Here is a 144,179-nt window from a genome sequence, read left to right as displayed (position 1 = left end):
GCGCTAAGTCGGCTATTAAAAGCTCAGTTCCCAGAAATGAGGATTTAGAAATCGTTCTAGACAAAATGATGATGCTGTTCCGATACCTCCAAGAGAAAGATGTGTTCGCAAAATACTATAAGCAACACTGGGCAAAAAAAAAAAGGAGAATAAGAGGAGCACTTTTGGGCGTCCATCTTGCTACTCTTGTATCCGTCTTCCTGGCAAGGACCTTAATGCATTGGTTCTGTATCTTGTGATGAGGATCTGCAAAACACGATGAAGGAATGAAGCATGAAGGGTGACTCTGAGATTCAATATGTAGTTGCTGTAGTTGGAGTGGACCTAGAATCAAGAAAGAACTCAATTGGGTTGGCAAACACTTCAGATAACGATTTAGATGAGTTAATCTAAATGTTGAAAAGGAGACTGGACGAGTTGCAACAGAATTACCTGGACCTAGTGCAGCACCTTAGACAGTCAATGTACATTCATCAGCAGTCCAATTTTCTCAACCACTGGAGTCGAATTTTTCTGGTGCTTATGAATCCAATTCAAAGCCTTACCAAGGTCAGAAAATGCGTCATGGAGAAGCTGAACAATATCAGGTGTTTATTGTTCACCACTTGGAGAATGTCCATGATTTAGATAGCCATAACTCTGTTCCTCTTTTCTGTTCGATTTCCATATGGTTATGTTTCTACCATTTAACTATAGACCATTAGGAGAAAATCTGGCTCATATGCCTCTCCATAGGCATGTGACTCGACAGGGAGGTCTGGCTGAAGATCAGATGCACAATGGTGTCCATGTTCATGTGAAGGATTTGAAGGTGTCAGCAAAGGAAGATAAATTGAAGAGAGATAATTCATCCCAGAAAATGAATGAACCCGAAAGAAATTGATCTTTCCTGAGTTTTCAATCCTTTACCTTGTTATGGAGAGCTCATAGGCTATCTGAAGACTTTATTCTCTGTTTTGTCTCCTTTCGCAGAGTGCCCACCAGCTCATCCCTTGATCATGAAGAGGTGTAGGGAGTCTCAATGATTGGAAATCACATGCTTTAAGACAGGTCGGCTCTGTCACTACTTTCAAATTCTGCTTGTCTCTGAGGCCCCTACTTTTGAAGATTGTCTCGAGGATTGGTTAATTTCCAACAATTGAAGCCATGCAAATGTGGTTATGAGACATGTGTTTAATGCTAGCATCATATAATGAACATGGCTAAGAAGGATGAAACAGAGGGTCAGTGCCTTGCCTGCTGTGTTTCTTACACTAAAAAAAAAATTGTAGGGATAGCAGGATACTGCAAGAGGTTGTGGCAGAAATCAATTTGGAGAGAAAAATGAAATCACAGAAGTCAAAGACTGAATTATCTGAAGAAATGAAGCAACTTGGCAACGTGCAAGTGATTCAACGCAACTTTGTCTACATTGTTGGATTGTCACTTAAACTGGCAGATTGAAGATCATCTCCAGCGCAAAGAATATTTTGGTGGGAAGGGATATAACCATTTTTCTGTTTCTTAACGCATAACACTCTACCCATTGCTCAGATTTTTAACAACATTCAGCTTGCTGCTTGCACCATTAGTTGGAGATTCATTTAAGGCCTATGAATTGTGATGAGAGTTTGTGAATGGCTGTTGCGACTAGTTTACGTTCATAATACCGGAGGTGATGAAGATGAGGTACTCAAATAGTCACTAATTGAATTGAAAACTGGGCTAATCACTTTCATGGAGCTAGTTGCTTCAGAATGGCATTATGCGCAGTCTATTGAGATGTATGGAAGAAAGAAAAAAAAATCATTACTAGTGGAGTATTCTGAAGTTCATTTAGAGAGAAGAATGTGGAATCAGATAAAAACCTTACAAGCATTGGTGACTTGACACTGATTGAAGGGAAACAGGTTTCCTTGAATGATACTGAATTCGATTATGAATCTTTGGGAAAGACTGCTAATGATCAAACATATCAAGTCCCAAATAGATACGATTTCAGCAGTTTGAGGGAGCTTGACAGTATTGGACATAATGAATTGAAGCCTTTTCAAAATCAGTAGTGGACATATTCTGTTCTAAAACACTTGAAGTTGGAGCACACCGAAGTAGTTTGGTCTCCTGAAATCAGTACCCAGCTTCTTGATGTTTCAAGTTCTTTATTTGGCTTTTCCCTTATAGAGAGAACTCCTAGTGGCATTGACCAGCCAGGAACTCACCATATGTAGCATCAGCAAGCTCAACAGCCCATGATTGTTCTACCAAATTGCTGGAAAAGGAGTCCATTTCGACAAGTGGCACAGTTTTCATTAGTGCATTATTGAGGTGAAATTCCTGGAAAAATGTATGCATGTATACACGACTCCCATGTTGCAATGCCTCCATACCTTCAGCATGGAGTAAGGTATCTCAGAATGTGCTGCGGACTGTGATGCGTACATGCTGTAAAGCATACAAGCAGACAGATGTTCTCCAGTTTCATTGCAAGCATGATCTGGATCGAATATGGACACATGTGTAATCTTGAATGCTGATATGTAGCAGCATCTATTATGCCATTAGCCAAATTTTGTAACTTTTGTGGTCCTATTAATATTTCGTATTGTATTCAGGATGACAGAGTGCTTGATGCTTCTGGTGACGCATTGACAGAATGGTTATACCAAGATAGTTAGAAGTGAGCTTCTTCCGGTTAAAAGGAAGAGTGAGGCAATGAGCAGCAGTATCTATACTGCTAATAAACCTCTAGTTCAAAAGACACTAGCCAACGAAGCACAGAGTATAAATTTCCAAGTGGCAAAGCTCGCCTTGAGGGTTTATATGCAATAAACTCATCATACTTGATTCTAAGAAGAAAGTTGAAAGCACCTGAGGCTGCACTCCTAGTTACACTATCAGTCTTCTGCTTCAAATATCATAGTTAGCATCCATTCCAATCCTTAGAACCATGGATATTTCCCCAAGTTGATTGAGAGGTCTGGTTCCTTTAGACAAAACCATAACCGCTAGTGATTTTATGAAGAGTCCAGAATTTTAATACGTTGACGATCATGTTGCTCTTGTAGTTTGTTTCTTTGAGATGAAGAAGGGCCCTAATTTCAACCTTTGGAAGCATTTGAAGAGAGCCAGATTTATCAAGAGATGACATAGGAGGCAGACATGACTAAGTTCTCTGGAACACTTAGAAGTGTAAGTCAGAATTTCAGCCTTGCTGCAATATACGATGCCGAAATTGCCGACAATTCCGCCAACCTACAGAAAATTCCAATGTTTGATTTCAATGCTGATGAAAAACACATTGCTTTTGCGAAGTTCTCAGAGAAGCACTGATTATTCCATCTATTGTACGTGTGCGGCATGAAGTCCAACGACAGATTTGCTCCTCGAAGATGCCATGATTGAAATGAGGATGATGATGCTTTGGCTAGTGGGAACATTAAATCATTAGTTCTAAAGAAATCAACTAGGTAAAAGTTTGATTGATCTTGCTAAGTTCGAGACAACTTCCAGTGCTAACAGCATGTATAAGGCTGAACCTTTCTTCCCAGAGTCCATTGGGTTGGTGGATTTTGAAGACGATTTTACTACTTACAGTAAGTCGAAGCAAGTCAAATCCAGCAGTAGTGATGTTGGGACACAATGCAAATCAATTAGTTCCTTGAATTTAAACAGCAAAGTTGCAATCAAATATCCACTCTTCCTAATCCTTTACCAGCGCCAAACAGTTAATGGAATGACCAGAACGCAAAAGATAACCCTCTCCCAGGAAATGCAAGTCTCAAGAAATGAGGAACTGCCGACAGAATTGGGTAAGAATCGGGGCTTGCCACTGCCAGTAACTCGAATGACGTTGCTGATTCTGGATTCAGGTTAAAAGATTTAAATTTGAGAGTAAACATACTGTTACTCAGTTCAACAGAACACATCAACAAGCTTGCTTAGTTCAACGGAACAAACCAACAGAGGTGGCAGGTCCAAGTATCAGATGGAATGGGGTAACTTAGCAATGAGAACAAGTGAAGAATCTACAGATTGCCCAAATGTTTCCAAGATTACTCACAGATACGTTCCAGATTCTCAAAGATCCCTTCAACACTGTCGAGCTTGTCAAGAAGTAGGAGGGACTGCAGTAACTTCAAACCTTTGCACATAATGAACACCTGTAATTTGTCAGAACTGAGATGACTCCCTAGAACTTGCAAAATTTATACTCTCAAATGCAGTAGGAACAGAAAGTTGTACCCTCAGATCTGAAATTGAACCTCAAAGATCGAAACAGGTGATGATGTCCAAACACGACTCAAAAAATAAAAATAAAAAAATAAAGCAAGGAAGTTAAAGAATTCTAATACAAAATTACAGCTGGAGAATTCTGATTTGCAAGTTTTGTTCTGAGGCAGAAGAAATAAAGAAAATGAACCATAGTTTGAGACACGAAAAATGGAGTTTTGTCAAAGAAATTGGGCAACTTCAAGCAGATCAATGTGTTGACGTGAAAAGACATAGACAACTCCTTGCACCATAAACTTGAGGAGGAAGTCAGGCTGCTAATAGATGAATATGAAGGTACAGAAAGGCTTGAGGAAAAGGAAATCGCCTTCATTTTCGACTAGGATCTATGATCACCCTCCAAAGCTGAAACCAATTGGAGAATTAATGCCAAAACTCTTGGAAGTAATTCTGAATGTAGGGGATTTCAAGGAATCAGAAAAGACCTGGGGAATGCAGTGATATAAGGAAGCCCCAGAAAGCGCCAAGAGAGAGAGAGCAGAATGTATTTGGGGATTCAACACCAGCGAGACAGTCTTAAATCTCATTCCCAGGCTCTACCTCACTTCATGACAACCTCGCTATACACACCTTCTCCTCTATTTGCTTCTTTGATTGGGAACTTACTGTTTTAAATTGAATTTTTGAATCATTGTTCAACTAAACATTCTCAACTTTGAAAAATTCATCTTTAGATCTTCTCTAGGCAATAAAATCCAGATTTCAACACCCTTTTGCTGCCATTTTCCTTCCGGCACGCATTTTCACTATTTTATTTGATTTTCAACTGATTTTCTCGATTTTTTCTAAGCATGAATAAATTTTATGATTCCAAACAATGGAATTCATAGAACAAACTCATGCGAAATTAATTAGGGCTTTGGTGGGGGCTCGACATTTACGATACTCTCTTCAATATTGTTTGCTTGATATGCTGATTTTTTATTCTCCTTGATGACATACATGAATTCGTTTTATATTTATTGTTGAGATACCCTTGTTCCCATCGACGTGTGGATGCTCGCTAATCAGGTACACTCTCTCTACCACCACACTTTCCAAAATTTCATGAATATGCGTGCCATTGCCCTGTTTGGTGTCATACTTGATTGTCTTGATATTTATTTGATTGTTTGATCATATTTGATGAAGATGCATGTTGTGTGATACATCATCTAAACTAAGCATTGATGTTTTATAATAGTGCCTAGGAAGCGTTCAGGTACGCACCTTAACTCTTCTTTATTGTGATCTTATCTTGTCTAGCACACAATTTTTTTCGAAATCACCCTAGCTTACTTAGGCATCTACAATTAATCAATTAATTGCCACATTACCCTTAACTTAGTCAGTAGAGACCTTTTTAGGGCTTAGAGGGGTGCTACCTCCTAGAGGTACCTTCCCAATAAGTAACCTGATCCCCGGACCTAGACTCGGGTTTTTCAAAGACATGCTTTTTCCAAAAATTATGGAGTCACATTTAGGGTTTTTTCTTTCTTGTTTTATTTTCCCTTTAAAATAAAAATAAAATAAGTGGCGGCTCCAACTTTTCCAAAACTAAATAATTTTTCACAAATAAAAAAAAAGCGAGTCTCGCCAATCGAGTGGGGACGCACGTGAAAAATGCGGGTCCACAAATCTTATACTGGGGCATATTTCCCCCATTTTCTTTAAGTATCCTTGAGATTGAGACAGTGGCCAATTTGGTTTTAGATTGAGTACTAGCCCAGAGCTTCCGACGATCGACTGTATCAGGGCCCCCATATGGATTTGTTGAGATAGAGATGGATCACATCAGATTTCACTTGAGGAGCATGGGTAGATCCTTTAGCTAGATGTTCATGAAATGGATCTGTTTTCGATCATCATTGTTATCTTGTCGATTGGGTTATCCAGATGAGCACCATTTTGTGTACTTTGAGATTTGCTTTTAGATGAGCCACGATATACACACTTTGAGATTTACCTTTTGAGATTCGTTGACAGAGCAACTTTTCAGACATAGAGAGTTCTTTTAGTTTTGACTTTTCAGAGGTTTGTTGTGATGTATTCGGTTCTTGACCCATTGATTCTAGAAGATGATTGGTTTACTGGTTGTTTCAGTGTGAGCACCTTGGATACTGGGGCATATTTCCCTTTTGGTTTCAGTAGTCCGATCTTTGACATTTAGAGTATGGCTTTGAGCCAATTTATTTCATGTCCACTTTCGAGTTGGTCTTCTCTATTATTCCCTTCTAGGTCCTGACCCTCGTAGCCATGAGCTATCCATTCCTTCTAGACCCTGAGTCTTATAGCCCTGAGCTATCCTTTTTCCCTTAGGCCCTGAGCCCGCTAGCCCTGAGCTATCATTTCCTATAGACCCGGAGTCTTTCCAGCTCTTAGCTGAGCTTTCATCATTTGGTCACCCATGAGTGGTTTGACCTGGAGTTTGCGTATCGCATTCTCCTTCTAGCCGATCAGTCATAGAGCCCGGAGCTCATAGCCCTGAGCTATTCATCGACCCAGAGTCATTCTCCATCTCAACCCAGAGTCATTCATAGCACCCCGAGCCCTAAGCTCACGACCCGGAGTCATTTGCATCATTCACATCCCTGCGATGTTTCGTTTTCATCATTCTAGCCACTTGTGAGTGGCCTCGACCCGACACCTTGAGTAGGAAAGTATCCTGATCGGCTATCTATTTAGAGCCCGGAGCTCTCGACCCAGAGTCATTTTCCATTTTGACCCAGAGTCATTCTTTCCTAATTAAAACCCGGAGCTCTTGACCCAGAGTTATTTTCCATTTTGACCCAGAGTCATTCTTTCTTATTTAGAGCCTAGAGCTCTCGACCCAGAGTCATTTTCCATATTGACCCAGAGTCATTCTTTCCTATTTAGAGCCTAGAGCTCTCGACCTAGAGTCATTTTCCATCTTGACCCAGAGTCATTCTTTCCTATTTAGAGCCTAGAGCTCTCGACCCAGAGTCATTTTCCATTTTGACCCAGAGTCATTCTTTCTAGTTAGAGCACAGAGCTCTCGACTCAGAGTCATTTTCCATCCTGACCTAGAGTCATTCTTTCCAATTAGAGCCCTGAGCTTATGACCCAGAGTCTTTTGTCCTATTTTTGACCCAGTGTCGTTCATTTTGTCCATGATCTAGAGTTATTCATCTCATCCATAACTTTGAGTCATCATTTTCATCTCTTTCCATATTTGCGCTACTCATCACATACTTTCTCTCTTTACTGCCATTCCCCCACGTAGAGTTGTTCCATCCTTGTCGTTGCAGACTCATGTTCCGACCTTACTCTCGCCATGTGCTAAGACAAAATCTTTGGTCCTTCTTTAGTTCTTCGGTATAGTTCACTTCATTCCGCTCATTACTCGCGTTTTTACTCGCATTCTCTACACTCGTGATCTATGCCGAAGAGGGGCATATTTGTAGACCCTCAATTTTGTCCCTTTAGCACATGTCTTTAAAATTCATTTTCAGTGCTCCACGGTAGTTCCTGGTGGCCCATTACTACTCATACGACTTACCTTTTTCTGAGTTACCTCGGAGACTTTGGTTGAGGAATTATTTAACCCCTATTGTGACTCTTGGCAGCCCTAATTTAGACTTAGACTTTTCATTCATTTTTAGGATAGCTTTTAGATACACTTGGCCTTTAGGCACCGCTCTAGGCCCACTTAGGCACACTTGGCCCATTAGGCACTTTTAGACTCACTTTTTGTATGACTTACACGGTTGCATGACTCGTGGGGCCCAGTTTTAGTTAATTTGTTTAATTTTATTTCTTAGTTTTAGTTTTATGATTATCAATCACTCTTATTTTTATTTGTTTTCTTCCTCTTTATATTATTTTTCTTAACTTGATTATTCATTATATTTTTTTTTATTTTTTATTATTGTCCTCTAGTTTGTTTACTTATTTAGTTACTCATTCAATTATTTACTTTCAAAAATTTCATGCTTTTGCAAGGAAACTTACCATTGGAGTTTAAAGAAAGTGAGACTCCCCTTGGAAGGTTTTGGAGGGGAATTCGAAATTGGGAAGATTTGCTTTTGAAGGAGAAGACAAAAATAAGGAAACAAAATATTCTGCAAGAAGGGGCAGCCATATATATATAAAAAAAAAGATGGGAGAATTAGGGGAGGGGAAAAACGCGCATAGAGAAGGGACACGCATTGGAGAAAGGAGAGGGAGAAAAGGAGTATTCTTTTGGGGGATTCCGGGATTGTCTTGAGGAGAAGCACAGAGGGAAGGACTGGCAGCACGAGTCCTCATCTCCTTGGAAGCCGAGCAATTCTTCTCAAAGATTGGTTCTTTCAGGTATAGTTATGTGAAATTTGCATCATCTCATCTCTATATGATCCTAAATATTATTCTGCAAGTCCCGGTGTTATCTTATTGATTTTTGTGGAGATTTAGGACTGATCGTTTCTCTTGCGGAATATATTTAAACCTGAGCATGCTCTGTTTTGGTTCCTGTTCCTAGTCTTTCTAATCTCTATTATTAATGGCTGATGTATGGGATTGTCATTGATATTGATATCCAAGACCCGTTCTCTTATTCTTTAGAGTCCTACCTGTTTCTTTTTAAGCCCTTTTGAAAACAATGAATTGTGGCTTGCCTATTCACCCGTCTGTATCTCTCCTGCCTTCTTTTGGATTATATTTTCTTGTCTTCTGCTTCTATGTATTTATTTCTCTTACCTCCTTTGGCGTTTGGGCTACGGAGACCACGAGGGCATTGAGTATTTCATGAAAGGTAGAAACTTTACGAAGGCTGTGTAGAATGTGGGCTCTTTGTGGGGTTTGGCACGCGATTGCAGATTGTTGAATCAGATTGGGTATTTCTTCTTCAAGGCAAGAAAGTTGTTAAACCGGGTTCCGGATGTGATCTATTGAGACTTAGAACTTACTTCTATTTCTGGGTTTCTCTGTTCGTGGAATTCTGGGCTGGAATCCTAGTAGGCTTTCACTTGTCTCAACAATGATAGATTCTATTGATAATAAATACAAGATCAGAATATAAGATTTGGGGCTTCTCGTTTGTGCAGTGTCAGTCAATATAGAGTTAAAGATCTCCTTGAATATTTGGATTATGGAATGGTAGACGAGAGAGAAAAGAGTCCAGTAGAACTTGATGTTTCTTTCAAATCCAATTCACTAGTAACCAAGGCAATTATGGCCACTTTAAACCCCACGGTTGTTTCTGATAGAAATTTGTGTTTGATACTTAGAAATAGAGAGCTTAGGAAAATTACACTGCCTAATATGGATGATTCAAGTTCACAGTTGAATAAACTTAATGAGGAACCTGTAAAACTAGACTGCTTGCCAAGTGTTGTGGCCGACCCATCCTTATGTGATAAAGATCCCAAAACAGTTGAAGGAGAAAATGACAGCTTCTGGTCTTGAAACCGTGCAAACTTTTGGTACGAAGCCTTGTTCCAGTGGGACTAATATTTCATTGGAAAACAATAGAGTGGAAGGATCTCTTAACAGTATGGTTTCAGAAAAGGTTGCTACCAGCATTGGTTCTGGTGGAATGTCTTCACTCGAGGTCACCAAGAAGAAGGAAGTCACAAATAAAGTATCGATTCCTATTTTTTGTGTGTCAAATTCACAATTAACAAGGACACCAGGAGAAGCTCCAGGCAGTTCCACCCTTAGGCCATTTGCAGCCTCCAGCTTCAATAATACAGCGCATCCAAAAGAGAAAATAACTTCTGTTGGTTTAAACTTCAGTCGTTGGTATTAATGAAGTAATCGCATCATCTAAGAATAACAAAGTGAATGAGCCCCTGCTATCGAATATTCCAGAGAAAAGTGTCACTGGCATTGTTTCTGGTCAGGCATGTGTATCTGAGCTTGCAGAAAAGAGGAACAGATCAAGTCCTCCTTCAAGGTTTTCCAGTCAAAAGGAAACCAACTTTCATGAAGGTCTCATAAATACTGAAGAATCCGTACATGATTTAGATGTCATCTCAAATTCTGACAGTGGTCTTACTAGATCACAATAGAAAATTATTGCTTTTAACACTGGTATTGTGGATGATGACAAAGAGATCTGGTCTTAGAGCCATACGAGTCCCGTAGTCAGTATAGCTTTGAAGTGGATAGCTTTCAAAACCAATCCAGACATTTCTAGACTCTTTGACCTACAAAAAGGGATTGAGAGCGATTCTGTTCACAAAGATTCGTCAATGAGACCCCTGTTATAGGTGATTTCAGTTGCCATGCACATGCTTTCTACTGTGCCCAAAAGTGTGACCTCAGAAGATACCATCAGCTTGCCCGAAAGTGGCGGACTCCTGCCAAGACTGCCTGAATTTGTCTCCAAAATTGGTTTAGAAATAATTAATAATTTGCTTTTGAGCTTCCCAGGTGTGAATGACAAAGAATATGGAATTAATTCTTCAACAAGTTGCTCTTTCATTGAAGAATTGTGTAATTTGAGACGTCATGGTGATTATGAAATATCCTTAGATTCTACTTGTTGCCTTCATGGACTACTCCAGCAGGTTGTTTCCCTTGATAATTTGATCCAGCTGGCTAAGACTGAGATACAAACTCCATCTTTCTAGGGACAGAGTTTTGCAAAGAAGAGAAAAGGGATTACCCTCTGTTGTCTACAATATTCTCAGCTGCGAGAGAGCAAAGCATGAAGTGAGAATGGCTATGATGTTGGTGAAGCAAGAACTACCCATCCGTGAACTGTAAAGGGCTCCAAGAAACTTAAAGAGAAAAATTCAGCAATGGGTGAAGGAGGAAAATTGTGATAATGATGATCCTTATTATGTGGATTCCCCTTCAATGAGAGGCGAACCTTTAGTTAAGAAAACAAAGGTGACCCAAGAAGTCAAGAGTTCCCAAGCTAGAAGGCCTTCAACCTTGCGGTGGAACCCCCCCCAAATAAGGAAAGAGACACTGAAGATGAGTTAGTAATGACTGAAGGGGCAGAAAGCGAAGCAATGGTTCTAATAAAGATCAAATCAAGGAAATGTAAAACCGAAAATCTTGATGTTGTTACGATAGAAAAGATAGGCTCAAGTGACAGAGAAGAGAAAATATTTAAGTCCGTGAACTCTATGAATCCTTCACCATCTTCGTTGACTTCAACCTCATCAGATTCTGCCTTGGGTAGTGATGGAAATAGCAGCTGTAGCTCCAGGAGACGTGCAGCAATGGCTAAGAAAGGCAATGGAGGAGATCGTTTGAAGTGCCATCAGTGCATGAGAAGCGATAGAAGAATTGTTGTTCCCTGCACCGAATGTAAATCAAAATTATATTGTCTACAGTGTGTATCAAGCAATGGTATCCCAACATGTCAGAAATAGAAATTGCAGAGCTATGCCCGTTTTGTCGTAGAAATTGCAACTGCGACCTGTGCCTGCATTCCAGTGGGATAGTTAAGACCGTGAAGACTGATATCAGTGATGGTGAAAAGGTTCAACACCTTCTTCATTTGATCAAGACATTCTTTCCTTATCTTAAACAAATTTATGAAGAGTGAACGTAGGAGACAAAAGTTGAGGCTAATATTCAAGGAATACTATCTTCTGGAATTATAATACCAGTGTATTCATGCCCCAGTGATGAGCGTGCCTATTACAACCATTGAGCAACTTCAATTGTTGACCTCTTCTGAAGCTTCCCAAAATATCATCATGAGCTCTGCCTCAGCTATTGCAAAGAGATTCAGAAGGGAAACCTTTTAAAGTGCACTGCAGTGGGCTTCCAGCATATGGAGAGAAGATTTGATTATGTGCATGGCGAAGATCTTTTACCAGAATCCTATTATATGGGAACGGTTAGGCATGATGCTGAGTCACTGACTGATTGGAGTGCCACTAAGGATGGAAGCATTAACTGTGCCCTAAAAGAAACGGATGGATGTGGTGGTAGTTTATTGCAGCTTTTATATTCAAAACATAGAATGATCTAGTTGTGTTTAGAATGCTAAATTCCTGGAAATTGGGAAATAAAGAGGGCTGCAGGAATAATAAACAACTTGGCTTTCTGGTTAAATTTATGGTCATCTTGCTTTTTATAATAAATCCTCTTTGCTAGAATAAATCCAAATAGTTGGGCACGTAGGCATGGCTTTTGGAGGATAGAGAGTGTAGTATTTTACATGACAGGAGACTATTTTGGGGAAAGCAAGCCAGGTTCATGTGACTGTTTGCTTCTACATCCAATTTCATATTGCTGATTTGTAAGTGATGAGTTCTAAGCCCGAAAGGGAAGTAAAATCTGCAGTCAAAGAATGAGTTTGAGACTAAAGACGGGATGATTGGGGATGGAGAAACAGGGGAACAAAACCATAAGCTTGGACTTACTAAAGAGTTGAAATGACCAGTTTTGTTCATTATATTTATGCTTTTGGTGTTTTTCTTCAAATCTTGCAGATCCACTGGAATGGTCCCTGAATTTCTAAAGCTTGGTGCTTGTTTCTTATTTTCTAATATCTCATGTTCTCGAAATAATAGAAGGCTCTGAAGCTACTAGCAGTTCAAGAGGTATTGGAATTAAGTCAGGATATGCAGTAGAAAACCAGGTTTTTTTTTTAAAACAGGGCTTTAAATGGTGGGTTTATTGAGAACAATATGCAATGGGTGAATGGATCTAGCACTTCTGAATGGTTATTCGTTTGGCATACTATGTGGTGATTCTTCCGAACCCTTACAACAGCAGTTTGATCAACATCAGCGACCCCTTATTCAAGATGATAGATATGGGATGAACGTTGCTGATCATTCAGGGACTTCAAACTCCTCTAATACTGTAACACCAGTTGGATCAAGGATGGATGCTCAAAATTTGAATCCAGTTAGCTTGCAGTCAATATCCAGAGCCAACTCCACTTTGATGCCCAATCTTTCAAACTTGCACAATGCACAACAGGTTGTGCCAGAATTAGGAAGAGTGTCTATGATGCTTTAGACAATGATCCATCAGAATGGGCAAAGAAGATATTGAAGCACTCTTGGGTTTTCTTGATGGACCTGAAACTCAGAATTGCAAAGTGCTGGTTCAGAATCTGAATCTAGTTGATCTTGGAGGTTCTAAGTACAAGAATAATCAGTACAACGGTTTGTTTCCTTGAGACGAACAAGGGTACTAATTTCAAATTTCGGAAGCATTTGGAAAGAATGAGAATTATCAAGAAATGGCATAGGAGGCGGACGTGACTAAGTTCTCTGGAACACTTAGAGATGTAATTCAGAATTTCAATCTTGCTGCAATTTATGATGCCAAAGTCTCCAACAGTTCCGCCGGTTTACAGAAAACTCCAATACCTGATCTGAACGTTGATGAAACACACATTGCTTTGGTGAAGCACTCAGAGAAGCGCCGATTATTCCTACTATTGGACATGTGCGACATGTAGTCCAATAACAGTTTGCTCCTCGAAGATGCTATGATTGAAATGAAGAGAAGTCGGCTAGGTAAAGTTTGATCGATCTTGCTATGATTGGGACAACTTCCAATGCTAATAGCATGCATCAGGCTGAACCCTTCTCCCCAGAGTCCATTGGGTTGGTGGATTTTGAGGACGATTTTACTACTTATAGTAAATCGAAGCAAGTCAAATCCAGCAGCAGTGCTATTGAGACACAGTGCAAATCGATTAGTTCTTCGAATTTAAACAGCAAAGCTACAATGAACTTTCAAATATTCACTCCTCCTAATCCTTTACTAGCGTCAAGCAGTTAATGGAATGTCCAGAATGCAAAAGACAATCCTCTTCCCGGAAATGCAAGTCACAAGAAATGATAAACTGCCAACAGAAATGGGCAAGAATCGAGGCTTGCCACTGCTAGTGGCTCTAATGACGCTGCTGATTCTGAATTCGGGCTAAAAGATTTAAATTTGAGAGTAAATATAATGTTTCTCAATTCAATAGAACACACTAGTCAACTCGCTTAGTTTGACAGAACACACCAGTTGGCTCGCTTAGTTTAACTGAACACATCAGCAAGTTAGCATCTAACCAGCATGAATAAGAATCAGTGGGCTCACTTTACCTTGATTGTCCTCTTGTTGATGATCTCCAAGTAAATCAGAGGTAGCAAGTCCAGGTATCAGAAAGAGTGGGGTAACTTAACGATGAGAGCAAGTGGAGAACCTACAGATTGCCTAATTGTTTCCAAGATTACTCACAGTTATGTTCCAGATTTTCAAGAATTCCATAAGCACTGTGGAGTAGGAAAAGTTGTTTCTGGTTATGTTTTAAATGTCAATAAGGAGCTTTAAGACATGCCAATAAACCGCCAAGGTGCCTAATGAAGGTTGTGGCCTATATCTAGATGATTTTGGGATGCCCAGTTGCAGCTTCTGAACACAGGGACCTTTTCAAAGAGAAAACAACAACAAATTTCAGCAACAACCTCATCAGTTTCAACAGCAGTTCGTTCCAAGTCAACATCAACAGAAGCCATCAGAATCAATTCCAGCAGATCTCTTCTGAAGACCATTCTAGAGCACACTACCATTTTCCTCTTGCACCCTCCTGTTTTCCTCGTGCTTTTACATGTTTTGAATTGTGTTTTCAAAATCGTTTTCATCCAAATAACCCTAACTTTAGAGAATTATCCCCAAACTCCCTTTAGACATAATATCCAGATTTTAACATACTATTTGCTGCCATTTTCCTTTCCGGCATGCATTTTCATCATTTTCAACTATTTTCATGATTTTCTCGATTTTCAACAAGCATGAATAAACTCCATAATTCCAAGTCATGGAATTCATGGAATCAACTCATGCGAAATTAATTAGGGCTTTGGTGGGGGCCCGACATTCTTGATACCCTCTTCCATATTGTTTGTTTGATATCTGATTGATTTTTTTTTATTCCTCTTGATGATATACATGAATTTGTTTCATATTTGTTATTGGGCTAACCTTGTTTCCCATAAAGGCGCTTTAGCTTGCTATCCAGGTACGCTTCTTCTCATCTTTTTTTTTTTTTTTTTTCGAGAATTCCATGGACACGTATGTGATTCTTGGGTGTTTAAATACCTACTTGATTTGCTCGGATAAGACACATGCTGTGTGATAGATTCCCAAACTAATCTCTTATGTTTTATGATAGCGCTTGAGAAGCCGTTCAGGTACGCACTTTGACTCCCTCTTATGGTTGGTTTTCTTGTTAGGCATGCAATATTCAAAATCACCTAGCCTACTTAGGTATCCATAATTAACTGATTAATGGCCACACTTCCCTTAACTTTGTTAGTAGAGACCTTTATAGGGCTTAGAGGGGTGCTACTTCCTAGAGGTACCTTCCCAATAAGTAACCTGATCCCCGGACCTAGACTCAGGTTTCCTAAAGACATGCTTTTTCCAAAACTATGGAGTCACTTTTTAGGGTTTTTCTTTCTTGTTTTATTTTCCCTTTAAAATAAAAATAAAATAGGTGGCGACTCCAACTTTTTCCAAAAATTAATTTTTCATAAATAAAAAGCGAGTCTCGCCGATCGAGTGGGGACGCACGTGAAAAATGCGGGTCCACACCTACATAAATGAGAAAAACTTATTTCATGTTGTAAAAAAAAAAAAAAAACAATACCAATTAGGGTGTAAACCAGCTTTAACCTCTACCACTGAAGTAGTTAAGGTCGCCCCATTCCAAAATTCCATGAACTTTAGTGCGAGGATACCACAGTCAAACCTATAACACATCACATTTAGGCTTGTCATGTAAATGATAGAAATCTGAGAAAAAAAAATCAGTACACATGTCTATTTTGGTTAGAATATATGAATATTTTACCTATTAAGCTATTGGACAAGGTGTGGTTGGACATGCACAAAAGTTGAGACATCCACGTCCATATGAATTCTAAATGCATGCAGTGCTTTGTGGATTGCCACTGATAATCGTCTTGTTGCAACACTAATGTTGTTCCCCCGCCTAAGGGGGCAAAGAGGAAAGAATCTCAACTCTTCTAGCTGCAAAATTAACAACATGCACGTGCCAGTGATTGTTCTCACAAACCGGTATGAACATCTGCATTATCATTAAAGAGTTATTAGCTTTTATGTTATAAGATAATAGTCATGCCCAATGCCATTGCATATATTACTAAGGAAATGAACTTTAACAACCGTTATTTACCATGTCACATGTCCCCAGATCATGGCCCAATATACCAACATCCAAATACATGCGGCATCTATCTATGATGACCTGGCTGGTTGCATTAGATTTCATGTTGCTCAGAACAACTTGTTCGAGGGTGGGGTTAATCAATACAAACATCAACAAATACTATTCTATTTTGAGACTATGTCAATTTAGGATATTAGAGGATTCACTGAGAACGAAGGATCAAAATAGTGTGCGTGCGCTGGTGGTGCTTGTTGTCCATTCATCATGCGAGAGACAATCACCACGATCTGCCAAAGTTGTGGAAATGAACATATTTTACAACCTCCATCAACACTTTATGCATTCATATGACCTATTAATTGTGAATTTAATTTAGCATAAGGATAAGTAACTTACCACTTAATTAACCCACCGCCTTGCATTTAGACAAGAAATTTCTTCTCTGGTAATGTACATCCCATACATCTCGCACAAAATCTCGCTATAGTGACAGAAAAGGATTTATGTAATAATGATGTATTCACATATTAAATGATTGTAAGAAAATTTTTTAGAAAAAATAAATGTACATAGGATCACCAATTTCTGCCAAAGCGTAATCCTCAACTACCAGATTAGCATGGGGGATTTTAAGGAATTGTTTAACATATTGGGTGGCAAACGGACTTTTGCAAGTGAGAGGACACTTAACAATCCTTTTAGCAGTCAGCTTAAATCTCTTCATAGATGAAGGTTTAAGGGCTTGGCTGCCACTCCCACTTCCCCTATCACATTCCCGCGCTTTTTCTACTGTCACTTATGGTGGAAGCGATGCCTCTGCATGAGACTGTGGGGCCATTAGCTTGGAATGAGTGGCTGCTGCTGATGGTTCCATTCCAATTGGCGAATGGGGGGTTGGTGCTAGATTGTCTTGTGGATCCATTTCGTCAGCTGACCGCTGCCTAACCAGTGTTTTGCGTATTGGTTGATATTCAGTGTGGTACTCTACTTCTGGGCAAGGGACTGAAGAAATCCCCTCTGAGCCACTGCGGCGGGAATGTAATGCTGCAACATCCCGCTTCAGAGATGAAGCTAATCTTAGCATAGTCTCCGATGTGTCAATGACACGGGCTTCAATAACCTGTTACATAGTGGAAAATAGAATAGTTTTAGAATAGTATTATATGCATTGTATGGAAGAACTTGTATGAGTGGTTAGCGAGCATGGACTACCTCTGTAGCATCGTCAGAAGCTATAGAGGTTGAGGCTACAGATGGTATATTCATGTGGGTTGTGCTTTTTGGTTGCTCCTGTGCTTGCGTCTTGCATCATCGGTTCATTGAGAGAATCAATAAATTGGTTATACTTGAATAAACTAATATGGTCATTTAACTAGTAGGGAAAGCTTTGTTGAGTTAAGCATACATGCACATATCCATAACCACCAAATGTTGATATTTTAGCTGCTAATCGGCGTTTGATTACATCGTCACTCCATGCGGCAGCTAGCGGGCTGGTCACTTCAACATTGATTGATGGCATGTAGAAGTATGCCATGTAGAATAGCTGTCCAAGGGTAGTATATGAAACAAGGAGCATTAAAAGAGCAAATTGCAGTAAGCATGACATTCAAATTAAAATGTAAACTAAGCTCATCCTAATTGCAGAATGGGTTGGAGCCTTCACTGTACCTGGAGGAACATGAGGCAACCTTGGATGTAAGTAGGCTGCTTTTGCTGATATTCCCTAATTCCATCTTCTAAGTGTTGCAGCAGAAACTTTGCCCAAATCCTTTGGACATCGACATCACCATCCCATATGGTGTCCCAATGGTCATGACTTCCTTCAAGCTTTGAGTTAGGTGCCAGTAGAGTGGCACATGAAAAAATTAAAAATGATTTTAAAAATTCATCACAAACGGGCAGATTCTCAAGGTTTTGCTCCGGTACCCTGAGAGTGTATGTGCGATTGGACATGGCTGTTCTTTTAAGGATAACCACGTTTACCCCGGAGTTAGGGATGCCCATGACTTTGCTAACATGTTCTTCATTGACAGTGATAGCATTACCGGTTGCCATATTAAGTCTATGGTAGGTAAAGTCATATTGAGAGATGAGCCACTCGCATAGCTCATATCTCAGTTCCCGCCAAGTAAAGGTCAATAGGCCCCCAAAGCCCATGTCTCTAATGGCTTGCTGTTTTTCAGGTGCTAGGCGTGCAATGGCAGTTATGAATTCCTTCCCAGAACAACGAGACTTAGGAAGCTTTTCTTACAGTTAAAATGAAATATTGGTCAGTGACAGAAAAATGCAATATATAGAAATTTGCAATTAAGGTGAAACTGAAGATTCAATCAATTGTTCAATGAAATTTGTTTTCTTGACCTGCGTGCATGTTGCTGGAACATGCTCCTTCATTTTTCTCTTTTCTGTTGCCATGTGTATAATCAGATGACCTTATGTTCGGATGGTGATACTGAACGCGCAAGTTTCGAAACCTACAAAGTACTTTTATCGTAAAGTGTTGTATGGTAATGCACAAGCCATGAGGAAGTTCATTTACAAATAAATTGTTAGAGTGCAGGGAAAATGAACATAAGGTCAGGTAAAAAATTGAACAATACACTAATCAATGGAAGCTACCAATACGGAAATTAACAAGTTTTCTTCTTAACAAACCAAATAGGTTACTATTAAGGACAACAACACTAAATATTACATGAAATTTTGTAGGTAATCAATGGCCTTATGAACATTAAAGCGTATGGATATGAAAGTTGTACAAATGAGTAAAAATGAGTCAGTTATGCCTATCAAAAAGATTATTGTGACTTATGTGAGTGTCATTGGTTTAGCACACGATCAACAGTGATGAAACATCAAGAAGATAACTATGAAAAGTTTTCAGAATATTGTTTTTTCCCCCAATTTATAGCACGCTCTTGTTTAACTAGTTTAAAGTCAATATGCAATAATGCACAAACTAGAATTGTAAAACTATGACAAGACTGACAAACAAGTGAAGAAGGAATATCAGAACATTAGTGCCCTTCTTAGAATTTCGGCCAGTTACTAAACGCCAGTGCCAGTAACCTTAGGAACCAACGCTGAGATTTTAAGAGTAAACACTCTTACCAACTGAAAGTTACTTATCTGCATAAGAAAACAAAAATTAAAATTTTCCAAAACATAAATTTTATATATGCAATGTAAATCAAAATTGTTTTTCTCAACAACAAAAAGAACTTTACATTCAGCGGTGGCCTAAGCAACACCTCTATGCTGCAGGAATTGTTATAGAACATTAAAAACTAGGATAATAACCACCATGTATGTAGTTAGACAAGATAAGCTGTGGCGACGAGAGAAAGGGGAAATGGTGGAAAAACAAATAATAACAAAATACATGGATTCAATGGTATACATTTCAGGTTGTTGGGTTGGCGTACTATATAGTACAGTAAAGCAGTAGTCTTTATACATGGATACATATACTGCAGTTTGGTTTTACTAGTTTAAGCAAGGTAATGGGAGCAAATGCATCTCGAAACCCCGAGGCATTTGGGAAAGTATGTCCACTACCTACAATTGAATGTTTGAACTGGCTTGGTTGAATTGAACGATATTTGTTTCAACACATCTTTGGGAAAACCCAAATGACTCAATTTTGGGCGACTCATTAGACATGTACAATGGGGGCTCGCCAATAGAGGAAACATGAGCTGAGTTTGAAGCAACAATATGTGTTGGGGCACTACAAAAAACACAGGGAAATAAATTGCTCATCCATCCACCTAGGTGTGAAAAGCGATTATACAAAAGAGAACATTATTGTGGAAAGACATTAGGTACCTAGTAGGGCAAATGAATCCATCACCACCTTCAGTACATTGGAAGACATAGGCATGATAAAACATGTCATTGAATTTGAACATCTTGATTGTGTCGGCATCATTATGCAATGGGAGTAGACATGATGGGTCAAACTTCACTGTGAAATCCAATTTTATTGAATTAGGCTCCAAGTTAAGTTCACCACATACTTTTGAAACGAATTCAGAATGTGAGATATTCTTGCTAACAACAATGCAATTGGTTCGACCACCCTTATATTTGACAGACCCAACAACAGTCTTAACAAGCTCACCACCTTCATGAATGTAACAAAACATCTTCTCATCCATTTCCTTAATGACATAAAGATTTGTTACAAACAATACAACAACGAAAGATTGAAGAATTATGTATGTTGATTCTATATACTTTGATGTAGAAAATATATAAGCGTCACATACGCACTTTCGAAGATTCCAACAAGGAACTACACAATTAAGGTTCAAACATGATAATTGGATGATGCACACAAGTAGTGTGCAAGTCCAACTACGGTAGTACCTAAAGGTTACTAAGGTTAGACCTAAGGTTAATTAAGATAGTACCTATGGTACAGTCTGTAGTAAGGGTAAGGGGAACCAAATGAGCAGAGTAATCAAACACATAATGTCATGATAAGTTGTATGTGGAAGTGAATAAAATTTAATTTATGCATGGCTTGAAAACAGCCTATGGGTCCTATGTTTGACAAACTGACCCCATTGGGTTAAAAATAAAGACAACTTTTATTCACATATGAATTATCTACAATTGAATAAAATGCAATTTCTAATCGTCACACAACTAATACCCAAGGTGGGCTCAGGTAGTACCTGATGTTGACTAAGGCAGTACCTACATTCGATTAAGGTCGTACTTTCGGGAATAATGAGCTAGTACATAAGGTTAACTTAGCAGTAGAATAAGGTTAACCAACTAATCACCAAAATAAAACACGATGCACAATTGAGTATGTTTTATGCACGTAGCCCATGCAATGCGACTGATTGGTTATATCCTTGCGAAACGGCCTACGTATTGACAAAGGAATTACCTAATGTTAAGGAATGAAGTTACTAAGGCTAATATGAGAAGTGAACATTTTCTAACTAGCACACCACAATTACAAATTTGGTTAGGCATAATGACAAGCAAGGTTTTGTTAGCTCAACTTATTTTTTTACGAGCCCTTCATCAACATTGGAAGTTTGTATTGTTACGGTAAATACAAAAACCAACGGAATCAGAATAGCTTTATGGTCAGCCATAGAGATCTGGCTCCTCCTCACACTGTTTATTCATAAAGAACCATTTATTTGAAGATTAGAGTGTCATAAAATTTTTATTTCTGAATTTACGTCATTTAAAATTTAGTTACTTTATTTAAGGGTTACAATTATTACTTTTATATATAAAATATAAATTTGACTAGATAATTTTAACTACTGAAAACCCATATCCTTTTTTCTAAGCATTTATAACAACTACCTAATAGTTAAAGTAATTTTATATAAATATATAAAAATCAAACTGATAAAATTATCAAATCTACGTCATTTTGTGCTAAATGGGAGCAGTCACAAACAAACAAAAAAAACAATATATAGATCAAAATGCATTTCATCCATTCTACTTGCATTCCCTAGTTCCAAAAAAGTTATGAAGGAAATTAAACCACTGCATGGATACCAATAGTTCCTATATAGCCTTTCCTATTTCCATATTCTAAAAAGGGATCTCTAAATCAATATCAATTACTAATCAACAAGAAGAGTAACATATACTAACAAAAAATATTTGAAGAAATGGGACGTGAATTTAAACTATACATATAAAAAAAAACAACGAAAACTTTAGCACCCATCAATATCACAAAAACCCAAAAACCTGAGTAATTTGGAATCTAAAAATCACCATTTCAAAAGCACTTATTTCGCTCTCAAAAGAAATACATCATCCCGAAAAAGTGTTCCATTTTGGTAATCCACTACATAGCCCAATCCAAAAACACAATCCAATAAATGAGTTTCACTAAAAATGCATTGTTTCCCAATACCCAAAAACAGCAAGGAAAAAAAAATTTTCTTTTTGGCAAATCAATTCAAAATCTGTTTTTCCTAGTTCTAAACCATAACCAAAACAAATGGGTTTTTCAGCAAAACAATTCCCAACCCATATTCTTCCCTTCATTTTACATCAAAACAACAGAGTTTTGAGAATTTTCCAATAAAAAAAAAAAGTAGAAACCCAAAAAAACGCATGGAATTGAAAAATACGATGATGATTCATTACGAACAGGTTTAAAAATTCAGTACCAACTCCTAAATGCCAACATCTGAGCCACACCTAGTTAAAAAAAAACCCACACAAACAGCAGATTTTCGTGAATGTGAATGCGAATGAAAAACAAGGAAGAAATGGGTTACATTGAGAGAGAAAATCTGATATGAGACAAATGGGATTAAGACATTCTCAACTAAAATGACATAACTTTTTTAAAACTCTACACGGTTCTCTGCTTCGCCTCGGTGAGGAGTGAAGAAAGATGAGAGGAATGGGTATCAAATGAGATATAAGGAAGAAAGAACCGTCGGCTACACTGTTTTTGTGGAAAGCTCAAATCGCCTCGGTAACAAAGGGAAGACAAATGAGAGGAATGGGTATCAAATGAGAGAGATGGAAGAAATAACCATCGGCTACATTGTTTTTGTGGGAAGCTCAAATCGCTTGGGTGATAGAGTGAAGACATATGAGAGGAATGGGTATCAAATGAGAGAGGGGGAAGAAAGAACCGTCGACTACACTATTTTTGTGGGAAGCTCAAATCGCCTCGGTGACGGAGTGAAGACAGATGAGGAAAATAGGTATCAAATGAGAGAGAGGGAAGAAATAATCGTCGACTAGGGTGTTTTTATGGGAAGAAGACTATTTGATTTTGGAGTTTCAGCCTATGCTGACGTGCCCTGCTGATGTTGCTGATCTGGATACCGGGAGGGGCAATCTTGGTAGAAAAAAGACAAACAACTCAAAGTGCATGAAACTCATATAAGTTTTCACATTAAAATATGTTTTTCATATTTCATAAACCTGGGTTCCAAAAACCATATATTTAACAAATTGGCCCACCAAAACACAACTTTCCCAAAAACAAATAATAAGTTTTAAGTCAACAATATAAAATCAATTTAACTTAGGGTTAGATTAGTTAATAAGTATTAAGTTTTACCAAAACACCCTATAACACTCAAAATTGTATTATTTTTATACATAAAATAATGGTTTTATCCTTTCTTTTAAGTGTTCATTGTTTCTTTATACTTTGAATATATGCCAAGTGTCACAAGATGCTTCAAATGAGCCTCCCTAAGGGTTTATATAGAGTCCAGGAAGCTTCTGGTGACTCTTACACTTAGCCATTAGTGGGAAGAGTGTGGAAGGTTTTAGAGATGCCTAGAGAAGTCCACACATCTCTACACTATGGTGGAAGGCATGAGAGGAGTCTAAGGTTTTTTAGAGAATTCCAGAAGTCTCTTGTATATTCTTGTGCATAGGTTTGTACATAGAATGGTGTAGGGTGTTCTAGAATATTCTTGAATTGTAAGGAATCCTCTAAGGTTCCAAAAAGTTCCATTAGTGCTTATAAATAGGTGAGAACCTCATTTGGCCAAAGCACCAAGCAAGTGAGCTTCCAAGCATTATATAGCTTCCTTTGAGAGCAATAAAGATTTCATTCTTTAAGAGTTGCCTACTACGCCTTCTCAAGCTTCCGAGTTGTGGGCATCTTAACCTAGCAAGCTAAGCAGTGGGAGTAAGGCTGACTTAGCAAGATCAAGTGTCTTGACTTATCTAAGTGCCGCACGAGTTTAGGAAGCGATTAAGTCCGTGACAAGTGGTATCAGAGCGCGACTACGAAGCGGGCATAGTAAAGGAAGCATGTCGGGCTCTAACATGGAGGAGACTAGCGAGCAAACCCGTGGGGAAGAAATCGAACCTCCTGCACGGGGTAGGAGTAGGAAAGATAAATCTCATGACGCCATAGCCAATATGGAGGCAAGGCTAGCCAAGGTGGAGCTAGAAATGGCAGACACCCGGGAAAGGGTGGACTTGATCGAGTAAGGCATGGAGAAAAGCTTAGAGGATCTAAGGGAGTAGATCCAAGACCTTCGTGAGGGGGTGTTAGGCTCACAAGTTCATCCAGTGTCACACGAGGAGTTCATGTCTTTCCAAGACAAGGTCATGAGCATGTTCACTAGTGTAGAGTCAAGAGTGGAGGCCTTGGATGCACGCATGGAGGCCGAAAACTAGGAAATTTTACAAAAGCTGACCATATATAAGACTACGGTATCAGTACGAGTCATGGCCACTCATGAGGTACCAAGAGTAGAGGTGCCCAAGCCACACGCGTTCAGTGGCAAGAGGGATGCCAAGGAGCTGCATAACTTCTTATGGCACATAGAGCGGTACTTTGAGGCTACCGCACTAATGGATGAAGCCACTAAGGTATGCACCGCGACTCTCTACCTCATTGATAATGCTACTCTATGGTGACGTCAAAGGTTTGTCGATATAGAAAAATGGACGTGCACCATAAACACATGGGATGCCTTTAAGCGAGAGATCAAAAAACAATTCTATCCTGAAGATGTGGCTTTCCTAGCAAGGAAGAATATGAAGAGTCTCAAGAACATGGACTCAATCCATGAGTATGTCAAAGAGTTCTTTACACTTATGCTTGAGATACTTAACATGTTTGAGGAGGAGATACTGTTCAATTTCATGGACAACTTGCAAAGCTGGGCCTAACAAGAGTTGAGGAGACGTGGTGTCCAAGATCTAGCCATGGCCATGGCGGTAGTAGAGTCCTTGGTGGATTATAGAAGGGGAGACTCCTCCAAGCCCAAGCCACAATCCAAGGGTAACCATGCAAAAGGTGGGGGAGACAAGGGATCACGAGGCAACACTTCTAAAGAAGGATCAAGTAAAGGCCCTAGTGGCAAGGATGACAAAGGCAAGGATAAGCGTAAGGAGTTCACGCCCAGGACCAATTGCTTCCTATGTGATGGTCTACATTAGGCATAGGACTGTCCCAAGAGGAAAGCCTTAAATGCTATGATCGAAGAAAATGAGAAAGAGGAAAGCTCTAAAATAATTTTCAAAAATTTTTAAAAATAAATTTTATCTATAATATTTTATTTTAAATTAATATTTATGTTTGTGAAGTTAGTTTTAAAGCATCTTCTAGAAAAATAAGTAAAAATAACTAAAAATATGTTCATAAAAAATACCATGTTTTTAAAACAAATTTTTGAAAATTCATTTTTTGGAACAAACCGTTGCAGATAAGAAGTTTGTGAATACATTCTTGCATTCCATCATAACATCTAACCTACCATAAGCAATATCAATAAGCAAGTAAAGTGCATTTTCCTTTCCTTTTTTTCCTTTGTATTCTTCTTTGTTACCAAAATTTCTTTTTTATATTGACAATGGCTTGGTGCATATTTGATATGATTAAAGCATGCTTATCATCTACAATGTCCATTAGGTCATTCAAGAACCACAACTAGTCTTCATAATCATTTGAGCACACTATATGCCAAAGGGAACATGTTAAAATTAGGTTGGTATTTTAAATTGGACATGATCACAATGTCAAATGTCTTTGAAGTTAATCACAAGCAAATTGTTAGTTGAATCAAACCAACTTCCTCTATTGAGTGATTGTATTGATTCACAAATGTATGAACATGACATACACTTAGCTTACCAACCTTTCTTTAACATTTCTCCACCCTGCATGCAGTAATGCTAGTTAGCAGGGTGGAGCTAGGGAAGAGGTTGAGGGAGGTAATATATGGAACTTATTTCAATGACTTATCTCGGGGCAGAATAGCATCAAATTATTTAAGTAGCTTGGTGGTTACGAAACTTGTTTCTTAAAAATTTGAGGTGTTATTGTCAGATCAAATCTAATTAAATTTATAGGACTAACTTCTAAATCAACATGATGTTGTGAAAATCCACATGATTTATTTTATTGAAAATCAACTAAATACACAAATATATTTAATACAATATTTCTCAATACAACCTCAACATATTTTGAATTTATTTGATATTGATTTTAAGAAACGTTTTTAACTTAAAAAATGTTTTTGAAAAAAATTAAATGTTTGACAAAATTTATAGAACACTTTTAAAAATTTGAAAAATCGTTTGTAATGTTTTTTAAATAAATAATTGATAGTTAATTCCCTTAAAAATACTTCTAGAAAAAACGTTTTCACTAAAAATACTTCCAATAGAAACACCAAATAACTCGAATTACAATCTTGATATTTCTTCTAGTTTAAAAAGTGGATTTTTTATTTTTTATTTTTTAGGAGTCTCATATGTTAAAAAAAAAAAAAAAAAAAAAACTTTATTTTAAATTTCATTTTCTTCTAAATATTCTTGTCTCACGAAGAAAAAACACATCCATTTCCAAGCTTAAGCCCCCATATATATTAAAAATTAGGAATGTAAATGGAGTAGATCCAAAAACTCCTAAAATTATTCACTATCCAGACCTCATTTCTGCACTTAGACTAATGTGGTGTTTGTTTTTTAACTTACCTTTAAATAAAATGTTAATGCTTAATAGTATTAAGTATTAGGTTATTTATTTTTGTAATTTTTTATTTTTATTAAATATTAAAAATTAAAGAAAAAAAGTCTCATGTGTCCATCTTTTCAATCCTTCAAACATGTCAAAACTTCTAGCATCTTTGTTGTAAGAGTTGTCTTCTTGTTTCCTATTATATTTGCAGTTATAGAAAAAGAAGATCCCGATGCTACAGTAGACACCGGTGAGGTTAGTAGATCATGTGCCATTTTAGATAGTATAGGAAAAGTGGATTCATAAGATTTCCACTACTTCATAATATCAAAATTTTATACTTCATTAGGGGATAGGTATGAACAATAATCAGTATCTAAATATTTTGAAAGATCACACCTACTTGAAGGACCAACTTGTCGCTTTCCCTTAGCTAATTGTATAAAGAATGGATCATTTCCAAATGTAGATGAAGTTATAGTACTTGAAGAGACATTACCATATTTATTCTCATAATATTTATATAATTTGTTTAATTGTTCGTATATCTTACCTTCTAGTTCAGATGGTTGGTTCATACAAATAGCTATGAAATTTAAAATATTTTCTACACCTTCAACCTTAACCCTTAGATCCATATAAGTAGTTAAACAATAAAGCAATGGAATAGTCTTCCAATATTTCAAAAAAAAAAATAAAAATAAATCCCATTTATACACATATTTCACTAAAAAAAAAAAGATGTTTCCTACATTGTTGAAACACATCACTCTTGTTGCAAATACATCTAAGTGCTATACAAGATGTAGGAGTATATATAACAGAACACCTGTTACTAGTATCATAAAAAACCTTCAAGAATTTAAAAAAAAAAAGAAAAGAAGCAAAATCTTTCTCCTAATCATCAGAGGTTATTATAATTTCACCTGTCTTACTATTGACATAATCTGATAGTATGTTATGATACCCTACACAAGATTTTAACATTAGGTAGGTAGAATTCCAACGATGACCAATATCACGACGAAATTTTCTCTTCTTCAACCCTACTGGTTGACATAAAGTATAAAATTCTTGTAATTTGTTAGATGAATCAAGAAATAGTATAGTAGATCAAATAACCTATAATGAGGGTGATATTAATTTTAAACCATTTTGTACTATTAAATTAATTATATGACAAATACATCTCACATGAAATATTTCACTTAGTGGACCTTATCTAATTGTTCTTACAAAAAAATTTATGGCACTTTTATTATTTGAAGCATTATCAAAGGTAATACTAAAAATTTTGCTTTGCATATCATATTCTCTAAAAACACTTGTCAAAGAATCATATATGGAAGGCCCATCATGTGGATGTAATATTTTACGAAAACCTAATATTTTCTTTTATAATTTCATATTTGAATATGTATAATGTGATGTCACACATGTAAAAGGTTCATTACTTTGATTAATCCATATATCTTATGTCATAGATACAATACCACTATGATTTTTAAATTCTTCAATTATTAATTTTTTTTTCATTTAGGTAACATTTAATTACATTATTACGAGAAGTAGTCCTAGGAATTCTATGATAGGTTGCTTGGGTATACTTGTGCAAATCTAGGATCTTCTCCAAATGTCAATGGAAGCCCCATACTAGCTACCATTCTAGCTAACCCTTCTCTTAGGAATTGTTGATTGTATATAAAGGGAGTCATTGAAGATGTACTATATCTTACTTCGTTTTGACTTATTTGGGATTGTCTAGGGTCTAATGCACCATGTTTTTTGGTATATTGTTTGGCATGTCTTTTAAGGTGACCTGTGCCACCACTAGTTTTGCAACTATATGTTTTTTTTTTTTTTTACAATACTTACATTCTGCTAGATTTTCTATCTAACCTCTTGTATTTTGTCTATTTATTATAGTGAAGTGATTCCGTACTATAGATGTGGGTCTACTAGCCTTAGGTCTTTTGCCTATGGGATTGGGTTGGGGAAGGTTAGATGGAGGGACACTAGAGAAGGTAGGAGTCTCATCATCTTCAAAAGTCAATTTCCAAAATTCCAATTTTCACATTTATTTATTTTAATCCTTATTATTTTCATTATTATTATTACTTTATTTATTTATATATTTATTTAAGATTCCATCTTTAAATAATTCTTCAAAATTCATATTTCCAAATTTAATTCCTAATTTCCGAAATTCCAATTTTTCAATTTCCGAATTTAATTTTCAATTTCCAAAATTTCAAATTTCACATTTATTTATTTAATCATTATTATTTTCATTATTATTATTATTTTATTTATTTATTTTTAAAAATTCCATCTTTAAATAATTCTTCAAAATTCCTATTTCAAAATTTAATTCCCAATTTTCGAAATTCCAATTTTTCAATTCCCGAATTTAATTTTCAATTTCCAAAATTCCAATTTTCACATTTATTCATTTAATCATTATTATTATTACTTTATTTATTTATTTATTTATATATTTATTTTAAGATTCCATCTTTAAATAATTCTTCAAAATTCCTATTTCCAAATTTAATTCCCAATTTTCGAAATTCCAAATTTTCAATTTTCGAATTTAATTTTTAATTTCCAAAATTCCAATTTTCACATTTATTTATTTAATCATTATTATTTTCGTTATTATTATTATTATTTTTATTTATTTTAAAAAAATCAATCTTTAAATAATTCTTCAAAATTCCTATTTCCAAAGTTAATTCCCAATTTCCGAAATTCCAATTTTTCAATTCCCGAATTTAATTTTCAATTTCCAAAAATTCCAATTTTCACATTTATTTATTTAATCATTATTATTTTAGTTATTATTATTATTTTATTTATTTATTTTTAAAATTTCCATCTTTAAATAATTCTTCAAAATTCCTATTTCCAAATTTAATTCTCAATTTCCAAAATTCCAATTTTTTGATTTTCGAATTTAATTTCCAACTTCCAAAATTCCAATTTTCACATTTATTTATTTATTTATTTATTATTATTATTATTATCATTATTATTATTATTATTATTATTATTATTATTATTATTTTATTTATTTATTTTCAAAAATTCCATCTTCAAATAATTTTCGAATAATTTTCAAAATTCTAATTTCTTTTAAATTTAATTTCCAAAGTTCCAATTCCTTAATTTAATTTTCAAAACTCTAATTCTCAAATAATTTTAAATGTTCCAATTCCTTCCAAATTTAATTTCCAAAATTCCAATTCTTAAATTTAATTCCCAAGACTCCAATTTTCAAATAATTCTCGAGACTCCAATTTTCAAATAAATTTCAAAAATCCAGTTTCTCTCGAACAATTTTAATTCCACTATGGTTTCCAAATAAACTTTTGTTTCTCTTGATTTTACATAAGCAATAATGAATTTTTCATAATTTCGAAATAATGAAATTTGTGAGACCAATTCATGCAAGATAAATTGGGCTTCGGTAGGGGCCCTATATATGAGTTTTCTCTTCTGATTGTCGACTGTTATACTTAATGAATGTTGCTTGATCTTAGTCTTGCTCTTTGATATGCATGTGATATATTTTGTATTTGTTATTGCGCACTAACTCTGTTTAATGATAGCACTTCATTACTTGCTATCAAGGTATGCTCTCACTTCCACTTTGTTCATTTATTCGTTATCATGACTTGCTTTAAATCTATGATCTCTTTGGTATCCATTGATCTCTTAGTTAATTGTCATACCTGTTTCATTTTATTAGTAGAGACCCATTTTTAAGGGCTTAGAGGGGTGTTACGGCTCACCACCATACTTTCCCGATAAGTAACCTGACCCCCGAACCCTGACTCGATTTTTCACAGATCTACTTTTCCAAATAAGGACTCATACTTAGGGTTTTTCTTTCTTATTTTGTTTTCCCTTTAAAAAAATAAAACAAAAATAAATGGTGACTCCAAGTCTTTTTCTAAAAATCAATTTTCACCAAATAAATAAATAAAAGCGAGTTTCGCCATCAAGTGGGAACGCATTGTGTGAAAATGCGGGATCCACACATGGCCATGTTAGTGCATGAAACGCTAATGGATTATAAAGTCAGAAACCTGATACTGTAAAGCATAGATAGATTAAAAAAAAAATGTCTTTAGTAAAGGCTAACAATGGCATGCACATATGATTAAAAATCATAATCATTTCATTAAAATTGGAACATATGAATAAATAATACAATATAATACATCCCATTAGATATGAATCTCATTGGAAATCATATTTTAGAATATGATTTTGAGATATGATATATTTGGATATGCATATCTTATCCGTTGGATTATAAAGCTTGAATTTGTGTTTTGCTAAGAATGTCGGGTTTTTTTTTTTTTTTTGTGTTGATTGACAGGTTTGTCCCTATCATATATTTAAGCCTTTTTATCCTAAAAGAGTTGAATATGAGATAAGGATTAAAAAATTATTAAAGAATATTTTTACCCAAAGGGGATCATATTTCATGTTTTGAAAAGAGAGATGTCATTTTTCTAAATTTTCATTTTTTATTTTAATAACTCTTTTAATCAAGTAACCCCTAAATTAAAATTATGAATTGTGGTAAATTATTGATTGGAATGTATCATGGAATTTAGGTTGGTTTCTTTTCCTTCTCTGAACACCCCTTTCCATTTATCTCCGAGGCCACGACCATGTGAGTGGCATGAAACGCAGGATCTTGGATTTTATAAAATAATATGATTAACTAATTCTGACAATTGGAATATATAAATTTACTAAAAATAAATTGAAATATCTAAATAAAAGAAGCTTCACATGAATGTAGGCAATATCCAAATCGGAGGTGGCATCGATCTTTGGGAAGGATTCAATTGGTAGTCTCGTGTAATTGATTTGTGTTTCAAGTTGTATACACCCATGTCAAAAGGATAACCAGGATAACACCATACAGTCTCATCCTCCTTGTCCGCGAAATATATGGAGTTTGGCTCACATCCAGTAAAATCAGAAGCGCGAACTGAAATAGAATGGTTGTCTCCAAGGAATAAGGCAGCATCACCCAAATCCTTTTTCTTAACCCATCCTACATTACCACCATTATCTGCTAGCTGATAAACATAAAATTTCATAGTAAGAAACTTAAACCTAAACTTAGGAACCCAAAGTAAATCCCCTTCAATTGATTCTACCAGAAAGGCTGACCAAATTGTTGAATTATTTTGAAAACTTTCGACAACTTGTTGAAAAAAAGTTGAACTAGAAGTAGCATCAATCCCAAATCCTCCCTTTGGAACATCAACAATCTTAACTCTCAAATCGGTAAAATTTGTATTGATTTCACAAGATAGAAGTTTTCCGAGGCGGTCCACAGCATAAAACTGGCTTTTCCAATAAAGGATGTCCTCGAAATACCGAAAACCCTTAACTCGAGGACTTGTCTGAAAGAGATAATCAAAGCCACTAGTTTTATTATCAACGTAAGTCCAATCTTCATCACCAGATTTAATGAAGGCTAACCTGTTTTCTACACCATATATAACCATCAGTACGTAATCATCAGGACATACGCTAGGATCTGCAGACAATACACCTTTTATTATGCGACACTCACTCCCTATCTCTCTCTCTTTTTCTTCTTCTTCTTCTTCTTCTTCTTCTTCATCAGCTTCTTCTTCTTCTTCTTCTTCTTCTTCTTCTTCTTCATCAGCTTCTTCTTCTCTTTGTATTTCATCATCGTCTTCTAAATCAAATGTCATGTCATCGAGGCTCAAACCCAATTCTTCTTCCCCATATTCTTCTCGTCTTCGTATTTCATATTCATATCGCTTGAGAGCAGAGAGACCGTGGATATTCTAGTGCATAACGTTTCTCAAATACCAATCGTCGAATGGGAGGAAAAGTAATGGTGTTGCCAGAGAAGGGATTGAAGAGGATGATGTCCATGGTGACATCGAGCATAATCAACCAACCGAGGGAAGAGCCGCAACACTTCATATTGTCAGGCATTGGAAACCGGAATTTATACATCTTCTTCTGGGTCACGCTGTGTAAATTACCGATATTGTCTTTTGTACGACTCATCAAGAATGGAACTCCTCTTTGATGAAGAGAGCGACTTTTCAAATTCGCTACCGCCACAGAACGCCATTCCGTACAAACGGCGCTGAATCTGATAACATCTTCCATTGGCTGTAGCTGGTCTAATATGGAGTGCAGTAAGTCCTTGGGGAGCCAAGCCCATTCACAATCGTCCTCCATAACTGAATCGATAAAGACTAAGCCGGGAAGACGATAGCCTATATATAGAGGAATAGAAAGAGGTAACCTAATTTTATTACTACTTGGATTCACATATATGCTTTCCTATTATTAACGTAAGAAGAATAGAAAAATTAAAGTTTAATTTTATTATTTTAATGCATTATCTTTTCTTTTCTTTTATTTATTTATTGGACAAAAACAAATTAACTTCTTCGAATTAATCTATATTTAAATTCGTAAACAAATTCACCTATTATGTTATATATAATTTTGTCAAACATTTAAAACTAATTTCGCCAACTCTAACTATTTACTAAATCAATCATGCTATAAGAAAAAATTAATGTTTATACTTCATTTAAATATTAATATTTATTTATTTTTTAGTTAGTTTAAATTAAAGTTGGATATAAAGTTTGAATTTGAGTGGAAGTTTGTTATTAGTTTGAATTAAAATAGGAAATAGAATTTGAATTATACTAGACCTCAAATATTGTTATTCATAAATATTTATTTATTTATATTTCTTTTAATTTGGAAAAAAAAAATACAAACAAAAAATGGTAAGAAAGGGCACATATGTATATTTTTAGAATATTCAATGTAAAAAATCAATTGTTTAAATAAGTAATAATAGGAAAGTTCTTACTAATAAGGAAAATATAAAGAAAATATAATAACCTAATAGAAAATTAGGAAAATATTTATTTGGTATATTGACTGAGAATTTTTTTTTTATAAAGAAAAAATATAAAGAAATATATAATGTATGAGAAATATTGAGAATTTTTATATATAAAAGAGGATTTGAGATGAGAAACATAATAATTTTAATTATTTTCAAATTTTTACGGATTAAATTTACTAAAAAAAAAATCCTAAAATAAGTAAATAATTGTACCAAACATAGCCGGACCGAATTTCAAAATTTAGAGTTAGATGCCTTTTCTATTTTTTCTTTTTAAAATAAAAAGGTAGTAACTTTTATATAAAAGAGTATGGATTTAAAATTATTTTTAAAACTTTTTAAATTTGAGATAGTAAATATTTTTTACTACCTTAAAATTTTTAAATATTTCTTAAAAGTCACGATTTTTTAATATAAAGGTTCTTACATTTTACATGGTAGTTAATTGTCATTTTCTATTTTTTAAAAAATAAAAAATAAAAATTGAAAGTATGTACAAACAATATACCCAAACCAGGCTTAATAATTTAATAATCAATTTATATCTTTGTATGCATAAATTTTACCAATGATCAGACAATGTAATCAAAACAATAGGAAAAATGATACGAAACAAAATATTTAATTAAAATTAAAATTTGTAGGGTACAATCTCTGTGGTAATATTTTTTACAAAAAAATATCTTCCTCTTATTCTTTCACTTTGATTATAATTTGGAAGATCAATTAATTCTCAATTAAGTAAATTTGTCAACAAGAGAATATTTATTTATTATTATTATTATTATTATTATTTTGTTCTCTTTTGATTTCAAAAAGAATATTTGTTTCTTTTTTAAAAAAAATTGTCAATTAGAGAATATTTATTTATTTATTTTTAATTCTCTTTTAACAATAATTTGGTAGATTTGATTTTATTTGAAAGACTAAATTTTGTAGGCTTCCAAATTTGACCACGTGCCACCTTTTCAACGTATGGCAAGTGTCAAATATGTGTAGGACCAATAGTTTTTTTTTTTATAAAAAAAAACCAATTTAATGATAATTTATTTTACTAAAAATTTTGATGTCTACAATCTTCAAACCAAAGCCTTTATCATATTCAATACAAGGATAATAAAAATTTGTAGGGTACCAATTTCGTGAAAGAGGGAAATTGAATTTTGAATTCCCAAAATTTGATTGCTTTATTCAAGGAATTTGGTTCCTTAATTTTAGCAACTTTTCTCCTCCTTTCTTTAAGTTTTGTAGCAAACTTATAGTGTGGACCCCGCATTTTATTCGATGCGGTCCTACTCTCAATGGCGCGACTTGCTTTTTATTTATTTGGTGAAAATATGATTTTTAGAAAAAGACTTTGGAGTCGCCACTTATTTTTATTTTATTTTTAAAGGGAAAAAACAAAATAAGAAAGAATGTAAAAAACCGAGTCGGGTCCGGAGGTCAGGTTACTTATTGAGAGGTACGGTAAAAAGACCGAAACACCCCTCTAAGTCCATCTCTACTAAGTAAGGTGAGTAAACATGGTAATTAACTAGAAAATTAATAGATACCAATGAAATGATCAAATAATAAAAGGAATCATGTATGAGAATAAGCAAAGTGGGAGTGAGAGCATCTATCATGAAAACAAGGTTAGCTTTAAGTATAAAATTATCATATGTATATCAAAGAGTAAGACAAAGATCAAGCAATATACATTAAGCATAGCAATTGACAATCAAAAGAGATCATATGTACCCAATTTATCTTGCATGAATTAGTCTCACAAATTCTATTATTTTAGAATTATGAAAAATCTATTCTTACTGATTTAAAATCAAAGAAAATGAAAAAAATTATTTTCAAATCAAAGAAAATTTGAGAAAAGTGCTTACCTGAAAGGAAAGGTAGCAAATTTATTTAAAAATAGGATTTTTAGCGACTTAGAACCCTAATGGATGATGAAAAATGGTAGGATAAAAAAAATATTTGAAAACTGGAGTGAATTTAAAATTATTTGAAAGAAAACTAGAGTTTTGGAATTTATTTGAAAATTGAAGTCTTAAAATTATTTGAAAATTGGATTTTTGAAAATTAAATTAAAGAATTGGAATTTTGAAAATTATTTGAAAATTGGAGTTTTGAAAATTAAATTTAAGAATTGAAATTTTGGAAATTAAATTTTGAAAGAAATTGGAGTTTTGAAAATTATTTGAAAATTGGAGTTTTGAAAATTAAATTTAAGAATTGGAATTTTGGAAATTAAATTTTGAAAGGAATTGGAGTTTTGAAAATTATTTGAGAGTTTGGAGTTTCAAAAATTAAATTTAAGAATTAGAATTTTAGAAATTAAATTTGAAAGAAATTGGAATTTTGAAAATTTTTTGAGAGTTTGGAGTTTTAAGAATTGGAGTTTTGAAAATTAATTTTGAAGAAATTGGAGTTTTGAAAATTAATTGAGAATTGGAGTTTCGAAAATCAAATTTAAAAATTAGAATTTTGGGAAATTAAATTTGAAAGAAATTGGAATTTTGAAAATTATTTGAGAGTTTGGAACTTTAAAAATTAAATTTAAGAATTGGAGTTTTGAAAATTAAATTTGAAAGAAATTGAAATTTTGGAAATTAATTGAGAATTGGAGTTTGGAAATTAAATTTGAAAGAAATTGGAATTTTGGAAATTAAATTTGAAAGAAATTGAAATTTTGAAAATTATTTGGGAGTTTGGAGTTTTAAAAATTAAATTTTAAAATTGAAAATTTGAAGAATTACTTGAGAATGAAAATTTTGAAAATTAAATTTAAAAATTGGAATTTTGAAAAATTATTTAAAGATCAAAGTTTTGAAAATTGGAATTTTGAAAAATTAAATTTTGAAAAATTAAACATATTCATTCAAAATTTGCTTGGGACTGTCATTTACATATTGCAAATAATCATGCCAAGCATCCAAGTTTGAGCAGGTGTCAACTATCAATCACAGATAAAATTGGACGGCTGGAAGTTGGTAGTGAAACTGTGATAGACAAAAGCAAGTCCATTAAGACCTTCCTTATGCAAATTTTTGAGGTAATCCTTATTTTTTTTGGATTCAGAGTATCCTTTTCATTTCCTTTTGATTTTTTCAAAACTGTTCAAAGATACTTCCCTTTTTGGATCTCAAGAGTTGTCTCCTCGTAGTTGTGGACCCTTGAGGCTTATGCTCAAGGAATGAAGTTGGATAACCCATAAATTTAAGAATTTGACATCATCTAAGGGATAACTATGGCCATGATAACACCAACACTGCCTCAAAACTTGGACCTTAGTTGGCTGTGAGCAGTCTTAGGGTCATGAAAACTCTGGGTCAGCCTATAGAAACTAACATTAACTTCAGTAGGTAAAAGCCTGTGATTCCATGGAGACTTGAGTGTCACTCAATTAAGCTAAGGATGCAGGCATTTGGTCTTGCACAGGTTTGCAATCATACTGATTTTGAACTCTCCCTTTCTGTGTAAGGGAGAATTTATTGACATGACATGTCATATATGTACCATCCATGTTCTACAAAATGTTTTTGTTTGTGCAGCTATGATACTTTGTAATTCTTAAATTTCTATTTTACAATTTTGAGAATATTCTACTTTATTCATGTAAACAAACAGGAATCTGGTAATACTGGCATTGAAGGAGTGGATTCAACAAATGTATGCTATAAAATTGAAGACTACAAAATTGTGCTTGCTTTTATGAATAATGAATAAAGGCTTCAGAGCAGCCAAAATCCACTTCAACTCTTGATTTTGATGCTGCCATATCCCTATCCAAACTAGGCTGTCAGGCAAAGGTTGTAATTATAAATAAATTAAGCACATCCTTTCAATGAGCCTTTGGATTCAGAACCCAAGCTCCAACAGGGTGGACATGGTTACCCGTGTTCTCTTTGCCATTTTTATTTCACCGGTTCAAGGACATCACATCTAAAGGGACCTCCCTTGTTTCAGGTCTATGCAGAAGGTCCAGCCCGACCAACTGGAGGAGCAGCTGCCATTGCCATGCTAGTAGGACCGGGTGCACCTATTGCTTTTGAAAGCAAATTTAGAGGCAGTCATATGTCTCATGCCTATGGCTTCTACAAGCCCAATCTTGCGAGTGAATACCCTGTAATGCTTCTTCACATCTTCTGTCATTTTTATTGAAAATTTTCTAAATCAATCTGGTTTCTTTATGATACTTTTGCATATAATTGCCTGTTAATATATTGGAAAGTTTTGCTCACAATTCTCTGTTTAGGAGCTCATTTTTCCACAACTTTGTTCTATGTTTAAAACACATGATGATCCAGGGAATTCCATTTGTGATACCATTTTCACATTTCCTATATTAATCATTTTCCGTTGAACAACCAAAGGTTACAAAAATGTAATAAAAATAGTGTTATTAAACTGAAAACCATGCCAACATTTTGATGTAAAGTTGAATATCATCAGCTTTGCTGTTGCTCCTATTAGCCAACCTTTTATTCTTTTGGAAGAACCATGACCCAAAGAGAGAAGGGACTGGGCAAGGTAATGCATTGTTCTGATCAAACGTAGAAGAACTTATATTCTTTCATAGAGTTGCAGTGAGAACTTGGTCTTGACAATTTAAACCCATTAAGGACCTCTGGATATGGTATATTTCAAGATCAATAATTTCTCCAGAAGCTTTTGCAATCACTTCTGGTTCTTTCTTTAATATAATCTTTATTAAGCATATGGAAGTAACAAGTTTGTGTCAAAACATTATGGTGCTACATCTACGTTATCTCTTGTAGAGAAATAAGCAAACTTCATAATATGAGAAAGTGTGACTTGGAAAAATGTGTTGTTCTTGTAATATCTTCTCCCCCCCCCCCCCCCCCCCCCCCCTCCTTTAGTCTTGAAACTCAATTACTTTTGTGTGTGTTTGTGTTTGTGGAATTTATGTTTATAGGTTGTCGATGGAGAGCTCTCACAGACTTGCTATCTTGGTGCACTTGATTCTTGCTACATACGGTTTTGTGATAAGTAAGTTTCTTCTGTATTAATGAAAACATTTGTCCTGTTATATTAAAGATATGGTGTACAACTGTGCCACTAAAATGCTGCACTGGCCTGTTATATAGGTTTCAAAAATTGGAGGGCAAGCCATTTTCTATCTCAGAGGCTGACTATTTTGCTTTTCATTCTCCATATAACAAGGTACCATACTTTTTAAATTTTTTATCTTGTTATCAGAAATTCTTAGGTCACATAATCTCGAAGCCTTGATAAATAATTTACTCAAATTTTTCTTGAACCGGTGATGCAGCTTGTGCAGAAAAGTTTTGCTCGGTTGTACTTCAAGGACTTCTTGAGAGATGCAAGGTTTTGATTTCATGTGCTTTTTAGTCTTCAATGTCTTTCTAACTCCTTTTTATAACTTGGAAGGACACTTTCCTCCTTCCATACTCAGCATATCCAGTACCTTATTTTTTAGATATATCATGCAGCCTTGTTAGATCTTTGCTGGGAATTTAATTTGTCCCCCTTCCGCCCATGCCCTTTTCTTTTGCGTTTTCTTTTCTGTAGGTTTACTTTTAGAAAGCTTATGGTGTGCTCTTGTATCAAAGTTAGCATTCTCCATCAAAGGGAATTGGCTATGGAGTTTTTGTTGTACCCTAAGACCAAGTCAATGCTCTCCCTACTATTCAAATGTACATTTTAGGAGAAGCATTTATAGAGCGGCCCTTTGAAGTGAAGGCCTGATGCAAATTTTTAGACTGGTTTTGATTGAATCGGCTCTTGTTTGGGTTGCTGCTTTTGGTAGCTCTTTTGTTTGGTTTTGAGTCATATTTGTCATCCTTATTATCATTGAAGTTTGGTTGGTTATTTTTCACCATGCATCCACTTCCTTTGCTTAATGGTTCCTATCTAATACTTTGTGGCTCCAACATGGTTGGAGATGATTCAGCTGGGGATGAACAAAAAACATAGCATGCCTTGCAGAAAGGTTTCTGAGTTCACTAGGAAATATTTTTTTCACAGAGAATATGCTCTGTGCTCTACATTATGCAACACCAAACAACATTTTGTGATTAACCCAGGGAGATCCTTAAAAGTTGATTCATACACACCAATCAATTGCCGTTCAATTTTTAGGAATTTATCTGGTGTACACTTGTCAGGTTTACCATTTACTGCTTTTGTCTGATCAGCCTTGTTGATGAGGCCGCAAGAGAAAAGCTAGCTCCATTTTCAGCCCTATCTAAGGATGAGAGCTACCAGAGCCGGGATCTTGAAAAGGTAAACCATTGTGATCCTGTTGCTGATAAAGTTGATTCTATTGCATGGTTGCTAGGTACGAACTTCTTGCTGATGAATTCTTATTCCAATCTATAGGTATGGTAAAGAAATATATGATGAAGCAAACTTTGCTGGCTATGTGTTACCTGGGAAATGAAAGTTATGGACAATTATTGAGGTTTGAGATTCCACCATGTTTTCAACTTCTAATTTCCTTCTCTGAAAATCAAATGTCGAAATTACTTCACTAGAAATAGGATATTTACAGCTAGAATTCATTTCTTGCTAGAAGTTTTCTCTCCCTTTTCTTTCCCTCTTTTTTCTGCATCATCATCTCTGGTAAGCAAGCTGTTTCTAAATGCACCATAGTTTAACATCTGGTCTTTGTTTTCCTTCTGCAATATTATGCTATCTGCTCTTCATATGCAGTTTCCTCCTGACTTTGTGACGAGCAAGGACTGTAGCTTGCTGGCTTCAGGCACCTATTATCTTACTGAAGTTGACTCTATGTACCGGAGATTCTATGCCAAGAAATCTGGGGATGGCGACAACACTGATCCTATGTCTACATGTTAGAATGGTTCCCCCCGCAATAGTAGCCAATCCTGTTCCAATTAGCTTGTTGAAGATATCTCTCTTAAAGCTTCTTGCCAAAATGAAAAAGGTGTTTTGTTAACTGGGTAATTGCTGGATGTGTGGTATATTCCTGTTCATGTATATGCTCCCCGAAAAGTAATCCCCTTTGTGTTTGGTTGTTTTTTCTTTCCTCATTTCCCTAGTTTCAATATAAAATTGTAGTTGAATCTCAACTACACCTACAAGGGGGTGAATAAGTGTTTTTTACAACTTGAAATGAATTGATTAGAATGATTCTCCCTCAGAAATTTTTTAGAATTTATATTTTTCTCCTTCAAAAATTTTCAAAAAACAAGCCAAATCACATGCAATAATGGATGCATTAACGGTCTTGTGATAAGTAAATGAATACAATTCACATGTAAATGTAACAATACTCCCCAATTAGGATTTACATCAATTTCCAACTACTCTAATTTTAAATCCAAATATATTTTACCTCCAAAAACTTAATTGTAACTTATGAAACTTAACAAACTATTTTAAGGATTAGATAATCAAATTTTAGGTTATATTCACAACTAATTTACTTATTAACATAGCGTAACTTTCTCTTAGAATTAAGTAAAAAAACAAACACCACATTATTCTTCCTTGTGGTTATTCCTGCTTTTGTGTATGAGCATGTTTTCATGAGAGCAAGGGGAATGTGAGGGATGGAGTGAATCCAGTGGACGTAAACAGGCAACAATTTTTTTCCCCGTGTTTCAACCTAAGAGCCAGCCAAAAATTGAATGTGTTCATGATCATCATAATTTTAGAGCATACATCATATAACTGCAAACCAAACTATATCACATTGGCACAATAAGTGAAACTATCCCAGTTATACTCAAGAATGACCAAGGGGGGATTCAGTTATATATTTCTAATTTGCCCATCAAAAATAAAAAGAATTTTCTAGAGGAGAATGGATTTTCCAAATTCTTTAGCAAATTATGTATTTCATCAATTTATCAAAGATCTTCTCCTTAAGAAATTTTATCAAATACCTTGCAAGTATTCATCAGTTTTACAACGATGAGAAAACACCAACACAACCAAGATATTATTCACTATTTTGAGATATGAATATAAAAAAAGGCACAAAGATAATAGTGAAGACACAAGAATCTTAACCAATTCGCCTACACTGTTGCAACACTCACTTGGCTACTAAGGCTCCCCAAAAACCTAAACAAGCATTCAAGATTTTGAAATCTCTCATTGCTTTTTAGTTCATGAAATGCTCCTCTAAGCTTCTTTCAACTTTAGCCTTGCCAATCAATCCATTGTCAGTGCAAGAAAGGAATTCCTTAACAATTTCTCAGACAATATATTTGAGGACTCTAATTGGAATTTTGCTATCTCAAAATATTAGTAACCTGCTCAAGTCTCTCAAAAAGCCTCTTCCACACCACAAAAAGCGAAGTAAATTTCAGTGCATTAACCTTAAGATAGACCCCAAGTCTAAAGGACTTTGTGAATTGATAAGTCTTAATGATAACACTTTAAAGCACAGTAGAGCTCCAAAACAGGTTGACCGTACCCACTTGACCCGAAAGGCAAGCTGCACAGCTTGGTTGACCAGACTAGACCAATCAACCTGGCCCTCCTAGCCTACCCAATTAAGAAGGCTCAACAACCATAACAAAAATACAACACAAATACTGCCAAAGGTTTTGATCCTAGCCCTAAGGCCTCAACTCAAGCTTACCAATAAGTCATGCATGAGTTTACAAATAAAGTACAGCCAGAGAAAAGAAAAGCAAAAAATCATTTATTTATTTTTGATAGGTAAATAAGATGTATTATACATGAAAAAAAGGTATACATGATGTATACAAAGAAGCCACAATACCCAAGAGGAGGCATGAAAACACAAAAACCAGCAAACGCGCCCTACCTAGAGCCTAACCAATCCACAAAGCCCAATATCGACAAAGTGTTGTCCCCAAGCTAAAAATCATATCCAAGCTAAACGCACAAACAAAGTATTCAATTCGGGGATTCAAATGACAAAGCATCCTTGAGGCCTTCAAGACTTGGAAAGCCTTCAAAGTTTTCTAAGAGCTGAGCTTGAGCATGGTGTTCGAAAGACCAACACAAGCAGACTCAACCCAAATCAAGAGTGCACGAAATACTCATGAAAATGTCAATGCATGCACTTGCCTTAACAGTGAGTACTTATAAAACATCAATTATCACAATTCTATCCCTTGATGACATGGTTAAAAATTAAAATCACATGAACCATGCAAACATATGGTTCTTCTTAACCACCTAAAAGCCAAAGCCAAGAGACTCAATATGGTGCAGGCTAACCTATTATGGAACCTACACATGAAATTTATATGACAATAAGAATAATCGGCTTGTAGTCAAAAGAATTACCTGTACACCAGCAAAGAGCAAATCATTACCAACAACCAATGCATAAACTTGTCCAATGGGTCCACTGAGACTCAATTCAGTGTTATTTTGAGTGTGCCATGCCCGCAATATCATCATAAACTGTCCAGTGAGGCAAGATATCATCTGCTTGGTACTGCTATATTCAAGTTGCTAATCCTATAAGAACAAGGTGCAATGAAACATAGTAGTGATAGCAAAAGAAAAAACAATAGTACTGTTTATTTCTATAGTTATATTCTTTCGTGTTTCCTATCAAAAAACAAAAAAACAACAAAAATGGTAGTGATAATACTATAGTATATATAATAAGAGCAAAAGGGAGGAGATTTTGCATTCAAACCCACCTTAACAACATTTGGTATACCCACAAACAACCATGGGCCCTCACTAATCATACAGCCAACTTCTCCACCAAGATTAACCACACCAGTGGACTACAAAAGAAAAGAAAAAACAAAGAAAGGCCATAAGATACAAAACTAAGGACAGCTTGTTTGCCAACAAAAAAAGAAAGGAAAACAAAACATAAAACTTCCTTTATTGCTAAAAAAAATTAAAACTTCATTCTTTTTTTTATGAGAAACAACAGTATAGTATATTAAGTTAAGTAAAATAAGTACAATAGACAGATGAGAAATCCTCCAAAATCTACACAAAAAGAAAGTAGGAACCTCCACAGTTCAAGTAAATTTATACGACAATGAGGTTCCACAAACCATGTCCCATGTGGGAATATACAAAAATAATCTATCCTTGCTAGCCCACACCCTTGGAACTACACACCAACATCTAATCAAGTTGGATCAAATTAAGGGGAATACCCTTAAAAGTTGTGGTGCAAGAATCCCAAAATGAGGCTAAGAGATAAATTATCTCCCAAAGACCCTCTAAAGTTCTCACCTTGTCCTAAAAAATCATAGCATTTCTTTCCCGCCACATAACCCACATCAAAGCAAGACAAGTGAACTGCCACAATACCTTGCCTCTACTGGTATTTCTCAATCCCTTATATGAGACAATCATCATGTCACAATACTCCTAAGAGGAAACCAATCCATATGAGCCAAGTTGAATAGTCTATGCCATAGTCCTAAACTCAATGGACAATATAAGAAGATATGATCTATCATTTCACCACTCTCCATACACAACAAACAAACATCAGGACTAAGGACTTTGCAAGATCTTCTTAGTTATAGCTTGTCATTAGTGTTTACCTTCTTGAGTGCCACTAACCAAGCAAAAGATTTGACCTTAAATGAGGCTTGCGATTTCCAAACAAAATCAATAGGGAATAATGGAATTGGATCAATATGGTTGGATAGGATTGAAAAGAACGACTTTACCATAAATAAACCTGAAGGAGAAAAAGATGTCTGAGAGCGTGAGAGAGAGTGCGAGAGAGACTGAGAGCGAGAGAGCGAGAGAGATTGCCAGCGATGGGAGTGCGCGTCGCGCGGAAAATAGGAGGAAAAGGAAGACGAGCAGATTCGGGGTGGAATCCAAGATGTTTGAGTTGGAAATGGTGGAAAGGGGAGGAAAAACCCTAATCATAATGGAAAGTAAGAAAGGGGTATCGTCTTGGGTGCGAATGGGGTTGAACAGCGTAGGCCTTTTCATGGAAGGCCTACAGCAGTGCATCGAGGATGTGAAGATAGGAAGCTGGGAAAAGGGATGGAAGGAGAAGGGGCGAAGCTTCTCTCTGGTGCGTGTTTCTAACAGGGCCGGTTGTTTCTTGCGATTAGGGGTCGTCGATGTGGAGTTGAAGAGATACAGTATTTGTATCCCGAAGGGCAAAGGGGACAAAGGGGGTTGGACAGTGATGGTGGAGGCTCTTCGCCAGATGGATATCATTGTTGGCAAAAAGATACAACAAGAAGAAGAGAGGGCATTGGGAAGGTCGCGGCCGGAAATGGTGAAGGGAAGGTCGTTTGCGGATACGGTGAAGGGTTGGGGGAATATGGGGACCAATATCATTCGAGTGGAGGTGGGACGGGAGGAGTTAAGCAGAAACATTAGCAGGCTGGAGCATTACTTGATTGGAAATTGGAAACCTAGCAACGCAAAAGGGGAAGACCTGGAAAATTTGGGTTGGGAAATGGCAAAGGCATGGGGATTGAAAGGCAAAATGGGGATTGCGAGTATGGGAAGAGGACGTGTTCTACTGGAATTCGAGTTCGCGGAAGAAGCAAGAAGGGTTCACCTTTCTGGTTATAAGGCGGTGAGAGGAGTTCAAGTGGATTTAGAGCGGTGGAATCCAAGATCGGGGTGTATGGAAGAAGGAGAGGTAAGAAGGGAAGTGTGGGTGAGAATATTGGGGCTACCAATTTCACTATGGGTCCCGTCGGTGTTGAGAAGGGTGGGAGACGCTTGCGGCGGGTTTTTAGATGTCGATCCAAAGACGGAGAGTATGGAGGATTTGTAGTGGGCGAGGATTTTGATCAGATCGAACGGCGAGAACATCCTTGGTTCGCTGGTGATAGGGGTTGAAGGGATGACTTACTCCCTATCCCTATGGTGGGAGGCGGTGCCGTCGTTAAGGCAGGAAGAGGGATGGAAGCGCGACCTGTGGAATCGTCCAAGAGGAGAGGTTAGTGGTGACGAAGCTCCACGCGCCGGGTCGAGAGTGGAGGAGATGGCGTGTGCGGGGTTCGAGGCGTAACGCCAGTCAGTGGACGGGACGGGTCGCCTGACGCAGGATGTGGGCTCTGCAGCAATGGGTTCACAGCCGCATGCGGGCTTGCTACGGGGGCCCGGTTCGTATGCTGGGTCCGCGGGTCCAAGCCGGGAGAAGGATTGGGCTTTTGGGCTCTCTTTAACATCAGGTTATGAAGATCCAAAGGGGGATCAGAACGGGCCGCATCAACTTAAAAGCTTGGGGCGGGCTGCTGACATTGGGCTGGGCCACCTCCAAAAGGGGAAAGCCATCCTATCCCAGGCCCATTTATTGGACAATGGGCTTCTTTTAAAAACTTATTCCTCTGGGCCCAACGGTAATAATAAAGTTGACAATATGGACAGTGTGTTCATCAGATGCAGAGAAGAAGAAACGGAGAGAAGGCAGCAGACGGATCTAAAATATCAGAGAGCAGAAAGGGTGTTAGAGGAAGAAGTTGCGAGGTATGGCTTAGATGTAAATATGGGGGGTCTCAGGGCACAAGGGTCTTCTTCCTCTAATTTATTTTGTTTTGGTCGGTCTCCGGAGAGGGAGGGTTACGACCATTCTGGGGTGCCAGGGGGGGGGGGAGGGGTTTGATCGGAAGTGGGTCACGAAGACCAAATGCAGAGGAACATATAGGGAGAAGGGATGGCTGTTGGGATTTGGTTGAGGTCAACAATGTCGACCCTCTGGGAAGAAGCTTGGGGTGGAATGCAGACCAGACGGAGTTCCAAGAGGGTAGAAAGAAAGACCAGCTGAACTGGGAGGAGAGTAGCCTAATTAAATTCAATCACTTCTTAGGTTTTTCTACGGAAGGCCTAGAGAAGGAAATACTGAGCTTCTTGGGCAAAATCAGAAAAAGAAAAGAAAAGATTGTAGGTAAAGGCCTGATGGAGTCTTCAAGGTTTGAAAGGAAGCTTAAGAGACTGGAGTGTTCTATTAACTATGAGGGGGAATCTAAGAAGAAAGGCCCTATTCAGGGTAGAGGGAACCAGAATCCAAGTGTCCAACGATCTTAAGAATTTTGAGTTGGAATGTGAGGGTTGTGAATGATAGTTCCAAGAGGAAAATTATTAAGTCAGTTATCAGAAACCAAAAGGTGGACTTGTTCTGTATTCATGAGACGAAGGTGCAAGTGATGTCTGAAGAGGTGGTGAGGAGTTTAGGGCCGAGGAGATTTCTTGATTGGAAGGTTTTGAATGCTATGGGGACGGCAGGAGGTGTCTTGATTTGTTGGGACAAACGATCGTTGGAGATGGTGGGGGTGGAAGAGGGTCAATTTTCCATCTCCTGTAGATTCAGGAATGAGGGAGATGGTGCAATCTGGGTCTTCACGGGGGTTTATGGGCCTTTCTCCAGAGAAGATAGGGAGTGCTTATGGGAGGAGCTTGGGGTAATAAGAGGATTATGGGAGGAGCCGTGGTGTTTAGGAGGAGATTTCAATACAACGCTGTACCAAACTGAAAGAAGTAGAACTGGGAGGATTATTTCAGCTATGAGGAGGTTTGCCCAGATTATAGATGACTTAGGGCTAGTTGATATCCCATTGCAAGGGGGTTCTTTCACTTGGAGTGGGGGGCTCAATAATCAATCGCGGGCCAGGCTGGATAGATTTCTAGCGACTCCTAGTTGGCTAAACCAATACAGTAGGGTTCATCAAAGAAGATTGCCTCATCCAACATCGGATCATTTCCCGATTCTGCTAGAGGGTGGAGGGATAAGGAGAAGCCCGTCCCCCTTCAAATTCGAAAATATGTGGCTCAAAGCTGAAGGGTTCAAAGAGCTGATAGAGGGGTGGTGGCAAGGGATAGTGGTAAGAGGCAGGCCGAGCTACAGATTAGCGACTAAGCTGAAGGGGTTGAAACATAGTTTAAAAATATGGAATAAGGAGGTTTTTGGAAGATTGGAGAAAAACAAAGCTGAAGCTCTTCAGCAAGTGGAGCGGTGGGATTTAGTGGAAGAAAAGAGAAATTTAACAGAGGAGGAGCTAGGTCACAAAAAGGAAGCCAAGGAAAGTTATGCAAAATGGGTGTCGATGGAAGAAGTGCATTGGAGACAACTATCAAGGGAACTATGGTTTTTTTTTTTTTGATAAGTGTGCATATATAAAAAACTAGGCAAAAAGCCACAAAGCATACAGGAGGTATACATAGTAGCCTACGCAAAAACAAAAACAACACTCACCACCCCTTAGGGAACGGCAAGCCATTCCAAAAAACCTAAAAGCGAAGAGGACTCCTCTCCCATATACACCCTAGCCCAACTCCACAAGTTACAAACAAACGAATTCTTTAGCTTTTGAATAGCTAGAGAGCCCCCCCTGAAAGCTAATCTATTTCTTTTCTTCGAAACCGTCCAAAAAATACACAACGGAATGGAAGTCCAAATCCTTTTCCTCTTTTTCCCCACAAAAGGGCCCTTCCAACTGACTAACATCTCTATGACTTTCTCTGGGAACACCCAATTAGCCACAAACAAGGCCAAGACAATCTCCCAGAGAGCCCTTACAACTGTACAGTGTAAAAGAATATGATTTACAGTTTCCTCTTCACAACCACACAAAAAACACCGGTTTGGAAGCTGCCAGCCCCGTCTTTGAAGCTTGTCCAAAGTTAGGACCTTCTCCCAAGAAGCCTCCCAAGCAAAAAAAGCAACTTTGGTTGGGACCTTGTCCACCCAAATGCTCTTTTTCAAGAAGGTAATGACATTAGACCCTGTCAACAACTTGTAAGCATCTCTAATCCGAAAGCGGCCGTGTCCCTCTCCTTTCCATATCACTGCGTTCTCTTCAAGAGAAATCCTCAAGTCCCTCAACATATGCAACAGCTCTCCCAAGGCGTCCAACTCCCAATCATTAGAGTTTCTAGAGAGTCTTAAGTTCCAACCTCCTTGACCGAGGCTAGAGTCCCACATCTCATTTACCGATGCATTCCTTTGGACCGCCAAAGCAAACAACTGAGGAAAAGCTTGGGACAACACCTCGTTTCCGCACCAATGATCAGTCCAGAACCTTACCTTAGTCCCCTTTCCCACTTTGAATTCTATATTATCCCAACACCAAGACGATTCCTTCAAGATGTCCCTCCAAACCCCCACCCCAAACGTTCCGCGGGCCTCCTTTGTTCTCCATCCAAAACCCAACTGGCCATACTTCACCCCAACCACCTTCCTCCAGAAGATATCTTCCTCAAAGGCGAACCGCCAAATCCATTTCCCCAACAGGGCCTTATTCAAGAGATCAACTTTCCGAATACCTAGACCCCCACTCTCCTTTTGGGTACACACCACCTCCCAATTGATTAGATGAATTTTTCTTTCCGTACTTCCCCCTCCCCAAAGAAAATCCCTCTGTAGGAACACGGGGTTTTTTCACCGCATGGCCAATGCCGGTAGGAGAGTCAATGCCCTGGTTAAAATTAAGATAAATGGGGTGAGGTTCACAGAGGAACAAGATATGAGGGAAGGTATAGCAAATGCGTATCAGCAGCTACTCTCGGAAAACTCGGGTTGGAAGGCGGACATAGGGGGTCTCTTGCTGAAACAGATCAGTCCCTCAGAAGCGGATGGCATTGAGATTCCATTTTCTGAGACTGAAATCCATGCAACATTAATGGGGATGAATGGGGACAAAGCCCCGGGTCCAGACGGATTCACAGTGGCTTTTTGGCAAAGTTGTTAGGAGATTGTCAAGGAGGACATTTTGGGTTTATTCAAGGAGTTCCATGAATAGAACTCATTCATTAAGAGCCTGAATCATACTTTTTTGGTGTTGCTGCCGAAGAAAGGGGGGGTAGAGGACTTAGGTGACTACAGGCCAATTAGTTTGCTTGGGGGTTTATATAAATTATTGACTAAGGTGCTGGCCAATAGGCTTAAAAAAGTTATAGGAAAGGTGATTTCTCCTGATCAGAATGCTTTCATCAAAGGGAGACAAATTCTTGACGGTTCTTTAATCGCAAATGAGGCAATAGACTCTTGGCAAAAAAGGGGAGAGAAAGGTATAATTTGCAAATTGGACATTGAGAAGACGTATGATAGCATCAATTGACATTTCTTGCTAAAGGTCATGCAAAAGATGGGGTTTGGATCAAAATGGATAGGATGGATGTGGAGTTGTATTTCCACTGTCAAATACTCAGTGCTGGTGAACGGGGTTCCAGCGGGGTTTTTTTCAAGTACAAAAGGGTTAAGGCAAAGGGACCCTCTTTCCCCCTACTTATTTGTCATGGGAATGGAAGTTCTAAGTGTGCTCATCACAAGGGCCGTTGAAGGGGGTTTCATCCATGGCTGCAGGATAAGGAGAGGAAGAGAGCAGGCTGTCAATATTACTCATCTCCTGTTTGCGGATGATACAATTGTTTTTTGCGAGGCAAAGAAAGAGGCTTTATTGCACTTGAGCTGGATCCTCTTTTGGTTTGAAGCAGCCTCAGGTTTAAAGATTAATTTGGACAAAAGTATGGTAATTCCGGTAGGGGAGGTGGAAGGGGTGCTTGAAATGGCGGCTGAAATTGGGTGTAGGGTGGGGCAGCTGCCTACTGTTTATTTGGGGCTGCCCCTTGGGGCGCCAAATAGGGCCTCTTCCGTATGGGATGGGGTGGAGAAGAGAATGAGGCGAAGGCTTGCCCTTTGGAAACGTCAATATTTATCCAAAGGAGGGAGAATTACTCTTATAAAGAGTACGCTGTCCAGCATACCCTTGTATCAAATGTCGGTTTTCTGTATGCCTAAGACAGTGGCAAGAAGGATTGAAAAGCTTCAAAGAGACTTTTTGTGGGGTGGAGCCAATGGAGGGAACAAGGCTCACTTAGTCAAATGGGAGGTGGTGTGCGCGGATAAAGGAAAAGGTGGGTTAGGTCTAAGGAAACTTGCTATCTTGAACAAAGCCCTCTTAGGTAAATGGATTTGGAGATATGCGCGTGCTAAGGAGGAGCTTTGGAAAAAAATGCTTGAGGCTAAGTATGGGCAAGAGGAGTTTGGGTGGAGGACAAGGAAGGCAAATGGGGTGTTTGGAGTTGGAGTTTGGAAGGAGATTTTGAAGGAGTCCACTTGGTGCTGGGAAAATATGGTTTTCAAGGTGGGTAAAGGCAACAGAATAAGGTTTTGGACTGACCGGTGGTGCGGTAACAATGTGCTGTCCCAAGGCTTCCCGAATCTCTTCTCCATGGCTGCCCATAGGAATGTCACAGTGGAGGAATGTTGGGATCAGAATGTGGGTCAAGGAGGGTGGAATTTAAGGTTGTTAAGGGACTTTAATGACTGGGAGTTGGGCTTGGTGGGCAATCTCTTAGTTGTGTTGAGGGATTATAGAGTAAATTTGGAAGATGATTCGGTGTATTGGAAGAAAGGTGAGGACGGGCTGTTTAAAGTCAAGAAAGCGTATAGCATGTTGGCAAATACTCAAGGAGCGGAATTTCCTCATAGCAATGTTTGGGTGGACAAAGTTCCAACCAAAATTGCTTTTTTTGCTTGGGAAGCTACTTGGGGGAAGGTCCTCACTTTGGATAGGCTGCAGAGAAGAGGGTGGCATTTACCTAATCGGTGTTTTTTGTGTGGATGCGAAGAGGAAACGATCAATCATATACTAATACATTGTACAGTGGCAAAAGGGTTGTGGAACATCATTCTTGCGTTCTGTGGTGTACAGTGGGTCTTTCCAAATTCTGTAAAGGAGGTTCTTAGTAGTTGGAAAGGCTCTTTTGTGGGGAGAAAAAGGAAAAAAGTGTGGAAATCCATCCCGTTATTCATTTTCTGGACTATATGGAAGGAAAGGAATAGGCTAGCCTTTAAGGGGGGAGTATTGGCTTTTCAAAAATTAAAAACTTCGTTTGTATACATTATTTGGGGTTGGGCTAAAGTGTACATTGATATGGAGTCGAATTCCCTATTAGGTTTCTTGGAGTGGTTAGCCTCCAAATAGGGTTTGGGTCGTGTTGTTTTTTGTTGAGGGGGTGGTAGCCTCGTATACTTCCTGTATGCCTTGAGGCTTCTTTGCCTTTTATATATATATATATTGCTTGCTTATCAAAAATAAATAAATAAATAAACTTGAAGAAAATAGGGATCAAGCTCTCAAATTAGGACCAGATGGAGATAAGTGCAAATGTGAAAGAGAGGACATGAGTCTTTCAAGATATTCTATCTCAAAATCCAAAAGATTGTGACATAAGTTTAGATTCCAAGAGAAAGAATTAGTGGACCCAAGAACTAATGAAATAGTAAGGTTTTTAATTGTGACAATTCTGAATAGATCTAGGAATTAAGAACAGAAAGGTTGATCCCCCCACCACAAGTCTTCCCAAAAAAGAAATTCTTATCTCATCCCCCACCACCAACTAAGTGTATCTAGAAAAATCTTGAAAGACCTATGCAATGGCCTTCCAAAGACAACGATGTGACCACCTGGCTATAGTGTTGACATCCTACCCATTCACATGTGTCCCAAAGAACAAACTTTCCTTAGGAAGCCTCCATAGTCGTTTCCCTTATAGAGCACAATTCCTTACATAAATCTTCCTAAACCCTGATCCCCCTTCCCCCTTAGACTTACACACTAAGTACCAACTAACGAGATGGTTTTGCTTATACTCCCTAACTCCCTGACCACAAAAAACCCCTTTGCAATTTCTCAATTTTCAACACTACTCAAAATTAAAACTTCATGCTAACCAATATAATATTCATATATCTATAGGACTAGGGAGGTATTTTTTTCCCCTCAAGTCTCAAAAACTACAATTCCAATATTCTAAACTTTAGGTCCATTTACTTCAAGGTCCCAAAACCCATTTTTTATGATGGCTTTCATTCTCCAAAGTCAAATGTTGAAAGAAAACACCATTTTCCAAATACATCATCTTATGTTGTTTCACACTTTCACCTCAAATGAAAGTGCAAGCAACTTTATGAAATGCACTGCCAAACACATGTTCTGCTCTTTTTTGGATAGAAAACATTATTTATTCTTGGTGTATAAATTGTTATTGAAAATATTGCTTGGTGTAAATTATTTTTAAGATATAACATTATTAAAAATTGTTAGTCGGTGTAAAAATAAATATAATAGTGCTTTAAATTTTTTTAATTCTAAATATTATCATATACCAATTCCAAGGCATGTTTTCTTATGTATTCCTCCGCTTTTCCAGCAACTAACCAAAGCATTAAGAAATCACCAGTAAAAACACCAATTCACCACAAAAACAAATAATAATAATAACAACCTGACCAGATTGACGGTCCCAAATCCTCAGAGTCTCATCTTTGCTCCCAGTATATAGCTTATCAGACCCAGATGGCTAAGCAATCCCACTGACGACCTGTCCACTAAACCTCGATCAGCCCATCCATTCAAATGCACAAGAACTCCAAATATAACCAAAATTCAAACAAATTGATTACTTTCTAATGCCCTTCAAGCAGTGTCAAACTCGAGAAACAATCACCAATACTCCAAGAATGCAAAAAATTGCACTTATCCCCATAACTACAATTTCCTTGAAGCCAATAATTACAAAGCTTCTCAATCTCTATTGCCCGCGCCACTACCTTGAGCTCTATTGCCTGCACCACCGCCATGAACTCGCCCCCACGCAGGATTAAAATTAGGGCTTCTTCGTGCACCAGAAAAGCTGCGATCGTCATGTACTCCTTGATTCGGCCGTTTGGACGATGATCCATTGCTTATGACTGGTTGGTATTCTTCGGGAGGAGGAGCTGGTAATTCTCTGTGTAGGTACGGACAGGGGAACTTGTTTCACCTGCCTGCCCTCCAATGGTAACAAACCTTTTGTTGTTTGCCACTATCATTCGAAGCCCCAAGTCGTTGAAACACCCGTTTGTTACCATGCTCGTCAACATCCATAGCTAAAGAAGATCAAAACAGAGATTAAATGTAGACCTTTGCTTTGAAACTGAACTGAAAATTGTTATCTTTATCTTTATACCGAAAACAGGGAATTAGGGTATCTCGAAATAGCAATTCAAGAATTTGACCATAGGTTCCAACAGTTACAGATCCAATCTCATCATTGGAAACCCTAATTTCCTCAAAATTTCCATTCAGAACTTTATATTCAGAAAGGAAACACAGTGCATGCACCGACGGAGTAACGTCGAGAAACAAAGAGTCGAGCATCGTCAACAGGTTGAAACAGTTAGACAAGGAAACCAGGTAATCAAGAAATCTGAACAGTGGAATGATTAGTCAAAACAGTTGATTCATCAGACCTGATCACCATAAACCCCCAGTCTCCTCCCTCTCAGCTCTCTATCCGGAAACACTCTCCAAGCTGAAATAGCGAATCCGAGGATAGGCGATTGTTCGAAACTGAAATAAATGGAGTCCAATCCCCGTGGAGTGGCTCCTTGCTGTTAGTGCCAAGTTTTCTGTCTAAAAGGAATAAAAAGGCTTGTTTGGAAGGCAAGAAAAGGTGGCCGGTTGAAAAAGGGAAGGTTCTTGAGGATGAAATCACAAACACTAATTGGGTTCAGTTGTCTGGGCTCTGGAGAGGCTGAATCAAACAGCAGGGAATCGGCAGAGGTGATGGTAACTTGATTTACTAAATTACCCTTCTTCTTGCGTGCTACTACTACGTTTTGTTGACGTGGCAAGTTTTTTACTTTTTAGTACTTTACTAATTATATCATTTTAATCATTTTATTTTTAGTACCATATGAATGGATCATAGCAAATTCAATAAAAATCTTATAACGAGTTTTTAAAAATAGTTTTCTGTTTTTAAAAACAGAAATTAATTTTAAATTTTTTTTTTGAAATAGTTATTTTTTTTTTTCACAAATTAGCTCCAAATAAAAAGGTGATATTTGTTTTTTGGCTAAATAAAAAAAAAACCAAAATATTTTAACTATTTTTATTTAGTTAAAAGTAATTAATAGACATCAATTAATATAATTAAACTAAATTTATTGATTAATATCAACAAAGTACTTTTAGTTGAATAGAAAAAGTCAAATATTTTGACTTTTTCTATTCAACCATAAAAACAAATACAATTAAAGCGTTGAATTTGTTAACAACTCCGTTAATTTTTAAAAACAATTTAAAACTTAAATAATAAACTCATTAATACCATAAATTTGTGAATATAATAAAATATCATTTTTCTAACATATAATAAAATAATATATTTTCAATTAAAAATACAATTTATGATTTTATTATAATATTACTATTTTTATTTTACTAAAAACTATATATTTTTTAATTTATTTGTAATTACAAAATTATTTTCATTTTCAATAACACTTCAATTAAATTTAATTAATTAATATTATATAAATTGAATTTAAAATATTTTTACAAAATCAAAACAAATTTAAAAAAAAAATATCCAAACAAGTCTTTTTGTTTTTTATTTTAAAATCCTTTTATAAAAACAACTTGTCAAATATCTTTATTTTTATAAAACATTTAAAAACTTTTTTTGGTTCTTTAATTTAAAAACAATTTCTCAAAAAAAAAAAAAAAAACATAAGAAAGCATGATCAAACAAGAAATTTAAAATATATATATATAATTAATTAAAGTACTTGTTTGACTTGTATTAAAAATGAATATTAAAATTATTTTTATCCTATAATAATTTTTGTTTCACTATAATAAAAAAAATTGTTTCATAATTAAAAAAAATTATTTATCTTTAGATAGTAAATATTTTTTAATACCTTAAAATTTTTAAACATTTCTTAAAAGTCACTATTTTTTAATATAAAGATTCTTACATTTTACATAAGTAGTTAATTGTCATTTTCTATTTTTTTTTTAAAAAAAAAAAAATAAAAAGTATATGCAAACCAATAATATACCCAAACCAATAAAAAGTAGTTACTTTTTTTTTTTTTCTAGAACCAATTTAGATTTTATTTCTTGGAGGGTGTTGACTTTATAACTACTGTTTGGTTATATATATATTCTAGACCCCCATTTTAGGGCCTCACTTTCATGCATTTTTTCGCAGCTCTTTTTGCCAGGTGTTGCAGCTGTGAGTAGCCACGTGTCGATTCCCGTCTGGTTGCTTTGGCATCAGGTAGTGGAATCAAGGAGCAAACAAGAGGTTGACATGTGTAAAGAAGTTTTTGGAAAAAGGTTGCAGGCCGTTATTAGGGAGGTGGTGTTTTCGCTGCTGCAGAGGAGGAGCGGATGAGAGAGAGGATATTATGGCAGAGTAGGGTTGCTTTTGAGGTTGGTTAGGAGATATTTTTGGGGGGCAAATCTGGGAGAGAAGAGAGTATTGGTTATCAGAGGGGGAAGCTGCTCCTGCTGGGAAGAAGGTATTGCTTTTACTTGAGGGGAAGCCAAAGAGGGAGAGAGGGTATTCATTTGAGGGGAGACTTTTCTTTTTCTGGGGGGCTTTTTGCTGGAGGGAGGGAGGAGGTGTGAGGGTTCTTGAGCTGAAGAAAAACAAGTCACAAGGGAGTATTCTTCCTGAAAGAAGCTGAGAACAGAGGAGCATAGAGTTGCTGAAAGGACCAGGAAACTAGAGAGAGGTGGAGGTTTTGGGAGATCCAATTGTTTTTGCTTGAGGGAGCATTCAGGTAAGGTTATCGCGTATCTTCTGCTTTATTTTGACTACCACTGGTTTTCTCTTTCTCCTCTGGTTGTTTGGGGTTCCGTTTGTATGCTTAGTTATGAATAACAGGAGTTATACCTGAGTTGTGTCAATTTCTGGCTTGTTTATATGCTCATTGATTGCTTCATTCACTGTTCTTTTGAATATTTGTTTGAATCTAGTGAAGTTCTGTTTCATGGTGATTTATATGAAGATATTTGTTGCCATCTTCTTGTTTGAAATTGCTAAGCCTTTTTCTCCACCAGTCTAGGCTCATTGAGGGAGCATCAGATCTAGCTTTCCCTTAGTTTTTATATTGCCTATTTACTTTTTTTTATTCTCTCTCGGCCTAGATGTTGTTCATTCTTGTTACTCTTATTTGACGCACTCGATCTGGAATTGTGCCTTATGTTGGAGTCTATTCCCAAGTATCTTTGGCCAAGGTTCTCAAGCTGGATCAATGGGCACTGTATGGGCTACGTTATCAGTTGATCTCATTTGGGAAGATTTTCAAAGATAACTAGGACCCTCTTCTCCAATCAGCGCAACTTCCCACCTGTTCTCCGTGTCAGATATCCTACCAGTTTGCAAAGCTATCACCGACACCAGTTAGTGATATGCTACAGTTGAGGTTATTTTCTCCAATAAGCAGAGAAGAGAGGCTTGTTGATGGGTCTAAAAGTGCAGGGCTTCTATTCAAGGGTGGTGAGGTTAAAGGAGTGGTTGAGTATCGAAAGACACTACACATTTATTCAAGGCAAGAGTACTCCGTGGCTTTACCACGCTGAAGCATCCTTTGGTTGCAACTGTGGGAGTAATGAAAGACATTGAAACTAGGGTTAATGCTCAAGCCGATGCTTATGAGTATATGGTTGATTATTTCCCAAGCCAACAAGTAGGTAGAACGACTGGAAAATGTAGTTGGAGGGTACCACACTCACCCCGGTTATGGAAGCTGGTTTTCAGGTATTGATGTTTCAACACAAATGCTCAGTCAACAATTGCAGAAACCCCTTTCTTGCAGTTGTTATTGATCAAGTAAGGATTGTTTCTACTGGGAAAGTTGAGTTTGGAGCGTTTAGGACATACCTAGAAAGATACGAGCCTCCAGATAACCCTGACTGGGGAACTTGGGAGTCCGCAAGGTGCTGATGGCCTTCTGTCTTACATTGAAGTTGTTTGAGAAATGCTTCGCACTCTCTGGACGTGATGTTGGGTACCATGTTTGATGTCACTCTTGCTGATTCAAGCAAGCATAATTCCGAGTTGCACCATCTCTGTGTTCAAAAGGGATAGCCGACTTGCCACTCCATTGAGAGAAACAGCAGCTCATAGCGTATCGTTTCTAAGGTCCAAAATGCATGGCTACCCTCACCTCCATTATCTTTCTAATCGTCATGCCCCATACCCATCTCCACCTTTCTCCCTCTATTTCTTTCACACCCATTTTTCTATACCCACCCCTCATGCGTTTCCATGCTCATACCCATCATATATCATCCATTCCCTACCCACTCAACTCCATCTCTTCCTTCACACTTATCAAACCCATTTCTCTCTTTACACCACACCACCCACTTATTCTCTTTCAAGTACCCTTCACGTTCATTCCTTCCACTTTTGCATGGCCATGCATGTCCATGCATGGTTATGCTATTCTCCATGCACTTCGGTTCCCATGCGTGCACACTCATAACACCCTTCTCTATACATCACCTATTATCATCATACCTATATCGCCATTTATCTTATTTTTTCTAATTCCACTAAACCCATTTCCTCTCATTATCCCATCCACTTATTCCGCTTTTGCTCACCACAAATTTCCTCATCTTCTCTCCCTTATACATATGACTTGCAGGCATGACCTCTTTGACGCATCTATGACCTCTTTGGACCCCCTCATTTCCCAAGTTTGTAAGTGCGTGAGAGTGATGAACTGAAAGAGATTTTCAGAGGTCATGAGATTGAAGTTTCTGATGGTGGCATCTCTGAGTCCACTGTCTTGAGTGCGACCCAAACCTCCATGCTTGATGGGTTTGATTAATTCAAGTCTATTTTTCCTCTTTATGAAGGGTACCCTCGGTGATTCTAAGTGTGGTTTCAGCCCTAAGGCAGACAATGCAAGTTTTAGCTCTTTCGATGTTCTGACTGATGAGGAGATAAGACAAGGTTTAAAGGTCTTCTCAAATGGGTCCGCATTCCCACCTCTTTATTATGAGAGTGGGTCGATAGAAGGTGGTGATATTATAATGGAGATATTGAGAAAGCATTTGGAATTGAATGACATGTGTTTGACTATGATGGTGATCCTGAACAACCAGAGTTGGGAATGCTGGTCCAAGTATACGGTTTCTTTAACAGAGCCAAATTATTGCGTTGCATGGATCATGCCACTATTCTGCACCTGTTGATATGAGGTCCATGGGTTGTATATTTGCTGAGATGGTGAACCAGTGATCATTGTTTCCTGGGCCTTCAGAGCGGAATTCGTTGGGGCACCCCTTTGGTATCCCATCAAACACAATGTTGGAGGATGGGGGATTGGTTCAACATCTTTAGGTTAGTTTTCCAAAGGAGTTGCTGGGTACGGAAATTCAAAGTGTAGGTGTGGAGATGGATGTTTTCATGTGGTGAGTAACGGTTATACTCCTGGGATTGATGTAAGTCTTGTTAGCAGGGCGTCAATCATTTCATGACCTAAGTGCACTAATTTCAAGGGTAAAGATGAGTGTTCGGAACAGCACAGAGAGAAAGAAATCATGCAAATTCTCGTGTGGAATGGGTAATCCCCTTAATGACCACTCATAATATGATTACGATTGGCAAAACTACCTTTTTTTATACCCATTTCAAAGTGGTTCTTCTTGTCTGGGTACTGTGCCAACACTGAGGAGGACGCTGTCGTTTCTCATGCCCAAGTTCAGCAGCATCACATGCCCTCTTCCTCGTCTATTAAAGATGTTGCTCCCCATTGTGGAACGAAGCATAACCGCTCCATCTTAGATTAGAGCGATCATCATTCCACTTCCCGCAATCGTGACGGTTCTGGGTTTGGCATTGTATACAAGGTTACGCTGATGAGAATGTTAGAGTTGGGTTCCCTCTCCGTCGTTGTCAAGGTTTCAAGCAAAAGGGAGTTCTACTCGGCGCTGGGAGTTCTTTAGGCTCAGATGTGCATGTTTCTCCCACGAGCATTGTGCAAGGGCATGCATGCTCATTATTGCAAGTAAGAGAAGTAGATGGCCACAAGCTGGTGCAGGTTCAAAATCCATGGGCAAATGAAGTTGAGTGAAATGGTCCTTGGGCGGACTCATCACCAAGAGTGAGCATCAAACTGTCCCGCTCCCGGTGCTGTAGAAGCGGGAGTTGATCAGTGAGAAGACCTGATATTATACATGGACAGGGTCAGCCAAAGCAAGAAAAATGAGGACTTCATTTTACTCAAGACCGAGTGCCAAAGGGTGATTGGAGATGGGGTTTCTACATATTCGGTTTTTGGGTTGTTCGATAGACATAATGGATTTGCAACTGCTATGTACTCAAAAGAGAACCTTCTAAATGATGTTTTAGCTACTATTCCTCTAGAACTTAGCAGAGATGAGTGAGTAGCTGTCTTACCTAGGACTTCGATTACAGGGTTTGTTGAGACAGACATGGACTTCCAAGAGGAAGCATGAACTTCAAGAACGACTGTTACCTTTGTTACAATAGAAGGATGGGTGGTAATTGTTGCTTCCATTGGTGATTCACGGTGCATATTTGAATCTGCTGAAGGTGATCTATACCATTTGTCAACAAACCATAGATTTGAATGCGATGAAGAGAAAAGAGATTGTGTCGCTGCAAGGGAGGTTCTCATTGTTTGGAAAAACCATCACCCGGGTTTCTCTCCTTAAACGTGCTAGACTTGACAAAAGTTATATAACTCTAATGAAAGTGGACCAACTCAGCAACAGTTCTGGGGAGTCTGAAGGAAATTTGGAAAAAGAACAGGCGACTAACGAATAGGAGAAAAAAATGGCATTTGTTCTAGTCAGCCATGAGTCTGGTTTGTCGTTTGAAGCTTTGGTAGAGGGCCTCAAGAGCAGAAACCCAGAGTTATTTCCATCATGTCTTTTTTGTCAGCTACCTGGCTTATACATATGCTCATCGTCCTCTCAGACACAGGAATAAGAGAAGTAGCCCGAGTATGCTTGCTTAAGCACTGCATATCCACGTTCAAATTTGCAAAGGACATGGAAGACAAGACCTTTTCCATGCTTGCTCCGAGTTGCTTCATCCATGATCCTGAGGAACTCAATGATCTGATTTCCCACATGAAAGATATATTGAAAGCCCTGAACCAGCTTAAGAGATCCTGTGTATTGTCAGTTGATATGCTGAAAATTCTCTTAGACGGAAACAACTCTAGCATTGACTTGTGGAATCATAAAGAATTAGCTCAAGTAGATTGCAGTACAAATGGAAGTTCGGACTTTGGCAGAGAGCTCAGAGCTAATTTATTTGAGGAGCAAGTCAAGATCTGTAGGAGATTATTGGTGATGATTACTTAAAGAAGTTAACGTGGAAATACCCACAGGTGGCTACTAGCTACCAGAGAATGAACTGAAGAGTAAGGGTGCTATTTTAATCCTCAAATCATCAAATTTTCCATCTTTAGGGTCTTTAGATGTCAAAACCCCTTTTTCAATGAAATTTGGTTGCCATTTTCCTTCCGGCAAGCCACTTTTGCATTTTCTTTGTTTTTTTAAGAAAAACATTTTCTAAAATGTTTTGAAAATAATTGTGAACTAAATTCCGTAATTCTGAATAATGGAATTTATGGAATTGATTCATGCAAAAATAAACGGGCTTTGGTGGGCCCCACATATATGTTTTTGATGATTGATTGATTGCTTGATTGATTTGATTATCATACATGATTGATTTATTCTACTCTATGACATGCATGAGATTATCCTTTAATTGTGCACTAACCCCCCTCCCTTTCTTGATAGCGCATGATGGTTCGTTGCCCAGGTATGCACTCATTCTAACTCTGGTTAGTCTATATGCATTTTTTGACTCTCGTATGTGCATGATTCGCTCTGAGTATTCATTGATTTTTTTATTGATTGCCATTTCAGCTTCATTTTATTAGTAGAGACCCGACTTTAGGGACTTAGAGGGGTGCTACGGTTTTTACCGTACCTTCTCGATAAGTAACTTGACCCTCGAACCCGATCCGGTTTTTCGTAGATCACCTTTTTCAAAATAAGGAGTCGCACTTAGGGTTTTCTTTCTTATTTTGTTTATTTTTTTTAAAATAAAACAAAAATAAGTGGCGACTCCAAGTCATTTTTTAATAAATAAAATCATTTTTGAAATAAAATCGAGCTCGCCATCGAGTGGGAAACGCATGAGCCGAAAATGCGGGGTCCACAAAATGACGACTCTGCTAGGGATGATCTAGAGGGTCAAACTTGAACTTAAGATGAAGCAAACATGACATTTGATGAGTCGATCAGTGAGGACTTGTCTCTTGATTGCACATTAGGAGTTTTTTATGCATGCTTGGATATTGTGTTGTGACATTGATATGATTGATTATCTTGATTGAGCTTCGGATGTCGTTTTTTTTTTCTGTACTACATTGCTAGATTAGTTTGGTACATTGACATGCCGATTATCATAGATTGCTCATCTTGTTTTGCTTGGTATAGCGATTCTGTTTCTTCTTGATTATTCTGCTCACTTCACATGCATAAACTCACTATTGTAAATCATTTGACCTGTTGTGTTGTTTTCTTTGGCTTGCATATTATCTTGATCGTCTTTTGAGCATGATGTTTGTATCGCTATTCGTCTTGATCGTCATAGCTTTTGTGTGGACATGAGTGATATATCTTGTACTCTGCTTGACTGTATGTTGCATGATTGCCCCCCTTTGCATGATTGCATGTTGCTTGCCTATGTGGGCCGCACATCTATCCTCCTACCTCAAACTCTCTTGGTTTCGATCATTCATTTCATCTCGGTTCTCACTATTGCAAGTGTGAGACCTTTTGTGTGCTTGCTCTCTGACCGAGCCAAAGATTAGGAGTAGGGTTTAGCGATGGGCTATATCAATGCATAGGAGCATTCTGGAGGAGAGAGACACTTTGATGTCGATTGGAGTTCGATCATTGAAGACCTGTATAGCCCGGAGCTAGGTTTCATGGATATTTGTGTGGCCAGTGTGTTTCCTTTCCTGTTTTAACCTCTTAGGGTTATCGGATGCACCCACACCGTTCATTGTGCACTCTAGTTGACCATTGAGCATTGAGAGTTTGAGAGGTTTCACTATAGGAAACCCCCCTGGGATGTCGAGGTAGTGCATGTGTGGAGGTGATGACCACCTTGCATGGAAGTGCCCCGTCTCTTCGGAGTTGTGCAGAGGGTTGCATACTGCCGGAGGGTATGATTGCTTCTGCTAGAGATCTTTTAAAGTCCACCTATATCCATTTAGAGCCACCTTCACCTCGTAGGTTGAGCCGTAGATCCTTCGATCAGGACTTCCTCCTTACACGTGGGTGCATCTGAGGGCCTTCGGAGCCTCTATGGTCACATTTCAGATTCGACACTCCCTTTTTTTAGTATCCAGTTGAGAGTGCACAAAGATCAGTGTGAGTTTGAGTACGGTCGGACAATCCGTCTTTGTCTTGGATACCTTGCTCGTTTCAGTTCATATTATCATTCCTTCCGTACTTTCCTTGTATTGAATCCTCATCCCGTTTCTCATCTTCTCAAGATCGGATCTTCGATCATGGTCTGGATACACCTTCTTAGGTCAGAGTTGAGGGGAGATTAGTCCGGTATTCAGAGAGACCAAGTATGGATCAATAGGTTGTTACAGTGGATCAGTTCACGGCCGCCATGGCTTCTATCCAGGAGGCTTTGGCTAGCCTCAAGCAGGAGATCAGTGGTCAGCAGTGTAGACCACCAGCAGTTCAGGATGAGACGTTGTATGACTCGCATCCACCTCCACCACCACTACCCATTCCTTCAATGTCCCAGGCCTCACCCTATATATTACACGGGCATTCTAAGATCGCTCCGCCCGCTGTTGTCCAGACCACTGTCGTTGATAATGCTCATGCGCGTATGGACCACCTTGAGCAGCATATGAGGCAAATGAGAGTATCAGATAGATCAGTTGTTTGGGATGATTTTGAGGGTATTCCGGTCGCTAGTTTGCCGGCTAAGTTTAGGATGCTAGACATAGAGAGATATACGGGCATTAGTTGTCCACGCATCCACCTCAGACTCTTTAGCATAGTGATGAGAGCTCATGGTTTGGACGAGTCTCAGATGATCACTCTATTCCTGCTATCTCTGAGTAGGGCAGCCCAGCGATGGTTCGCTTCTTTGGAGTCTTCACGACGCCGGACATGGGACGACTTAGCCTAGGAGTTCTTACGACAGTTTTCCTTTAACACTGTCATGGATGTATTGAGAAGAGAGCTCAAGGCTCTGAGACAGAGGACAGACGAGTCAGTTTCTTCTTTCATTTCCCGCTGGCGTAGGAAGATTGCCGAGATCATTGATAGACCTTCACAGAGAAATCAGATACAGATGGTCTTAAGGAGTTTACAGCCCAGGATCGCCAGGCACGTGGTCGAGGTACCGTTCGCAGATTTTGGTTCATTGGTTTTGGCTTTATACGATGTCAAGGATGGCATCTTGAGAGGATTGTAGACAGATTCTTCCCCTAGTGATGTTAAGGGGAAGAAACCTTTTGGAGGACAGAGGTCAGTGGATGTGAACGCCATCGGTTCTTCCCGTCAGAGGCCTCCCAGGCGCCATCAACCGATCCTACAGCTTTCTAAGCCTCATTCTTCCTATACACCTCATCAGTATAGACCACGGGCACTTCGTCCGGCTTATGATCAGACATACATGCCACAGACCTTGGTTTTACCTTCTTGTGCCACTCAGGGCATTGAGAGACCCGTGGTCTCCTACACAGCCACGGGGCAACCATGCTACACTGTTCAGTTCACCGCGAGACCTGCGGAGCCTTATCCCCAACCTAGGGCCCAACAGACTTCTGCTCCATTTGCTTTGAGAATGCAGTGGCAGTTCTCGCAGATAGGCATGCCGTTGAGCCAGGCTCTTCGTAAGCTTATAGAGGCTGGGTTATTGTCTACTCTCACCCCTCGGCCACCACCTCAGCCGATTCCAGCTCAGCCGATTCTAACTCAGTTCAGGATGGATTTGCACTGTGCTTATCATTAGGGACCTGGACATGAGACCGATCGATGCACCACTCTGAGGCATGCCATTCAGTATCTGATAGACCAGGGTTTGGTACACTTGGGTTAGCCGAGTGTGACCATAAACCCACTACCGACCCACACCACACATGCAGTCCCTCCACTAACCGATGGTATTCATTTCTTGGACTTTGATGAGACCGATGACCATGTCCATATGTTGAGTTGGGATGATTCAGACCTAGAGCCTATCATGCCAGATGAGATTTATGAGATAAGTGGGTGACTCTAAGGCCACAGATGCCCGCTCTATTCCGATTAGTTCTTGAGGTAGCATCTGTACAAGCGACCACTTCCAAGCCTCTGACTTTCACATGTTATAGCGTTCTGACGCCGTTCATTCTGATCCCAGATGTTGAGGAGGTTCAGGCTCCACACATTGATATTTCTCAGACTCCGGATGTCCAGTATATTCTCCGATGAGGTAGAGTGATGCGATAGCCACCTCACGCGGCAGCTAGGCCAGTCGAGGGTACATCTGCTCCCGAGGAGGTTAGAGCGGAAGATGACGAGATTTTGAGGCAGCTATAGAGCACTCAGGCTCGTATTTCCATCTAGAGTTTGTTGGCATCTTCGAGCACTCATCGAGATGCATTGATTCGAGCCCTGAGCCAGATCAGAGTTAAGACCACCACCACTCCTGAGGGTTTGATTCACATGATGACGGTTGGCCGAGCCACATGCATTGTATTTTCAGATGATGATTTGCCATCGGAGGGCTCGGACCACACACGCCCTCTATACATATCTATTGGCTGTTCAGGCCACTGAGTCCCATCTGTCCTTCTGGACAATGGCTCGGCCCTGAACGTATGTCTTCTTGCCACTGCCATTGTCCTCAGATACGCTCCTTTTGACTTTGGTCCCTCCACTCAGACTGTTCATGCATATGACAGTACTTGGAGAGAGGTCATGAGTACACTGAAGATCGAGCTACTGATTGGTCCGGCCACTTTTGTCGTTGTGTTTCAGGTTTTAAGGATTCCTACATCCTTTAACCTACTTTGGGCCGACCATGGATCCATAAGGCCGGGGCCATTCCTTATTCCCTTCATCAGAAAGTGAAGTTTATTCACGATGGCCAGGTCGTCGTGGTACAGTCTGTGGGGGATATGTTCATTTCTACCGAGCCTGTACTTGAGATTAGTCACACTGATGACGATATTTTTCTGACCAGGTTCACCTTTGATGAGGTGCAGACCGTCGAGATAGAGGATTTCTGCAGGGATTTTGTAGTCATGTCCTTCGACCAGCACAACATAGTGGTGCTCGATATTATGCGGTGCATGTCTTATCTTCCCCGCATGGGGTTAGGGCATCGTCAGCACGGGCCTAGCGAGTTCATAGCCATCCCTGATCACGACGTACCATTCGGACTCGGGTTCATCCCTATTGAGGCCGATTATCTCTATATGACGCAATTGCGCAAGGAGAGGGTGAGGGCTCGACTCATACGTCTTTTTATTATCCTGTGCGCCTGTACACCAGGAGCCTAGCAGATTACTTTGTGAGGGCATCAGAGCCGCATGCACCATCTGATGGGATCATCGGGGGACTAAGCACCACCCAGGAGGCCAAGCTTTAGCGCCTTGTCCAGCAGTTACGATTGAGAGACGGAGCCTCTGACCCTTCGACTTTTCCGTTGATCGCTCCTTCCTCTCCAGATCGCACGAGCCTTATGACGCTTTGCTTTCCCGATGAGATCGACGAGCACGGGACATTTGCCGAGATTGGCGACATAGTGGACGGAGCCATGCCACATGACGAGTATATTGATGAGATGCTCACAATGAGCATGAGCTACATCGAGGAAAGAGTTCAGCCCGAGCTCACTTCCCCATTCGATCTTTTCGGGGTGTCTTTCATCGAGATTGTTGAGGAGATCCAGACTGCCCCTGCTCCGAAGATTGTTGAGGATGCTATAGCTGTTGTTGATTCGATTGATGGCCCTGTTGGCCTTGTTGAGGGAGTGTCCGGCTTTGTGGACTCACCTCTTTCATTTGATGTTTTATAGGGATTTGTCTCCTGTCATGACTATGTTTCTGACTATTCATCTATGGATTTGAACATTTTTTAGTATTTGTCTGTCTCTTATGATATTGATTTATCTGCACCATCTTCACCCACATCACATATCTTTGATATTGATGATGAGATTGCACAGCATGACTCAGATGTTGACTCATCTTCTATTTCCGACTTAGACCCCATGGATCAGAGAGTTTCACCTACTATAGGGGACACGAAAATTGTTGATTTCGGCACAGCAGATCAGCCTAGGGAGTTGAAGAACAGATCAGATTTATCTATTGATGAGAGAGATAGCCTCATCCAGTTGCTTAGAGCATACTTAGATGTTTTCGTATGGTCCTATGAGGACATGCCAGGTCTTGATCCATCTATCGTCCAACATCGTTTGCCACTTCTACCCCATGCCAGACCGGTTAAGTAGAAGTTGAGACGATTGCATCCTCGTTGGAGCTTACAGGTCAAGGAGGAGATTCAGAAGCAGCTCAGCGTAGGATTTTTGTCAATGGTCGAGTACCCGGAGTGGCTGGCCAATGTCGTCCCTGTTCCCAAAAAGGACGACAAGGTGAGAGTTTGTGTTGATTTTCGAGATCTCAACAAGGCCAGTCCTAAGGATGATTTTCCTCTTCCACAAATTGACATGCTAGTTGACAGTACGGCAGGTCATGCGATGTTGTCCTTTATGGACTAATTTTCTGGGTACAGTCAGATCTTGATGGCTCCAAAGGACATGGAGAAGACGTCCTTCATTACCGAGTGGGGTACTTATTGCTATAAAGTCATGCCATTCGAATTGAAAAACGCAGGAGCCACCTATCAGAGAGCAGCGACCACCCTCTTCCATGACATGATGCATCGGGATGTCGAGGTTTATGTAGACGACATGATAGTGAAATCCCGAGGTAGATCAGATCACTTATCAGCTCTGGAGAAGTTCTTTGAGAGGATCCGACAATTCAGATTGAGATTGAATCCCAAGAAGTGCACTTTCGGGGTGACTTCTGGGAAACTCTTGGGGTATATGGTCAGTGAGAGAGGCATAGAGGTTGATCTGGATAAGATCAGAGCCATCCTTGACATGCCTGCACCGAAGACAGAGAGAGAGGTCAGAGGCTTCTTGGGTAGACTTCAGTACATCAGCAGATTCATCGCCAGATTGATAGACATCTCTGAGCCCATTTTTCGACTCTTGAGGAAGATTCAACCTACTATTTGGGACTATCAGTGTCAGAGCGCATTTGAGAGGATCCGAGAGTACTTGTTGTCACCTCCAGTCTTAGCGCCTCCTATACCAGGCCGTCTTCTACTCCTATACCTATCTGTCTCAGACGTGGCTTTGGGATGCATGCTGGCTCAGCTTGATGATTCGGGCAAGGATCGAGCCATTTATTATTTAAGTAAGAGGATGTTAGACTACGAGACGAGGTATGTTGTGATTGAGCGTTACTGTTTGGCATTGGTTTGGGCCACCCACCGACTGAGACATTACATGACCGAGTATTCAGTGCATTTGATATCCCGTTTAGATCCTCTGAGATATTTGTTTGACAGGCCCGCCCTGGTCAGTCGCCTCATGAGATGGTTGGTACTTCTAACTGAGTTTGACATCCATTATGTCACTCAGAAGTCCATCAAAGGGAGCATTGTTGCGGATCACCTAGCTTCTTTACCAGTTTCCAATGGCAAATCCATTGATGATGACTTCCCAAACGAGGATGTCGCAGCTGTGACCAGTTTATCAGGTTAGCGCATGTACTTTGATGGTGAGGCCAACCATTCTGGATACGGGATAGGTGTCTTTTTGATATCCCCTCATGGTGATCACATTCCCAGATCTGTTCGTTTGGCATTCTCGGATTAATATCCGACCACGAACAACATTGTTGAGTATGAGGCCTGTATCTTGGGATTAGAGACTGCTCTCGAGCTCAGGATTAGACATATGAAGGTGTTTGGTGACTCTAATATGGTATTGAGACATATTCAGGGCGAGTAGAAGACTAGAGATGTAAAGCTTAGGCCTTACCACGCGTATTTGGAGCTACTGGTTGGGAGATTCGATGATTTGAGATATACCCATTTGCCTAGAGTGCAAAACCAGTTTGCTGATGCCTTAGCTATGTTGGCTTCCATGATTGCCATACCTGTTGATGCCACTGTTCGCCCATTGTTGATCGAGTCGAGATCTGCTCCTGCGTACTGTTGTTTGATTGATGATACGGAGATAAACGATGGTCTGCCCTGGTACCATGACATATATCACTTTTTGAGACTCGACTTATATCCTGTGGCCGTCACGGCTAAGGATAGGAGAGCATTGAGATAGTTGGCCACCCGATTCCTAATTTGTGGCGAGACACTATACAGACGATCACTTGATGGGATGCTGCTATTATGTTTGGACCGTGCTTCTACCGATAAAGTGATGCGAGAGGTTCATGCGGGAGTCTGCGGACCACATATGGGAGGGCATATGTTGGCCTGTAAGATCATGAGGATTGGTTATTTCTGGTTGACTATGGAGACAGATTGCTTCCAATTCGTTCAGATATGTCTCGAATGTCAGATACATGGAGATCTCATTCACGTGTCGCCCTCCGAGTTGCATGCATTGACTTCACCATGGCTATTTTCTGTATGGGGTATTGACATCATTGGGAAGATTTCATCGAAATCTTCCAGTGGTCATGAGTTCATCCTGGTCGCCATCGATTACTTCACCAAGTGGGTGGAGGCCGTCTCATATGCGAGATTGACATTAATTGGAGTTGCTAGTTTTATCAGATCACACATTATCTGTCGCTATGGAGTCCCCCATGAGTTGATTTCGGATAGAGGGGTACATTTCAGAGCAGAGGTTGACACCTTAGTATAGAGATACGACATTCGACATCATAGGTTGTCTGCTTACAGGCCACAGATGAATGGGGCAGTAGAGGCCGCGAATAAGAATATTAAGAGGATATTGCGGAAGATGGTTGAGACTTCTCGTGATTGGTCAGAGAAGCTCTCTTTCGCATTGTGGGCATATCAGACTTCTTTTCGCACCTCTACAAGAGCCACACCCTATTCATTGGTATATGGCATGGAGGCAGTGATACCCGTTGAGATTGAGATTGGGTTTATTGAGAGTAGCACTAGAGCAGTAGATTCCCGAGGCGGATTGGGCTCAGACTCGATTTGATCAGCTCAATCTCCTAGATGAGAGGAGATTGAGGGCAGCAGACCATGTTCGTGCATATCAGAGGAAGATGGCCAGCGCTTTCAAAAAGCGGGTCAAGCCTAGACCATTAGATGTAGGTGATTTAGTCTTGAGAGTCATCAGAGGATTGATCAGAGATCCTAGAGGGAAGTTCAGACCCAGTTGGAGCGGACCTTATTTCATCAGGGAGTTGACTCTAGAGGGCGCTGCATGGTTGATGGATTTAGATGGAAACTAGTTCTCAGAGCCGACCAATGTGGATCAACTAAAGAGGTACTATGTTTGAGCCCAAGGTCACATGATGGGTGGCCATCATTTCGGTTAGCTATATCCTCTTATTCTCTTTCTGATATATAGACCATTGCTAGCCCATTGAGCCTCGCACGTGCATTATAACCTTTTTTTCTTGTTCCCTTGCTCACACTTTCACACCTGGATAGGGGCCCTTTAGTGTATGCATGCATTGTTTAGGAGTTTCATAAGCCTTGGACCTAGGGATGCATTCTCCTCATTATCTTCTCTACATGATTGCATCACTGCATTTCCATCTCACCTCATTGGTTGTGTTATTCGTCTCATCTTGTTTATCCTATCTACTACTCATTTGCATCATTTTCTTCCACCCCGAGTGGTGATCCTCCTCAGTTCACTACATGGAGGGTAGTCATGTCATTTCCACTATCTATCCTACGGACGTTGGTCCAAGGATCCTTAGTTTGAGAAGGTCACATCATCAGAGAGAGTTCATGTTACATTGACATTTGAGAGTATGTTTATCCATTTTGACCTCATCTTTGGGGTTTCTTGGTTTGCATTTAGAGCATGTTTATATATGTAAAAAAAAAGGAAAAAAAAAAGAGTAAGTGCAGGGATGTATGATATTCTTTATCATTGAGTGTGTATATCGATGTTCGAGGGTCACTTTGTTGGGTACGTCTATTGATAGGAGTTCGTATGTGAGCTCCCCGAGACGTTTCATTCTTTGTATTCATTTGTCGTATGTTTTGAGAGTGAGATGAGTGACCTTCTCTTAGGAGCTCTGGGTCATCGTCCATTCCATCATTGCATTCGTTATTGACATGACTTTCCTGCATATTTGATTTAAGCGGATCATCACTCATTCTTGTGTTTTGTGCTTCATCATCATCCTTGTTTTCATTTCGGATTCATCATTTTCATTCCACATTTTATCTTTTTCTTACAATGACCCATTTTCGGGTTTGGTACTCTCTTCGCATCATCATTATACATCTCGTCATCAGTTTGTTTTTTTCTCCATTGAATCATCACCGCTACCATGTTCACATTAGGCACCCTCGGGTCCATGGCTCATGGGATTTACTATACTTGTTGCATTTTATACATGAGGGCATGGGTTTTGATCATCGGGTATTTGAGCTTAGTTTCCATTCGTTTCTATCACCCTATCACCCTAGCCTAAGTTACGTCCCGTGTCTTGAGACCACCTTGAGGCCATGGAATCAAATGTCGTCTTCGAAAACCTCTACTTGGACAGGTGTTTGAGATTTGGTTGATGTTTAGATATCATCATGCTTCTTCTTCTGGGGCATATTTCGTTTCAGGCGAGATTCACGGATCCTCATGGAGTTGCACGTTCATCATCACTTATTGGATACACACTGAGACGTTGACATGTTCATTGTTTTATCATGATACCTCAGTAGGGCCTCTTTGGATCCATTTAGCCAGATCCTCACACCTTGGCATCGGGTTGCTATCATGTTTCTTATTCCGAGATACATCTCTTGGATGTGTGGATTTGATTTGGATCACAGAGATCACATGTTCGATGATAGATGATTCTAGGTCACCCGATCTCCGACCTATCATACATTTGATGCTATACTTGGGGCATATTTCCATTCTGGATGAGATTTATAGATCATGATGGAGTTGCACGCTTATTCCCATTTGCAAGATGTGCACCGAGACGACGATCTATTTGCTATCTTCACGATGATTCCTTAGTGGAGCCTTTCGAGAGCCATCCAGTTAGACCCGCACTTTTCGACACTTAGATGTCATCATGCTCCTTTCTGAGAGACGCCTCTTTGCTTTATGGGCCTGATTCCGTTGCAAACATGGATGATTTGGGTTCATATGATTTTTCGACCTGTCGCATTTTCGACGCCACACTAGGGCATATTTACCATCTCGGTCGAGCTTTGTAGATCCTTTATGGGTTTGCATGATCATTCCCGGTTATGAGATACACGTCAGGCTGATGATTTGATGTCATTGTGTCCTGGTGCCTCGAGGAGCCTTTCTTGAGTCCTTCAACCAGATTCATGCTTTCTGGTATAGTCGTGATTCTAGGATGGAGTTATCTCGGGTGCCTGGATTCCCACGTCATCATTTCGGTGGGGTACATATCAGATCTTTTACGCATCCCCATGGAGTTCCTCTTGGGTTATCAAGATGGATCAGATATATTTGATGTTACACTAGGGCATATTTCCCTCCTTTAGCCGTGGAGGTGATCGTTCTCTCACAGATCCGTTACTGTTTTCATCACTCGGCCGAGAGATATTATATTCGCCTTATTCACCACTATTCCTGTGATGTTCGTCGAGATGAGCTTTCACTGGAGCACGACGTTCGAGTTTTGATCGCCCTAATAGCCATGACTCTTCAGTGGATTGTTATTTTGAGATTGAGACGTCATGATTTAGTTAGGAGTGTTGTGAGACTGTGTTCACAGTCGATTAGTTTATCCTGACTCGCTAGTAGAGCATTTTTCGAGACCCATGGAGTCTCTTTCAGACCCTTCTAGCGGATTGAGATTTGCAGCGGCACGCCACACTGGGGCATATTTCTCTCTCATCATTTCCTTGCAGTTTGGCATTCAGAGCCACCATTCATTCATGGTTTACGACATTCAGAGTCATCATGTCACACGTTCAGTTCGGTGTTCAGAGCCACTTCTCCAGTTTTGGCGTTCAGAGCCATCATCGTTTCTTAGTTTCGGCGTTCAGAGCCATCATTACTTCCCAGTTTCGGCGTTCAGAGCCATCGTTGTCGCTCTTCAGTTTCGGCGTTCAGAGCCATCATTCTTGCTTTCTGTTTAGCGTTCAGATCCATTTCTTTAGTTTGACGTTCAGAGTCACCATCACTTTTCAATTTCGGTGTTCAGAGCCATCATCGTGTTTTCAGTTTGACGTTCAGAGTCATCATCATCGCTTCTCAGCTTCGACGTTCAGAGCCATCATGGGTTTTCAGTTTGACATTCAGAGTCACATTTCTCAGTTTGATGTTTAGAGTCGCATTCTCAATTCTCGGCGTTTAGAGCCACCATCACTTGTTAGTTTCGGCGTTCAGAGCCATCATCGTGTTTTCAGTTTGACGTTTAGAGTCATCATTACCACTTCTCAGCTTCGGCGTTCAGAGCCATCACCGTTTCTCAATTTCGGTGTTCAGAGCCATCATTGTCGCTTCTCAGTTTCGGCGTTCAGAGCCATCATTGTCGCTTCTTAGTTTCGGCGTTCAAGGTCATCATCGGTTTTCAGTTTGACGTTCAGAGTCGCATTCTCGGTTTCGGCGTTCAAAGCCATCATCACTTTTTAGTTTCGGCATTCAGAGCCATCACTGTGTTTTTAGTTTGACGTTCAGAGCCATCACCATTTCCCATATTGACGTTCAGAGTTGCATTCTCGGTTTCGGCGTTTAGAGTCATCATCACTTCCCAGATTGACATTCGGAGTCGCATTCTCAGTTTCGGCGTTCAGAACCACTATCACTTTTTAGTTTTGGCATTCAGAGCCATCACCGTGTTTTCGGTTTAACGTTCAGAGTCATCATCATCACTTCCCAGATTAACGTTCAGAGTCGCATTTTCAGTTTTTGGTGTTCAGAGCCATCATCACTTTTCAGTTTTGGCATTTAGAGCCATCATCGTGTTTTCAGTTTGACTTTCAGAGTCATCATCATCACTTCTTAGTTTGACGTTCAGAGTCACAGTCCTAGTTTCGGTGTTCAGAGCCATCATGGGTCTTAAGTTTGACTTTCAGAGTCGCATTTTCGTTTCGGCTTTCAGAGCCATTACATTTTCGTTTTGGCATTTAGAGCCCCCACTTATCTTTGTTCGGTGTTTAGAGCCACTACTTATCTTCGTTTCGACATTCAGAGCCATTTCTTATCTTCATTCAGGCTTTTTGAGCCATATTTTGCCTCGTTCGGTGTTCGGAGCCACTACTTGCCTTCATTCGGCGTTCAGAGCCATTACTTGCCTTCCGTTCGGCGTTCAGAGCCACTACTTGGTTTCGTTTGACGTTCAAAGCCACTGTTTTATTTGGCATTCAGTGCTACTATCATCTTCTTTTTTTAGTTTTGGCGTTCAGAGCCATTGTACCCATTCATGCATTTTGAGTCACCACACTCTTTCCCCCTGTTGACGTTTAGATTAATTTCTCCTTGGTCGTATCATCCAGGGTCACGGTCCCTGACATTTGTATTCATTGGCATTGCGCATCTGATTCTCATGATTTTGGCATTCACCCTTACTTACCTCACCTAGTCACCCTGTGCTTATCGCTTATTCATCATTGCTCGTCCAGATTCCTATTCCACTACACATGACACAGTCTCTTGAGTTCACGACACATACTTTGATCGTTTTGTTAGGCACCCCGCATTTGTCATTTTCATATAGTTCAGATCAGGTAGTCTCCTTTGGGGCATAGTCTGTTTCATTCTTCAGAGTGTTTCGACCGTTACTTATCTTTGATCTGGTCTTTCGAGTCACTTTTGGAGACGTCTTAGAGGAAGCCTGAGTCCTCGGTGTGGCTTTCAGAGTCATTTTGAGACATCATTTTCTTTTAGGGTTAGAGTCTTTTGTTCACTTGCCGGCTTGAGAGAGTTCGTGTTTCATTGGCATCCTTTTGGGGGTCTCATTTGTTCTTCGGTAGAGTTCACTTCGTTCCACTCACTATTCATACTTTTCTTTTCATTCTAGTGTTCATATTCCTTACACTCATGAGCTCTACCGAATATGGGCATATTTGTATACCCCAATTTTAGGGCCTCACTTTCATGAATTTTTTTCGCAGCTCTTTTTGCCAGGTGTCGCAACTGTGAGTAGCCACGTGTTGATTCCCACCTGGTTGCTATGCCATCAGGTAGTGGAATTAAGGAGCAAACAAGAGGTTGACACGTGTAAAGAAGTTTTTGGAAAAATGTTGTAGGTCGTTATTTAGGAGGTGGTGTTTTCGCTGCTACAGAGAAAGAGCGGATGAGAGAGAGGATATTCTGGCAGAGTAGGGTTGCTTTTGAGGTTGGTTAGGAGATATTTTTGGGGGGCAAATATGAGAGAGAAGAGAGTATTGGTTATCAGAGGGGGAAGCTGCTCTTGTTGGGAAGAAGGTATTGCTTTTACTTGAGGGGAAGCTAAAGAGGGAGAGGGGGTATTCCGTTTGAGGGGGGACTTTTCTTTTTATGGGGGGCTTTTTGCTGGAGGGAGGGAAGATGTGTGAGGGTTCTTGAGCTGAAGAAAAACAAGTCACAGGAGGGTATTATTCCTGAAAGAAGCTGAGAACAGATGAGCGTAGAGTTGCTGAGAGGACCAGGAAACCAAAGAGAGGTGGAGGTTTTGGGAGATCCAACTGTTTTTTCTTGAGGGAGCATTCAGGTAAGGTCATCGCGTATCTTCTGCTTTATTTTGACTACCACTGGTTTTCTCTTTCTCCTCTGGTTGTTTGGGGTTCCGTTTGTATGCTTAGTTATGAATAACATGAGTTATACCTGAGTTGTGTCGATTTTTGGCTTGTTTATATGCTCAATGATTGCTTCATTCACTGTTCTTTTGAATATTTGTTTGAATCTAGTGAAGCTTTGTTTCATGGTGATTTATATGAAGATATTTGTTGCCATCTTCTTGTTTGAATTTGCTAAGCCTTTTTCCCCACTAGTCCAGGCTCATTGAGGGAGCATCAGATCTAGCTTTTCCTTGGTTTTTATATTGCCTGTTTACTTTTTTTTATTCTCTCTCGGCCTAGATGTTGTTCATTCTTGTTACTCTTATTTGACGCACTCGATCTGGAATTGTGCCCTATGCTAGAGTCTATTCCCAAGTATCTTTGGTCAAGGTTCTCAAGCAGGATCAATGGACACTGTATGAGCTACGTTATCAAACTTATATTTTTAAATATTTCAAACATTCCCTTTTTTTAAATGATTTTCCTTATTTTTTAAAAGTAATACTTTTATATTATCATCGATTTATTTTTAAAATCATTTTCAAAGTTTCAGTGTTACATTTTTCAAATGGTTTTTGCAATTTTAAATTTCGATATTACAATGAGGAAAAAATTTTAATTCCTTATATCTTTGAAGAGAAAATCACGGGCATCCCTAAAGTATCCAGAATTTCACTTTAGCTTCTCAGGTTTATGAAATTATATTGACACCCCTTGACTAACGTTGACTATTCATGACTTAAAAAATTGTAGAAAACAAATAAAATATCCTCCAAATTTGTTTTCTTTATCTTAGCCCTCTTAACTTATATTGCATAGTTCCACATATTTAGCATAATTAGTGCTAGGACATGAAATGTGAAAAACAAAAATAGCTTGAAGGAAATCACAAAAAGTTAATGCGTTTGTGGGACCTATCCTTCCGATTATTTGATTTTTATATATTATTTTTCTTTTTTACTCTCCTATTTTGATTTCCACATTTATTTCACATTTTTAATTTATTTTCTAAAAATATTTTAACATTTTTCCATTTCTATTTTTATTAAAAAGAATTAAAAACAGAAACCACACATATTAAGAGACTTTTAGTTATATTTTTTAAATTTTTAATTTTTTTTAATTTAACTTAATTTTTATATTTTATAATTGAATAAGTTAAATTTTAAGTAAAAGTAAATATTTTTTACAATTTAAATTTATTTTTAGTTTTATTTTCCTATTTTATTTTATTATTAATAATATAACATTTTAGTAACATTGTTAAAAGTAATTAATAAAACTTTCATTAAAATTTAATATTAATAATATTTTAAAAATATTGCGGACCTCGCATTTTTCACATGCGTTCCCACTCGATGGTGATACTTGTTTTTTTTATTTATTCAGTGAAGAATATGATTTTTAGAAAAGACTTGGAGTCACCACTTATTTTTGTTTTATTTTTTTTAAAGGTAAAACAAAATAGGAAAGAAAACCATAAGCGTGACTCTTTATTTGGAAAAGATGGTTTGTGAAAATAGAGACGGGTCTAGGGTCAGGTTACTTATCAGGAGGGTACGACAAAAGACCGTATCACCCCTCTAAGCCCTATAATGAGGTCTCTACTAAACAAGGTGAGACAAGCGTGACAATTGATAAGGAAATCAATGGATACCAATAAAATGATCAAATAATAAAACGAATCACGCATGAGAATAAGCAAAGTGGGAGTTAGATCGAACCTGGAAATAAGGTTAGCTCATAATGATAAATGTAAAATATCTCACACAAAATTGGTCAAAATCAAACAATATCAATCATGCACTTCACTTGAATTATTTTTAAAGAAAATATTATGGATGTTGGGCCCCCACCAAAGCCCAAATTACTTTTGTATGAATTGGTTCAATGAGTTCCATTATTTGAAATTATGAAAAATTCATTCATGCTTATTAAAAATCGAGAAAATTGGAAAATTATTTGAAGATCAAAGAAAATTTGTGAAAGTGCTTACTTGAAGGGAAATGTGGCAAGTTTATTAAAAACAGGATTTTTGGTGACTCTAAACCCTAAGGAAGGAAGAAGAAAAGAAAGAACTTAAAATTATTTGAAAACCGGTATGGAATTAAAATTATTTGAAAAAAAAACCAGAGTTTTAAAAATTAAAATCTTGAAAATTAAATTTGAGAATTGGAATTTTAAAAAATTATTTGAAAATTGAAGTTTTGAAAATTGAAGTTTTGAAAATTAAATTTGAAAATTGGAATTTTGGAAAATTATTTGAAAATTGAAGTTTTGAAAATTAGAATTTTGAAGAATGATTTGAAAATTGCAGTTTTAAAAATTATTTAGGGAGTTTTGAAATTTATTTGAAAATTGAAGTTTTGAAAATTAGATTTGAAAATTGGAATTTTGAAAAAATATTTGAAAATTGGAGTTTTAAAAAATTAAATTTGAAAATTGGAATTTTAGAAAATTATTTGAAAACAGAAGTTTTGAAAATTAGATTTGAAAATTGGAATTTTGGAAAATTAAACTTTGATATCAAAAGATGAAAAATTAAGAAAATGATGAGATGTGGTCGTTGGGATTGCATGCCAAATGTGGCCATGCATGAGTGTGGGTCCGGGGTGCAAATGTGGGGTCCGAAGGGTACCGAGGTGGGATTGGAACTGCACTTGAAGCACCCCTGAGTTCCGAGCACAGTGATGAGCATTGATAGCCGTCCCCGGAAGAACAATGAACTACAAAGAATTTGTTGGTGGGAAGCATTTCGAAAAACTCTCTCCTTATTTGTTTAGCCACCATTTTCACTCTTCCCTAGTTCACCATACACCTCATTGTGGCAATCTAGTGAAGGTCAGCCACATGAGCTTCCTTAGTTGTGGAGAAACAAATGACCCATGACCATGCCCACCATTGAGGCCATGAACACAATGATGATGATTACCACTAGTGTCATCTTGTTGATGCTGATGATGATGATTGTTTGATGTTGCATGAGGGATCTCACCCAACAACCTTTCAAGCTCTTCATCGTCCTTCATCTTCTTCCCCACTTTCCTCTCAATCCCAACTCTCTCAAAGATCAAACAACAACAAACAAATAAAACAAAACAACAAAAAAGCAAAGAAAAGCCACACCAACCAAAACAAAACGCACAAATTCAAGAAGAAAAACATACAACCCACATCAAATAACGATCCAAGGAGGGGAAAACAACAAATACCCAGAAGCGATTACCAGTTTTTATCATCTAGGTCGCAATCAACACTGAAATAAAGGTGGTTTTGGCGATGAATTTCAATTGTATTTCATTTTGAAATCATCTCATTTGGATTTTGGGTATTTTTCTGTGAAGGAGTTGGTGAGGCATGCAAATATGGAGGATTGTATACGGTTACATGTAGTGTAGATACATACAGGTACGGTGGCCTCACGCCATTAAAGTTGGAGAAGAAAAGACATTATAGTAGTCCTTGATAGGTCTCCCTTCGAGTCCAGCTTCCAACTCCATTTCTCAAGCTCTCTCCAAAAAGTCTCGATCCCCCTCCTCTTTCACCTTTTTTTTTTTTTTGCTCTAAATCTCCTCTATTCCTCGCCAGTACTCCTTTATTTTTATTTATTTTTTCTTTTTTGCTTTCCTTCCAAGCCTACACCCACTCTGCTTCTTCCCTCAACGTTCTCTACCCGTTCTACTACTCCTTGTTCATAAATGTCTCTATCTCACCCACCACCATGGCAAGGTGGTCATGTCTTTGCCACACGTCCCATGCATGCAGCTCCTATGGAAACCGTCCCACATTCCCTTCTATAGAGATGCCCAACTTTCCCGAGGTGGTAAGAAAAATCCCTTTGTCCACAAAGGGGTCTACAAATATAATTTTCATATATTTGAAAAATAGAAATAACTATTTTTTTAAATATTTTTTTTCATATATTTTAGAATTTTCATACGATATATAATGTTATTATATGAAATAAAAAATCATATAATCATTTAAAAAATAATTTTAATAATTTCATTTTAAATTGTATTTTGAAATATAATTTAAAGTTATAAATTCAAATAAACTTTTCAATCAAAATTTTACTTTGCAAGTAGGTTTAATTTATTTATTTTATCATTTTAAAAAATAAATCACTAGAGAATTAAAAGCCTAAAGAAAAAAAAAAAAAACAAGTAGGATGCATTTTATATGATACAACGCAACCATATAATATAAATTCATTTTATATAATTTCTACGTCCTCAAGGTATTTTTTACAATATGAGAAAATCAAATTGTTTAATTTAATTATAAATGTTTGTTAACCTTTGAGCTGAATTTTACACATTTTATGGACTTTAGGCCCATTATCATATTTATTTACCCCTAAAGCATAATTATCTCTTAATAGTGGTAACTAAAACTTTTAACTATTTTTATATAAAAAAGACTTAATTAATTTTAATTATTTTCAAATTTCTATTAATTAAATTGAGTAAAAAAAAAGTCCTAAAATGAATAAATAATTTTAAATAATAAAAAAAATCAAGATATTAAACAAAAAAAAATTACTTCTTAATTTAGCCTGTTAATGAAATCTAGAATGAGATATATCATACCATATTTATATTTAATTTTTAAAACGAATAAAAAGAGTGTAAAACATTTAATATAATGATCTAGCATTCTTTAAATAAATATTTTATTTCTCAATATTTGGTATTACAAAACCATAAAATCTCTCATATTTAACATTATTTTGAGATCTCTCCAGAATATTTAATTTTTAGTAAATAGTTTGTATTTCTCTATTAATATCAATACTAATTAAAATATTTCAAAATTCTATAAGTAGCTCAAATGTCAAATGTAGTACCTTTGACAAAAAAAATACATAAAATGCTAATTATTTTTAAATATTTGCTTAAAATTTATATTTTATAAACTTGAGTTCCTATTTTATAATTTTTTTTTTCATATGAGTATATGGAAACACACTGTGGACCCCGCATTTCGGCTCAATGCGTTTCCCACTAGAGGGCAAGCTCAATTTTTATTTGAAAAATTGATTTTTTATTGATTATTTGAAAATGACTTGGAGTCGCCACTTATTTTTGTTTTATTTTTAAAAGGGTAAACAAAATAAGAAAGAAAAACCCTAAGTGTGACTCCTTGTTTCGGAAAAGGTGGTCTGTGAAAAACCGGATCAGGTTCAGGGGTCAGGTTACTTATCGGGAAGGTACGGTAGAGACCATAGCACCCCTCTAAGCCCCTAAAGTCGGGTCTCTACTAATACAATGAAACTGACGTGGCAATCAACGAGAAAATCAATGGATATTCACCTAAATCATGCACAATATGAGAATCAAAACACGCAATAGAGATTGACTAGAATGGGAGTGGATGCGTACCTCGGCCACGAGCCACAAATGCGCCATCACGAAACAGGGTTAGCACACAATTAATGAATACAGAATACAGCTCATGCGTATCGAAGTGCAAAATGAAGATCAAACAAAATACATTAAGTGCAACAGTTGACAATCGAAAGGGATCAAACATCGGGCCCCCACCAAAGCCCAATTTGTGGTTCATGAATTAGTTTTACAAATTCCGTGTTTTACAATTATGGAAGATTCACTATTGCTTATGTAAAATCAAGAAGATCAGAAGATTATTTAGGAACTGAAATGGAATTAAAACTATTCAGGTGAAAACTGGATTCTTGGAGTTTATTGGAAAATTGGAGATTTTGGGAATTAAATTTAAAAGATTAAAGCTTCGGTAATCAAAACGAAATTTGCCAAAGAAAATGAGGAATAAACTTTTAGGAAACGGATCTGCGAGAATGTGGGTTTTGGAAATTGAATTTGTAATAATAACAATAATGAGGAATGAACTTTAGGAAATTAAACTGCAAGAATATAGATTTTTAATAATAATAATAATAATAATAATAATAATAAGAAATGAACTTCAGGAAATTGAGCAGCTAGAGTATAGATTTTTAATAATAATAGTAATAATAAGAAATGATCTTCAGGAAATTGAACGGCTAGAGTGTAGATTTTTAATAATAATGGTAATAATAAGAAATGAACTTTAGGAAATTAAATTATGAGGATATAGATTTTTAATAATAATAATAATAACAACAATAAGGCTTTGAAATAATAATAATAAATAATAATAATAATAACAATAAGGTTTTGAGATAATAATGACAATAATAATGATAACAAAATTTTGAAAGTTGAATTAATAGCAATAATAATAAGAATAATGTTTTAAAAGTTGAATCAAGAATAATAATAACAATAATATTTTAAAATTTGAATTAATAATAATAATAAGATTTAAAAGTTGAATTAATAATGATAATAAGATTTTAAAAAGCTGAATTAATAATAATAATAATAATAATAATAATAATAAGATTTTGAAATAATAATAATAATAATAAGGTTTTGAAAGTTGAATTAATAATATTTTAAAAGTTGAATTAATAACCATAATAATAGTAAGATTTTAAAATTTGAATTAATAATAATAATAATAATAATAATAATAATAATAATAATCATAATAATAATAAGAATAATAAGATTTTTAAATAATAATAATAAGGTTTTGAAAATTGAATTAATAATGATAATAATAATAATAATAATATTTTAAACGTCAAATTAATAATAATAATAATAATAATAATAATAAGATTCTAAAAATTGAACAAATAATAATATTGACAATGATAATAATAATAATAATGGTAATAATAATAATAATAAATAATAATAATAGCAATAATAATAATTAATAATGATGATATCCGTTAATAATAATAGCAATAATAATAATAATATCTACTAAGAATGATAATATCACTAGTTAATAACAATAATAATAATAATAATTAAAATTAATAATAATGATAATAATAATAATGATAATAATAATAATAATAACAATGATAATAATAATGATAATATCCATCTCCATTAAGCCCAAAGCCAATAAGCCTAAACCCATGTCTAATCATTAAAAGAGCCCATCTCCATCAAGCCCAAATCCATAAGCTTAAGCCCACGTCCTGTTTATTAAAAGAGCCCATCTCCATCAAGCCCAATCCCATCAAGCCCAAGTCCATGCCCTCCTTAAGCCCAAACCAAGTCCTCATCTTCTTTCTCACCTCCGGAGACGGCGACGGAGGAAATGGAGGTGAAAGAGGCAGCGCCAGAGGGCCTCAAAATCTGTCCAGGCCGCCCGTTGTCCGCGCCGCCGCCTCGACTATCGCCGCCCGTGCTGCGTCCTCCACCGTGTTCCAGCGTCGGCGTTGAAGCTTGCAGCTACGGCCTGGTCAGATTTTGAGGACAGAGCCAGCAGCTGGGACCTTTACAAGCGCGTGAGGGGCTTCCTCGGTCGAACCTGGCCGTCTGGGGGGGTTCGCCACGCGCGTCGTCGACAATGCTGCTGCCACCGACTTCCTGTAACGGGCGGGCCGGGTAAAGCGGCTTCAAGGGGCGGCGGCGACGACGAGGGAAGAGTCGAACTGGCTGCAAAGGAGGAAGACGGGTTACCTTTGCATGGCTCCCATGCACGCATGCATGGAGCTTCATGTACGCGGAGAAGGAATGAAACGATTGGAGGGGTGACGCTTGGGACAGGTGGTGAAAAAAAACAGAGTACGCATAGCGAAAGCATAAACCAGAGAAATGAAACAAAGAAAAGACAATTGTTGAATCTCATTCCGTTCCATATGCGTTAATGGGATGGGTATGGGTGAAATAAAAAGGAAACTAGAACATGACCTCTCGGGAAGGGACAAAACAATAATGGGTCCATGTTTAAAACATTCTCGAATGAGAACCTTCAAGCAATAAGAGAAATCCACAAACAGCAAGAAAAAAACAGCGGTGAAAAGTTCAAAATAGGAAGTGTATATAAAGAAACAATAGGTTCGGATCCTACCTGAACTGCGAAGATGAGGATAAAATAGATTTTTTTCAATCCTTCTCAGTTTTCTCCTTCCTTTCCCTGAGCTCGCCCCCTCCTCTTTTTTCCTCTCTGTTCCTTTTTCTTTCCCCTTTTTCTCCTCTGTTTCGTCTTCCTCAGCAAGCCATCCTCCCTCTGCCACCCGTCCTATCTGGCGGCTACCTCCTCATCCTATCTAGCTGCCTGAGAACAGCCCACTTGAGAGGCCTTCAAAAAGCCACAAAAAAATAATAATCAAAGAGCTCCAGCTCCTCGGGGGGGTCTACAAATATGCCCCTCTTCGGTAGAGTTCACGAGTGCAAGGAATATGAATACTGGAATGAAAAGAAAGTGTGAATAGTGAGTGGAATAAAGTGAACTCTACCGAAGAACTAAGGAGACCCCCATAGGGACAGTAGCGAAGCATGAACTCACTCAGGCCAAGAGACGAACACAAAAGCTCTAATCCTAAGAGAAAAAAGAAACCTCAAAATGTCTCTGAAGCCACACTGAGGACCCAGGCTCCCTTTGAGAATGTCTCCAGAAGTGACTCGAAAGACCATATCAAGGATGAGTAACGGTCGAACCACTCTGAAGTACGGGAAAAAATGTGCCAGAAGGAGACTACCCTAAGTGAACTATATGAAAATGGCAAGTGTAGGGCATCTAACAACATGATCGAAGTATGTGTCGTGAACTCAAAGGACATCGTCATAAGCAGTGAGAAGGGAGGTATGAAAGGACAATGATGAATAGGCGATAAGCACGGGGTGACAAGGCGAGGAAAACGAGGATAAACGCAAATCCATGAAGGCAACATGCGCAATGTTAGTGGATATGAATGTCGGGGTCTGTGACTTTGGATGATACAGATGAGAAGGAATGACTCTGAACGTCAAAACACGAAAAGGTGATGACTCAAGGTGCCTGAAGGGATATGTACAATGGCTCTGGACGCCAAACTAAAGAAAGATGATGACTCTGAATGTCAAAACTGAGAACGAAGATGGCTCTGAACGCCGAAACTGAGAAATGATGACGGCTCTGAACGCTAAATTGGAAATAGTGATGGCTCTGAACGCCAAAACTGAGAAGTGATGACGGTTCTGAACGCCAAATTGAAAATAGTGATGGCTCTGAACGCCAAAACTGAGAACGAAGATGGCTCTGAACGCCAAACTGAGAATGATGATGGCTCTGAACGCCGAAACTGAGAAGTGATGACGGCTCTGAACGCCGAAACTGAGAAGTGATGACGGCTTTGAACGCCAAACTGAAAATAGTGATGGCTATGAACGCTAGAACTGAAAAGCGATGATGGCTCTGAACGCCAGAACTAAGAAGTGATGAAGGCTCTAAACGCCAAACTGAAAATAGTGATGGCTCTGAACGCCAAAACTGAGAAGTGGTGATGGCTCTGAACGCCAAAACTGAGAAGTGGTGATGGCTCTGAACGCCGAAACCGAGAAAATAATAGCTCTGGAAGCCAAATCAAAAAGCTAACTTCAAACACTAAACTAAAAGAATAATTGCTCTGGAAGCCAAACCAAAAAAACTAACTCTAAAAGCTAAAATAGGAAATAACAGCTCTGGAAGCCTAAACAAGATGACAATAATGGCTCTGAAAGCCTAAACAAAATGACAGTAATGGCTTTGGAAGCCTAAACGAGATGACAGAAGTAGCTCTGGGAGCCTAAATAAGATGACAGAAATGGCTCTGGAAGCCTAAATAAGATGACAGAAATGGCTCTGAAAGCCTAAACAAGATGACAGTAATGGCTCTAGAAGCCTAAACGAGATGATAGAAGTAGCTCTGGGAGCCTAAACAAGATGACAGAAATGGCTCTGGAAGCCTAAACAAGATGACAGAAATGACTCTGGGAGCCTAAACAAGATGACAGAAATGGCTCTGGAAGCCTAAACAAGACGACGGCAATGGCTCTGGAAGCCTAAACAAAATGACAGTAGGGGGATGCCCTAGGTGATAACTCATAAAGATCGGTAAATGGGTATGATAATCATGAAATCGACACGAGACACGGCAAACCCAAAGAGAGGGGTGTATGACCCAGTGGAAAAGCGCTAAAGGGGGTATGCCCCAGTGTGACAACTCATGAAGATTAAGAAGTAGATCGAGCAGTAAGAGAATCTGCAAAAGATCCGATGAACTCAAGGAAAGGGGTATGCCCCAGTGTGGCATGCTGCTGCAAATCTCAATCCGTTGGGAATGGCTGAATGGGACTCTACGAGTCTCGAACGACGCTCTACTGAGATCTCATATCGCTGGAAAGCCCAGGAATAATGGTCAGTGAGGCAAATACAATATATCTCGGCCGAGTGATGGAAACTGTAACGGATATGTGAGAGAACGATCACCTCCAGGGCTAAATGAGGGCAATATGCCCCAGTATGGCATCAGATGTACCCAATCTGTCCTGATGACCCGAGAATAACACCAATGGGACACGTAACAGATCTGATATGTACGCCACTGAAATGATGACGCGGGAAATCTAGGCACCAGAGACAACTCTCTCCAGGAATCACGACTATATCAAAGGGTACGAATCTGGCTGAACGACTCAAGAGAGGCTCATCGGAGTATCCGGACAAAATGAAATCAAACATCAACCTGGCGTGTATCTCATAACCGTGGATAATCATGTAAACCAGTGGGGATCTATAAGTCTCGATCAAGATGGGGAATATGCCCCAGTGTGGCATCGAGAATGTAACAAGTCGAAAAAAAATCAGATGAGCTCAGATCATCTATGCCTACAACTGAATCAAACCCACATATCGAAGAGGTGTCCCTCGGAAGGAAACATGACGACATCCAAGCATTTAAAAGCGCGGACCGGGCTAGATGGCTCTCGATAGGCTCCCCTAAGGGATCATCGTGAGGATAGCGAATATATCATCATCTCTGCATACATCTCGCCAAATAAGGATAAGCACGCGACTCCCTCCTGATCTGTAAATCTCATCCGAACCGAAATATGCCCCTGTATGGCATCGAAATGTATGATAGGTCGGAGATCAGATAGCATGGAATCATCTATCCTCAAACATGTGACCTCTGCGAAGATCCATAAAGATCCTCCGAAACGGAAATATGCCCCAGTATGGCATCGGATGTGGGACGGGTCAGAAGAAAAAGTGTCATGAAATCATCTATCATCGAGCATGTAACTCCGGTCATCCGAATCCATAACCGAATCATGCACATATCCAAGATGTGCCTCCCAAATGGAGAGACATGATGACATCCAAGTGTCGAGAAATGTGGACCTAGCTGGATGGATCTCGGGGGCTCCGAAAAGTAACGATCATGTCCACGTCTCAGTGAGCATCCAGTAAGTGATAATGATCGTGCTAGTCTATGAGGATCCGTAAACCTCTAAATGAAATGGGATATGCCTCAGTGTGGCACCAGAGGTATGATAGGTCAAAAATCAGGTGACACCAAATCAATCATCGTCAAACTCGCAATCACGGTAATCCGAACACAACTGAATCAGACCTGCACATCAAAGAGGCGAATCCCAGAAGAAGAAGCATGACGATATCTAAATATCAACCAGATCTCAATCACCTGTCCAAGTAGAGGCTGCCGAAGACGAAATCTGATCCCATGGCCTCAGGGTGGTCTTAAGACACGGGACGTAACGTAGGCCAAGGTGATAGGGTGATAGAAACGAAGGGAAACTAGGCTCAAATACCCAACAATCAAAACTCATGCCCTCATATATGAAATGCAACATGTATAGTGAACCCCATGAGCCATGGACCTGAGGATGCCTAACGTGAATATGATATCGATAAGGAGACAAATGAAGCAAAATAAACTGATAATGATATGTGGAATGATGATGTGAAATGAGTATCAAACCCGAGATGGGTTGCTGTAAGAAGAGAATAAGATGTGAAGGGAATGAGACGAATTACGAGCAACGATAAAAATGACAGCAAAACAATGTATATGTGAAGAAAGGTGGTGATCGACTCAGATCAAACATGAAATGAAGTCACATCAATAATGAATGTAATAATGGAAAGGACAATGACTCGGAGTCCTTAGGAGAAGGTCACTCATCTCTCTCACAAATAAATATGACAAAGCAATACAAATAACATGGGATCTCAGAGAGCTCACATACGAACTCCCAATAACGAACATACTCGATAAAAATGACCCCTAGACATCAATATACATACTCAATGATAAAAACACTATGCACATACACACATGCGCTTATTATTTTTCTTTTTTTTACATATATACAAATACACATACCCTGAACATGAACAAATGAACCCCAAAGATGATGTCAATAACAAATGGACACACTCTCAAGTGCTAAGGTAACGAACAAACTCTCTCTGACAAGATGACCTTCTCAAACTAAGGATCTCTAAACCAGTGTCCGCGAGATAGATGGTGGAAATGACGTGACTATCCCCCATGTGATGAACTAAGGAGACTCACCACTCAGGGTGGAGAGAATATGAGACAAACAAATAGTAGATAGGATAGGGAAGAAGAGATGAATAACGCGACCAATAAGATGAGATGAAAATGCAAAGGTGCGGTGATAGGAAAAGATGATGAGAAAAACATGCCCCTAGGTCCAAGGCTCATGAAACTCCCAAACAATGCATGCATACATTAAAGGGCCCCTGTCCCGGTGTGAAAATGTGAGCAAGGCGATAAGAAAGAAAGGCTATAATATGCATGTGAGGCTCAATGGGCTAGCAACGGACTATGTATCACAAAGGAATAACAAGGTAATGGCTAACCGAAATGATGGCCACCCATCCTGCGACCATGGTCTCAAACATAGTACCTTTTTAGCTGATCCACATTGGTTGGCTCTGAGAATCGGTTTCCGTCTAAATCCATCATCCATGCAGCGCCCTCTGGGGTCAACTCCCTGATGAAATAAGGTCCGCTCCAGTTGGGTCTGAACTTCCCTCTAGGATCTCTGATCAATCCCCTGATGACTTTCAAGACTAAGTCACCTACATGTAGTGGTCTGGGCTTGACCCGCTTTCTGAAAGCGCGGGCCATCTTCCTCTGATATGCACGAACATGGTCTGCTGCTCTCAATCTCCTCTCATCTAGGAGATTGAGCTGATCAAATCGAGCCTGAGCCCAATCTGTCTCGGGAATCTGCTGCTCTAGTGTTACCCTCAACGAACTCATCTCAATCTCAACGGGTAGCACCGCCTCCATGCCATATACCAATGAGTAGGGTGTGGCGCCTGTAGAGGTGCGAAAAGAGGTCCGATAAGCCCACAATGCAAATGGGAGCTTTTCCGACCAATCCCGAGAAGTCTCAATCATCCTCCGTAATATCCTCTTGATATTCTTATTCGCGGCCTCTACTGCCCCGTTCGTCTGCGGCCTGTACGCAGACGACCTATGATGTCGGATGCTATATCGCTGCACCAAGGTGTCAACCTCTGCCTTGAAATGTACCCCTCTATCCGAAATCAACTCATGAGGGACTCCATAGCGACAAATAATGTGCGATCTGATGAACCTAGCAACTCCAGACGACGTCAATCTCGCATACGAAGCGGCCTCCACCCACTTGGTGAAGTAGTCGATGGTGACCAGGATGAACTCATGACCACTAGAAGATTTCGGTGAAATCTTCCAGATGATGTCGATACCCCATACTGAAAACGGCCAAGGTGAAGTTAGTGCGTGCAACTCTGAAGGTGGCACGTGAATGAGGTCTCCATGTATCTGACACTCGGGGCATCTCTGAACAAACTGGCAGCAATCCGTCTCCATGGTCAACCAGAAGTAACCGGTCCTCATGATCTTACGGGTTAACATATGTCCTCCCATATGTGGTCTGCAGACTCCCGCATGAACCTCTCTCATCACTCGATCGGCGGAGGCACGGTCCAAACACAATAATAGCATCCCATCAGCTGATCGTCTATATAATGCCTCACCACAAATCACGAATCGGGTGGCTAATTGTCTCAATGCTCTCCTATCCTTGGCCGTGGCAGCCTCAGGATACACGCCAAGTCTTAAGAAGTGATATATGTCATGGTACCAGGGCAGACCATCGTCTATCTCTGTATCATTAATCAGACAACAATATGCAGGAGCAAACCTCGACTCGATCAACAATGGGAGGACAGTAGCATCCACAGGAATGTCAATCATGGAAGCTAGAGTAGCTAAGGCATCAGCAAACTGGTTCTGCGCTCTAGGCAGATGGGTATATCTCAAATCATCGAATCTCTCGACCAGTAGCTCCAAATACGCGTGGTAAGGCCTAAGCTTCACATCTCTAGTCTTCCACTCGCCCTGAATCTATCTCAATACCAGATTGGAGTCACCAAACACCTCCATTTGTCTAATCCCGAGCTCGAGGGCTGTCTCTAATCCCAAGATACAAGCCTCATACTCAACAATGTTGTTCGTGGCAGGATGTCGATCCGAGAATGCCAAACGAACAGATCTAGGAATGTGATCACCATGAGGGGATATCAATAGGACGCCTATCCCGTATCCGGAATGGTTGGCTGCACCATCAAAGTACATGCGCCAACCTGACAGACTAGTCACAACAGCAACATCCTCGTCTGGGAAGTCGTCATCAATGGCCCTACCATCGGGAACTGGTAAAGAAGCTAGATGATTTGCGACAACGCTCCCTCTAATGGACTTCTAAGTGACATAATGGATGTCAAACTTAGTCAGAAGTACCAACCATCTCATGAGGCGACCGACCAAGGCAGGCCTGTCAAACAAATATCTCAAAGGATCTAGACGGGATATCAAGTGCATCGAATACTCGGTCATGTAGTGTCTCAGTTGCGAGTGGCTCAAACCAATGCCAAGCAATAACGCTCAATCGTGACATATCTCGTCTCGTAGTCTAGCATTCTCTTACTCAAATAATATATGGCCCGATCCTTGCCTGAATCATCGAGCTGAGCCAACATGCATCCCAAAGCTATGTCTGAGACGGATAGGTATAGGAGTAAAGGACGGCCTGGTGTAGGAGGCGCCAAGACTGGGGGTGACAACAAGTACTCTCGGATCCTCTCGAATGCGCGCTGACACTGATCATCCCAAACAGTAGGTTGACTCTTCCTCAAGAGCCGGAAAATGGGCTCACAGATGTCTGTCAATCTGGCGATGAATCTGCTGATGTACTGAAGTCTACCCAAGAAGCCTCTGATCTCTCTCTCTGTCCTCGATGCAGGCATGTCCAGGATGGCTCTGATCTTATCCGGGTCTACCTCTATGCCTCGCTCACTGACCATGTATCCCAAGAGTTTCCCAGAAGTCACTCCAAAAGTGCACTTCTTGGGATTCAGTCTCAATCTGAACTGCCTGATCCTCTCAAAGAATCTCTCCAAAGCTGCTAAGTGATCTGATCTACCTCGGGATTTCACTATCATGTCGTCTACATAAACCTCGACATCCCGATGCATCATGTCATGGAAGAGGGTGGTCGTTGCTCTCTGATAGGTTGCTCCTGCGTTCTTCAATCCGAATAGCATAACTCTGTAGCAATAAGTACCCCACTCGGTAATGAAGGACGTCTTCTCCATGTCCTCTGGAGCCATCAAGATCTGACTGTACCCTAAAAATCCGTCCATAAAGGACAACATCGAATGGCCTGCCGTACTGTCAACTAGCATGTCGATGTGTGGAAGAGGAAAATCATCCTTAGGGCTGGCCTTGTTGAGATCTTGGAAATCAACACAAACTCTCACCTTGCCGTCCTTTTTGGGAACAGGGATGACATTGGCCAGCCACTCCGGGTACTCGACCACTGATAAGAATCCTACACTGAGCTGCTTCTGGATCTCCTCTTTCACCTGCAAGCTCCAACGAGGGTGCAATCGTCTCAACTTCTGCTTGACCGGTCTGACATGGGGCAGAAGTGGCAAACGATGCTGGACGATAGATGGGTCAAGGCCCGGCATGTCCTCATAGGACCATGCGAAAACGTCCAAGTAGGATCTGAGCAGCTGGATGAGGCCATCTCTCTCATCTGCAGATAGATCTGATCCGATCCTCAACTCCCTAGGCTAATCTGCTGTGTTGAAATCAACAATCTCTGTGTCCCCTACAGCAGGTGAAACCCTCTGATCAACGGGATCCGAATCGGAAGCAGAAGACGAGTCATCGTCTGAATCGTGCTGTGCAATCTCATCATCAATATCAAAAATCTGTGATGTGGGTGAAGATGGTGTAGATAAATCAATACCAGAAGAGACATGCAAATACTCAAAGATGCTCAAATCCATAGATGAAGAGTCAGAAACATAGTCAAAACGGGAGACGAACCCCGACAGAATGTCAAATGACAGAGGTGGGTCCACAAAGTCGGACGCTCCCTCGATAATGCCAACATGGCTATCAAACAAATCATAAAAAACTATAAGGTCCTTAGTAGACTCCTGAGCAGGGGCAGTTTGGACCTCCTTGGCGATCTCGAGGACGGACACCCCGAAGAAATCAAATGGCGAAGCGAGCTCCGGCGGGGCTACCTCATCGATTTGGCTCAAGCTCATCGCGAGCATCTCATCAATGAACTCGTCACGCGGCACAGCTTCGTCCATTACGTCTCCAATCTCGGCAAAAGTCCCGTGATCATCGATCTCATCCGGGAAGCAAAGCGTCATAAGGCTCGTACGATCTGGGAAGGGAGGAGCAATCAACACAGAAGTTGAAGGGCCAGGGGCTCCGTCACTCAACTGTAACTGCTGGACGAGGCGCTGAAGCTCGGCCTCCTGGGTGGTGCTGAGTCCTCCGATGACCCCATCAGATGGTGCATGTGGCTCTGATGCCCTCACAAAGTAATCGGCTAGGCTCATGGTGTATGGGCGGACAGGATAATAAAAGGGCATATGAGTCAAGCGAGCTCTCACCCTCTCCCTGCGCAGCCGCGCCATATGACGATAGTCGGCCTCAGTGGGAATGAATCCGAGCCCAAATGGTACGTCGCGGTCCGGAAAGGCCATGAACTCACTGGGCCCGTGCTGACGCCGCCCCAGGCCCATGCCAGGAAGATAGGACATGCCTCTCATCATATCAAGCACTATAATGCTGCCATGCTGGTCAAAGGACATAACGACAAAGTCCCAGCAAAAGTCCCCTAGCTCAAGAGTCTGTACCTCATCAAAAGTGAACCCGGTCAGCAGTAAGTCGTCGTCGTCGCTATGGCTGATCTGGAGCACGGGCTCAGCGAAAATGAACATGTCCCCTGCCGACTGTACGACGACTACCTGGCCCTCATGGATGAACTTCACTTTCTGATGAAGTGAAGAAGGAATGGCTCCAGCTCGGTGAATCCACGGTCGGCCCAAAAGCAGGTTAAAGGATGAAGAAATCCTCAAAACTTGAAAGACAGTGATAAATGTGGTCGGTCCTATCAGGAGCTCAATCTGCAGTGTACCCATGACCTCTCTACGGGTGCTGTCGTAAGCTCGGACGGTCTGAGTGGATGGGCCGAAATCGGATGGTGCGTATCCAAGAGCGATGGCGGTGGACAGAGGACATACGTTCAGGGCCGAGCCATTGTCCAGAAGGACAGATGGAACTCGGCGACCTGAACAGCCAACAGATATATAGAGAGGACGCGTGTGGTTTGAACCCTCTGGTGGCAAGTCGTCATCGGAAAAGACGATACAAGTGGCTCTGCCAGCCGTCATCATATGAATGAGTCCCTCGGGAGTGGTTGTGGTGTCAACTCTGATCTGGCTTAGAGCTCGAGTCAGTGCATCTCGATGAGTACTAGAGGATGCTAAGAGGCTCCAGATAGAAATACGAGCTTGAGTGCTCTGCAACTGCCTCAAAATCTCGTCATCCTCTGCTCTGACCTCCTCCTGGGATGATGTACCCCCTAAGGGTCTAGCGGCAGCGGCTGGAAGTGGCTGTCTCAATACTCTCCCTCCCCGGAGGATATACTGAACGTTCGGAGTCTGAGGATCATCACTGTGTGGAGCCTGAACCTCCTCAACATCTGGGACTAAGACGAATGGCGTCTGAACGCTATAGCGCGTGGAAGTCGGAGGCTCGACAATGGTCACATGTACTGGGGCTGTCTCAGGAAATAATCTGAAGGGAGTGGGCACCTGAGGCCCCCAAGACATGCTGCTCATCTCGTAAATATCCCCCAACTCTATGGGCTCTGGATCTATGTCATCCCAGCTCATCATGCAGACATGGTCATCAGAATCAGCAAAATCCAGGAAATGAATACCTCCGTCAAGTGGAGGAACTGCATGCGTGGTATGGGCCGGTAGTGGGTTTTGGATTACACTCGGCTGGCCCAAGTGAACCAAACCCTGATCAATCAAGTCCTGGATGGCATGCCTCAGTCCGGTGCATCGATCAGTCTCATGCCCTAACCCCTGATGATAGGCACAATGCAAATCCGTCCTGAACTGAGGAGGTAGAGGCTGAGGGGGCGGTCTCGGAGTGAGTGCAGTCAACACACCGGCCTCTATGAGCTTCCGAAGAGCCTGGCTCAACGGCATGCCTATCTGTGAAAACTGCCTCTGCGTCCTCAAAGCAAAAGGTGCAGATGTCTGCTGAGCTTGAGGCCTAGGGTATGAAGGTGTGGGCCTCGGAGTGAACTGTGCAGCGTAGCATGGCTGTCCAGTGGCCGTATATGAAATAGGAGGCCTCTCAATGCCCTGAGTGGCATAGCAAGGTAGAGTCAATGGCTGAGCCTGATATGTCTGATCAAAAGCCGGGGAAGGTGCCCGTGGCCTAAACTGCTGAGGTGCATAAGAAGAATGAGGCTCGGAAAACTGTGGGATCGGCTGATGGTGTCTGAGAGGCCTATGACTGGATGAACTGATAGCACTAACATCTGTCGACCTCGGTCCCACAAAGGGCTTCTTCCCCTTAATATCACTAGGAGAAGAATCTGTCCATAAACCTCTCGAGATGCCGTCCTCGACATCATACAAAGCCATAACCAGAGACCCAAAATCTGCGAACGGGACCCCGACCACATGTCTGGCAATCCTCGGCTGTAGGCTCCTCAAAACCATTTGAATCTGATCTCTCTCTGACGGTCTATCCACTATCTCGGCAATCTTCCCACGCCAGCGGGAGATGAATGAAGAAACTGACTCGTCCGATCTTTGCCTAAGAGCTTCGAGCTCCCTCCTCGATACGTCAACGACAGTATTAAATGCATACTGCCTCAAGAACTCTTGGGCCAGGTCATCCCAAGTCCGACGACGTGATACATCCAAAGAAGCAAACCAACGCTGTGCAGCGCCACCCAAAGACATGGGGAAAAACATGATCATCTGAGCCCTGTCCAATCCATGAGCCCTCATGATCGTACTGTAAAGCCTCAAATGGAGGCGGGGGCACCCAATCCCCGTGTACCGCTCGATCTCTGGCATCCTGAACTTGGCCGGTAAACTGGCCATTGGCACTCCGTCAAAATCCTCCCAAGTAATGGCTCTGTCGAAAGTCCTCAACTGCCTCAACCCCTGCTCAAGCCTATCCATGCGAGCATGTGGGTCCTTTGAGGTCGGGGTAGGCACGGTGATGGGAGGCGGAGCAACCTCGGTCTGACTATGTAGGGTGAACGGCATGGCCTGTGGTGTTGACTGATTGGGTGGAGGGGGTGGTGGCACTGTATGGTCATACTGGGCACCATCCAGGGGTGGGACCTGCTGGGCCTGCTGCCCATCTATCCTCCAGCCAAGGCTAGCTATAGCCTCCTGAATCGAAGCCATGGCCTCAGCAAACTGATCGACGGTAACTATCTGTGAATCCATATCCCTCTGATCTGATCTCTGGTCTAACTGGTCCGATACTCTAATCAATCTACCCTAAACTCTGATCCAAGAAGTCGAACCCAGACTGAACGTATTTGTACTCCTGAAACAGTGGAAATACTGGATAAGGTGCGGGGTAAGGGAAACTTCACAAAGAATGTCTATCACGTGTGTCAAAAGGTAGCCTGGAAGCAGTCAAACTGATATCCAATCCTGAGCAGATATATAAGAGACTACTGCGAAGGTAACCAAACCTGTTACTACTGAACCGGCTCTGAAGGCCCACAGATGCACCCACGTGTTTGGGAAGGAAAATTCTAATTGAAAAGTCTAAGGCTCAAACTACAAGGTCAAGGTGGCTCTAAAAGGAGATAGGTGGACTTTAAAAGATCCCTAGTAGAAGCGATCGTATCCTCCGGTGGTACGCAACCCTCTGCACGCCTCCGAAGAGACGGGGCGCTTCCATGCAAGGTGGTAACCACTTCCATGCATGCACTTCCTCGACATCCCAGGGGGTTTCCTATGGTGAAACCTCTCAAACTCTCAGCACTCAATAGTCGACTAGAGTGCATAGTGAATGGTGTGGGTGCATCCGAAAACCCTAAGAATCTAGAGCAGAAGAGGAAACACACTAGTCGCACGACTATCCGTGAAACCTAGCTCGGGGCTATACAGGTCTTCAATGATCGGACTCCAATCAACATCAAAGTGTCGCTCTCCTCCAGAATGCTCCCGTGCATCGATATAGCCCGTCGCTAGACCCTACTCCTAATCTCTGGCTCGGTCAGTGAGCAAGCACACAGAAGGTCTCACACTTGCAATAGTGAGAACCGAGATGAAAGGAATGACCGAAACCAAGAGAGTTGGAGGTAGGGGGATAGAAGTGAGACCCACATAGACAGACAACATGCAATCATGCAGAGGGAGGGCAGTCATGCATCATACAGTCAGGCAGAGCAGGATATATCACTCATGTACACACAAGATAAGCGAGAATACGACAATCAAGACGAATAGTGATACAAACATCATGCTCAAAGACGGTCAAAATAGTATACAAGTCAGAGAATCAACATGTCAAGCTGAGTGATATACAATGGTGAGTGTATGCATGTGAAGTGATCAGATCAATCATGACAAAATCAGAATCAATACGCTAAGCAATGCAATAAGATCAATCATCAATAATCCAGCATATCAAAATCTCAAATGAATACGACATCTAAGCATGCACCAAGAAATCCTCAATGTACAATCAAGAGATGAGCATCCACTGATCGTCCAATCAAACGCCACATTTGCTTCATCTTAAGTTCAAGTTTGACCCTCTAGTGGTCCCCAGCGGAGTCGCCATTTTGTGGACCCCGCATTTCGACTCAATGCGTTTCCCACTCGAGGGCAAGCTCAATTTTTATTTGAAAAATTGATTTTTTATTGATTATTTGAAAATGACTTGGAGTCGCCACTTATTTTTGTTTTATTTTTAAAAGGGTAAACAAAATAAGAAAGAAAAACCCTAAGTGTGACTCCTTGTTTCGGAAAAGGTGGTTTGTGAAAAATCGGATCAAGTTCGGGGGTCAGGTTACTTATCGGGAAGGTACGGTAGAGACCGTAGCACCCCTCTAAGCCCCTAAAGTCGGGTCTCTACTAATACAATGAAACTGACGTGGCAATCAACAAGAAAATCAATGGATATTCACCTAAATCATGCACAATATGAGAATCAAAACACGTAATAGAGATTGACTAGAATGGGATTGGATGCATACCTCGGCCACGAGCCACAAATGCGCCATCACGAAACAAGGTTAGCACACAATTAATGAATACGGAGTACAGCTCATGCATATCGAAGTGCAAAATGAAGATCAAACAAAATACATTAAGTGCAACAGTTGACAATCGAAAGGGATCAAACATCGGGCCCCCACCAAAGCCCAATTTGTGGTTCATGAATTAGTTTTACAAATTCCGTGTTTTACAATTATGGAAGATTCACTATTGCTTATGTAAAATCAAGAAGATCAAAAGATTATTTAGGAACTGAAATGAAATTAAAACTATTCAGGTGAAAACTGGATTCTTGGAGTTTATTGGAAAATTGGAGATTTTGGGAATTAAATTTAAAAGATTAAAGCTTCGGTAATCAAAACGAAATTTGCCAAAGAAAATGAGGAATAAACTTTTAGGAAACGGATATGCGAGAATGTGGGTTTTGGAAATTGAATTTGTAATAATAACAATAATGAGGAATGAACTTTAGGAAATTAAACTGCGAGAATATAGATTTTTAATAATAATAATAATAATAATAATAATAAGAATAAGAAATGAACTTCAGGAAATTGAGCAGCTAGAGTATAGATTTTTAATAATAATAGTAATAATAAGAAATGATCTTCAGGAAATTGAACGGCTAGAGTGTAGATTTTTAATAATAATGGTAATAATAAGAAATGAACTTTAGGAAATTAAATTACGACGATATAGATTTTCAATAATAATAATAATAACAACAATAAGTCTTTGAAATAATAATAATAAATAATAATAATAATAACAATAAGGTTTTGAGATAATAATGACAATAATAATGATAACAAAATTTTGAAAGTTGAATTAATAGCAATAATAATAAGAATAATGTTTTAAAAGTTGAATCAAGAATAATAATAACAATAATATTTTAAAATTTGAATTAATAATAATAATAAGATTTAAAAAGTTGAATTAATAATGATAATAAGATTTTAAAAAGCTGAATTAATAATAATAATAATAATAATAATAAGATTTTGAAATAATAATAATAATAATAAGGTTTTGAAAGTTGAATTAATAATATTTTAAAAGTTGAATTAATAACCATAATAATAGTAAGATTTTAAAATTTGAATTAATAATAATAATAATAATAATAATCATAATAATAATAAGAATAATAAGATTTTTAAATAATAATAATAAGGTTTTGAAAATTGAATTAATAATGATAATAATAATAATAATAATAATATTTTAAACGTCAAATTAATAATAATAATAATAATAATAATAATAATAATAAGATTATAAAAATTGAACAAATAATAATATTGACAATGATAATAATAATAATAATGGTAATAATAATAATAATTAATAATAATAATAGCAATAATAATAATTAATAATGATGATATCCGTTAATAATAATAGCAATAATAATAATAATGATAATAATCCGTTAATAATAATAATATCCGATAACAACGATAATGATAAATAATAATAATAATAATATCTACTAAGAATGATAATATCACTAGTTAATAACAATAATAATAATAATAATTAAAATTAATAATAATGATAATAATAATAATGATAATAATAATAATAATAACAATAATAATAATAATGATAATATCCATCTCCATTAAGCCCAAAGCCAATAAGCCTAAACCCATGTCTAATCATTAAAAGAGCCCATCTCCATCAAGCCCAAATCCATAAGCTTAAGCCCACGTCCTGTTTATTAAAAGAGCCCATCTCCATCAAGCCCAATCCCATCAAGCCCAAGTCCATGCCCTCCTTAAGCCCAAACCAAGTCCTCATCTTCTTCCTCACCTCCGGAGACGGCGACGGAGGAAATGGAGGTGAGATAGGCAGCGCCGGAGGGCCTCAAAATCTGTCCAGGCCGCCCGCTGTCCGCGCCGCCGCCTCGACTATCGCCGCCCGTGCCGCGTCCTCCGCCGCGTTCCAGCGTCGGCGTTGAAGCTTGCAGCTGTGGCCTGGTCAGATTTTGAGGACGGAGCCAGCAGCTGGGACCTTTACAAGCGCATGAGGGGCTTCCTCGGTCGAACCTGGCCGTCTGGGGGGGTTCGCCACGCACGTCGCCGACAATGCTGCTGCCACCGACTTCCTGTAACGGGCGGGCCGGGTAAAGCGGCTTCAAGGGGCGGCGGCGGCGATGAGGGGAGAGTCGAACTGGCTGCAAAGGAGGAAGACAGGTCACCTTTGCATGGCTCCCATGCATGCATGCACGGAGCTTCATGTACGCGGAGAAGGAATGAAACGATTGGAGGGGTGACGCTTGGGACAGGTGGTGAAAAAAAATAGAGTATGCATAGCGAAAGCATAAACCAGAGAAATGAAACAAAGAAAAGACAATTGTTGAGTCTCATTCCATTCCATATGCGTTAATGGGATGGGTATGGGTGAAATAAAAAGGAAACTAGAACATGACCTCTCGGGAAGGGACAAAACAATAATGGGTCCATGTTTAAAACATTCCCGAATGAGAACCTTCAAGCAATAAGAGAAATCCACAAACAGCAAGAAAAAAACAGCGATGAAAAGTTCAAAATAGGAAGTGTATATAAAGAAACAATAGGTTCGGATCCTACCTGAACTGCGAAGATGAGGATAAAATAGATTTTTTTCAATCCTTCTCAGTTTTCTCCTTCCTTTCCCTGAGCTCGCCCCCTCCTCTTTTTTCCTCTCTGTTCCTTTTTCTTTCCCCTTTTTCTCCTCTGTTTTCGTCTTCCTCAGCAAGCCATCCTCCCTCTGCCACCCGTCCCATCTGGCGGCTACCTCCCCATCCTATCTAGCTGCCCGAGAGCAGCCCACTTGAGAGGCCTTCAGAAAGCCACAAAAAAAATAATAATCAAAGAGCTCCAGCTCCTCGGGGGGGGGGGGGGGGTCTACACACACTTTTGCCTTTTGCAAAATTTGCATTAATTTTCCTTACCTCAAAATAAGTTCTCAAAAACTTTGAAGAAAAATAATCCTGGAAAATTTACTCTTTACTTAACAAAGTATAAGAGAAATAATCATTACTATTTATCTAAAATTATAGGTTTGACAATCCTAAAATTTTAGGTATTCAAATTAATGTTTTTAATTAGGAAAGATAATTTAATCTATTCCTATTTTTAGAAAAATTAATAAATTTCTAATTCATATAAAACTTAAATTTATTTTCAATTTATTTCTTGGGATACAACATAATTTAATTAAATTACAATTTATTTTACTAATTAAATTCTATGCTATTTATTAACTTACACCCATCATTAGTCTAATTATAATACCAAAAACTTTACTTCATTTTATTTAAAACTTCTATTCTCTCACTTTCTCGATTTTTTTTTTACTAAACATAATCTGTATCCCAATAATTCTCCATTATTACTAATATATATATATTTTATAAAAGTCTTCCTCTAATGCACATGCATCCTTCCTTTTTTTTTTTTTTTAAATCTATAGGAACTATGCACACTTAGAGGATTCCTCACATTATTCGTACATTTTTCTAATTTTGAAGTATTTTTGAAGTTTGATTTTTCCAGGCATCATTTGAATACCCCTTAAGTGTAATGGACTCATTTAAACAATATCCAAGCCATAAGAGGTTTTACCTAATCACATGCCCACAAAAACTACTTTCTAATAAGTGGAAAACAATATATGCATGAATCCAACACTTTAACATCTTACTTCATTATCTATGAAGCGGTCAACTGGTTAAATGCTACCGGTTGACCCATTTTCTCAGCCGATAGACACTGCCATTTCTTATGATGAAGCACCAAAATGGCCAGTGTCTATCGGTTCCAAAAAAATTGCAACCGCTTCATATGATGGTCGATCGGTACACAAATATCCTTTAGATGTCATTTAGATTTTTGATTCGGTGATTCGTACACTTAAATGGTATTGCCCAATTATGACATAGATTGCCTAATTAATGGTAGGGATCCAAACCCCTAGTTTTTTTATATAAGAGCAAAAAAATTATAGGAATTCTTTTTTTCTTGGGCCTCCTTATAAATAATCACCAGTCCAACAAATATACCACCTTAATTTGTGAAGAGTAAGCACTCTTAGAGAAACAACAAAGACGTATTCAATTGACATGTAGTGATTATCAAGAAGCTACATTGAGCAACCATTTGTATTGTTTTGTTTTGATAAATTAGAAGAAAGTTTAATTTAACAAAATTGCATGCCCGTTCCCATTTGAAGGCCAGTGAGTTCCTTAGTGCAACAACAACCACTAAGTTCCATTTGGTTCTTCATCCTGAACCGCTTCTCATAAGACTGATCCTACACTTTTGCACCACATGGGGTGCCCCAGCTAGACCAAAACAAGCCTTAATCCTGAATACATTGGCACAACTAGACTTTGATTTCACAAAGTAAGTGTGAGTAGATATATCAGCCACATGTGATTAGTCTCTACAACTCTGTCTCTACCATGTGTCCAAGAGATCGAACTACAAAAATAAGGCCCTTCCAACAATTCCATGTATTCCTATCATGCGGACATCATTTGAATCCATACATAGTAGTGAAGTCATTTCTTCCAAACAATAATCCATTCCAACTAGATGGCCATCAATATGTAAGTGTTTATGATTCAGCCTATTGAAAATGTTCTAAGCAATTTCATGAATAATATTAGATTCATACCTGCCAAATATAAAGCATAATATATCAACCTCGAATGAGCTACAATATATATATATATATATATATATATATATATATGTAATGTTTAATTTTCTTCACAGTAGCTGAACTATAGGTGGCAGTTGCCATTAAAAAAAAAAAAAAAAAAACTGTAAAATAGCATTCGAGTTTATTTGTGCGGCTCGTTTGGCAACTTCAAATTAATTATTGATGTTGATTAATATATAAGAAGTATAAGTAACCATTACTTCACATTTGTCATGCCATCCATAGATTTTTCCAAGCCCCTAATTTCAATCAATATTACTATAATGGAAAAAAACTCTAAAGGCATGTGACTCACTGCAATGAAAAAAAAACTCAGGGATACAAAGAATTGACTCGATTTTTTGGTCATGCTTTCACAATTTCTCCAAACTCAATCTCCAATACTTGAAAGATCAGAGATCATTATCACTTGTTGGTTAATGAAGGATTAATTCATAATTCAATTCATGTAGCCGTGAATGAGAATGAAAGCAGCTGAAAGATCAAATATGATTTATTTCACAATTAAACCTATTTTTCTAATATTTTTTAAAACTTTTTTGAAGTTATTCTTTTTTCTTTTTTAGAAATTCACATACTAAACTTCATTATAAATAACTTTGTTAGTTTTTTTTTATATATAATTGTACTTTTAATAATTTTTTACTAAGTAAATAAACTTCAAATTAAGAAAAATTTAATGTTTTTAAATTTGTAAATGAGTCAAGTAATTTTTAAAAATAATTTAAAACTCAAATAGTAACTTAATTAAAAATACAAGAAATTTGTGGACAAAATTAGTTCAAAATGATTCTTTCTTTTCTACATAAAACCTTTTTTTTTTTTTTTTTTGTGAATTTTCTCATTAAACAAGCATACTCCAGATAAAATAAGATTTAATGCATTGGATTCGTTAGCAAGTATATTAATTTTTAAAATAAATTAAAATTCAAAACACAACACAATTACTAGTGATAATTCACTTACTAAAATCAATCCAAAATGACTTTTTTTTTTTTTTCATATATAACTAGAAAAATGAAATTAAATAAAGTGAAACTTAATTTATTGAATTTGTTAATTAGTTTAATAATTTACAACTCAAAAATAGATCTAATCATTATCTATAATAATAGACCAAAACTAAGACACAATAAGTTATGATTTTATTGTTTTTTCTATGCACATAATAATATTTTTCAAATTTTTTCACTAGGTAAATAAATTCTAAATCAACTAAGGCTTAAAGTCTTAAATCCTTTAACAAATCTTCTGATTTTTTAGATGGTGTGAAATTAAAAAAAAAAAAGACCTAATTAATTACATAATAAACCAAAACTAATCCAAAATAACATGTCATAATTGAATACTAAAAGTGTAGATGTAATGAAAAGCTTTGCATACTTTAATATTAAAAATATATTAGATTTTATTTGTTTCTAAATTTATTTTAAATAAAATATTATTAATTTTAAATTAATATTGTTTATTTTTAATAAAAAAATCAATTATATTTTATAAAGATGTTAAGATCCATATTTTTATAATATATACTAAAATATTATCATTAATATATTTGTAATTATAAAACTATTTTTAAGTTTAATAAGACTTGAATTAAATTTCATTAGTAAAATAAATTGAATTCACAAAATAAAAATAAGAAAATTATTTTTAAAAATAATTTATCCAAATGGTTATTTATTTTTTGCTTTTTGAAAAGTGATTTTAAAAAACTAGTTACTAAATGCTATTTGTTTTTAGAAAATATTAAAAAAAATAATTTTTATTCTTTAATTTAAAAATAATTTTTAAATATATACAAGTAAAAGAAGGCATTCCTAATACAAACCCCCTAAATTTCAAAGATGAAAGTGAGCAATCGAGGATGCCAAGAACGGGCTCTCAATTAATCTTTTGGTCTTGCTTGTCCGATTTCACCAAACTCAGTTTTCAATACTTAAAAATCAAACATAATTTTGACTTAAGTAGGTAATGAATAAAAAGCAACTGTTTCTTCTTGCTGAGCACCGATGAATCCACCTCCCCATTCTCCACCTTCTCTTCCTCCTCCTCCAGCAAAGGCAGAGCATGAACAATGTCTCCATTGCCCTATGAGCATGAAAACAACAGAGAAAGCTCGACTCTGGTAAATATAATATAAAAATAAGGATTTTCATTTTTTTTAAAATTATTTTACTGCGTGTAAAAATGGTGCAAGTGATGGGACACTAGGAATAATTGGTAGTTTCTAAGTAGGAAAAGAGGGTTTGAAGTTTGCTAAAATTATACGAATGTCATTCTTAATGGTGAACAAAAGGAATGACGATTTGGTAAATATGATATAATAATAAGGATTTTCATTTTGTTTAATCATTTTACTGCGTGCAAAAATGGTGGTAGTGATGGGGCACTGGGCATAAGTGGTAGTTTCTTAGAAGGAAAAGAAGGTTTGGAGTTTGCTGAATTTATACGAATGTCATTCTTAATGGTGAACAAAAGAAATGAAAATTTGGTAAATATAATATAAAAATAAGAATTTTCATTTTTTTTAATCATTTTACTACATGCAAAAATGGTGCAAGTGATGGGGACATTGGGCATAAGTGATAGTTTCTAAATAGGAAAAGATGGTTTGTAGTTTACTGAAATTATACGAATGTCATTCCTAATGGTGAATAAAAGGAATGAAAATTAGGTAAATATAATATAAAAATAAGGATTTTCATTTTTTTTAATCATTTTACTACGTGCAAAAATGGTGCAAGTGATGGGGGCACCGGACATAAGTGGTAGTTTCTAAATAGGAAAAGAGGGTGAGGTTTGTAGTTTACTGAAATTATACGAATGTCATTCTTAATGGTGAACAAAATGAATGACAATTTGGTAAATATAATATAAAAATAAGGATTTTCATTTTGTTTAATCATTTTACTGCGTGCAAAAATGATGCAGCTGATGGGGCATTGGGTATAAGTGGTAGTTTTTAAGTAGGAAAAAAGGGTTTGGAGTTTGCTGAAATTATACGAATGTCATTCTTAATTGTGAACAAAATGAACTACAATTTGGTAAATATAATATAAAAATAAAGATTTTCATTTTTTTAAAAAAATTATTTTACTGCGTGTAAAAATGGTGCAAGTGATGGGGCACTAGGCATAAGTGGTAGTTTCTAAGTAGGAAAAGAGGGTTTGGAGTTTGCTGAAATTACTGCGTGCAAAAATAGTCCCTAAATTTCTAAGATGAAAGTGAGCAATGGGGGATACCAAGAACGGGCTCTCAATTAATCTTTTGGTCTTGCTTGTCCGATTTCACCAAACTCAGTTTCCAATACTTAAAAATCAAACATAATTGTGACTAAAGTTGGTAATGAATAAAAAGCAATTTAAAATCACTTTTCTTTCTTATTCTTGCAACTTTCAACTCCCTCTGTTTCTTCTTGTTGAACACCGATGAATCCATCTCCCCATCCTCCACCGATGAATCCACCTCCCCATCCTCCACTGATGAATCCACAAAATAAGACTTGAATTAAATTTCATTAGTAAAATAAATTGAATTCACAAAATAAAAATAAGAAAATTATTTTTAAAAATAATTTATCCAAATGGTTATTTATTTTTTGCTTTTTGAAAAGTGATTTTAAAAAACTAGTTACTAAATGCTATTTGTTTTTAGAAAATATTAAAAAAAATAATTTTTATTCTTTAATTTAAAAATAATTTTTCAATATATACAAGTAAAAGAAGGCAATCCTAATACAAACCCCCTAAATTTCAAAGATGAAAGTGAGCAATCGAGGATGCCAAGAACGGGCTCTCAATTATTCTTTTGGTCTTGCTTGTCCGATTTCACCAAACTCAGTTTTCAATACTTAAAAATCAAACATAATTTTGACTTAAGTAGGTAATGAATAAAAAGCAACTGTTTCTTCTTGCTGAGCACCGATGAATCCACCTCCCCATTCTCCACCTTCTCTTCCTCCTCCTCCAGCAAAGGCAGAGCATGAGCAATGTCTCCATTGCCCTATGAGCATGAAAACAATAGAGAAAGCTTGACTCTGGTAAATTTAATATAAAAATAAGGATTTTCATTATTTTTAAAATTATTTTACTACATGGAAAAATGGTGCAAGTGATAGGGCACTAGGCATAAGTGATAGTTTCTAAGTAGGAAAAGAGGGTTTGGAGTTTGTTGAAATTATACAAATGTCATTCTTAATGGTGAACAAAAGAAATGACGATTTCGTAAATATGATATAAAAATAAATATTTGCATTTTGTTTAATTATTTTACTGCGTGCAAAAATGGTGTAAGTGATGGGGCATTGGGCATAAGTGGTAGTTTCTTAGAAGGAAAAGAGGGTTTGGAGTTTGCTGAATTTATACGAAAGTCATTCTTAATGATAAACAAAAAGAATGAAAAATTGGTAAATATCATATAAAACTAAGGATTTTATTTTTTTTTAATCATTTTACTGCGTGCAAAAATGATGCAAGTAATGGGGCATTGGGCATAAGTGGTAGTTTTTAAGTAGGAAAAAAGGGTTTGGAGTTTGCTGAAATTATACGAATGTCATTCTTAATGGTAAACAAAATGAATGAAAATTTGGTAAATATAATATAAAAATAAAGATTTTCATTTTTTTTAAAATTATTTTACTGCATGTAAAAATGTTGCAAGTGATGGGGCACTAAGCATAAGTGGTAGTGTCTAAGTAGGAAAAGAGGGTTTGAAGTTTGCTGAAATTATTGTGTGTAAGAATGGTCCCTAAATTTCTAAGTTGAAAGTGAGCAATCGGGGATACCAAGAACGAGCTCTCAATTAATATTTTGGTCTTGCTTGTCTGATTTCACCAAACTCAGTTTCCAATACTTAAAAATCAAACATAATTGTGACTTAAGTTGGTAATGAATAAAAAACAACTTAAAATCACTTTTCTTTCTTATTCTTGCAACTTTTAACTCCCTTTGTTTCTTCTTGCTGAACACCGATGAATCCACCTCCCCATTCTCCACCTTCTCTTCCTCCTCCTCCAATAAAGGCGGAGCAGGAGCAATGTTCCCATTGCCCTATGAGCATGAAAACAACAGAGAAAGCTCGACTTTGGTAAATATAATATAAAAATAAGGATTTTCATTATTTTTAAAATTATTTTACTGCATGTAAAAATGGTGCAAGTGATGGGGCACTAGGCATAAGTGGTAGTTTCTAAGTAGGAAAAGAGGGTTTGGAGTTTGCTTATACGAATGTCATTCTTAATGGTGAACAAAGGAATGACGATTTCGTAAATATGATATAAAAATAAAGATTTTTATTTTGTTTAATCATTTTACTGCGTGCAAAAATGGTGCAAGTGATGGGGCACTGGGCATAAGTGGTAGTTTCTTAGAAGGAAAAGAGGATTTGAAGTTTGTTGAATTTATACGAAAGTAATTCTTCATGGTGAATAAAAGGAATGAAAATTTGGTAAATATTATATAAAACTAAGGATTTTCATTTTTTTTAATCATTTTACTGTGTGCAAAAATGATGCAAGTGATGGGGCATTTGGCATAAGTGGTAGTTTTTAAGTAGGAAAAAGGGTTTGTAGTTTGCTAAAATTATACGAATGTCATTCTTAATGGTGAACAAAATGAACGACAATTTGGTAAATATAATGTAAAAATAAAGATTTTCATTTTTTTTGAAATTATTTTACTGCGTGTAAAAATGGTGCAAGTGATGGGATACTAGGCATAAGTGGTAGTTTCTAAGTAGGAAATGAGGGTTTGGAGTTTGCTGAAATTACTGCGTGCAAGAATGGTCCCTAAATTTCTAAGATGAAAGTGAGTAATTGGGGATGCCAAGAACGAGCTCTCAATTAATATTTTGGTCTTGCTTGTTCGATTTCACCAAACTCAGTTTCTAATACTTAAAGATCAAACATAATTGTAACTTAAGTTGGTAATGAATAAAGAGCAACTTAAAATCACTTTTCTTTCTTATTCTTGCAACTTTCAACTTCCTCTGTTTCTTCTTGCTGAACACCGATAATCCACCTCTCCATCCTCCATCGATGAATCCACCTCCTCATCCTCCACCTTTTCTTCCTCTTCCTCTAGCAAAGGCGGAGCAGGAGCAATATCCCCATTTCCCTATGAGCATGAAAACAACAGAGAAAACTCTACTCTGGTAAATATAATATAAAAATAAGGATTTCCATTTTTTAAAAATTATTTTACTACTTGTAAAAATGGTGCAAGTGATGGGGCATTAGGCATAAATGGTAGTTTCTAAGTAGGAAAAGATGGTTTGTAGTTTGCTGAAATTATACGAATGTCATTCTTAATGGTGAACAAAAGGAATGCTGATTTGGTAAATATGATATAAAAATAAGGATTTTCATTTTGTTTAATCATTTTACTGCGTGCAAAAATGGTGCAAGTGATGGGACACTGGGCCTAAGTGGTAGTTTCTTAGAAGGAAAAGAGGGTTTGGAGTTTGCTGAATTTATATGAATGTCATTCTTAATGGTGAACAAAAGGAATAACAATTTCGTAAATATAATATAAAAATAAGGATTTTCATTTTTTTAATCATTTTATTGCGTGCAAAAATGGTGTGCAAGTGATGGGGACACTGCGCATAAATGGTAGTTTCTAAATAGGAAGAGAGGGTTTGTAGTTTACTGAAATTATACGAATGTCATTCTTAATGGTGAACAAAATGAATGACAATTTGGTCAATATAATATAAAATAAGGATTTCATTTTTTTTAATCATTTTACTAAGTGCAAAATTGGTGCAAGTGATGGGGCACTGAGCATAAGTGGTAGTTTCTAAGTAGGAAAGAAGGGTTTGGAGTTTGCTGAAATTATACAAATGTCATTCTTAATTGTGAACAATAGGAATGAAAATTTGGTAAATATAATATAAAAATAAGGATAAAATAAAATCACAACAAAAAAGTATCTAAAAGGAAAGATGGTTGAAGTGGCTGGAATTATTTTAGAGGAAAAAAAAAAGTATTTATAAAGGAGTATTGGTGAGTTGTTTACTTATTTACCCCTAAAACTAGTTGTTATATAGTTGTTGAGAGGGGTATTATAGATATTTGATATAAAAATATTATTAGTGAGTGTTTTACTTATTTATCCTTTAAACTAGACGTTATATAGTTGTTCATGTATCATCTTTTTATTTTATTTTATTTTATTTATTTATTTATTTTTTATCCTACATGTCAAATTTAAAATCCTGAATGTATTTTTCAAGTTTCCATTCTTAAATAAACTCTTCAAAATTCCTATTTCCAAATTTAATTCCTAATTTCCGAAATTCCAAATTTTCAATTCCCCAATTTAATTTTCAATTTCCAAAATTCCAATTTTCACATTTATTTATTTAATCATTATTATTTTCTTTATTATTATAATTTATTTATTTATTTTTAAAAATTCCATCTTTAAATAATTCTTCAAAATTCCTATTTCCAAACTTAATTCCCAATTTCCGAAATTCCAATTTTTCAATTTTCAAATTTGATTCCCAATATCCAAAATTCCAATTTTCACATTTATTTATTTTAATCCTTATTATTTTCATTATTATTATTACTTTATTTATTTATATATTTATTTTAAGATTCCGTCTTTAAATAATTCTTCAAAATTCCTATTTCCAAATTTAATTCCTAATTTCCGAAATTCCAATTTTTCAATTCCCCAATTTAATTTTCAATTTCCAAAATTCCAATTTTCACATTTATTTATTTAATCATTATTATTTTCGTTATTATTATTATTTTATTTATTTATTTTAAAAAAATCCATCTTTAAATAATTCTTCAAAATTCCTATTTTCAAATTTAATTCTCAATTTCCAAAATTCCAATTTTTCGATTTTCAAATTTAACTTCTAACTTCCAAAATTCCAATTTTCACATTTATTTATTTATTTATTTATTTATTTATTTATTATTATTATTATTATTATTATTATTATTATTATTATCATTATCATCATTATTATTATCATTATTATTATTATCATTATCATTATCATCATTATTATGATTATTATTATTATTATTGTTATTATTATTATTATTATTATTATTATTATTATTATTATATTCCTTCCAAATTTAATTTCCAAAATTCCAATTCTTAAATTTAATTCCCAATACTCCAATTTTCAAATAAATTTCAAAAATCCAGTTTTCTCTCGAACAATTTTAATTCCACTCTGGTTTCCAAATAAACTTTTGTTTCTCTTGATTTTACATAAGCAAGAATGAATTTTTCATAATTTCGAAATAATGAAATTTGTGAGACCAATTCATGCAAAATAAATTGGGATTTGGTAAGGGCCCTACATATGAGTTTTCTCTTCTGATTGTCAATTGTTATACTTAATGAATGTTGTTTGATCTTAGTCTTGCTCTTTGATATGCATGTGATATATTTTGTATTTGTTATTGCGCACTAACTTTGTTTCATGATAGCGCTTCATTACTTGTTGTCAAGGTACGCTCTTACTCTCACTTTGTTCATTTAATCATTATCATGACTTGCTTAAAATCTATGATCTCTTTGGTATCCATTGATCTCCTAGTTAATTGTCATACCTGTTTCATTTTATTAGTAGAGACCCATTTTTAGGGGCTTAGAGGGTTGTTACAGCTCACCACCATACTTTCCCGATAAGTAACCTGACCCTCGAACCTCGACTCAATTTTTCACAAACTTGCTTTTCCAAATAAGGAGTCACACTTAGAGTTTTTCTTTCTTATTTTGTTTTCCCTTTAAAAAAATAAAACAAAAATAAGTGGTGACTCCAAGTCTTTTTCTAAAAATCAATTTTTCACCAAATAAATAAATAAATAAAAGCGAGTTTCGCCATCAAGTGGGAACGCATCGTGTGAAAATGCAGGATCCACACATGGCCATGTTAGTGCATGAAATGCTAATGGATTATAAAGTCAGAAACCTGATACTGTAAAGCATAGATAGATTAAAAAAAATGTCTTTAGTAAAGGCTAACAATGGCATGCACATATGATTAAAAATCATAATCATTTCATTAAAATTGGAACATATGAATAAATAATACAATATAATACATCCCATTAGATATGAATCTCATTGGAAATCATATTTTAGAATATGATTTTGAGATGTGATATATTTGGATATGCATATCTTATCCATTGGATTATAAAGCTTGAATTTGTGTTTTGCTAAGAATGTCGGCTTTTTTTTTTGTATGTGTTGATTGACAAGTTTGTCCCTATCATATATTTAAGCCTTTTTATCCTAAAAGAGTTGAATATGAGATAAGGATTAAAAAATTAGTAAAGAATATTTTTACCCAAAGGGGATCATATTTCATGTTTTGAAAAGAGGGATGTCATTTTTCTAAATTTTAATTTTTTATTTTAATAACTCTTTTAATCAAGTAACCCCTAAATTAAAATTATGAATTGTGGTAAATTATTGATTGGAATGTATCATGGAATTTAGGTTGGTTTCTTTTCCTTCTCTGAACACCCCTTTCCATTTATCTCCGAGGCCACGACCATGTGAGTGGCATGAAACGCAGGATCTTGGATTTTATAAAATAATATGATTAACTAATTCTGACAATTGGAATATATAAATTTACTAAAAATAAATTGAAATATCTAAATAAAAGAAGCTTCACATGAATGTAGGCAATATCCAAATCGGAGGTGGCATCGATCTTTGGGAATGATTCAATTGGTAGTCTCGTGCAATTGATTTGTGTTTCAAGTTGTATACACCCATGTCAAAAGGATAACCAGGATAACACCATATAGTCTCATCCTCCTTGTCCGCGAAATATATGGAGTTTGGCTCACATCCAGTAAAATCAGAAGCGCGAACTGAAATAGAATGGTTGTCTCCAAGGAATAAGGCAGCATCACCCAAATCCTTTTTCTTAACCCATCCTACATTACCACCATTATCTGCTAGCTGATAAACGTAAAATTTCATAGTAAGAAACTTAAACCTAAACTTAGGAACCCAAAGTAAATCCCCTTCAATTGATTCTACCAGAAAGGCTGACCAAATTGTTGAATTATTTTGAAAACTTTCGACAACTTGTTGAAAAAAAGTTGAACTAGAAGTAGCATCAATCCCAAATCCTCCCTTTGGAACATCAACAATCTTAACTCTCAAATCGGTAAAATTTGTATTGATTTCACAAGATAGAAGTTTTTCGAGGCGGTCCACAGCATAAAACTGGCTTTTCCAATAAAGGATGTCCTCGAAATACCGAAAACCCTTAACTCGAGGACTTGTCTGAAAGAGATAATCAAAGCCACTAGTTTTATTATCAACGTAAGTCCAATCTTCATCACCAGATTTAATGAAGGCTAACCTGTTTTCTACACCATATATAACCATCAGTACGTAATCATCAGAACATACGCTAGGATCTGCAGACAATACACCTTTTATTATGCGACACTCACTCCCAATCTCTCTCTCCTCTCCCTCTTCTTTTTCTTCTTCTTCTTCTTCATCAGTTTCTTCTTCTCCTTGTATTTCATCATCGTCTTCTTAATCAAATGTCATGTCATCGAGGCTCAAACCCAATTCTTCTTCCCCATATTCTTCTCGTATTCGTATTTCATATTCATATCGCTTGAGAGCAGAGAGACCGTGGATATAGTCATATTCTAGTGCATAACGTTTCTCAAATACCAATCGTCGAATGGGAGGAAAAGTAATGGTGTTGCCGGAGAAGGGATTGAAGAGGATGACGTCCATGGTGACATCGAGCATAATCAACCAACCGAGGGAAGAGCCGCAACACTTTTTTAGCATAACCAACCAACCGAGGCAATAACTACTACTCAAAAGTGTTTAAAAGAGTTAATTACAAGCTATGAAATAGCACTTTTTTAGTAGTAATCATTCACCATGCATCCACTTCCTTTGCTTAATGTTTGCTATCTAATACTTTGTGGCTCCAACATGGTTGGAGATGATTCAGCTGGGGATGAACAAAAAACATAGCATGCCTTGCAGAAATGTTTCTGAGTTCACTAGGAAATATTTTTTTCACAGAGAATATGCTTTGTGCTCTACATTATGCAACACCAAACAACATTTTGTGACTAACCCAGGGAGATCCTTAAAAGTTGATTCATACACACCAATCAGAGCTTTGACCCAAAATGCCGCATTTAAAAAAAAATGCATAAACTAAACCAAATATGAAAATAATGCCCAATCTAGTGCGTTTGGGCCACGTGGAATGCCACATCATAAAACCGTAGTTGGTAACTACGGTTTTGAATTCCTTTTCCGTCCCTTTCCCATTAGGTTTCTCCATTTCCCTGATTGGCTTTCTTTCTTTTAGGGTTTTGTTCTTCCCTTTAGGGTTTCATCCTTCCCATTGCATCCTTGGTTCAAATTCAAATTTTGGAAGTCGTTGTCAGGCAAGATTTATGAATTTTTCAGTTAATCGTAAATTTTAATTTTTTTTTTTTGTAAATCTGTTTGGTTTGTTGTTGTAGATTTGTTTGGTTTCTATTTGGTAAAGACATGTTTGATTTTATTTTGATTTTGAGCTTAGCAGAAAGAAAATGGTTTTTTTGGTAAAGAAAACGAATATGGAATGGGGACCAGTATGGATTTCTTTTTGTTAAAGATACCAAAAATGGAAGGGACCACTGTAAAAAAAATCCAGTGATTTTTGTTATAGAAATAGAAAATATCTTCAAATATTTGTTACCAAGAGTGAGGGGACCACTCAGATGGTATATCTTCAAATATCTGAACAAGAATCTTAAACCCATTCTCGAAATATATGCAAAATGTTTTGTTGTTTAGTTCTCCACTTCCTGGAACCTTGAGATTTGTTTATATAGTTCTTTAGTTTGGTGATACTTGATTTTTTTTCCATTCAGCTTCCTGTGAGATTCTGATTGAACATAATTTAATGATTTTTTATTGTTAAATCTATTCTCTTCTATGCATCTGTAGAAATTCTCATTCCTTTTATTGTAATTTTATTGAACTAATGAAAAGTTGAAAACTAGAACATTCAATCCTTCATCAGTTGGTATATATGAGATTTTTAATTATTTTATTTGTATTTTCTCTCATTCTCCCACTTAGTAAGAAATTATTAGAACTTGTCTAGTACTGTTTTTTAAAATTGTTATAAAAAACAATTTTTGAGGATAATTTTTTAAACTATCTGTCAGTTATTTTCAAAATTTTACTTGAAACCCCCGATGTAAAAAATAATTTTTAAATTTATTATCTGTGTTTCTGGATTTTTAGCCAATATTCGGACTTACATCATATATATTTGCATGGGAAACAGATGAATTGAATGAAGGGCAGGGCTCATGATCAACTTCCTTTTTAGTTATTCTTTCTGCTTCTTCTTCTTCTTCTCCTTCTCCTGCTGCTATTTTGGTTTACCTCAAGAATCTCTTTGCCCTTCTCTTCCAAATTAAACCTTAATCAAAAGCTTTAGTACAAGCATATTCTTCTTCTTCTTCTTCTTCTGAGGTTGCTCTCCTGTATTTGTGGATAGGTAAGCTTCAAAGCTTGGTTTTTCTCCCTTCTTGTGGGTTCAATCTTACGTTTCTCACTGTAAAAAACATTTCATGGAAATTTGAATACATACCACTATAAAACTCATGAAAAAACTAGACCCATTGTTTTTTTTTTTTTTTTTTGTGAACAAGGTTGTTTAGATTGAGCACTATGTTAATAGATCTCACTGTCTGATCCTTTTTTATTGATCTCCCTGATCTTTGCCCTATTCATCTTGTGGATCCTTCAGGGGGCCTATTTTCTAAAAAAGTTTTTGTTTTTAGAACAAACAATAGTTTTTCAATGTTTGAATAAGTTGTAGACTGGAAATAGCTTTTGAAAATTTATTCTAAACATAGAGTGGTTTGTTTGAATAAGTTTAAGGATTTTTCACATATTTTTTTTTTGTAGAGTGTTTTGAAAAATAATCTAAAAATAATGAGAATAAGTTGGAAAATTTTGTACTATTTCATAAGTGTACAATATCTCGAGCAAAAAAAAAAAAAAAAACTTCTATATTTGGGTTCTCAAAAAGAAGTTTATTCCTACCAATTAAAGGCTGTCAAACAGAACCTAGCTAGCTAGTTTTTGAGAAATACAAAAATGGTAAATGAGGTGCAGTGCATAAAAGTTACAAGTAAAATAGACAAAAACGTTGACCATGGATTGTTTGGTATGGAAAGTGTCAAGGGACATGTTTTTCTCTTTTGCTTTCATTTTCCATGCAGAAAAGTAATTAATGTGAAAAAGAGAAAAAGTATAGTAGCTTTAAGCTTATGATCTTTTCACAATATACATGGTACAATGAAAGGCTTAGTACACTTGGAGTAGAAGGCCTCTAGTATAAGTTTGTAACAGTTCAACTTTTGTTAATTTCCTTCCACTTAGGATTTGCCTAATAGTTCTCTTCTTGATATGTATGGAAGTTGCCAAGTTTGAAGAAGAAAAAATGAGATCCCTTCATTTAAACAATTTTTTTTTTGCCTTGTATTTAGAGAGGAAAGTGTGTACACGAAAACAAAGTAATGGTTGCTATTATTAAGGTGGGTTCAAGGCCTTTATCCTAGCCATCAGAATCTGATCTTGACCTTTTTGTTGCCACTCCAGATGGCTGTTACTTCATATGGTAGACAACATAAATAATTTAAATTTTGGGAAAACCATATTGGGACTCAAACCCCCTTGTTCTTATACATGGCAAAAGAGTTCATGACCAGTGGGACTAATGTGATTTTTGTTTTACAATTGTTAATAAATATATATATATACACACACACAAATTTTTATTTTTCTCATTTTAATAAAAAAAATAAAGGAATTTTGGAGACAAATATATTTTTAATACATTTTTATCATACATAAGATATTAAAATAAACATCTAATAAATAATTTAATTTTAATTATCTTATTTCCAAATTTGATTTAAGTATTAAAAATATAAAAATGATTATCATAAATTTTTTAATGAGTCTTTGTTCATATTTTTTTTATTAATTAAACTTAATAGAAAAAAATTACAAATATTTTAAAAATCATACATATATCATCATTTCTTTTGTATCTTTTAGATATATCAATGTAAAATGTGTTTTCAAGTTCTATATATTATTAATTTATTATCGAATATTAGAAATAATATATATATATATATATATATATATATATATATATATATATATATATATATATATATATATATATATATATTTAATTTAAAAGTAATAACTTGAATATGCGTATTATTTCTTGTTTTTCTTTTTTTTTTTCCTCAAAATTTCTTCCATCGATTTATTTGTCAAAATTTCCACTGATATTTCCCGATATATCCTAGTATATTCGTAAAATCCAACTACCGATATATCCATGAAAACTGATGTCTCATCCTTGGTTCTACTATCTTTTTGAGGTCATGCTTTCCATATCCCATGTTGTCCCCTGTTTTAGATCTGCAATTTGGTAATTCATATGAAATTGTTGATTTATCCTAGGTTATTGATTCATCTACACACACAATTTCTCATCTAGACAGCTCCTGATCGATGAAACTAGTCAAAAGAAGGGACCTAGCTTTCCAAAAACAGAATAAACACATATATCAAATTTTTATAATTATGTAATTGATATTTTATTAATATATTTTTTTTTTTCAGTTACTTTTATTTGATTTTGATTTTTTTTTTTGACTTTTAGCTTTAATCAAATATCAATTGATTCATGAATAATAACATAATTATTTAAATTATATATTATTTAATAGTTCATAACATTCAGTTTTATTTTAATATATGATATTTTATAATAAAAAAAAAATTGGTGGATTATTTTTTATTTAATTTTAAGATTATTGTAATTTTTTAACTCAACATTTATTGATTTATAGCCCACTACCTAAGTTTTAAATTAAAATTCTATAAAACACTTATCTATGATTATATTTGTATCATAGATAACTATTTAAATAAAAAAATTATTATTATGAAGTGATTTATATTTTTCCTCTTAACATGTAAAAATGTGTTTTATTATATAATTGTGTATTCACATGTTAAAATATTATATGCAATTTCTCTTGCTATTATTTTCATTGATTATTAAACCATTTGATATTGTATTTTTTGTAGGTAAATCATGTTTGAATCTATCATTCCTGTGATTTGCTTTTGTAAAGGAAAAATGTTGAGGACAGAAACAGATGTAAAGTATATTGGGGATCTAGCTGTAATTGTGCCTTTGGATGTGCCTGTTAGTTCAACCTATGAACACTTGTTGTCTATGATATACTCGAGAACTGGCATTGACAAAAAACAATTTCAATTAGTCCTCAACTGTAGATATCCTTTAAAAAGGGAAAATAGGTTTCAACCTTGTCCAATATGGGATGATAATAGTTTATCTCAAATGTTGAAATTGGTTAACACATTTGGAATGGACGAAATTGAATTGTATATTGAACAAGTGCCAGTACAACCACGGGAGAGGGGGCAATTTTTGGGTAACTTCACACAATTATTACTCGGACAAAATGATAATGTTGAGGAATTTGAGTATGGTTGTGGACCTAGTAGTGCCCCAGTTGCAATGACTTATGAGTGTAGAGCAGATGAAAATGACGAAGAATGTGAATCCCAAGAAGGTGATGATCAAAGTGAGAGAGCAGAAGATGTTCAACATGATGGCGATGGGGTGTTCGAATTTATTGATGAGGAAAACAATAATGTTAATGTTGTTTCATCTTTCTTAGCTCTTCACGAAGCAATGGAAAGTGAACAAGGGAGATATGTCTCCGTGGATGGGGAATGTTGTGATATGTCAAATAACCCAGATCCTGATGATCCAATAGAGTATTCCCCTGTTCAGTATCACTCAGCACCATCATTGCAGTTTGAAAATGTTGAAAACATTGGTAACGCCGTTTCAAGTGACTGGACCCCATGGGGGAACACTAATATTGGAAACTTAGATGGAGAGTTCATGGTTAGCCAAGTTTTTAATTCAAAAGCAGATTTACAACATGCTGCGAAGTTGTACTCTTTAAGTCAACACCAAGAGTACGTTGTTGTTTCATCAACTACAAAGTTGTTGGTCCTAAGATGCAAGAAGGCTAAGCAATCGCAATGTCCATGGAAACTTCGTGCTATGGTTGTAAAAGGTACAACTTCATTTGCAATAAATAAATACAATGGTCCCCACAAATGTGTAAATCCTTGCTTGAATCGGGATCATCAACAATTAGATTCCAACTTGATTGCTGCTCATATCCAAGGAATGATTAAGGCACAATTTACATTGTCAGTGGCTGCTATTCAAGCAAGTATTGTGGAGAAATTCAGATACCAAATATCATACAAGAAGGCATCTAAAGCGAAGCTTAAAGCTCTTACAAACTTATTTGGTGATTTTTATAAGTCATATGCAGAGCTACCACATTTTTTCATTGCCTTAGAGCAGGCAAATCCAGGATGTGTTGTAATTTCAAAAACATTTCCTGGTATTATGGAGAATACAAAAATATTTCAAAGAGTTTTTTGGACATTTCAGCCATCTATTGAAGGATTCAAGCATTGTCGGCCTGTACTCAATATTGATGGTACACATTTGTATAGGAAGTATAAAGGCACTTTAATGATTGCTATGGGTTGTGATGGAAATAATCAGTTATTCCCATTGGCTTTTGCCCTAACAGAGGGTGAGAATATTGATAGTTGGGGATGGTTTTTGGCATGTATTAGAACAAGAGTCACTAATAGGAGGAAACTTTGTGTTATATCAGATTGACATCCAGGCATTATGGTTGCAATGAGCGATGTCCATCTTGGTTGGTCTGAGCCATATGCATATCATAGGGTTTGTATGCGTCATCTTGCTAGCAATTTTATGACTCGATTCAAGGATAAAATATTGAAAAATCTGATGTGTAGAGCAGCCTTAGCAACCAAGATTGAAAAATTCAATAAACATATGAACACAATTAGGAGGATTAATGTAGCCGCACAACAATGGTTGGAAGCAATCCCTTTTGAGAAATGGGCACTCTCTCATGATGGAGGTCGAAGGTACGACATCATGACTACAAACATGTCGGAGGTGTTCAATAGTGTGCTTAAAGGGGCTCGTAGCTTACCCGTAACTGCTTTGGTTCAATTGACATTTTTTCGGCTAAATAGTTACTTTGTTGTGAGAAGGGAATAAGGTGCTAATCGACTTGCTTCAAGTGATGAATACACTCCATATGTTGATGCTAACATGAAGGCAAATGTGGTTAAGGCGGGATCTCATGAGATTGTTTTATATGATCACATCCAAGGACAATTCCATGTGAAGAGTAATAGAGGTATTAAGAGTAGCTCAACTCGTGGTCAAACATATCGCGTCAACTTACAAGAGTATGCATGCACGTGTGGTAAAACACTCATATATGGATTCCCATGTAGTCATATTCTAGCAGCATGTCATTTTCGTTCAGTTGATTTTAGACCACTTGTTCAACACTACTACAGTACACAATCGTACTATAATACTTGAGCACCCTTGTTCCATCCCATTTTCAATGTATATGAGTGGCTTCCTTATGATGGCCCGATTATCATGCCTTCTGAGTCGATGAAACATGCATCGAGTGGACGACCTAAATCAAGTCGTTTGCATAATGAAATGGATGTTAGAGAGGGCAAGACTTCTATTACATGTGGGTTATGCAAACAAAGTGGCCACAATCGTCGTTCTTGTCAAAACAGTAATAGAGTTGATTAGACCTTGTGATGTGTGCATGTAATTTTCTTGGATATTGTGATGTAAGCTACTATGATACTACCTTTATTCAATTATTGGCTTTGGTTTGATTATAAATATTGATGTCATTTGCCTAATAAGGTTATTTGTGTTTGGAATAATGTCCATACTATAGGGGAAACTCTATCAAAATTTTGAAATTTTCTATTAAAAATGTTAACAAAATGCTTCATTGTATTTGTATCTCTAATTTTATTTTAAACTAGTATGACTTGTTTATTGGTCATAAATGAATTGATCTACTTAAATTTATCAAACTAATATATACTTAATATATGGAAAACTCCATAAATTTTTAAAACTTTTCCATTAAAAATATTTTTTATTTAAAAACAATAAGTATTGTTTATTTATCTTCACAATTTTGTTACAGATATGGAGTATAGAGGACATAGTTCTGATCCAGATCCATTAGATACGTCTATTTTGGTTCTACAGGATAGACATAGGTCTCATTTAGTTGACTCTGGTTAGGTATGTATATGAAAACACATAATATCTCTTTAAAGAATGAAAAAAATTGCAGTTTATTATCTAAATGATTTATTTTTATTTTTACAACTTGCTTCAGTCTTGACTTGTCGACAACATATATCTAGGTTTATGCGGGAGTGGGAGATGGATCCTCGTCTTCGACCTTATATTATTCGATCTGGATTTTATGGTGTATATCGTATTGGACACATTACACTAGATTGGGGATTGATCACTAGTCTAGTTGAGAGATGGCGTCCTGAGACACACACATTTCACTTACCTGTTGGGGAGATGACCATTACTTTACAGGATGTTGCTGTCATATTAGGTCTTCGTATTCATGGGCTTCCCATCACTGGCACATGTGATATAGATTGGTCATTGCTATGTTATGAACTTTTAGGGGTGACTTCCCCTACATCTGAGATTAAAGGATCAGTGATATCGACACGATGGCTATGTCACCAGTTCTCTCATCCACTAGTTGATTTAGATGATGCCACATTAGAGCAGTATGCACGGGCTTTCATATTAGGACTCATAGGTTCAGCGCTATTTACAGACAAGAAGGGTACTCACATACATATGTGTTATCTCCCACTTCTTAGAGACTTGACTCAGACATCTATGTATAGTTGGGGTAGTGCAGTATTAGCACACCTATATAGGGAGTTGTGTCGAGCGAGTTTGGATGGTGCCACCGATATTGCTGGATGTGTCACACTATTACAGGTATAATTAATTATTCACATTAGATTGAAATTTCTAGTTGTTTGAAGTTTATAATTTAAGTAAAATTTTAATGTTACATTTTTTTGCAGTTATGGTCTTGGGAGAGACTCCACCTGGGTCGACCCGATTTTGGTCGACCACTAGCCCCTCCAGCAGCCCAACATTTAGAGCATGATGCAGTCGATGATTTACCAGCTGAGCATTTAGAGTAGGGATTACAGGACGAGCCATTGTTACACGAGGGTTTACTAGCTGATCCGTTAGGATGTAGGTGGAGAGTACCTTTATCATGGGCTCAAAACCCATCACGTGTGTTGACATTTTATCGAGACCAGTTAGATGCACAGACCCATGACCAGGTACATATAAGATCTAATGTGCTATTGTTAACCATATAAACGTTAACTTTATTAATTTCAAATGTTGATCTTAATAGGTTTTATGGGAGCTTTACATGGGAGACTTAGTTGCCCATCTTCCGACGATATCTCTAGCAGACCAGGAGATTTGGAGGACGATGTCACCTCTTATCTGCTTTGACATTGTCGAGTGGCATCGACCGGAGCGAGTGTTGTGACAGTTTGGCCTCCAACAAGGGATACCTCCATCTTGTTCCATAGAGCAACACCTCCATTCCATGGATAGGCGAGGACGACATAAGTATGATTGGGAGGCATTTCATGCACAGTATTGTGACGGCATACCTTATGGGCTAGTCATGCGGAGCGTATTGTGACGGCACCACCTATGGTGGGTGCTATGCAGTTTCATGATCCATATATGGAGTGGTACCGACGTATTACACGACGTTTGATCACACCCCCTCTCCATAGAGATCAGATGAGGTATCATAGTACAGTAGCAGCTACTCAGTTGTTGGTAAGATTTTTTTAATTTATAAATGGTTTATTAAATTTTAATTAATTAAAAATCATCTTCGTCTGTTTAGCTTTTTTTTTTTTTTAATAGATCATTAGTATGGTTGAGATTGCTAGTCGATCTGCAGGGCCTACTTCAGGTGCATTAGGCGACATTTATCGGATTGCTATTGATATTTTGCATGTTATTGGAGAGGACCATCGCATACATTTTGCCCGTCAGTCACCTACATCATCATACCCATCTATGAGACCACCTGTGTCAGCCACTACAGTTAGGATGCAGCCTATTCGAGGCCGAGGGAGAGATAGTAGGAGAGATGGTAGGCGAGTTGGTCAACAGCCTCGACGATCTATGCATCCACCCGAGACCATGTTAGCACCATCCACATCATCTACCCCATTTGCACCTGAGGTTTCCACACTTCCCCCTTCACCCCTACCATCACCTTCACCTAGACCTTCTCCCTTAGAGCATGTCGTATCAGATACCACTCTACCATCACCTGTATTTCCTCCCACAGATGCCACTATACCTGATGTCACTACACTAGAGACTACCCCACTATCTACTAATCTACCATCACCTCTACCTTGTCTCGAGGAGACCATTACACCACATGTCACCTCACCATCATCACTTATATTTCCTCTCCTCGAGCCCACTATATTAGATGTTATTGCACCAGCTACCACTACAGAAGATGTCATTCTTCCATCTCCTATATCACCTCTCCTAGATGCTACCATATCAGATATCACTGTACCTGAGATCGCCCCACCATCTACCACTTTACCATCACCTACACCTCTTCCCATAGAGACTACCATGCATCATACCCTTACACATGTTACACAGTTAGATGTATGTCCACCTAGGAGACGTCGTGGTCCACGTAGACGTCGAGTCTTGCTTCCATCAGCTCCATCTCAACCTATACATACTGAGACATGGCAGATTGCACAGTTAGATTCCACAAAGATGTCTGAGTATCATAGGCGTCCGCAAAGAAAGAGGAAGACCCCATTATGTGGCACTCATTGAGGACTGATTTTTAGTTTTTGTGTTTATTTTCATTTGCATTATATTGTTAACTTTTTTTTATTATTACTATGAACAAATTATTATATATTTAAATGAAAATATGATCAATTTTAAACTTAAATTGAACTTATATATATATAGCAATTCGACAATCTAAAAATTTGTAACTAATTAGTTACAACAACACTATATCAATATAGAAAAAATAATGCATTAAAACTAATTTACAATCTTAACCTCCAATCAAAATAATTCTTAAAAAATTGAACATTCGCATGATTTAAAATTTGAACTTAAAAAAGTTGGTTTTAGGTTTAAATTTAAAGCTATGATCACCAACTACTATTTTGACTATTTAAAAAAAAATAAAAAATCATAATTACCAATTACAGTTTTATGATGTAAATACCCTCATGAATAAGACACATCACATTGAAATTATTTTGAGAATAAAATTAATTTATGAATTTTTTGTTTTAAAGAAATCATTTTTGTCTAAAACTCCCGTTAAAACCCAATAAGGAACATTTTTCTTATTCTCAATGAATTTACAAAAATGTTCTAAAAGCATTTTCATTTATTTACCAAAACAATTAAACTAAATGGAGAATTGATTGGAAAAAATAGGTATTTTCTTTCTACAATTCTATATTTTAAGAAGTGGAAAAACAAATTCTATTAGGTTGGCATTTTAAGTTTAAAATTTTAAGCCTTTCCATTCCATTCCATTTTGATCCCATTTTGAAAGGAAAAAATTAGAGAAAATAAAATTATTTTTGTTGTATTTAAGTAATTTTCCAATTATTTACCCACTTGAAGTCATATTATGTTTTGTACAAATGCATAATTGGCTTTAATTTTTGTACAAAGTTACAAAATAATATAATATTCTTCATTATGAGGGCATAAAATAGTATATTTTTAACTAATTATATTTATATTGAGTATAGTGTCAAATATTTTAATAAAACTAAACCAAAATATTTTTATATCAAATTAAAGACATCAATTATTTAATTTCATATATTATTATTCTTTAAATAATGAGATCAATTAAAGTTAAATATTTTTATTAAACCACTCACATATTTTTAGTCAATCTAAAATCAAAATAATATAATATTTTTATTTAAATAAATTAAAGTTAAATATTTTTATTAAATCACTCACATATTTTTAGTCTATCTAAAATCAAAATAATATAATATTTTTATTTAAATAAATTAAAGTTAAATATTTTAAATCAAGAATATAATTATTTATATATATAAATTTAAAGTTGAAGTCGTAGTTGGTGACTACGGCTTTGACTGTTTTTAAAATAGTCAAAGCCGTAGTCACCAACTACGGTTTTAGAATTAAAGTTAAAACCGTAGTTGGTGACTACGGTTTTGAATGTTTTAAAAAAATAAAACCGTAGTTACCAACTACGGTTTTGTGATGTGGCATCCTATGTGGCACAAACGTACTAGATTGGGCATTATTTTCACATTAGGTTTACTTTATGGATTTTTTTTTTAAAGTGTAGCATTTTGGGTCAAAGCTCCACCATTCAATTTTTAGGAATTTATCTGGTGCACACTTGTCAGGTTTACTATTCACTGCTTTTGTCTGATCAGCCTTGTTGATGAGGCCGCAAGAGAAAAGCTAGCTCCATTTTCAGCCCTATCTAAGGATGAGAGCTACCAGAGCCGGGATCTTGAAAAGGTAAACCATTGTGATCCTGTTACTGATAAAGTTGATTCTATTGCATGGTTGCTAGGTACGAACTTCTTGCTGATGAATTCTTATTCCAATCTATAGGCAACACAGTAGGTAGCAAAGCATCTATATGATGCAAAGGTGCAACCAACAACTTTGTTACCAAAACAAGTTGGCAACATGTACACTGCATCTCTTTATGCGGCATTTGCATCCCTTCTTCACAATAAGCATGATTCACTGGTAAATACCTTTTCAATTTTCTTTTCTAGCTGTTTGGCTCTTACAGGTTTGTTTGGACCTTGGAAACATCAGAAGAAAGGAAAAAGGGAAAAAAAAAGAAAAAAGAAAAAAAGAGGGAATCTTGTTTGGTTGTGATGGAAAATAGAAGGAAAATGAAATTTAATGAAAATCACTTGAAAATTTTTCATGTTTGGGCTCTTCATTCACTACTCAAAAAAGTGAAGCAAGTGAGGAAAAAACAATTTATCTCAAATATGTTAATTAGTCTTCTTTGTTTTCTGCTCATTCTCTTATCATTTCCCTCATAGTTCCTAACTCCAAAGTGAACCTACATGTTAAGAGCTATTAAGGTTAATGTGGAAAGATTCCTAAAAGTTTTTTTTTTTTTTTTAAATTATTATATTGATTTCCAGGCAGGTAAGCGGGTAATAATGTTTTCTTATGGGAGTGGTCTAATTGCCACAATGTTCTCATTCCAACTTCAGAATGGTCAACATCCATTCAGTTTGTTGAACATTGCAATGGTGATGAATGTCTCTGAGAAGTTGAAATCAAGACTTGAGGTATTTCTTCTTCTTACAGCTCTCACATTTCTGGATATATCTTAGTTATCCCATGCCTGTGTTCTCATTGGCTACATGACAAGGCCTAGAGCCTGGCTCAGTCTGGTGTTTTCACATTATATTTGTCATAGTGTAGTGGCAAAATGGTGTAATTAATGTTTTTTAATGCATCATATGTGTCTTTGCACAAAATAGGTAAAGTTAATAACACTTGTTTGCATCTGATTTGGGTTATTGGTTTCAACTGTATATAAATTAAAATTAGAAAATACATCTTAAATTCACCCATTTAAATAAACAGTTTCTTAGTGGGATTTGTAATTTGACATGCTGATATAAGCATCCCATAAGATGTAAAACTAAGAATTCAGTATCTCTGCTAGAGGTATGGTAGAGAAATATATGATGAAGCAAACTTTGCTGGCTATGTGTTACCTGGGAAATGAAAGTTATGGACAATTATTGAGGTTTGAGATTCCGCCATGTTTTCAACTTCTAATTTCCTTCTCTGAAAATCAAATGTCGAAATTACTTCACTAGAAATAGTATATTTACAGCTAGAATTCATTTCTTGCTAGAAGTTTTCTCTCCCTTTTCTTTCCCTCTTTTTTCTGCATCATCATCTCTGGTAAGCAAGCTGTTTCTAAATGCACCATAGTTTAACATCTGGTCTTTTTTTTTCCTTCTGCAATATTATGCTATCTGCTCTTCATATGCAGTTTCCTCCTGAAAAATTTGTCGAAACATTGAAGCTAATGGAGCATCGCTATGGTGCCAAGGACTTTGTGACGAGCAAGGACTGTAGCTTGCTGGCTTCAGGCACCTATTACCTTACTGAAGTTGACTCTATGTACCGGAGATTCTATGCCAAGAAATCTGGGGATGGCGACAACACTGATCCTATGTCTACATGTTAGAATGGTTCCCCCCGCAATAGTAGCCGATCCTGTTCCAATTAGCTTGTTGAAGATATCTCTCTTAAAGCTTCTTGCCAAAATGAAAAAGGTGTTTTGTTAACTGGTAATTGCTGGATGTGTGGTATATTCTTGTTCATGTATATGCTCCCCGAAAAGTAATCCCCTTTGTATTTGGTTGTTTTTTCTTTCCTCGTTTCCCTAGTTTCAATATAAAATTGTAGTTGAATCTCAACTACACCTACAAGGGGGTGAATAAGTGTTTTTTACAACTCGAAATGAACTTATTAGAATGATTCTCCCTCAGAAATTTTTTAGAATTTATATTTTTCTCCTTCAAAAATTTTCAAAAAACAAGCCAAATCACATGCAATAATGATGCATTAACAGTCTTGTGATAAGTAAATGAATACAATTCACATGTAAATGTAACAATACTCCCCAATTAGGATTTACATCAATTTCCAACTACTCTAATTTTAAATCCAAATATATTTTACCTCCAAAAACTTAATTGTAACTTATGAAACTTATCAAACTATTTTAAGGATTAGATAATCAAATTTTAGGTTATATTCACAACTAATTTACTTATTAACATAGCATAACTTTCTCTTAGAATTAAGTAAAAAAACAAACACCACATTATTCTTCCTTGTGGTTATTCCTGCTTTTGTGTATGAGCATGTTTTCATGAGAGCAAGGGGAATGTGAGGGATGGAGTGAATCCAGTGGACGTAAACAGGCAACAATTTTTTTCCCCGTGTTTCAACCTAAGAGCCAGCCAAAAATTGAATGTGTTCATGATCATCATAATTTTAGAGCATACATCATATAACTGCAAACCATACTATATCACATTGGCACAATAAGTGAAACTATCCCAGTTATACTCAAGAATGACCAAGGGGGGCTTCAGTTATATATTTCTAATTTGCCCATCAAAAATAAAAAGAATTTTCTAGAGGAGAATGGATTTTCCAAATTCTTTAGCAAATTATGTATTTCATCAATTTATCAAAGATCTTCTCCTTAAGAAATTTTATCAAATACCTTGCAAGTATTCATCAGTTTTACAACGATGAGAAAACACCAACACAACCAAGATATTATTCACTATTTTGAGATATGAATATAAAAAAAGACACAAAGATAATAGTGAAGACACAAGAATCTTAACCAATTCGCCTACACTGTTGCAACACTCACTTGGCTACTAAGGCTCCCCAAAAACCTAAACAAGCATTCAAGATTTTGAAATCTCTCATTGCTTTTTAGTTCATGAAATGCTCCTCTAAGCTTCTTTCAACTTTAGCCTTGCCAATCAATCCATTGTCAGTGCAAGAAAGGAATTCCTTAACAATTTCTCAGACAATATATTTGAGGACTCTAATTGGAATTTTGCTATCTCAAAATATTAGTAACCTGCTCAAGTCTCTCAAAAAGCCTCTTCCACACCACAAAAAGCGAAGTAAATTTCAGTGATTAACCTTAAGATAGACCCCAAGTCTAAAGGACTTTGTGAATTGGTAAGTCTTAATGATAACACTTTAAAGCACAGTAGAGCTCCAAAACAGGTTGACCGTACCCACTTGACCCGAAAGGCAAGCTGCACAGCTTGGTTGACCAGACTAGACCAATCAACCTGGCCCTCCTAGCCTACCCAATTAAGAAGGCTCAACAACCATAACAAAAATACAACACAAATACTGCCAAAGGTTTTGATCCTAGCCCTAAGGCCTCAACTCAAGCTTACCAATAAGTCATGCATGAGTTTACAAATAAAGTACAGCCAGAGAAAAGAAAAGAAAAGAAAAGAAGAGCAAAAAACCATTTATTTATTTTTGATAGGTAAATAAGATGTATTATACATGAAAAAAAGGTATACATGATGTATACAAAGAAGCCACAATACCCAAGAGGAGGCATGAAAACACAAAAACTGGCAAACGCGCCCTACCTAGAGCCTAACCAATCCACAAAGCCCAATATCGACAAAGTGTTGTCCCCAAGCTAAAAATCATATCCAAGCTAAACGCACAAACAAAGTATTCAATTCGGGAATTCAAATGACAAAGCATCCTTGAGGCCTTCAAGACTTGGAAAGCCTTCAAAGTTTTCTAAGAGCTGAGCTTGAGCATGGTGTTCGAAAGACCAACACAAGCAGACACAACCCAAATCAAGAGTGCACGAAATACTCATGAAAATGTCAATGCATGCACTTGCCTTAACAGTGAGTACTTATAAAACATCAATTATCACAATTCTATCCCTTGATGACATGGTTAAAAATTAAAATCACATGAACCATGCAAACATATGGTTCTTCTTAACCACCTAAAAGCCAAAGCCAAGAGACTCAATATGGTGCAGGCTAACCTATTATGGAACCTACACATGAAATTTATATGACAATAAGAATAATCAGCTTGTAGTCAAAAGAATTACCTGTACACCAGCAAAGAGCAAATCATTACCAACAACCAATGCATAAACTTGTCCAATGGGTCCACTGAGACTCAATTCAGTGTTATTTTGAGTGTGCCATGCCTGCAATATCATCATAAATTGTCCAGTGAGGCAAGATATCATCTGCTTGGTACTGCTATATTCAAGTTGCTAATCCTATAAGAACAAGGTGCAATGAAACATAGTAGTGATAGCAAAAGAAAAAACAATAGTACTGTTTATTTCTATAGTTATATTCTTTCGTGTTTCCTATCAAAAAACAAAAAAACAACAAAAATGGTAGTGATAATACTATAGTATATATAATAAGAGCAAAAGGGAGGAGATTTTGCATTCAAACCCACCTTAACAACATTTGGTATACCCACAAACAACCATGGGCCCTCACTAATCATACAGCTAACTTCTCCACCAAGATTAACCACACCAGTGGACTACAAAAGAAAAGAAAAAACAAAGAAAGGCCATAAGATACAAAACTAAGGACAGCTTGTTTGCCAACAAAAAAAGAAAGGAAAACAAAACATAAAACTTCCTTTATTGCTAAAAAAAATTAAAACTTCATTCTTTTTTTTTTATGAGAAACAACAGTATAGTATATTAAGTTAAGTAAAATAAGTACAATAGACAGATGAGAAATCCTCCAAAATCTACACAAAAAGAAAGTAGGAACCTCCACAGTTCAAGTAAATCTATACGACAATGAGGTTCCACAAACCATGTCCCATGTGGGAATATACAAAAATAATCTATCCTTGCTAGCCCACACCCTTGGAACTACACACCAACATCTAATCAAGTTGGATAAAATTAAGGGGAATACCCTTAAAAGTTGTGGTGCAAGAATCCCAAAATGAGGCTAAGAGATAAATTATCTCCCAAAGACCCTCTAAAGTTCTTACCTTGTCCTAAAAAATCATAGCATTTCTTTCCCGCCACATAACCCACATCAAAGCAAGACAAGTGAACTGCCACAACACCTTGCCTCTACTGGTATTTCTCAATCCCTTATATGAGACAATCATCCTGTCACAATACTCCTAAGAGGAAACCAATCGATATGAGCCAAGTTGAATAGTCTATGCCATAGTTCTAAACTCAATGGACAATATAAGAAGATATGATCTATCATTTCACCACTCTCCATACACAACAAACAAACATCAGGACCAAGGACTTTGCAGGATCTTCTTAGTTGTAGCTTGTCATTAGTGTTTACCTTCTTGAGTGCCACTAATCGAGCAAAAGATTTGACCTTAAATGAGGCTTGCGATTTCCAAACAAAATCAATAGGGAATAATGGAATTGGATCAATATGGTTGGATAGGATTGAAAAGAACGACTTTACCATAAATAAACCTGAAGAAAATAGAGATCAAGCTCTCAAATTAGGACCAGATGGAGATAAGTGCAAATGTGAAAGAGAGGACATGAGTCTTTCAAGATATTCTATCTCAAGATCCAAAAGATTGTGACATAAGTTTAGATTCCAAGAGAAAGAATTAGTGAACCCAAAAACTAATGAAATAGTAAGGTTTTTAATTGTGACAATTCTGAATAGATCTAGGAATTAAGAATAGAAAGGTTGATCCCCCCACCACAAGTCTTCCCAAAAAAGAAATTCTTATCTCATCCCCCACCACCAACTGAGTGTATCTAGAAAAATCTTGAAAGACCTATGCAATGGCCTTCCAAAGACAACGATGTGACCACCTGGCTATAGTGTTGACATCCTACCCATTCACATGTGTCCCAAAGAACAAACTTTCCTTAGGAAGCCTCCATAGTCGTTTCCCTAATAGAGCACAATTCCTTACATAAATCTTCCTAAACCCTAATCCCCCTTCCCCCTTAGACTTACACACTAAGTACCAACTAACAAGATGGTTTTGCTTATACTCCCTAACTCCCTGACCACAAAAAACCCCTTTGCAATTTCTCAATTTTCAACACTACTCAAAATTAAAACTTCATGCTAACCAATATAATATTCATATATCTATAGGACAAGGGAGGTATTTTTTCCCCTCAAGTCTCAAAAACTACAATTCCAATATTCTAAACTTTAGGTCCATTTACTTCAAGGTCCCAAAACCCATTTTTTATGATGGCTTTCATTCTCCAAAGTCAAATGTTGAAAGAAAACACCATTTTCCAAATACATCATCTTATGTTGTTTCACACTTTCACCTCAAATGAAAGTGCAAGCAACTTTATGAAATGCACTGCCAAACACATGTTCTGCTCTTTTTGGATAGAAAACATTATTTATTCTTGGTGTATAAATTGTTATTAAAAATATTGCTTGGTGTAAATTATTTTTAAGATATAACATTATTAAAAATTGTTAGTCAGTGTAAAAATAAATATAATAGTGCTTTAAATTTTTTTAATTCTAAATATTATCATATACCAATTCCAAGGCATGTTTTCTTATGTATTCCTCCGCTTTTCCAGCAACTAACCAAAGCATTAAGAAATAAACAGTAAAAACACCAATTCACCACAAAAACAAATAATTATAATAACAACCTGACCAGATTGACGGTCCCAAATCCTCAGAGTCTCATCTTTGCTCCCAGTATATAGCTTATCAGACCCAGATGGCTAAGCAATCCCACTGACGACCTGTCCACTAAACCTCGATCAGCCCATCCATTCAAATGCACAAGAACTCCAAATATAACCAAAATTCAAACAAATTAATTACTTTCTAATGCCCTTCAAGCAGTGTCAAACTTGAGAAACAATCACCAATACTCCAAGAATGCAAAAAATTGCACTTATCCCCATAACTACAATTTCCTTGAAGCCAATAATTATAAAGCTTCTCAATCTCTATTGCCCGCGCCACTACCTTGAGCTCTATTGCCTGCACCACCGCCATGAACTCGCCCCCACGCAGGATTAAAATTAGGGCTTCTTCGTGCACCAGAAAAGCTGCGATCGTCATGTACTCCTTGATTCGGCCGTTTGGACGATGATCCATTGCTTATGAATGGTTGGTATTGTTCGGGAGGAGGAGCTGGTAATTCTCTGTGTAGGTACGGACAGGGGAACTTGTTGCACCTGCCTGCCTTCCAATGGTAACAAACCTTTTGTTGTTTGCCACTATCATTCGAAGCCCTAAGTCGTTGAAACACCCGTTTGTTACCATGCTCGTCAACATCCATAGCTAAAGAAGATCAAAACAGAGATTAAATGTAGACCTTTGCTTTGAAACTGAACTGAAAATCTTTATCTTTATCTTTATACCAAAAATAGGGAATTAGGGTATCCCGAAATAGCAATTCAAGAATTTGACCATAGGTTCCAACAGTTACAGATCCAATCTCATCATTGGAAACCCTAATTTCCTCGAAATTTCCATTCAGAACTTTATATTCAGAAAGGAAACACAGTGCATGTGATAAAATATCTTCGTGCAATGGGTCATTTGACCAAGTCTTTAATAATATTAAATTGTTTTATGTTGAGTCTTATATCTGTTATGTTGTCCTGGTCTATAGGAAATTGTTTATTGAGTCTCTTTATTATCTCCTGATTTTTGGTGATGGTGGCAGCAGATTTATTGAAACATGGTTTCATGGTCCTATTTTTATGTCTTTGTTGTTATGGCTTTGTCAAGCCAGTTGATTGTATTGCCTATTTATTAGTTGTCTCGGTACAAATAAAGTGTGGAATTGCTTCTTTGTTTTGGTTTTACTTTTGCTCAGTTTATTTTATCAGTGGTATCAGAGCCCGGTTAACGTTAGAAAAGTGGGTTAAAACCAGAGAGTGAGAATTGAGAGTGCCAAAACAGAGAGAGAGTTTGTGAGACAGAGAGACATATATCAGCAGCTTTGTTTATTTTCTTTCAGCAACAGAAAAAAACAATGGCCTCTGAAAATTTTGTGCAACCTGCAATTCCACGTTTTGATGGTCACTATGACTATTGGAGCATATTGATGGAGAATTTCTTACGATCTAAAGAGTACTGGCAAGTAGTCTCTGGAGGGATAGCAGAACCAGCAACGAACTCACCAATGACGGATGCGCAGAAAACAGAGATTGAAGGACAGAGATTAAAAGATCTAAAGGCAAAGAATTATTTGTTCCAATCTATTGATCACTCAATCTTGGAAACTATTCTGTGCAAGGACACCTCCCAGCAGATTTGGGACTCCATGAAGAAGAAGTACCAGGGATCAACGAGGACCAAGAGGCAGCAGCTTCAAGCACTTCGATTTGAGTTCGAAACTCTTCGAATGAAGCCGGGAGAGTCAGTTTCTGATTACTTCTCAAGAACAATGGAAATCATCAACAAAATGCGAATTCATGGCGAGAAGATGGAGGACGTGGCTGTTATTGAGAAAATTCTTCGGTCAATGACGCCAAAATTTAACTATGTTGTTTGTTCTATTGAGGAATTGAAAGACCTTGATGAACTATCAATTGACAAGTTGCAAGGATCTTTGTTAGTTCATGAGTAGAAAATCATCCAGGAGGACAAAGAGGAGCAAGCTTTAAAGGCTTCAACTAACAACAATGCCTTGACAACGAATAGATCAGCAGATCGAGGTAGAGGCAAAGGAAGAGGAGTTCGAGGAGTTAGAGATGGAGGTAGAGGAAGAGGTGGACGAGACAATTTTAGAGTTGATGAAGATCAACCAGATTTCCAAAATAGAGGCAGAGGTCGAAATCAACAATTTGACAAATCCAAGGTAGAGTGTTTTAGATGTCATAAATTTGGCCATTACCGTTCTGAATGTTATACTAAATTACCTAACGACAAAGAAAAAGAAGAGAAATCTAATTATGCAGAAAAGAAAGAAGTTGAAACCTTGTTGATGGCTGCTCAAGTCAATGAACAACCTCAGGCAGAAGTGTGGTATGTGGACACAGGCTGTAGCAACCACATGTGTGGTAGTAAGTCTTCTTTTTGTTTTCTAAATGAAGGTTTTCGTTCTACAGTGAGCTTTGGTGATTGTTCTACTGTGAATGTAATAGGAAAGAGTGATATTAATATTAGAACCAAGAATGGTTTTGTAGAAACAATTTCCAACGTTTTTTATGTTCCAGACTTGAAAAGTAATTTGTTAAGTGCTGGTCAATTGCAATAAAAGGGTTACATAATAACAATTCAGAAGGGTGCTTGTGAGATATATGATCCTTCGAGAGGTGCTATTGTTGTTGTTCAAATGGCTTCAAACAGGTTGTTTCCATTGAAGATTGATAGTGTCCAGTCTTTCTTAATGGCTGAAGTGAAAGATCTTTCATGGCTTTGGCATTTACGCTATGGCCATTTGAATTTTGGTGGATTAAAAACTCTCCAACAGAAACATATGGTGACGGGTCTTCCTCAAATTTCCATTCCTTCTCAAGTTTGTGAAGGCTGTGTTGTTGGCAAACAACATCGTTCTCAATTCCCTCAAGGAAAGTCGCGAAGAGCAAAGAATGTCTTGGAACTGGTTCACTCTGACATTTGCGGTCCAATTAATCCAACTTCTTTTGGGGGTAAAAAATATCTAATTATCTTTATTGATGATTATAGTCGAAAAACATGGGTTTCTTTTTTGCAGGAAAAATCAGAAGCTTTTAGTGCATTTAAAAGCTTCAAGGCACGCGTTGAAAAAGAAACAGGGAGATCCATCAAAATTCTCCGTACTGATCGTGGTGGAGAATATTGTTCAAATGAATTTGAATATTTTTGTGATGATCAAGGCATACGGAGAGAACTCACAGCTGCTTATACACCACACCAGAATGGTGTATCGGAGAGAAAAAATAGAACCATCCTCAACATGGTGAGGAGCTTGCTTGCAAGGGGCAAAATTCCAAAGAGTTTTTGGTCGGAGGCAGTAAATTGGAGTATCCATGTGTTGAACAGAAGTCCTACATTTTCTGTTCAAAACATGACACCGGAGGAGGCTTGGAGTGGACGGAAACCAGCTGTAGATCACTTCAAAATTTTTGGTTGCATCACCTATGCACATGTCCTAGACGAGAAAAGGAAGAAACTTGATGATATGGGTGAAAAATGTGTTTTTCTTGGCGTAAGTGAAGCATCCAAAGCATATAAATTGTTCAATCCACTCACGAAGAAGATTGTGACCAGTAGAGATGTTATTTTTGATGAGGAGAGCACCTGGAATTGGAATGGGCAGCAGCCTACTCAAGTCATTTTTGACAATGATGCTGAAGAAAAAAGGCAGCAGCTTCTACAACAACAAATTCCTACGGTTTCTATACCTGAAAGTCCACCAAATGATGCTCCAACAGCCGCTAAAACTTCATCAACAGCAGCAGAGAGTAATGTAGTTGTTGAATCACGACTTCGCCGTGTTCGAAAAAGGCCTCATGGATGCAAGATTTTGAGGTAACTAGAGTTCAATCTGATAACTATGATACAATTGCGCATTATGCTTTGTTATCAAATTGTGATCCCATTACATTCCAAGAAGCTATCAAGGATTTAAAGTGGCATAAGGCTATGAATGAGGAGATCGGGTCTATAGAGAAAAATAATAGTTGGGAGCTAGTTGAACTTCCAAAAGGGCAGAAATCCATTGGTGTTAAATGGGTTTATAAAACGAAGTTGAACAAAAATGGTGGAGTTGATAAGTACAAAGCTCGGCTTGTTGCAAAAGGGTACAAGCAAGAATTCGGAGTGGATTACAAAGAGGTGTTTGCTCCAGTAGCAAAGCTTGACACTATTCGCTTGGTGTTATCCATGGCTGCCCAAAACTCATGGTCTATCCATCAGTTAGATGTGAAGTCAGCATTTTTGCATGGAGAGTTGGAAGAAGAAGTCTATATTGATCAACCCCCTGGGTATGTGAAGCAAGGTTATGAGAATCAGGTATATAAGTTAAAGAAAGCACTATACGGACTGAAACAAGCACCAAGAGCTTGGTACAGTCGTATAGATGCTTATTTTATTGAGGAAGGTTTTATTAAATGTCCATATGAGCACACTCTTTACACTAAATATGGTGTTGATAAGAAGATTTTAATTGTGTGTTTATATGTTGATGATCTCATTTATACTAGTAATAATCAAACCATGCTTGCTGATTTTAAGAAGTCTATGATGAAAGAATTTGATATGACTGATATGGGATTAATGCACTATTTTCTTGGCATTGAGGTAGTGCAATCATCTGCTGGTGTTTTCATTTCTCAAAAGAAATATGCTCTAGAGATTTTAGACAAGTTTATGTTGAAGGATTGTAATTCAGTCATCACCCCAAGTGAAGTTGGCCTGAAACTCTCAAAGAGTGGAGCAGGAAAGAGGGTGGATAGTACTCTTTACAAGCAGATCGTTGGAAGTCTTATGTATCTGACATCTACAAGACCAGACATTATGCACGCAGTCAATTTAATCAGTAGATACATGGAGAATCCAACTGAAGTTCATCTTTTGGCTGCAAAAAGAATTTTTCGCTATTTGAAAGGTACTGTAGACTTTGGGATTCTATACAAAAGGGGTGAAAAATCAAGTTTGATTGGTTTTTCAGATAGTGATTATGCTGGAGATCTTGATGATAGAAAGAGCACTTCTGGAGCAGTGTTTATGTTGAATTCTGGAGCTATTACTTGGTCATCAAAGAAGCAATAGATTGTGACTTTGTCAACTACGGAAGCTGAGTTCGTTGCTGCAGCATCAAGCTCATGTCAAGCTATTTAGCTGAGAAGGTTACTTGAAGTTTTGTACAACCAGCAGCAAGGTCCAACAGTGATTTACTGTGATAACCTCTCTGCAATAAAACTCTAAAAGAATCTAGTCTTACATGGGAGAAGCAAACACATTGATGTGAGGTACCACTTCTTGCGTGATTTATGTAAAGATGGAGTTATTGATTGGTGTTTTGCAAAAGTGAAGATCAAATTGCAGATATCTTGACTAAGCCCCTCAAGCCTGCTGTTTTTATGAAACTTCGAAGTATGCTTGGAGTTTGTTCTTCAAAGAAGGTTGTGGCTGCTTCAGGAAAGGCTTTGCAAATTGATTCCTAAACTGATTTCTGCAGATATCAGTTTAAGAGAGGGTGATAAAATATCTTCGTGCAATGGGTCATTTGACCAAGTCTTTAATAATATTAAATTGTTTTATGTTGAGTCTTATATCTGTTATATTGTCCTAGTCTATAGGAAATTGTTTATTGAGTCTCTTTATTATCTCCTCATTTTTGGTGATGGTGGCAGCAGATTTATTGAAACATGGTTTCATGGTCCTATTTTTATGTCTTTGTTGTTATGGCTTTGTCAAGCCAGTTGATTGTATTGCCTATTTATTGGTTGTCTCAGTACAAATAAAGTGTGGAATTGCTTCTCTATTCTGGTTTTACTTTCGCTCAGTTTATTTTATCAGCATGCACTGGCGGAGTAACGCCGAGAAACAAAGAGTCGAGCATCGTCAACAGGTTGAAACAGTTAGACAAGGAAACCAGGTAATCAAGAAATCTGAAAAGTGGAATGATTAGTCAAAACAGTTGATTCATCAGACCTGATCACCATAAACCCCCAGTCTCCTCCCTCTCAGCTCTCTATCCGGAAACACTCTCCAAGCTGAAATAGTGAATCCGAGGATAGGCGATTGTTCGAAACTGAAATAAATGGAGTCCAATCGCCGTGGAGTGGCTCCTTGCTGTTAGTGCCAAGTTTTCTGTCTAAAAGGAATAAAAAGGCTTGTTTGGAAGGCAAGAAAAGGTGGTCAGTTGAAAAAGGGAAGGTTCTTGAGGATGAAATCACAAACACTAATTGGGTTCAATTGTCTGGGCTCTGGAGAGGCTGAATCAAACAGCAGGGAATCGGCAGAGGTGATGGTAACTTGATTTACTAAATTACCCTTCTTCTTGCGTTCTACTACTACGTTTTTGTTGACGTGGCAAGTTTTTTACTTTTTAGTACTTTACTAATTATATCATTTTAATCATTTTATTTTTAGTACCATACGAATGGATCATAGCAAATTCAATAAAAATCTTATAACCTCAGAGTTTTTTAAAAATAGTTTTCTGTTTTTAAAAACAGAAATTAATTTTTTTAATTTTTTTTGAAAGAGTTAATTTTTTTCACAAATTAACTCCAAATTAAAAGGTGATATTTGTTTTTTGACTGAATAAAAAAAATCAAAATATTTTAACTATTTTTATTTAGTTAAAAGTAATTAATAAATATCAACTAATATAATTAAATTAAACTTATTGATTAATATCAATAAGGTAATTTTAGTTGAATAGAAAAAGTCGAATATTTTAACTTTTTCTATTCAACCATAAAAACAAACACAATTAAAGCGTTGAATTTGTTAACAACTCCGTTAATTTTTAAAAACAATTTAAAACTTAAATAATAAACTCATTAATACCATAAATTTGTGAATATAATAAAATATCATTTTTTCTAACATATAATAAAATAATATATTTTCAATTAAAAATATAATTTATGATTTTATTATTATATTACTATTTTTATTTTACTAAAAACTATATATTTTTTAATTTATTTGTAATTACAAAATTATTTTCATTTTCAATAACACTTCAATTAAATTTAATTAATTAATATTATATAAATTGAATTTAAAATATTTTTACAAAATCAAAACAAATTTTAAAAAAATTATCCAAACAAGTCTTTTTGTTTTTTATTTTTAAAATCCTTTTACAAAAACAACTTGTCAAATATCTTTATTTTTATAAAACATTCAAAAACTTTTTTTGGTTCTTTAATTTAAAAACAATTTCTCAAAAAAAAATATATATATATAAGAAAGCATGATCAAACAAGAAATTTAAAAAATATATATATAATTAATTAAAGTACATGTTTGACTTGTATTAAAAATGAATATTAAAATTATTTTTGTTGTATAATAATTTTTGTTTCACTATAATAAAAAAAATTGTTTCATAATTAAAAAAAATTATTTATTTTTAATTCATTCATAATTGTAGATTTAATTTTTATTTTTTTAATAAGATTTAACTTGAATTTGATATCATATTATTATAAATTAAATTTATAAAATTTTTATAAATTAAAAGTAAGACATTGCTTTTAAAAACAATACAAATTCTTTCGTCCAAACAAGTTTTTTATTTTTATTTTTTTTAAAAAAAACCTTTTTTAAAACATCTTGTCAACCACTCTTATTTTAAAAAAAATTAAAAAAACGTTTTTTTGTTCTTTATTTTGAAAACAAATTTTAAAAAACACCACTAAACCCTTAATTTGTACATTTATTATTTTTATTTTTATTTGTGAGTGCACCTACCATCCTTAGGATTCTAAAGACAACAAAAGCTTAGATCTAGGGGCTCAAAAACAAACTTTACCTTTGATTTGAATATTCCTAAATCCTATCCAACCGATAAAAATGATCCCAAAATCAAAGGATTTTCCACTCGATGGTTTTATCTTCCATCCTTGGCACATGAATAGAGTGGTTACACACTCAGAGGAAGAGAGATGAAGGCTAAGGTTCTCTTTTTGGAAGAATGGAGTGGATGGATTGACTAATCCTACATTCTAAGGGGTTTTATATAGCCACTCTTGTGGGCTTAAATGACTTTGGCCTAAGTTAGGCTTGAGTTAATTATTCTAGCTCACAAGGTCCTAACTTATTAATTATCTCTATTAGGCTCCATTTAATTAAGTAACCTAATATCTAGAAAAACCGAAACTAAATAATCATTAATTCTTATGTAAGCTTTCATTTTTACTAAAACGTTCTTATGCATGCATATGATAAAATCTCTTATTTCTCTCAACCCTTCGTGCCAACAAAGAATGTGAGCTCAAGAAAATACCATTAGGACCCATAAGTACATACTGATTCCCTTAAAACCTAGTTCTAAAATTAACTCAACACTGCACTAGTAAATATTTTTAAAATTATTTAAATGATAGTAACTTTTATATAAAGGAGTATGGATTTAAAATTATTTTAAAAACTTTTTAAATTTGAGATAGTAAATATTTTTTAATACCTTAAAATTTTTAAACATTTCTTAAAAGTCACTATTTTTTAATATAAAGATTCTTACATTTTACATAAGTAGTTAATTGTCATTTTCTATTTTTTAAAAAATAAAAAATAAAAAATAAAAAGTATATGCAAACCAATAATATACCCAAACCAATAAAAAGTAGTTACTTTTTTTTTCTACCAATTTAGATTTTATTTCTTGGAGGGTGTTGACTTTATAACTACTGTTTGGTTATATATATATATATTGTAGACCCCCATTTTAGGGCCTCACTTTCATGCATTTTTTCGTAGCTCTTTTAGCCAGGTGTCGCAGCTGTGAGTAACCACGTGTCGATTCCCATCTGGTTGCTATGGCATCAGGTAGTGGAATCAAGGAGCAAACAAGAGGTTGACACGTGTAAAGAAGTTTTTGGAGAAAGGCTGCAGGCCGTTATTTGGGAGGTGGTGTTTTTGCTGCTGCAAAGGAGGAGCGGATGAGAGAGAGGATATTTTGGCAGAATAGGGTTGCTTTTGAGGTTGGTTAGGAGATATTTTTGGGGGGCAAATCTAGGAGAGAAGAGAGTTTTGGTTATTAGAGGGGGAAGCTACTCTTGCTGGGAAGAAGGTATTGCTTTTACTTGAAGGGAAACTAAAGAGGGAGAAAGGGTATTCATTTGAGGGAGAACTTTTCTTTTTCTGGGGGGCTTTTTGCTGGAGGGAGGGAGGAGGTGTGAGGGTTCTTGAGCTGAAGAAAAACAAGTCACAAGGGGGTATTCTTCCTGACAGAAGCTGAGAACAGAGGAGCGTAGAGTTGCTGAGAGGACCAGGAAACCAGAGAGAGGTGGAGGTTTTGGGAGATCCAATTTTTTTTGCTTGAGGGAGCATTCAGGTAAGGTCATCGCGTATATTTTGCTTTATTTTGACTACCATTGGTTTTCTCTTTCTCCTTTGGTTGTTCGGGGTTCCTTTTGTATGCTTAGTTATGAATAACAGGAGTTATACCTGAGTTGTGTCGATTTTTGGCTTGTTTATATGCTCATTGATTGCTTCATTCACTGTTCTTTTGAATATTTGTTTGAATCTAGTGAAGCTCTGTTTCATGGTGATTTATATGAAGATATTTGTTGCCATCTTCTTGTTTGAATTTGCTAAGCCTTTTTCTCCACCAGTCTAGGCTCATTGAGGGAGCATCAGATCTAGCTTTTCCTTGGTTTTTATATTGCCTATTTACTTTTTTTTATTCTCTCTCGGCCTAGATGTTGTTCATTCTTGTTACTCTTATTTGACGCACTCGATCTGGAATTATGCCCTATGCTGGAGTCTATTCCCAAGTATCTTTGGCCAAGGTTCTCGAGCTAGATCAATGGGCACTGTATGGGCTACGTTATTAGTCGATCTCATTTGGGAAGATTTTCAAAGATAACTAGGACCCTCTTCTCCAATCAGTGTGACTTCCCACCTATTCTCCGTGTCAGATATCCTACCAGTTTGCAAAGCTATCATCGGCACCAGTTAGTGATATGCTACAGTTGAGGTTGTTTTCTCCGATAAACAGAGAAAAGAGGCTTGTTGATGGGTCTAAAAGTGCAGGGCTTCTATTCAAGGGTGGTGAGGTTAAAGGAGTGGTTGAGTATCGAAAGACACTACACATTTATTCAAGGCAAGAGTACTCTGTGGCTTTACCACGCTGAAGCATCCTTTGGTCGCAACTGTAAGAGTAATGAAAGACACTGAAACTAGGATTAATGCTCAGGCCGATGCTTATGAGTATATGGTTGATTATTTCCCAGGCCAACAAGCAGGTAGAACGACTGGAAAATGTAGTTGGGGGTACCACACTCACCCCGATGATGGAAGTTGGTTTTCAGGTATTGATGTTTCAACACATATGCTCAGTCAACAATTGCAGGAACCCCTTTCTTGCGGTTGTTATTGATCCAGTAAGGATTGTTTCTGCTGGGAAAGTTGAGTTTGGAGCGTTTAGGACATACCCAGAAATATACGAGCCTCCAGATGACCCTGATTGGGGAACTTGGGAGTCCACAAGGTGCTGATGGCCTTCTGATTCATGCCTAATTGGTGTCTCAGCTGATTCGTGTCCAGCTGGTGCTCCTTGATTAAGGGAGTAATCAACAAAATTTATAACCTATTACACCATATACTAGGGTAGCAAAGACAAAGCTACTATAGCATAGTGGCTCTAGGATCGTTCACTGGGATGGGTTTTCACTTCACAAATGATATTAATTCAAAGCTGAATTGGTGTCTTTTCATTTCAAGGTTAGCTTTAAAAGAAAACATAAAGATGTTTGAACAAAGATTGGTTTTAAACTAACCAAAAATAATAGTAACTGATTTTACTTACAAAGAAAAGTGTTTCTTGGAGTTTCAGATCACTAGGCTCAGATTCATCATACAAAAAGGGAGTTCCGGTCACTTGTTTCTTTTCCTCGCATTAGAGAATTAACATATAGTTCCTTCTCCAACCGGTGTTGTACAGATGCTTCCCTTTAATGAGTTCAAACACTAAATCCCTCTCACTGATGCAACTTGCAATGGCTCATACCTCTCACCTAGCACTTGCCATTCAAGGTGATCTTTAACCTTGGATTACCCGTCAAAAGCTCGCAAGAGATAACTAATAGATGTCTCCTTGGAGTCCAAAAGCTTACCAAGTGTTGGCTATTCTAGAAAATCCTACCTTCAAGTCACCTCCCAGAGGCTCGCAAGGGGTAAACTAGTGAATCTCCATGGATGGAGATCACTTGCCTTACCAAGTGTTGGCCCAGGTGATTTAAAGGCGTTTTAAGTTAACTAAAAAGATAAAATCCATTAACGGGTCACACTTTCTTTTCATTAAAAACTAAAACAACAAAACTTCCAATTTATGCATGAGGAAACTTACCCGGTTACCTTCACTCCAAGAGACAAAGAGCCTAGCCTCTCATCCTCTAAGGAAAAATCCTCAGAGTTTGATTGGCTAGAAAGAAAACTAACGAGAAAACAAGAATATATAGAAGAAACAGAGCAAGTGCTCTGTTCGTTGATTCTATATATGATATATTATATGATGGATCTCCTGGAACAAGCTCCTCTGAGAGTCTTATATAGGAAGGTAATTTACCCTTCCTTGGATACTTCCTAGCTAAGGAATTACATGAGTGGCTGAATACAAGGAGAAAATGGAAATTTATACAAAAATATTTGAAGAAAATATCTAAAAGTGTCGGTTGCAAATATCGGGAAGCACTAAGGACCATTTCGCAGGTGAAAAATGAGGTCTGCGAAATTTCGCAGATGAACCACAAGGGCTGCGAAATTTCTTCATAGCAACCAGCTGATTTCGCACTGCCGCAAAGTTGGCTTTCATCTTGTGGTGTTTGGCTTCCATCACATCGTGAAACTTCAGAGGAATTCCACAGCACTATGCAAAAAGGCTGCGAAATCATTTCGCAACAAAAGGGTGATTTCGTAGCACTTTTCTGAATCCTTCCTTCACTTTGGAGCAGTTGTCTTCCAAAGGCTGTAACTTCCTCATTTCAGCTCCAAATCATACACGGTTTGAAGCGTTGGATTCTTGGCTTCCTGAGCTTTGAAATGGTATATATCATGTATAAAATGAACTTCGGAAAGTGCTCCAAAAGTGCAAAGGAAGACTGCAGCTACTATCCTCTGTTTTCCTCTTTGTTTTTCTCCTCTTTGCTTCTCTCCTTGCATTCCGGATTTGCTTATGGAAAAGGACTTCAAAGCTTTGGTTCTTCATGTTTCTGAGCTTTCCATTGCTTTTCCATGGATTCCAAATAACTCTCCTCAATCTCGGATTGCTTTGGTGATCAAAAAGCTATCAAAACACCAAAACTTAAAGCAATTTGATTAGAATTGATTGCAAAGGTCCTTAACATGTCAATTGGGTTAAAAGGTAATAATTACTACTCAAGAGTGTTTAAAAGAGTTAATTACAAGCTACAAAATAGTACTTTTTGAGTAGTAATCACCTTCTGTCTTGCATTGAAGTTGTTTGAGAAATGCTTTGCACTCTCTGGACATGATGTTGGGTACCATGTTTGATGTCACTCTTGCTGATTCAAGCAAGCATAATTCCGAGTTGCACCATCTTTGTGTTCAAAAGGGATAGCCGACTTGCCACTCCATTGAGAGAAACAACAGCTCATAGCGTATCGTTTCTGAGGTCCAAAATGCATGGCTACCCTCACCTCCATTATCTTTTTAATCGTCATGCCCCATACCCATCTCCACCTTTCTCCCTCTATTTCTTTCACACCCATTTTTCCATGCCCACCTCTCATGCGTTTCCATGCTCATACCTATCATATATCATCTGTTCCCTACCCACTCAACTCCATCTCTTCCTTCACACTTATCAAACCCATTTCTCTCTCTACACCACACCACCCACCTATTCTCTTTCAAGTACCCTTCACGTTCATTCCTTCCACCTTTGCATGGCCATGCATGTCCATGCATGGTTATGCTATTCTCCATGCACTTCGGTTCCCATGCGTGCACACTCATAACCCTACCCTTCTCTATACATCACTTGTTATCATCATACCTATATTGCCATTTGTCTTATTTTTTCTAATTCCAC

General features: G+C 37.2%; 3 protein-coding genes, 2 long non-coding RNA genes and 2 pseudogenes across 5 annotated transcripts; 2 read left to right on the top strand and 5 right to left on the bottom strand.

The window, feature by feature from the left end:
• Positions 1-3,843: 3,843 nt before the first annotated feature.
• Positions 3,844-4,405, bottom strand: LOC117934231. Its single transcript, XR_004654449.1, has 2 exons — positions 4,222-4,405; positions 3,844-4,139 (listed from the first exon to the last, which is right to left on the bottom strand). It is a non-coding gene; the product is annotated as an uncharacterized LOC117934231 (long non-coding RNA).
• A 27,207-nt stretch (positions 4,406-31,612) lies between these two features.
• On the bottom strand, positions 31,613-32,344 carry LOC117933322 (putative F-box protein At5g55150). Its single transcript, XM_034854691.1, has 2 exons — positions 32,039-32,344; positions 31,613-31,909 (listed from the first exon to the last, which is right to left on the bottom strand). Exons 1-2 carry the CDS (start codon positions 32,342-32,344, stop codon positions 31,613-31,615), a joined length of 603 nt encoding a protein of 200 aa, XP_034710582.1.
• Positions 32,345-32,618: 274 nt separating this feature from the next.
• Positions 32,619-33,059, bottom strand: LOC117933321 (F-box protein At2g17036-like). Its single transcript, XM_034854690.1, has one exon. It carries the CDS (start codon positions 33,057-33,059, stop codon positions 32,619-32,621), a length of 441 nt encoding a protein of 146 aa, XP_034710581.1.
• A 2,274-nt stretch (positions 33,060-35,333) lies between these two features.
• On the top strand, positions 35,334-126,169 carry LOC117933320 (annotated as a pseudogene).
• LOC117934268 lies at positions 43,398-54,256 on the bottom strand. Its single transcript, XR_004654458.1, has 3 exons — positions 53,102-54,256; positions 52,924-53,019; positions 43,398-43,478 (listed from the first exon to the last, which is right to left on the bottom strand). It is a non-coding gene; the product is annotated as an uncharacterized LOC117934268 (long non-coding RNA).
• On the bottom strand, positions 125,693-131,602 carry LOC117933319 (annotated as a pseudogene).
• An 886-nt stretch (positions 131,603-132,488) lies between these two features.
• Positions 132,489-133,085, top strand: LOC117933318. Its single transcript, XM_034854689.1, has one exon. It carries the CDS (start codon positions 132,489-132,491, stop codon positions 133,083-133,085), a length of 597 nt encoding a protein of 198 aa, XP_034710580.1.
• Positions 133,086-144,179: the final 11,094 nt, after the last annotated feature.

The sequence above is a fragment of the Vitis riparia genome, chromosome 16 (genome assembly GCF_004353265.1).
Source record: "Vitis riparia cultivar Riparia Gloire de Montpellier isolate 1030 chromosome 16, EGFV_Vit.rip_1.0, whole genome shotgun sequence".
Classification (NCBI taxonomy): domain Eukaryota; kingdom Viridiplantae; phylum Streptophyta; class Magnoliopsida; order Vitales; family Vitaceae; genus Vitis; species Vitis riparia.
Note: the sequence above shows the minus strand (reverse complement) of the source record. Positions and strands in the feature narration are given on the sequence as shown.

Bases quoted from the DNA above. Each gene is read 5' to 3' on its own strand.
- LOC117933322 (XM_034854691.1), bottom strand. From the start codon at position 32,344: ATGGTTATATATGGTGTAGAAAACAGGTTAGCCTTCATTAAATCTGGT. The intron at 31,910-32,038 runs GTTGTCGAAAGT...TATGTTTATCAG, and splicing joins GTTCAACTTTTTTTCAACAA to CTAGCAGATAATGGTGGTAA.
- LOC117933321 (XM_034854690.1), bottom strand. From the start codon at position 33,059: ATGGAGGACGATTGTGAATGGGCTTGGCTCCCCAAGGACTTACTGCAC.
- LOC117933318 (XM_034854689.1), top strand. From the start codon at position 132,489: ATGGCCTCTGAAAATTTTGTGCAACCTGCAATTCCACGTTTTGATGGT.